The sequence below is a fragment of the Callorhinus ursinus genome, unplaced genomic scaffold, assembly GCF_003265705.2.
Source record: "Callorhinus ursinus isolate GAN/ISIS: 27379988/994484 unplaced genomic scaffold, GSC_fseal_2.0 scaffold12, whole genome shotgun sequence".
NCBI classification, from domain to species: domain Eukaryota; kingdom Metazoa; phylum Chordata; class Mammalia; order Carnivora; family Otariidae; genus Callorhinus; species Callorhinus ursinus.
In genome coordinates, this window is record NW_027397074.1 from 77,583,571 (window position 1) to 77,690,987 (window position 107,417).

The following is a 107,417-nucleotide window of genomic DNA, read 5'->3' on the forward strand; positions in this document are numbered from 1 at the left end:
GAACATTCACCCTGCTTAATTAATGTTCTGGAACATTCACCCTGCTTAATTAATGTTCACAGCACCTATCACTACCTGACATTCTGTCGATAGTGTTTGCTTACCGTCTCTCCCTCTGGGTTTTGTTTACTGTTGTACTCTTACCACCAGGAGCAGCACCTGGTGTGTAGCAGGGGCTCAATAAACACTCTCCAAAAGGATAAATGACTCCAAAAACATTTTCCAAAAAAAATCACAAAGCAATCATCAATGTGATTTCATTAGTTCTCAACAGGCCTGACACTGGGTCATTCCTGAGCATATGGGAAGCATCAGGTTTGGTCGTATGCGTTCACTCAACAACTGTTTATTGAGCTTCTACTATGTGCGAGGCCCTAGAGATAAATCAGTGAACCAAAGCAAGGATCCCTGGCCTTGTTCCAGTGGGGAGAGGCAGGCGATACACAAAATGAATTTAACAATGATAGGATATATTAGGGATAGGTTGTAAAGAAGAAAATAAAGCAAAGAGGGACAGAGTGCTGGGGGCTGGCTGGGAGGTTAAATTAGGTGGCCGGGTGTGTTGCTTTGCTTGGGCGGCCGTAACAGAGTACTACAAAGTGGGCGGCTTGGACAACAGAAATGTGTGTCTCACAGTTCTGGAGGTTGGGACCCAAATAAGAGAGACAGACTCTATATAAGTGTTTTACATTTTAGAACAACGTAATATGGATTTAATTTAATAAAACAAAAACTTGGGGTGCCTGGGAGGCTAAGTCAGTTAAGCGTCCGACTCTTGATCTCAGCTCAGGGCTTGACCTCAGGGTCATGAGTCCAAGCCCCGGGTGGGACTCCACGCTGAGTGTGGAGCCTACTTAAAAAAATAATAATAATAACAAAACCAAAACTCAAAACTGAAATAATAAAACAAGAGACTGAATGAAAAGGGAGAATGCAGAGCTAAGGAAATAAATTGAAAACCAAAATTCCATGATGAGAGATATAACAAATAAATCAGAAAAGAAAGCAGTAAAAGAATCATGGCTAAAAATCAAATTAACACCATCATGAGGGAGAGACAAGATGAGGGTGGAGGTAGAGGGAAAAGACAGAGATGGAAGAAGTTAGAATGTGACAGGGATAGAAGTCAGAGCCGTTCTATCAGCTAAGGATAATCAGTGTCCCTTGTGTACAGAGCCCAACAAAAGGAACTTAAAATTACACAGAGATATGATATAGGAAAGTTTCTCTGACTTGAATGAAAAATTCAGTTCGAAGACTGAAGAGATAGTGCATAGGCCAGGAAAACTGCTTTAGTAAAACCAACAGGAGACATACCTGTTTGAGATTCTGAGTTTCAGAGGTTTAAAGAAAAAAAAAGAATCATTCAGATATAGTGGTAGAAGGAAAATAAAAACAGATCGCTTTTACTTTTTTTAAAGAGTTATTTATTTATCTGAGAGAGAGAGAGAGTGCGCGGGCAGGGGGAGGGGGAGAGGGAGAGGGAATCCCAAGGAAGCTCTGCACCCAGTTCAGAGCCCAACGTGGGCTCGATCCCAGGACCCTGAGATCATGACCCGAGCCAAAACCAAGAGCCGGACGCGCAACTGACGGGGCCACCCAGGCGCCCCAGCAGATCACTTTTACAGGGGGGCAGGGAGGGGAACCAAGCTGGTTTCAGACTCCCCGCAGAGCAACATTCAGAGCCAGAGGACACAAAGATCATCGAAAAAGGTCTGAGGGGGAAAACTCTGACCTCAGAGTGTCACAGCGGGTCAAGCCAACATGGAAGCAACAGACAGACACTCTCACACATGAAATAATTCAGAAACTATAGTCACCATGAGCCCTTCCTTTAAAGAAAGAGAAAAAGAGGTGATGAAATCTAGCCGCGGGACAAATCAAGATAAAGAACTCCAGAATGGAGGAGGTGCAAAGAGGAATAGATGGTAGGCTTTGAACCCAGTTAAAAAGAGAGTTAGAACTACAGGAAAAATAGCATCAGCAACACCGGGAATGGGAAGAGGGGAGAAAGAAGACAACGGGGCAGTACCAGCCGCTTTGTCTCTACAGCTTGGAGCAAAACAGTTCCGCCTACAACTGAAGTGTGATTTCAAAAACTGTGATGAATGCAACCTCTAATGCTTTTCAGAATTCATAATCCTTTTATTTTAGACTTGGAGTATTTTAGGAAGTAACATCTCCTGTGGTGAAGAAACATTTTTCATAAGTTCAGCAATTTCTTCAGTTTTACTTTCTTCTGTTAAGTTTGGATAAAATTAAATAGGCTTTAGATTTAAATTAGCACATGTGGTAGAGGGCATTTATTTTCCTAATTCTTCAACCTTCCCTGCACCCATGCCCTGTATCTTGTCACTACAGAATTCTTCTCACAAGAGGCAGAATATTTTCTTTTCCCCTACCCCACTGATGTTGGATTGGCCATTGCTATGTTCTACCTTCCAAAATCATTTAAATCCCACTTTTGGGCAAGCTCTACAGAGAAGAGGATTCTGGGAAGTGTAGTTCTGACTCAGCCTATTTGACACAATACAAACCACCAGAGTCCACCCCTTATCATCCATACATGCCTCTCTAAATCACATTTAACTCCCACAAAACAAACAAACAAACAACCCATAGCAAAATCATGCATTCACCTAACATGATACAATTACTCTTTATACAGCCAAAACACACTAACCCTCTTTCCAAAAGAGAATATGAAGCCACATAGTCCCTTTACCCATCTTTGGGCAATGTTTATTTCTCTTCTAGCTCATTCCTTCTTTGATATCCTATAACTTGAATACTAAAATATCAGGTTAACTTATTAGCATGTCTAATTTAGATGTTATTTAGATGGCAGAGGTTTAATCATTGACACAGATCCATTAGGATGTGTGTGTGTGTGTGTGTAATTTTGCAGAGATTTGACCTTAGTAGTCATGGGAGCTGGTTAACAATCATGTGCGTGTTCTGTCTCCACATACATGAGGTCAGATGCTGGAGCCTGAGGTCTGAAGGGCAGGCAATTAGGAGGAAAGTAAATGTAAAATAGAAGAGAGCAAGTATAGGCTATAACCCACAGCACAAGTTGGAACCCACTAGAATGGACTGAAACCTGTCTCAGTTCTCACTGCCCCAGTCTTGAGGGTCTGGGTGTCCTGCAGAAGAAGCCAGTGCCCTTTGTCAGGGAGCTAACTGCACATCTGGCCCAGGAGTTGGAGGAGCTGAAGGGAGTCAGGGAAGGTGAGAGGTTGCAGGCCCGGCTGCCGCCCCGGACTAACGGAGTGAGCCAGCAGGTGAGTGAAAAGAGGTAAGTTACGAAATGGCTGTGACTTCACTCCCACCTTCCAGTTCCGTCTTGTGGCCCACCCCGGCTGGAAACGTGCAGGGAAGGGATTCTGGGACACATAGTTCAGCCCACCAGACTGATAGAGCACCCTCTTTCTTCTCAAGTTGGGGCCTCTTTCAAACCGTCCTTCACTGCGAGATAAAGACAATAACAAAACAATGACTCCACCCGACATGAGACCGCTATCCCACACAGCACCCAAAACACACTAGCCCTTCCCCAGAAGAGACGCTGAGTCCCTTTTTGTCTTTAGGTGGTATTCCCTCTGGTAACTGATTCACACTCCCGCTTTGTGATCCTGTAACCAAAATACTGAACTCTAACGCTAATTACTCTTAACATGTCTTATGTTAGATGTGAAGAGCATAGAAGAGGGGAAAAAAACAAAAATATCTGGTTAATTTATATGCAACTATAATGATTCCAGCTCTTTTCTACCACTGGTCATGTGGCCATAGCTGGCATTTTTTTTTTAAGATTTATTTATTTGGAGAATGAACGAGCACATGAGCAAGGGGAGGGGCAGAGAGAGAGGGAGAGAATCTCAACAGACTCCCCGCTGAGCGGGGAGCCCGATGGGGGGCTCGATCCCAGGACCCTGAGATCACGACGTGAGCCAAAACCAAGAGTTGGACGCTCAACTGACTGAGCCACCCATAGCTTGCCCCATAGCTAGCATTTTTAATTACCTTCCACATCTATTCCGTATCTCCTTTGCCCTCAGCAAGCACCTCAGCAGGTGGTGGTTTCCTGTCTGTCAGGGTGACCCAAACCTTTATTCTGGAAGGGTATATTCTGGGCCAATAGCAGTCTTGCCTGAGTTGGGTTTTTGTAGTTTTCCATCCACTTTAATCGTAGGACATGAGGTACTGAGACAGTCCACAAGGGACCACCTATATTCCAGGCATACACACTTCTAATCCACATGGTGTAGTAGCAACCCCATTTCCTTGGATGGTCAGGACTGATTACCTTAGGCAGGACCATAACTCCCTCCCTGTGCCTGCTGATTCACTGGCATGAGGTACCCAATGTAGCCAGATGATTTACCGATTTTCAGTTCAGTGGAATCACTGTTGTGTCCCTGGTGGAAGCTTTTCTTTCTTAAGAACTGAGACCTCTAAACTAGCACATTCACTAGGGGGAGAGTGAAAGGGACTACCCCTCTCCCACCCCCTCATTCCTGGAGTGGTGAATCCTGGCTATGGGGGAAAGAGCAGCCTCTGTTAGATGCTGGTGTAGAGCACAGAGCACATCTTGGAGGACGCCGCCTCAAACCAACACCAAGGTGCTGCCACCTAGCTTCTGAAAGTCATTGAAAGGCCATTCCACAACCAGCTCCTCTGGATAATGGGGAATATGCTAAGACCAATGAATTCCATGAGCACAGACCAACTGTCTCCCTTTGTTTGAGGTGAAAAGAGTTTCTAGTCAGAAGTGATGCTTTGTGGAATATCTTGATGGTGGATAAGGTGCTCATGAAGTCCACAGATGGCAGTTTGGGCAGAAGCTCTGTGGGCAGGGAAGGCAAATCCACAACCAGAGTAAGCATCTGTTCTAGCAAGAACAAAATACTACCCCTTGGTGGAAGCGCTCAGGGTAATCAGTCTGTCACCAGGTAGCTGGCTAACCACTCCGGGAAATAATGCTCTAGCAGGGCCTTGGTGCGGATCTCTGAGGCCAGACTGGCCTGGGTGAGTGGGAGTCCATGGTTCTGAGCTCATGCATAACCTTCACCCCTGACATTGGCAATGGCTGGAGTGGCTGGGGAAGGAGGCTGACTGACACCTGTTCTATCATTCTGTCTACCTGATTACTAAAATCCTCCTCTGCTGAGATCACCCTTTCATTTCCATTCAGAGAAATCTACCCATCCACCTGTTCCCCAGACCATCAATTCTCCAGCCATGGTCCTTCCAAGTCCCTGACCATGCAGCCAAACCATTAGCCACAACCCACAAGTAAATCCATACCTCTAGCCATCTGTCCTTCTAGGCAAAACAAGCAACCAGGTGATCTGCTGAAGTTCTGTCCACTGGGAAGACTTTCCTCCAAATACTGTCCTTGATGTTCTTCCCACAGAGGGAGTATAGTATTGCAGCCATCCACTATATGTGGGTGGGATTATCAGTCACGGTGTTTTTGCCTGCAAGGAAACAAAATATCCAACTACAAGTGGCTTATACAATAAGGGGCACATTCCAAGAACGACATCTGGAGGCAAAAAATGCACTACTGCAAAATTCTTTTTTAGAATAGAAAGTATTTTCACTCTGTTTTCCCAAAGCAGAGCCCCTTCCCTGACGACATACTGGTGTCAGTGAAGCACTCACACAGGGCACATTGCTAAAAGGTCAATAAATGCTGGTTATTATAACAGTTGTTCTATTACCTCTAAGTCTTCTTACAACTCTCAGATTCTGTGAATGCTGCTACTTGGTGGCAGTGTACTTACAGCTTAGGTGTTGGGGAAAATAAAGTTGCAACACAGTGGCACTTGCTGGTATCCTATTAAATGCAACACAGAGTGACTGTGTTTCCCCCACTGCATTTCTTTCTTTTAAGACCACAAGAAAGATTACCAAACGAACGCACAATGTATCTGAGAATGTGAAAAACTCTTGAAAAATACTTTAGAAGATTCTACCTATCCTTTTCAACATCTCCAGCCATTATTCTGCCACACACCCCCTTTCCCTTTTCTTCTTCTTCTTTTTTTTTCTACAAATCCTTAGAGCTGGATACTAAGGCTATGTCTTCATTTCCCACAGAAAAGTAGTCTACACCTGGCAGTTCCCAGTCTTTTGAATGTCACAGACGGGTTAAATTGAAAAAAAAAAAAAAATGGGGGTGGGGATTTGTTACTTAACCTGTAAAGGAGCTTTTTGTTTTTATTTATTTTATTAATTTATTTATTTTTTAAAGATTTATTTATTTGACAGAGACACAGCGAGAGAGGGAACTCAAGCAGGAGGAGTGGGAGAGGGAGAAGCAGGCTTCCCGCTGAGCAGGGAGCCTGATGCGGGCTCGATCCATGACCTGAGCCAAAGGCAGACACTTAACGACTGAGCCACCCAAGCACCCCAGGAGCTTTTTGTTTTTAAATCCCAGATATAATGTTACTATCACCAACATTTCATTAAAATGCCATCAAAGGAAAGGGCAATTTAACACCAAAAAAGTAAGGGGGGCAGAATCCCAATCTCAATCAGAGTTGCAAGCTTACTCCTATATATTTTAAAAAATTTTAAATCACACAATATACTTTTAAAAATCAAGCACAAAGGGGCACCTGGGTGGCTCAGTTGCTTAAGCTTCTGACTCTTGGTTTCGGCTCAGGTTGTGATCTCAGGGTCGTGAGATCAAGCCCCACGTGGAGCCCCGCATAGGGCTCTACTCTTAGTGAGGAGTCTGCTCCTCCACCCCTTTCCCTGCTTACATGCCCTCTCTCTCTAATAAATAAATAAATCTTTTTAAAAAAATTTTTTTTAATTTTATTTATTTATTTGACAGAGAGAGACACAGCGAGAGAGGAAACACAAGCAGGGGTGGTGAGAGAGGGAGAAGCAGGCTTCCTGCTGAGCAGGGAGCCCGATGCGGGGCTCGATCCCAGGACCCTGGCATCATGACCTGAGCCAAAGGCAGATGCTTACTTAACAACTGAGCCACCCAGGTGCCCCTAAATAAATAACTCTTAAAATAAATAAATAAATAAATAAATAAAGCACAAAGAAATCCCAACATAAAATGTTGCCTTAAGATATTATATTGTATTTTTGTTTTTAGATTATGAGCACTGCATAAAAGTAAAAGAGTACATACATTGTGTGTATATATACAGTTTAAGGAATAATAACAAAATACACAGCTGTGTACCTACCACCTAGCATTCCTGATACCTTCCCTGTGCCCCTCTCCACCACCCTCTCCTGCTCCCAGAGACCACCTCCTATATAGCATGTAGTATCTGTTTCCTGTCTTGTCTTTACATTTTACTACCTTTGTCTCTGTCCCTGAACAAGGCATTGACTAGTTTTGCCTGGTTTTACTACTTCCATGAAAGGAACCATATTGTATGTGACTTCCCTTTTTTCACTCAAAATAATGGTGTTTCTTGAGACGAGTTTGGTGTGTGGAAATCTGTATCCTACTGAGGTTTATTACAAAGAGGAACTGGGATGTTCTACTTCATTTATGCAGCAGTCATGGCTGAAAAATCCAGTTTCGCCCATGCACGTAGACAGGAAAGGGAGCAAGGCTCGGGATGCCCTCATCATGATTTTTGGAGTAACACCCTCTAGGCCTCCTGTGGCTTCCATGAGGCAGACAGGCCAGGCGCCCTAATGTGGGCTGCAGGGGCTGGTCACCAGCTGGTCACTTCACTGGAGTGACATAGCTCTTGGCTCTGATTACCACCCACCTATCTGTGAAGGTGCCGTGAGCAGATGGATTTCCCAGACCCATCCCAAGTAACCGCACTGGTGGTTAATACCTTACTAGGTTCACATTCTGACATAGTGTCTCCTTCACTATGTGTAATAATAAGCCCAGGAAATTCTCACTGGACTCTGGATCTCTCTTGAAGAAGATCCTGGTTGGGGCGCCTGGGTGGCTCAGTTAGTTAAGCAACTGCCTTCGGCTCAAGTCATGATCCCAGGGTCCTGGGATGGAGTCCCACATTGGGCTCCCTGCTCAGCGGGGAGCCTGTTTCTCCTTCTCCCTCCACCCCTCCCCCTGCTTGTGCTCGCTCACTCTTTCTCTCTCTCTGTCAAATAAATAAATAAAATCTTAAAAAAAAAAAGAAAGAAAGAAAGAAAAAGATCCTGGTGATAGCAGTCTCTGGTAGCACTGAATCTCATGCCCCACCAAGACCGAATGAATCAGAATGTTGCATTTTAATAAGATTTCCAGGTAACTTATGCATGTTCAAGTTTGAGGAGCGCTGGCCTACATCCTTCATTTTGTGTGTTTGCGCTTTTTTTCAAGATTTTATTTATTTATTTTACAGAGAGAGAGAATATGACTGGGAGGAAAGGGCAGATGGAGAAGGACAAGCAGACCCCCCCCCACCGAGCAGGGAGCCCGACATGGAGCTCGATCCCAGGACCCTGAGATCGTGACCTGAGCTAAAGGCAGATGCTTAACCGACTGAGCCACCCAGGCACCCCCTGTTTGTATTCTTCTGTGTCTGGCTTCTTTTGGTCACATGTTTGCAAGGCTGTGTCCCTCACTAGGACCCCCACCTTTCCACTGTTTACTTGCATACTGTGTACTGGTCTCCCTCCGGTTTCCTGCATCTCCCTTCTCCAGGAAACTACAATAATGTTTAATAAAGCCCCTTTATACAAATAAATATTTATTGAGCAGCTAGACTGTGCCAGGGACTGCTGGACCCCAAAGTGTGTTGCCAAATTGAGCCTTCCCTTTCAATGGGGCATCTTGCCTACATAAGTTTTCAGGGATGTGGAAGATTCACGTGGGTATGTGAATTCAAACTCTGAAAGGAATTTATTACCTGCCCTAAAATACACCCAAACTGCAGTTTAGTCACAGCAACCAAGTAGCAGCGAGGCTCCTCACTTACGTCTTTTGAACACACCATAAAATCCAGGTCCAGTAAGTTTCTGGCTCGATTATTTCTACTTTTCTTCAAACGTTATTTGGCTAAATATTGAGTTTCTCCCAGCTACAAGTTCTAACTCCCTCAAAAAGCTCTTGGCCCGTGTGCTTCTTGAGGCTGTCAGGAGTCAGTCACACAGGGGGACTCACCCCTGGCTTCCCCATGCACCTCCGCGGCACTTACATTCTCTGGTCTAACTTATTTATTGTGAGCACGCAACCAATGGTCCGTCAGCTTCTTTCTGGGCCTCAATTTTCTCATCTATAAAAAGAAGTAAGTGTGCTACATCAGAGGTCTTTAACCTGGAATCTGTGGGTTCGTTAGGGAACCCATTAATCCCTGGAAATTACATGAAAGATGGTGAATGGGTGTGTTTTGGTGGAAGAGAATTCAGAGAAAAATGACCACCCCCCCCCCAGCGACAAAACACAATCCTGTTAGGTGACCCCCCGGAACCTTTTTAGTACCCAGTATTCTACAATCACATGGCTCCTTGTGTCACTGGGAAGGCTTGATTTTTGCTTAGGGTCTGGCTGCCACTGAATCTCTAAAAGAAAAGATGGCCTTGCCTTTTTCCTTCTGTAGATGTTTCTGCTCTAACAGAAAGGATACTGGAAAACCGCAGTGTGGCACAAGAACATCTCTCTCATCTCTGCAGGTAAAATAACATCAGGAGTCATTTCTTTCCAAATAGCATGGCCCTGGAGAAAGTCCCCGAGTTTTCAAATGACCTCCATCCGGGTCCTATTCTATTTAGCTGGCTTGTTTTGTAATCCTGTATCTCTTGTAACCTTCAGAACAAACTGGCAGTTCTAGTTCTCATAACCAATGGGAACATACCAATATACTCTGAACAAGTCAACAATCCAGTTTTCTGTCCCCAGACAAAGGGGGTCCGAAGTAGCCTCGCGTGGGGGAGAAATGCACCCAGGTTTGCCTGACCAGACCAGGGCGCTAGCCTGCCCCCTGAACAAGGGTGTGAAACCGAACCCCTCCTACCTCTCCTAGATCAGAGCTCATTATTTCACACACAATAATATTAGGTTACACACTGCCTGTGTGTGGCTGGTTCCCCTGGCAGTGCCCTGGCAACAATTTGAGCCAAAAGTTTTCATTACAAACCGCCTGGGTCAGTATAAGGAACTATCTCGTATTCCTTCCATAGAACGAGACATGTTGGACTTGTAAACAATGTTCTTAATAATTATATTGGTTTCACTGCAGATGAAAGAGATGGCTTCAGAACTCCTCCTCTTCCTATAAATATCCTTCTCTGTTCTTAGTTATCTAAAGAAGTAGAGCCACACCTTTAACCCTTGCCACTCCAAGCGTGGGCCACAGACCAGCAGCAGCATCTGGGAGCTTGATAGAAATATAAAATCTGGGGCGCCTGGGTGGCTCAGTTGGTTAAACGACTGCCTTCGGCTCAGGTCATGATCCTGGAGTCCTGGGATCGAGTCCCGCATCGGGCTCCCTGCTCAGCAGGGAGTCTGCTTCTCCCTCTGACCCTATCCCCTCTCATGTGCTCTCTCTCTCTCAATCTCTCTCTCAAGTAAGTAAATAAAATCTTTAAAAAAAAAAAAAAGAAATGTAAAATCTCAGCCCCACCCCAGACCTACTGTCCTGGATCTGCATTTTAACCAGGTCTCCGGGTGATGCCTAATCATAGACATGCAAAAATTTGAGAAGCATTCACGAGAAATCGCCCAAAGCCTTGCTTTGGGCAGCCGACGCCTCACTTAAGTCTGTGACCTTCCAGAAAATGATTAATGGTCCTAATAAATGTGAGCTTCCTTCCTTCTCCCTCTTAAAACCCAGAGGACCACCAGAGATGCCTCGAGGAAGGGAGGGGAGGAGGAAGAAGCCCAGAAGAGGGGCATCTTGGACACGGGAGAGAGGGAGTGATGAAGAAGGAAAAAGAGGCCTAGCAGAGCGGGGGGAGAGGCAGGGACACCTGGCAGAGAAAGGGCCCGGGGTCTCTGCACCCCCTCCAGCAGGGGCTCCCCCCTGAGGCAAGTGGGTCCCACCTTCACAGGTCTATCCATGGCCACCTGCTGCCTCCTATACTTACCTATTTCATCGTTTCCAAAAGCTGACTCATAGGTCGATGTGCTTGTTATCTTTTTTCTAATACATGCTAAAACAGAATCATGGCTGCAGTTAACACTTTGTTAATGTTGTTTGTAAGCTGTCCCTGGTGGTGCGGGCCACACCTGGGACACCTGCCCGGGAGGAATGATGGTCCAAGTGGTGCGGCTGGTCCCTTCCATCCCTTCCAGCTGGCCCAGAATGTGCGAGGTTGGTTCTATTCTCCCGTGTCTTTAAACTGCATTGCAGGACACAGGGTGGGCTCTAATAGTTGTTATTCAGGCTAAAGCAACGGTTGACGGCAGGTCAAACTCTTGGCAGGGCCACTCATCTAGAATCTGCTTAATTTTTAAGGGTACTGGCAAGAACTTGGCATAAAGACCACAAAGTAACAAGCCGAGGTTCACTCAGAATTCCAGGTAACTTGGGGATGTGATGTTTACTGAACTTGCACATGGGCTCAGAACGTGGACCTGAACTAAGCAAGACGCCCTCAGCTGGATGCCCCTTGGCCTGAAGAAGGCTGGGGATTTCTGATCGCCTGCAAATTAACACTACGACTGACTTCCCTTCCCTCTGTCTCCACAGTCTTCAACAACAGAACCCTCACTTCCCTGTGTCTTTTAAGAAAAAGGAGATACGAAACAAGCTACAGGCATTAGAATGTGAACACACTGAGGGGCAACTTTTTTTTTAAACTATTCTTTTTTTTTTAATATTTTATTTATTTATCTGGCAGAGAGAGCCACAGCGAGAGAGGGAACACAAGCAGGGGGAGTGGGAGAGGGAGAAGCAGGCTCTCTGCTGAGCAAGGAGCCTGATGCGGGGCTCGATCCCAGGACCCTGGGATCATAACCTGAGCCGAAGGCAGATGCTTAACCAACTGAGCCACCCAGGCGCCCCGAGGTGCAACTTTTTAAAAGAAACACGGAGAAACCAAATACTCCAATAGAAAACAGAAAATAAACGGGCGGTCAGAAACACGCACGGGAAGAGAAGGTGGCAATTATTTAAATGTGCCAGTTGGCGGCAGTTCTCAGGAATTTAACAGGTATAGATACATTGGAAGGTGACCGTGTCTTCCATCTCCACTGAGAACATGACATAAAAGGAACAGGTTCAAATCATAGCAAGGGCGCGAAGGATCTTTGACTTGTCAGGGTTTTAGACTCTGATCCAAACTAACAAAGGAAATAATGGGCTTGCCTCAGAAGATCTTTTTTAATGGATAGCTTTAAAAAAAAAAATCACCCTGGCTCTATTGTGGGTTAGGTACAGTTCTGACTGGATGTCAGGGGTGAGTCTATGGATCCTTTCAATCCAGTTATAAAAAGCTCCTAGGACCTCAGTCCCAGTCCTTTCTAGTAGTACAATTAATTCTATTGCATTAAATATTGCTCGTGATAAGTGAGCTATCAATGCACTCCGAGTCTTTCTGTTATTCATGTTTCTGTGCTTTCAAGAAAAGGAATCTTCTAACAGAGCCCTCTGTAAACAGACTTTCTACAAATTGTGTACAGTATATTAATTGCACCATAGGAAGAGGGAGAAATGAGCTTTACTGTAAAACGGAGAGCCTTTTGTAAATCTGGATTTTGAAGAGCAACATGGAAGAGCCCACCCAAGGTAAAGAATGAATAACTCTCATACGCAGGACAGAAACTGAGGGCAGTTGGCAGGTACCCAGGGCATGTAAAGCTGTTAGCACAGTGCCTAGCCCGTAAGACACAGGCAATACACGGAAACTGTTAAAATATCACTAGCAGCCTTGTTTGGATACTGCCATTCACTTAACCTGCACTTGTACACGGGGATGGGGGGAACCAAGGATTGACATCGCATCTTGTGCTCATCGGTCTTTGCCTCTGCTCAGGAACCACAGTGGTCCAAATCCAGGCTCCCCAGACCTGCACCCAAGGCCGCTCTGGCCCTCAGCCCCCTGCACTTGGGTCAGGCGGGCCTCTCCTCCTCCTCCACAAAGCATCAGCTCCTGCCTGCTCAGGCCCTTTCCCACTCTCCAGGAAGCAGGGAGAGGAAGACAAATGGGGTGATAATCACCCCCACTGACTGGAACTGAAATACAGGTTAAAGAGAGCTATGGAGGGGCGCCTGGGTGGCTCAGGCAGTTAAGTGTCCGACTCTTGATGTTGGCCCTGGCCATGATCTCAGGGTCGTGGGATTGAGTCCCACATGGGGCTCTGCACTCAGCGCAGAGTCTGCTTGTAGCCTCTCCCTCTGCCCCTCCTCCTGCTCATGCTCTTTCTCTCTCTCAAATAAATAAAGAATATCTTCTTAAAAAAATAATAAAAGTTAAAAAAAATAAAGATGGTTATGGAGGAAGGGCATGAGACCCTTCTCCAACATCTTCCCGAAAGTAACCAACAGTCCGTGACCCACACAGGTCACCAAGTATGGAGGAGGTCACACTTCCTCCATGAAACTCTTGAGATGACTGAGTACACGGCAATTATCAGATATTGCATTTACTAGAATAAAATTATTTATATTTTAAGTACCATTTAACACAGAGGTCCTATTTTATTGCTTTTGGTCAAAGGCCAGAGTAAGATTACAGAGCAAGAAACAGCACAATGTAATCCTCAGTTAAAGAGTCAGAGTGAGTAATATTTCAGAGGAAGTGTCAAAAGAGGAATGATTTCTGGGTCAATTTAACTGTAGAGTCTAAAATAACTTCAGCAGCCAGCTCAAAAGATAAACTCTAAAAGTGATGTACATGCCTCTGTCAAAGAGTAAGAAACTGACCTTTCCTGAGACAGATCTTAAGTGAATACTGGTTAGAATCACCCCCAAGAACATTCTGGTGAAAAGAGGTGACAGAATGGAAGAATCCAGGTGGATCACTCATCAGTCAAGGCTGCCAAATGGCCAGTGGGTCCCAGAAAAGGCTTGTCTCAGTTTGGGAAATATAAAGTTGGCCAGGAAGTGAAGCATTTTGTGTAAGTGTAGCCAATGCAAGCACTGTGTGTCCACCACCCCCTGCCAGCTGGATAGCTGAAGATTCACAGCAGAAACATGCACTGCTAAGAACCTGTCCACCCTGCTGCTCATTCTGCCCATGTCCTTTCATGAGTTCAGTTGTGTGCCCAGCCAACAAAGGATATACTGAAGTCCTGAACTCCACCCCCCAACCTGTGATCATGACCTTATTTGGAAATAGGGTCTTTGCAGGTGTAATCAAGTTAAGATGAGGTCATACTCAATCAGGATGGGTCCTAACACAGGATGAGTAGTGTCCTGTTTAATACACAAAACAGAGTCAGAGACAGACTCACACAAAGGGGAGACAACGTGAAGAGACACCAGGAGAACCCCATGTGACAAGGGGGGCAGACTGGAGGGGTGCCTCTGTAAGCCAGGCACTCCAAGGACTGCCGCCACCTCCCGAAGCTGCAAGAGGCGAGGAGGGATCCTCCCCAAAAGCCGAAGACAGAGCCTCGACCCATTGACACTTAAGCCTCCAAAACCGTGAGAGAATAGATTTCTGTGGTTTTAAACTCCCTCGGCCCACCCGGTTTGTAGTACTTTGAACAACAGGCCTAGAGAATGAGCACACACCCCAAAGAGCTCCGGCCTCTCCTTCAGATAACCCCATTCTTCCCTGTCCACAGAGATACACAATCTTTTAAAGCACAAGGGACAGTTATCTAAAATTCACTGCCATGGGGGCGCCTGCGTGGCTCCGTCGTTGAGCGTCTGCCTTCGGCTCAGGTCATGATCCCCGGGTCCTGGGATCGAGCCCCGCGTCGGGCTCCCTGCTCGGCGGGAAGCCTGCTTCTCCCTCTCCCGCTCCCCCTGCTTGGGTTCCCTCTCCCGCTGTGTCTCTCTCTGTCAAATAAATAAAATATTTTAAAAAATATATTTTTTAAAAAATTAAAAACAAAAAAAATAAAAGGAATGAAGAGCATTTTATGTCTGAGTCCTCTTTTTCTTTTCCTTTTTTTTTTTCTTTTTTATAGTTTGGTGGTTTTTAATATATTCAGAATTGTGTAACTATCACTCAATCTAATTTTAGAACATTTTCATCATCCCCCAAAGAAACCCTGTACCCATCAGCAGTTACACCCCATTCCCTGCCCCTCCTTTTAGCCCCAAATGCTCATCTACTTTCTATCTCTATAGATTTGCCCACTGTGAACATTTCATGTATATGGAATCCCACAATCTGTAGTCTCTTGTGTCTGACTTCTTTCACTAGGCATAATGTTTATAAGATGCATTGATGTTAGGGCATGTATCAATACATCATTTCTTTTTGTGACTGAATAATATTCCACTGCGTGCATATTACCAGTTTTGTTTATCCATTCATTAGTTGATGGAAATTTGTGTGGTTTCCAATCTTGTGGCTATTCTGAATAATGCTACAATGAACACTTATGTGGACACATGTTTTCATCCTCTTGTGTCTATGCCCAAGAGTAGAATTGTTGGGTCACATGGTAACTATGTTTAACATATTTTCTCCATGTTTAATATTTTGAGGAAACACCAGGCTACTTTCCAAAGTGGCTATACCATTTACGATCCTACCGGCAATGTATGAGGTTTCCAATTTCTCCAGAAATTCTCTACCACTTGTTATTGTAGTTTTTTAATTGCAAACATCCTAATGGATATGGTATCTCATCGTGATTTGGTGTTTTCCTCATGACTAAGGATGTGCTTTTTTCATGTGCTTATTGGCTTTTGGAGAAATAGCTCTTCAGATTCTTTGCCTATTTTTACATTGGGTTATTTGTCTTTTTATTGTTGATTTGTAAGTGCTCCTTATATATTCTGGATATGAGTTCCTTATCAGATATATGATTTGCAAATACTTTGCCCATTCTGTGAGTTTTTACACTTTCTGGATGGTATCCTTTGAAACCCAAAAGTTTTCAATTTGATGAAGTCCAATTTATTTTCTTTTGTTTCTTGTGCTTTTGGTGCATATCTAAGAAACCACTGCCTGAATCAGTATCACAAAGATTTACTCCTGCTTCTTTTTAAGAGTTTTATAGTTTTAGCTCCTACATTTAGATGGTGACCCATGTTAAGTTGCTTTTTTGTATATGTTCTCCTTGCATGTGGCTATAGACATGACATATTAGTTCTATTTCATGTTAACTTGTTCTATGATACTGTACGTCAGTTTTCCATAAATCATCTTTTAGATGATTTTCATCAGACTACAGCCTACAGTGATAAAAAAATAAAAGAAAGAAAACCTTATGAAGAAATATTTTAAATGAGGAAGTGGTTAGCCCTTCCCTTTGCCTGTCATCTGTAATTCATTTCCCCGATTTTAGACTCTTTCCCCTTTTCTTATAACATTCTACAGTGCAATGTAGCAGTTGGTTGACTCATTAGTCATAACTGTATAAATTAGATCTGCCCTAAAACTCAGATATTCCATTTTAAATGTAATATAACTAAGACTTGGGGTACTAACAATGTGCGCATTGGTCCTGATAAATCTGAGATAAAAAAAAAGACAGGTACTCTGCCCTGAGACGATTATAGCCTAGAAAGGGAAAGGAACAATATGTACTCAAAGAACATGGAGTGAGTATGAACAGAGAAAGGAAAGAGTGGTTTTATGGGAGGGCTGGGAAGACATAACAAAGGGAAGGAACCAGAACAAAGGCTTAGACTGGGCCTAGGCAGAAAATGCCCATGTCTGATGCCCCCGGGGAGGCCCTGTTGAGCTGGAGACCAGATACCTCATCGACAGAGAATGGTCTCCACTCATCCCCAGCAGATTATATCCCTACAGGGGTGGGCCTGGTAAACCCAGGAGAGCCAGACTTACTTAATTTCTTCCTTTTCAAGAGAAATTGAAAAAAAATCTAAAATTTATGTGTAATCCTTCATTTTTAAAAATTGCTCAGTACTTTAAATTTTTAAATACTCTACAGTGGGTTCCTCAAAAAGATTAACATAGAATTACCATCTGGCCTAACAATTTCACCCCCAGGTATATACCCAAAAGAATTTAAAAATGGGACACATTATTCCCAAGAGCCAAAAGGTGGGAACAACCCAAGTGTCCATCAACAGATGAATGGATAAACAAAATGTGGTCTACCCCCATCAGAGATGGGATATCATTCAGCAATAAAAAGGAATGAAGTATTGCTACGTGCTTCATAATGGGTGAACCTAAAAACATTATGCTAAGTGGAATAAACCAGACACAGAAGCCCAGATATTATATGACTCCACCATATGAAATATCTAGAAGAAGCAAATTCATAGAAAGTAGATAGGAGGTTAGCAGGGGCTGGAGAATTGTTGCTTAAAGTTGTAGAGTTTCTGTTTGGGGTGATGAAAATCTTGTAGAAATAGATGGTGGTGATGGTTGCACAACACTGTGGAGTGCAATTAATGCCACTGAATTGCGCACCTAAAAATGGTTAAAGTGGCAATTTTATATTTTACATAATTTACCACCACCGAAAACAAAACAAAACAAAACCAACTCCAGAGCGGCTACACAAAACGTGTCAGGGATTACTATGTGAGCTGTGGGCCACCAGTTTAAGACCTTGGGCTCAGAGTGATTCACACTGGACATCTCATGTGCCCTGAGTAAGGACTCAACAATAATGCAAAGCTCTACACTAGACACTCGGCTGAGAAGGTAGATAAAATTAAAAATATATATTCTTTATCCTCGAGGAGATCAGTGGCCAGAAATAAACCAATTAGTAGTAATATGACAGTGCTTTCAGGAAGTTCCAAAAATGTGCTCCAGGAGATTCAGAGAGGAGATCACAGCTGGTTGTGGGAATCACTAGAAGATTTGTGGACGTGAGGGGACTTGAGCCGAGCACTGATGGACAGATAAGACAGCGAGGCTGCTCCAGAAGAGAAAGCATGAGTCAAGGTCAAGAGGAAGAACAGAGGGTATATATCAATACAGAATCCAGTTTGGCTGGAGAAGAATCCAAATAGAGAAGTGGTTATGAAGGTAAGAGGAGACCAGGACCAGGGTGCCGTGCTTGCCAAACTGGGGATTTTCCACTTAATTTTGAGCAGAATGAAGTTCTCAAAGCTGCCTCTGAGATGGATTAGCTAGGCATCAATATGTAAAATAGATTGAAAGAGGTGGCAGAGGCTTCTGGACAGCTAAGTGAGAGGTAAGGAAGGTCTGGCCCTGAACAGTGGCCATGGGACAGGAATGAAGAGGAGCAAAGCGCTGGGGAGGGAGCTCTTTGGAGGAGTAGCAGAAGCTGATGGCTGCAAGGGGGAGAGGGAGTGTCAGAATGGGGCAGAGGGTGGTGGCTATATTATTTAGGATGTAGATGATTTTCAATTCATTTAACAATGAAGTTGAAGAGAAGAGGGAGTTTTCTGGGCATCATTTTAGTTCATTTTATCTGTTTTTTAGGTTAGGAGAGACTGAAGTAGAAGAACCTCCTAGCATGGAGGAGACTAGAAACTAAAGCGAGAAAGAAGAGTGAACCGATGGAGCAGAAGAAGATGCCAGGGGGAGCAGAGTGAAGAGACCTGGCAAAGGCTCAGGATAATGCAGATAGAAGTGAAGGGGAAAGGGTAGGAGGAAGTCAAGAGAACATTTTTTAGTGGCTAGGAAGGAAGATGGCTTCCTACTCATCAATAAGATCAGAAGTGAAGGTCGCATGGGTGGCTCAGTCGTTAAGCGTCTGCCTTCGGCTCAGGTCATGATCCCAGGGTCCTGGGATCGAGCCCCGCATCGGGCTCCCTGCTCCGCGGGAAGCCTGCTTCTCCCTCTCCTGCTCCCCCTGCTTGTGTTCCCTCTCTTGCTGTGTCTCTCTCTGTTAAATAAATAAATAAAATCTTTAAAAAAAAAAATAAGGTCAGAAGTGAGACTCTCTCTGATGACTCAATGATGGTACGTCTGCTGCCCAGTGCGAGACGGGGAGCCAAGAGAGGAAGAATCCCATGACTGTTGAGTGTCAGCCACTCTATGGGCCAGCCATGGATGTTCGGCACTCGAAGTTGAGGAGAGTGGAAAAAACTTAGGGCAGGGGCCGGCTTCTAAGTATGCTTAGGATGAGTGCAACAAAAATCCAAGAGTGAGGCATTCTTGAACCGTCAAAGGTACATCTTTGAAATGGTCAACCATTTCTGAGTCCTGTGAAGCAATAAGAGGAGGCAGCCTGGGGTGACTGGCAGAACGAGAGTCTAGGGCTTGTAGGTCAGGATGAGTGCAGGCGGGAAGGGGAGAAAGAGGTGGTGGTCTCAAAAGGTTTTGAAAATAGCCGTAACTCCTTAAGCCAAATATGATAAGATGTAGTGGCCCTACTGTTTCACATTGAGGACCTTCAAATCTGTGTCCAGACTCAGTTTGACTAAGTGCCCTGGCCACTGATGAGTGATGTCTGGCAAGGGCAAAGGCAAGGGCAAGGAGAGGAGAGCCATGATCATAGCCTGTCAATCCTGTGAAACGTGGTCAGAGATATGTTGAGCGGAAAGGATTGAAGGAGGAATATTCCCACCTGATTAGGAAGTCCAATGAGCCTAACTGCCCTCGTGGTGGCTGCGGTGTTCTGCAAATGCAGGTACTGAACTTAAGGTGTGGACGGTCACTAACACAGATGTTCAATTCCTTGGCAGCAATGGTAATAAAGAAGGTGGGACACTCTCAGTCCAGCACTGAACTCATTACAGGAAGAGGGAGGGCTTCCTTGAAGTCAGTAGATTGACATGATGATGATAGGTAGTAGAATTAGAGAACCCAGCACATAGCAGGTGTTCAAGAGTTACTTACAGAACGAAGGGAAGCATCTCCAGAGAGCAAATATTGTACCATGCCCTTCTCCTGCCCCCCCCCAAGCCAGGGAGTTGGCAAGATAAGGAGCCAATTAGATGGGAAGTGGCACGGTCAGAAGAAAGTCAAGTGGATGCTAGTGGGAGTGGGTCTGGGAAGGTGTGGACAGAGCCAGAGGAGTTGAGTCCTGAGGGACTGCAGAAGGGAGACTGCTCTCAGGACTTAGTATAAATCCCAGATACCATATGCACCACTGTTGGGAAGAGCATGTGGATAATTCAGAGAAACACATTATGGCTTGAAGAAAACCACTCAGAGCACAGGTCCTTCTGGAAATGGACTGGTCTCATCTCTTATGTGAAAGAAGTTTCCTGAAAAAAGAGCAGTGTGATAGAAATCAAACACAGATCAGGAGTCTAATCTCAATTGTGCTAACCAAGTCTGTGCTCTTTGGAATAAATGCTGAATGTCCCCATTCGTTCATTCATTCATTCATTCCCTTTGCCTCAGGGTCCTCACTTTACCATGGGCTTAATCTCTGTCTTACCTATTTCATGGTGTTGCTCTGATGATAAAAATGAAAGCTACTTCAAAACACTTCACACTGAAGCACCCCCAAGTCATCCCATGGCAGTGAATTTTATTTTATTTTTTTAAAGATTTTATTTATTTGACAGAGAGAGAGACAGTGAGAGAGGGAACACAAGCAGGGGGAGTGGGAGAGGGAGAAGCAGGCCTCCCGCAGAGCAGGGAGCCCAATGCGGGGCTCGATCCCAGGACCCCGGGATCATGACCTGAGCCGAAGGCAGACACTTAATGACTGAGCCACCCAGGCGCCCCCATGACAGTGAATTTTAGATAACTATCCCTTGTGCTTTAAAAGATTGTGTAACATGTCTGGAATACGTGGGTCATCCAGTAGGGCTTAGAATTAGCTTTGATCCAGAGACCGGGTCATATTTATGACAAGTGTTGACCCTGTACAAAAGTGAAGTATTACACACACCCCAACCTCCTCCTGTTTTCTATCCTCACTTGTGGTGCAATCGACACAGCCCCCTATGCTGCATGTTGTCTAGCTCTTTTTGGAAGTAAATGCACTTGGATATTTTGTTAGGAAAGCTGCCTTCTCTTTAGAGCACGTGTGCCATGCAGCCACAAGGAAGGGAAAATAGAAAACCTCTAAAGCAGTAAATTATCACTCTCACTCAGACGGTACTACGTCACTCTAGGCAAGCCACCCAACCTAGCTGTGCCTGGATTTCTCTAATGCATACTGGACCGATTCGGGTGACAGATACACCAGAGCTAGAAGGCAAGGAGCTCCCACTGTGAAGGAGGAACACGGACACGTCACAGTTTGAACTTGAGTGGATCCAAGAAAATCAGTTCTGGGGAAGTGGCAAGAGAGAAAAAAATGCCTTGCTACAAACATAAAAAATGCCTTGCTACAAACGAGAGCTGTGCAGTGATGAGAGAATGGGAGGCCACATGAGACCCGTGGCCTGTCTCAGGTTGACCAGATGAAGAATGATCCATTTTTAAGCAAAGTATGGCACTGGAATGATTCTTCAACCTGGGATTCTGCTGCAGGGCAAAGGGGGACAAATGTGGTGAACTCCGGGCCTGGACCCACCCTAGGGGGTTTAGTGCTGAGAACACCAGGATTTGGTGTTGAGATAATTTGGTGTTGGTAATATCTTCTGAGTTAGGGCTAGTGATAGCGGAGGACCAACCAAGATATGACCTACCTGGTTGAAAAGCTATCCTGAAAAGGAAAAATCCAACATCTGTGATTTCATACATAAATATAATTCTTGCTGAGCAAGGGGAGAGAGAAAAGAATTAAGAGAGAACAATGGGACAAAGAGAACAGAATGCAGAACAGATTTAAGAGGGGCAGAATAGGGCGCCTGGGTGGCTCAGTCTGTTAAGCGTCTGCCTTCGGCTCAGGTCATGATCCCGGAGTCCCAGGATCGAGTCCTGCATCGGGCTCCCTGCTCGGCAGGGAGCCTGCTTCTCCCTCTAACCCTACCCCCTCTTGTGCTCTCTCTTTCTCTTTCTCAAATAAATAAATAAAATAAAAAAATAAAACCTTTAAGCAGCGCAGAATATAACACTGAGGGATATCGTAGAGATCGACACAGAGGCATGTCCAGAGAATGGGGCTAAGTAGGCCCCAAATTTAGATAGGTCCCTAAAACGACCGCTACCTTCCAAATATCAGGATCCCTCTTCTTCTCCATATTTCCCCAGGGCTTAGTGCAGACAGGAGCAGGAGGCCCTTCAAAAAGGATTGGACCAGAGCAGTGCCTCTCCTGGCTGGCACCGCCTCCGGCATCATTGGCCTCCCCTCTGCTCTGCAGCCCAGCAAGCCTGGGAAGGGCACAGAATTGCAGTCAGGAAAGGAAGCTGCAGGAGGCCTGACTCACCCTGTCTCCAGCCACTCAGATCATGGGTGGGCAGGCCTGTGCATGATGAATCACTGAGCGCTGTGAATGCTATTCTGAGCTCTGCCAAGGACACGGATGCTCTGTTGGCACCCTGGCACCCTTCACAGTTTCTCTCCTTCCTTGTCTGGCTGCCAGGAGACAAGTGCTGTAGGAACAGAGTATTTGAGTTTCTGTAGCCGAAGACAGAAACTATCTAACTCTTTCTATTCCTGCTTCCCTTCTCAGTTCCTGGAAATCACTAATCCGAAGCGGGGACTGAGAGCTACCTCCTTCCAAACCCAACTGAGGTAGACTTGGGGAGAAGCCTCCAGGGAAGGGCAGGGGAGGGCGGGGCATACCTCGTGTAATTTCCCAAGTGAATCACCTGGCTATTTACTTTGACGGAAAGTACTTCAGAAGTATATAAGTGTTGTGGACATTGCTGCTACAAACATCCGGGTGCACGTACCCCTTCGGATCCCTACATTTGTATCTTTGGGGTAAATACCCAGTAGCGCAATTGCTGGATCATATGATAGCTCTATTCTCAACTTTTTGAAGAACCTCCATACTGTTTTCCAGAGTGGCTGCACCAGTTTGCATTCCCACCAATAGTGTAGGAGGGTCCCCCTTTCTGTCCTTCGACAGATGAATGGATAAAGAAGATGTAGTATGTGTATACAATGGAATATTATGCAGCCATCAAAAAGAATGAAATCTTGCCATTTGCAAAACAACGTGGATGGAACTGGAGGGTATTATGCTGAGCGAAATAAGTCAATCAGAGAAAGACATGTATCATATGACCTCACTGATATGAGGAATTCTTAATCTCAGGAAACAAACTGAGGGTTGTTAGAGTGGTGGGGGGTGGGAGGGATGGGCTGGCTGGGGGATAGACATTGGGGAGGGTATGTGCTATGGTGAGTGCTGTGAATTGTGCAAGACTGTTGAATCACAGATCTGTACCTCTGAAACAAATAATGCAATATATGTTAAGAAAAAAAAAAGAAGAAGAAGATAGCAGGAGGGGAAGAATGAAGGGGGGGAATCGGAGGGGAAGACGAACCATGAGAGACGATGGACTCTGAAAAACAAACTGAGGGTTCTAGAGGGGAGGGGGGGGGATGGGTTAGCCTGGTGATGGGTATTAAAGAGGGCACATTCTGCGTGGAGCACTGGGTGTTATCCACAAACGATGAATAATGGAACACTACATCAAAAACTAACGATGTAATGTATGGTGATTAACATGACATAATAATAATAATAAAAAAAAAAAGTATATAAGTGTTAAGTTCTAGATTCTACAAAGAAAAGCCAGACTGGTACCTACAGCTCTGCATAACTGCACAGCACTTGGGTTAATTCCCCAATCTATCAAGCTCCCGTACAGTCAATGATGACTTACACCCAAGCAAGCCACACAAAGAGTTAAATGTTACATGGACTGTATCAAACCCACCAAATGCTGCTGGACTTAGCTACCAAGAATTTAAATAAGAATGTGCCTTTGTAATATCCTCCTACTCCTCAGTATTAAATTACAAGAAGATCCACAGGGGAAAGTCTGCTGCCCTTCATCCTCTTATTGCCTGTGTCACAGACCCTTGGGGATAGGCATTTGGAAAAGCAAAGCTCATGCTTCAGGAAGATGAGAATGTAGTACATTCCATTAACAAATATTTATTGAATATGAGAAAGGCATTTGGGGGGTTATAGAGATGAAGGCAGCACCCTGGAAGAGATTAAATCTAGTAGGAGAGATAAGATATGTACACAAATCATTTTAAAGAAGCACAAAGTCCCACAGGATATGAGGAAGGAGAATATCTGGTTTGATGAAAGTCAGGCAGGATCCATGAGCTGTGACTTGGAGAACAAGTACACTTTCCACAAGGGAAGAGGCAGAGATGATACTTAAGGTGCAGAACACTCTCTCATTTTTCTACAGGGATGTGGGGAGATAAAACTGGAGGAGCACATAGGGTTTGGACACACAGGGCCTTAAGCAACAATCCAGTGGGTGTGGAGAACTCACCGAAGACACTTAACAGGGTGAGAGTCATGATCGAGTCAGTTCCTAGAAGCTCAGCCTTGCAGTTGCCCACAGGGTAGACCAAAAGGGAGAGACACCAGGGGTAGAGAACAAGTGTTTTGGTTCAGATGGGACTAATGGAAGCCTGAAGGAAGGCAGTGTTATGGGGATAGAAAAGGAAACAGCTGTGTACAGTGTTATGGAGGGGATTAAGCAGAGCCCGAATTTCACTGACTGTGAGAAGATGAGAGGAGAGAAAGACATCAAAATGACGCTGGAAAACTAGAAACCATAAGAGATAAATGTGTGTTTCAACCTGAAAAAATGATTTGAAGCTGGAATGACAAAAAATGATAGCAGCATTCACAGGCTTACAGACATAAGGAGGAGGAAGAGATTTGGGGGATGGTTCTCCTTTGTGAAAGTTAAGAGGCTGTGCAGATGCCCAGAACACAGTCAAAAATACTTAGGAGAGAGATGAGGGTGGAGAGAGAGACGTGGGAGTCACCCACACAGGGGTACCAGTGGGGACTATGGGACACAGCAAAGAAGAGCATTCTGAAGGCAGAACTAACCTAATGAAGGCCTACATTTAAAGAACAGAAGAAACAGGGCACCTGGGTGGCTCAGTTGGTTAAGCGGCTGCCTTCGGCTCAGGTCATGATCCTGGAGTCCCGGGATCGAGTCCCACATCGGGCTCCCTGCTCAGCAGGGAGTCTGCTTCTCCCTCTGACCCTCTTCCCTCTCGTGCTCTCTATCTCTCATTCTCTCCCTCTCAAATAAATAAATAAAATCTTAAAAAAAAAAAAAAGAACAGAAGAAACAGAAACAATGAGGGAAAGCAAAAAGAATGAATATTTCTTGAGTTCCAACCATGTGTTTGTGCTGAGATTCCCACATACCATTATCTGTGAAATACTTTTCCCATTTTAGAGATGAGAAAACTAAATCTCAGTGTAGTCCACCAAATAACCCAGAATCCCAAATCAGAAACCTGAGAATCATTCTCTTCAAGTCCATTTTCTTCACCTCTCACAGTCAAGTGCAACCTACCTCGTTACTTCCACCTCTGAATCCTCCTTGACTCTCTTCCCTTCTTCCATCTTTACTTTGGGCCCTTGATTCTTCCCTGCTTAGGCATAACCCCCTATCGCCAGATCTTCCCATTCACGGCCTCACTCACCACCAATCCATCTCCTCCCCTACCACCATCCAGTTCTCACAAAGCCTTCAGAAGCTTGCAAGGCTCCACTTATCTCCCTAGGATCACCTCAAGCCCCTCACTTGCAAGCACCCCACACCCAAGTCTCACAGACTAACCTGTGGTTCACAGAAGTCAGCTAACACCCAATCTCTGCACATGTTCCCTCTCTTCCAAGACTATCTCCAATTGTTCAAGAACAATTTAGGCATATCTTCAAGTTGATCTTCCCAAGGGCCTGTTTTCTGCACTCCTCACAGCCTGGGCCATACCCCCATCACAGCACCTATCACACTAAAATGTTTTATCCATACGACAGTCTCTCTCACTGTATTAACAGCAGTTTGGGAGCAGGGATTTTCTTCTATACACTGGTGTCTAACACTCAACATCTGGTAGAATTAATAAGACAATCAATTTAAATCCAAATCTGATTTTGAGGTCCACATTCCTTCCACCATACCATACATTCAGAGAGTAGACAGAGAAGCAAGATAGCAAGATAGTGTAAGATGAGAAAAAGGTAGGAGGCCATCTATGAAAAACCCACAGCTAACATCAAACTTAATGGTGAAAGACTGGATGTTTTCCTCCTAAGATTAGGAGCAGGACAAGAATGGCCACTGTTGCCACCTCTATTCAACACTGTACTGGAAATTCTAACAAGGGAAATTAGGTAAGAAAAAGAAATAACAGTCATCCATATTGGAAAGGAAGAAGTAAAACTATTTCTATTCCCAGATGATGTGATCTTGCATACAAAAAAAAAAAAAAAAAACCCTAAGAGGGATGCCTGGGTGGCTCAGCAGGTTAAGTGTCTGCCTTTGGCTCAGGTCATGATCCCAGAGTCCTGGCATCATGTCCCGCATCGGGCTCCTTGCTCAGTGGGAAGCCCATTTCTCCCCCTGCCTGCTGCCCCCCCTGTTCATTCTCTCTCTCTCTCTCTGACAAATAAATAAATAAATAAATCTATCTTGAAAAAAAGATATAAATCCTAAGGAATTCAGAAAACAATTATAAGAACATAAAGCAAGTTCAGCTAGGGGGTAAGACACAAGATCAATATACAAAAATCAGCTCTATCTCTATATACTAGCAGTGAACAATATGAAATGAAATTAAGCAAACAGGGGCGCCCAGTTGGCTCAGTCAGTTAAGCCTCTGCCTTCGACTCAGCTCATGATCCCAGGGTCCTGGGATCAAGTCCCGCTTTGGGCTCCCTGCTCAGGCGGGGGTCTGCTTCTCCCTCTGCCCCTCCCCACTGCTTGTGCTCTCTCACTCTCTCTCAAATAAATAAATAAAATCTAAAAAAAAAAAAAAAGAAAGAAAAGAAATTAAGCAAACAATCCCATTTACAATAGCGTCAAAAAGAAAAATTACTTAGGAATAAATGTAACAAAAGAAGTATAAGACTTGTACACTGAAAACAATGAAACATCATTGAATGAAATTGAAGAAGACCTAAAGAAATGGAAAGACATTCCATATTCAAGAACTGGAAAATTTAATACTGTTAAGATGGCAACACTCCCCAAATTGATCTACAGAGTGAACACAATCCCTTTCCAAATTCCAGCTGCCTTTTTTTTTTGCATAAATTGACAAACTATGAAATTCACATGGAAATATAAGGAACCCAGAATCACCAAACCAATTCTGACAAAGAAGAACAGAGTAGGAAGACCCACTCTGCCTGCTCTCAAAACTCACTACAAAGCTTCAATAATCAAGACTGTGCAGTACTGACATAAGGACAGACATAGAGATGTATAGGTCAATGGCACAGAACTGAGAATCCAGAAATAAACCCTTACATTAATGATCAATGGATCTTTGACAAGGGTGCCAAGACAATTCAATGAGGAAAGAATATCTTTTCAACAAATGATGCTGAAACAACTGGATGTCCACATGCAGAAGAATGAACTTGGATTCCTATCTTATGCCATACACAAAAATTACCTCAAAATGGATCGTGCACCAAAAGGTAAGAGCTAAAACAAGAAAACTCTTAAGAGAAAACTTAGGACTAAATCTTTATGACCTTCGATTAGGCAAAGATATTTTACATATGACACCAAAATCAAAAGCAAAGAAAGAAAAAATATGTAAGCTGACTTTATCAAAATTTTTTTTAAAAATTGTGTTTCAAAGGACACCAGCTAGAAAGTGAAAAGACAATCCACAGGTTAAGAGAAAATATTTTCAAATCATATATCTAATAAGGGACTTACATCCAGAATACATAAAGAACTCCTACAACTCAACAATAAAAAGACAAATAACCTAATTTTAAAATGGGCACAGGAAACATTTTTCCGGGAAGACATACAAACAGCCAATAAACACATGAAAAGTTGCTCAACAACATTAGTTATTAGAGAACTGCAAATCAAAACCACAGTAAGACACCACTTCAAATCTATGAAGATGACTAAGTTTATTTTTTATTTTTTTAAAGATTTTATTTATTTATTTGACAGGGAGAGACACAGCGAGAGAGGGAACACAAGCAGGGGGAGTGGGAGAGGGAGAAGCAGGCTTCCTGCCGAGCAGGGAGCCCGATGTGGGACTCGATCCCAGGACCCTGGGACCACGACCTGAGCTGAAGGCAGATGCTTAACTGACTGAGCCACCCAGGCGCCCCTGGAGATGACTAAGTTCAAAAAGTCACACAACAATAAGTATAGATGAAGGCGTGGAGAAATTGGAACTTTCACCGATTGCTGGTGGGATTGTAAAATGGTGTAGCCACTTTAAAAGATAGTTTGGCAGTTCTATATGTTAAATATAGTCACCATAGGACTCAGCAATTCCACACCTAGGAATATACCCAAGAGACCTGAAAACATATAACCACACAAAACTTGTACACAAATCTCACAGCAGGATTTTTCACAATAGCCAAAAGTGGGTATAACCCAAATGTCCATCAACTGAAGAATGAATCAACAAAATGTGGTGTATGCATACAATCCAGTTAAAAAAAAAAAATGGAATGAAGAACTATCACATGGAACATAAATGAGCCTTTGTCTCAATTTTACCAGCCGGATTTTAATTCATGGAGGTTACGAGTGATGACACAGACGGGTGGATGCCTTGGGAGATCTTTATTACTTACAATTCCTAAGAGGAGGGCTCACCATGCCACACAGGGCCACACGGGTAAGCTCTGGTTGGGGTCTGGAGGCAGGAGGAGTAGGAGAAAACCGGAACCAGAGCCTTTATTACGTTTTCTGCAGGAAAGGCAAGGCAGGACAGGGGAAATAGTTTAGGACTGGCTTGTCTGAATAATTCCAACAGGGTTTGGGAAATAGGGGCTGTCCCTAGTTGTCTGGCCCTGGGATGATTTAGGGCAAAAAATATTGGCGTGGTGTGTGAGCGGTGGATAAAGCAGATGGTTGGTTCAGGGTGTGGGCTCCGGATTGGTTCGTTTGCATGTGAAAAGTGTGCTCCAGGGTGAGTCCTTTGTTATCTCTAAGAATTGGCTAACCCTGGGAGGGGGAGTCTGCCCAGTCGTAGAGGCCCCAAATGTCAAAGCATCAAGAATGCAGAAAATAGGGGCGCCTGGGTGGCTCAGTCGTTAAGCTTCTGCCTCCGGCTCAGGTCGTGATCCCAGGGTCCTGGGATCGAGTCCCGCATCGGGCTCCCTGCTCCGTGGGAAGCCTGCTTCTCCCTCGCCCACTCCCCCTGCTTGTGTTTCTGCTCTCGCTATCTCTCTCTCTGTGTCAAATAAATAAATAAAGTCTTCAAAAAAAAAAAAAAAAAGATTGCATATTATTATATGATCCCATTTATATGAAATGTCCAGAACAGACAAACAGATACAGAATGTAAATCAGGGGGCGCCTGGGTGGCACAGTCGGTTAAGCGTCTGCCTTCAGCTCAGGTCGTGATCTCAGGGCTGTGAGATGGAGCTCCATGTCGGGCTGTGAGCTCAGCGCAGAGTCTGCTAGAGATTGTCTTCTTCTCCCTTTGTTCCTCCCCCTACCTGCACTGGTGTTCTCTCTCTCTCTCTCTAAAATAAATAAAATCTTTAAAAAAAAATGTAAATCAGTAGTTGCCAGGAGCTGGGGAGAAAGGAGAAGGAGAGTGACTGCTAATGAATCTGGGGTTTCTTCCTGGGTGATGAAAATATTCCAAAATTAACAGTAGTGATGGATGTCCAACTCTGTGAATGTGCCTAAAACCACTATCCACTTTAAGTGGGTGACTTGTATGGTATGTGTAAATTATATCTCAATAAAGTTGTTATCTAAAAAATAAAAGGTAAAGGAAGAGAGGTGTTCAACACTGTAACAAGACATCAGTGGAAGAGAAGTGTCCCACATGCCTGCTCTCAGAGCTCTCGTCTCCCAGATTTTCTCACTGGAGGTGAGGGTTCATGCAAGATCTCAAAATTAATCCAGTAAAGAAGAGAGTCACTTTTGATACTCGACCAGGACAATAACACCACAAAAACAATGTTTAAGAAGATTATTCTAAGAGTTGAGTGTGGGGCAGACTGGAGCAAGACAAGACAAAAATAAGGCAGGGAACACCAAAAATAAGGCCGCTGTGAATAATTCAGGTAGAGGAAGTGGCTTAGAAAGCAACACGAACAATGAATGAGAAAAGCAAGAAAGGATCAACAACACCTGGAGGCTGACTGTGTGAAGAGAGGAAAAGATGTGTCAAAAATGATCCTTAAGGCTATGAACCTGGGGGCCTGCAAGATGGGACTGACAGTTACAGAGAAACCAGAAAGTATGAGGATTATGGCACAGTTGAGGACTTACGGTCCAGGAAAAGAGACAGCTACTTAATAATGAAGAATCAAGGTCGTTCAAAAACGTTCCAGGTAGCTTATTCTACAAAGACCAGTAGGAAGGTTATACAGTGGATTTGCAGGGTGGAGAAAACGAACTACATTAAATTGGGCTGCCAACAGGACATCCTCATGAGCTCCAGGCAATTTAAGATTAAAAAATGAGTAACAAATTGGGGCTAGAGATAAATACTCCGTAGTCATCTGTAGGTTTTAGAAAAATATGAAAAAGGAAGCTTTCTAAAGGAAAGAACTAGAACAGACAAAATGAAATATTCACTAAGTTCTACCTTCCACTCACCAGGCACTGTATTAAGGAGATTTTTCTAAATGATTAGAGGATGATCCTGACTTTCCAGAGTTCTGTAGACTGATAAAGACAAGGCTGAAAAGAGAGTATGAACAAGAGCCTCTGGAGCACAGAAGATGAAACAATTTTGTCCAGAGAGTGTTCTCGAGATTGAAGATTAGGAGAGGGGAAATCAAATCGGAGAGAGAAGGAGAGCTCAAAGAAGATAGTCGAGGACTTCAAAAGTGCCAAAAGAATGGCACTGGTAGATGTGATCAGAAAGCGATAGCTGGGGGAATAGTTGCAATACAAATTTAAGATTGGAAGCCCAAAAAGCTAAAAGAGAGAGGAAAGCTGTCCTCAAATATTCCAAGAGAAAAAATACATCTGTGTTACTTTGGAAGGAAGAAATAATAAGGAAAGGAGAAGGAATTTTCTAACAATTCAAGCTACCGAACAATGGAATGGCCCACTAGGGAGGGTGCACTCTGTCAGCGGAAGAGAACATTCCCAAGTGCAGGTACCAGATAGCTGTTAGGGGACGATGCGAAGGAGTTCACACCTTGGGGAGGTGGTAGACTACCCTTTAGCTCTCACCTCAATAATTCAAAGCTGGTGTCCAGGTTAGGGAAGGAATAGTTAGTGGGGGGAAAAAAGAGAGGGGAGGGAGGTTTGCATGGGTAGCCCATCCGTTTGGATTTGGACTTGGACTCACTGCTCATGGTAGAAGGGATGGCAGCAAGGTGTGAAGGGGACGGTTGAGGATCTCAGCTGAGAGGCTTGCAGAGTTTAATGACGAAATGAACGTGAGATTTACAGGGAAGCTAAGGCATCACTTCCTCTGGGAGACAGAACCGTCCAAGTGGAGAAAACCCAGAGAATCTCCATCTTTCCGTAAAACAGGCTGGGCGGCCGTCAGTGGCGGTAGGAGGCTGGGGGCAGGGCTGGGGGTATGGAATGGAACCCCACATATACGGTAATAATGAAATAAAGAGGGTTTCCAGCCACATATACAGCAATAATGATGTAAAGAACACATGGCACCTTTGGTGCTGGAAAGTACAGCAGGCAGGGTCTCTGGGACTTTGTCTCCCCCTGCTGAGTCAAGAAGTATGAGCCGCCTGACAGGGAAAGACGGGCTTCTTTTGGGGTGGGGAGAGGAAGGAAGACGTAACTGTTGATATAAAATCTCCTTACAGATGAGAACCACCACAACCCCACAGCACTACATTCAGAAGCTCTGACAAAAAGTAGCAGCGCTGTGTCCAAGCCAAATAGAAGCCGGATGCGGGAAGTGGGACAGCTCTGGGGCATTTCTATATGCCACCCCCGACAGTCTTTTCTCGAAAAGATTCTTGTCTTAACTAACCCATCCCTTTATCCAGAGGCTGCTTCAATAGCCTAAGTGATTGCAGAGACCAGGGGTGGGCGGTAGGGGGTGGGGGGGCTTTGGTCTTATTTTAACTTAATTAGGAACTTTTCCTCTGGTCGTGACACAGGCTTGTTTCTCAAAAGTTCTGCTAAAATGACCAATCTGGGTGACGATGCAGCACTTACATTCATTCCTCCCAAGAGCTCATTCATAGGATCATCTTTTACATGAACCCAATTAGTAGTACCAACGATGGTGAAAGCTGTTTCACGGCTCTGGGGGCATTTGGGGCAGGGTCTTGGTGGACTCGACCCTAGTCATTGCTGCTTCACCTCCCAGCCGCACCCGCCTGCCTCTAGTTCTTTTATAAGCCTACTAACATCTTCATCCCACAAAACAAAGGCAACTCATGTATGCTACTCACTAGGTGGTTAGTTTAATGGAAACCAACTGCATACTGTCAGGTTTCTGAAACTTGTCTTTGCTGAGGCTAGGAAAACAAACAAATTGCTAAATAAATAAGCAATTGCACGCGTGCGCGCGCGCGCGCACACACACACACACACACACACACACACAATCTAGGACTATGGTATCCTGATGTCCGTCTATAGGGTGTGATAGTAACTATTAAATAAGGTGAAGGCCTTTGAAGGTTTCACCTAAATACAATCATCCCATTAAAATCCACAACATTCTGGTCAGACAGGGCGGCACTTTTATCAACACTCCACCGTGATAAAGGGGATTCAAAACAGTTTCAAACGATTTTGTTACTTTTTGAAATTCGGGAAGGGCAAAAGGAAAAAATAGTTATTCCTTCAATAGGAGGGCAATAGCAGGCCCGAAAAAGCGGACTCCCAGCATCTCAGAAGCAAGCCCCTCATTCAAAGGTAATGAAGCACTCATCAGAAAGAAAGGAACCAAGCAGGGTTCTTGGTCAAGAGGAAAGAGGCAGACCTGGCACAGGTGAGCACATGACATCATCACACCTGCACCGACTATGCCGGGGCCCAGAAGGAGGGAAGAAATGACAATACAAGAGTCTGTCAGGTGGCAGAATCCCCCTGAGCCTCAGGGAGAAGGACCGAGAAAAAGAGGGAAGAGGCGTTCTTTATTTACAAAGGCAAACTTGGGGCGGGAGGCAACCGCAGAGGGAAGCCATGGGCTGGAATAAGAGCAGCAGCTCTGAAGGGCCTGGGGGTGGGGGGGTGAATCCCCGCCGAGCAGCAGGTGCAGGGCTGGAGGCAGTTTAACGCAAGGTCTGCTCAGGCCCTGGGACTCTGGGCCTCGGAAAAGATGAGAGCAGTTGCACGATGTATATACCTTGCAAGTAAGGCTAGGATGGGAGTAAACGAGAGGAGGCCATATGGTATGATGGCAAAGATGCTAGAGTTAGGTCAAAAGGCCTGCGTTTTTATTCCGTTCTGCTTCTGTCATGTACTAGCTTTGTGACCCTGAGCAAACCACTGAATGTCTCTGAGCTCAGCTCTCCCATCTGAGGAACAGAACCACACATCCTGCCTGCCTCACAACGATGTGGTGGGCATAAGAGAGAGTAGTGAGTGGGTGGGCACTTTTTAAAGACGTACATGCATGTGAACTATTATGTGAGGATGATAGGAAGACCACACCACTGGGTACTCAGGCACAGAATTTCTTTTCAAGTATTAGACCTGACATATTTGTATATATGTACGTATGTATGCGTGTGTACGCAACATACATATTTATATATAACATGTACTGTTGCCTATAATAACCCATAACACACGCATATAACCATTTCAGTGATCTATATTATCTATGTTCACATATATCATTATCTCCTATTTAATCTGATTTATTCCGATAGATGCTGAAACAAACTTGGTCACCAGAGGTGATCAGGGCATCGAAGGAAAAGCAAAGGAAGACGACCCTCAGTCTAAAAGTGCAAGAGGCCACATAGGAAGGTAAACTGGCTGTCTGGATTAAATGGCGGGTGCATCCTTGGACATGGAGCTGACTCTTTGATGCTCACGATTTAATTGAGGAAATGACAACCAGAAACAACCAGAGAACAAAATAGAGCAGTAAAATCAATCAGCCTGGGGCAGGCTGTGTGGTCTACAAATAACAGCTCTGGAAGTTTAAAGAAGAGAAAGAGCATCAGGAGCAGTGTCATCAGGAAAAGCTCCGGAGGCAGGACACCAGGGGCTGAGACGGATAAAAAGCATCGGAACGGCAGCGGAAGCAGGACAGTCCAGGTAAAATCACGCAGCAGGAAATACAAACATCGGCTTGAACAGCATGGGATCTGCGCTAGAGCAAAAAGCTCACTGTTCACCATTGCTTAGCCTCTGGGAGAGCTGACAGGTCTCCCAAGGAGCCTGAGGAGAGGACAATGCACCCTAGGCCAGCCAGCCTCCTAACCTGGCCACTAGTGCAGGAGGTGCTACTGTACATAAAGCAAGGGGAAGGGCCTTTGGCAGGGTCAGGGACCCACAGCCCGCTTTGCCTACCCTCCACTCTCTCATTTTCCTTCTACCTTTTCCAACATGATCAACATTTACTCAGCACCAACCATGCAGGAAATTGGAGAAAAAGAGCAACAATCTCCTTGGGGAGTTAGATGTAAAAAATAGCTAAGACAGAAACAGCTAAGCACCAAGTAAGTAATACTGCTATTCCTAGCCAAGGAAGGCGAGACAGTGGATGCTAGTCAGGCTCGTTGGAAAAGGTTTCTTGGACTCGCCGGTGCTGGCCAAGCCTGGGAGGAAAGATGAGATTCACAAGGCTGAGAGTTAAAAAAGGGATATTACAGACAAGAAGGTATGCACACCAACAGGAATACGCGGAACACTACCGAACTATATGCTTAAAATGGTTAAGATGGTAAATGCTATCTGTATTTTAATCACAGTTTTTTAAAAACTTTAAAAACATTTAAATACAGGTGCCTCCTTAAAAAAAGACAAGAAGATAGGAAAACACAACTGCCATTGGTAGCAAACGATAAGCCAACCCGCCTGATTTTGTAGAAGGTTCGTGTAGAGGGGCAATCAGTAAAGAAACCAATCAGCTTGAAACCAGACTGTGGAAAACCTCATGCCAGGTGGCACTTGGTTCTCTGCACCAGGGTTTCTAACTTTGTGGTCCAGGGAAGGGCTTCAAGTTTTGGCCCATGAACACTACCTGTAACAAATTTTGAATATTCATTCATGTGTTTTGATTTAGGGAGAGGGTAAATAACTTTCAGATTCTCAAAAGGGTTTATGACTTAAAAACCTTGAAAACCATTCATGTAGGCAATTGGCAGTGGTCTGTGTGGGGACGAGACAAGGGGGTTGAGGTTATAGGACTTGAGTCCATTTCCCTTGAGACTTGCTCTTCACTATACACCAGATAGTATTTAACACACTGATGCCATACACCTCTTTAGTGGTTTCTTATTCACCCAGTATTCACAAGAGCTACTGGTAGATGAGAAGAACAGCTCATCCGGGAAAGTTTATTGTAGAAAAGAAACTACCAGCGGGTGAACAGAGAAGAGAACCCAGTAAAGGGGAAAGGAAGTCAGGAGAGTCAATAAATTAAAATGCTATAGGAGCCAGGGGGGAAAGTCCTGGGGAAGACGGTGTGGTTACCAGTGTCCAGCACAAGAGAGGAAATAAGATAAGAAATGAGAGAAAAAGATCTCCCAATTCAACGGTCTTCAGATGTGCGGTTTCTGTAGGGTGAGGAAAGAGGTCAGAGGGTAAGGATGAGGTGTGCAAACCGGGGCGTGTGTAGAGAAGGGAGGTGCTGCCGATAATTACGTCAGAACAACAAGAATAAACTGGGACTGTCCCGGGCAAGCAGATACACAGTTCGTTACCTCGCTGAGGAGGAAGTTAGCAGGCTACCCGGAAAGGCAGCAGAGGTCTCCAGGAACTCAAAAGGGTTTGGTTGTGCAAAGAAAAACAGGAGTCGGCAGAACTCGGAGGGATAGGAAAAGGCTTTATCAGTTACTTATGGGAGAAGCAGGGAAGACTTCTGGAGGTTTTAAAGAGGGGAGGGAGGAAATGCACGAGAGCGTCCTGCATCCTCCATCAACTTCACGATGCATTTCTTGTGTGAACGTTGACTCTGGGACTCTGGTCTTCTGGGAAGCAGGAAGGAACAGAATAAGCAGGAGTGGGGAGGGGACTTTCTTCCTTTGAAACTAGACTGAAGGAGAGAAGAAAACACAGCGTGACCAGAAAGGGCAAGCCAGTGGTTTTCCTCAACATTGTGAGCATCCCAGATGTAGCTGTCAGAGAAGCTGTCATCTCCAAATTAGCTTTCCCTATGGCCTTTTCGTCAAGGGACAAGAAATTAATAAGAAAGTGAAGTTAGGAGTTCCTTAAAGCTGATTCCTATGTAGCCTGCCAGAACTAGAACAATAAGGAAATAAATCCATCATGAAATATATCCTTTCACTCAGGGCTGAGCACTTATCTATTTATAATTTCACTTCAGATACTGCTTGGGGGCTAGAGAGAGGTCAGGGGAACACTCACCCAGCTAAGTGTAAATAGGGTAAAAAATAAAAATAAACAGGATAAGAAAACAATGTTGGTGTCAGGACACAAAAATGCTACCATATTGATGATGTGGGCAGAGAGGAAACTCTCAGCCAAATGTCAGAAGGAGGTTAAATAATAAAAAATGGCATTCACCTATAGACAATTCTTAAATTACAACCAGGCACTCATCCAAACTTAGCACAATCTCACACAAAGGAGAAGGGAAGGTGTTCACAGAACATAATAGAGATGGGGCCATGAGGGAGAAGCTATCTGTACAATCAGGTGCACCATAGGGTCAGTAAATGGTCAACCCCAGGAAATTATAAGGCATGAACCACGTTCTAGAACAAGGAAGTCAGAGTATATATTTAAATAACCAGAGGGACAGGTATTTACTATAAAAGTCAGTTTATTTTCCCTTCCTGTGTTTCATATTTTCCCTTTTTTTGTCAGTAATGAGGAATTAACTGATTGGAAATCTCCTTGATTAAATAACATTAACAAGTTCATAAATTTACACACCACATTTTAGAGTATAAAGCAAGAAGCTGAAAAATATTCCCTAACCCAACACAAATTAGGCAGCCCTCCAAATTGCACATTTTCCCGCTAGTTCGTGTCCATAATTTAAAATACATATACAGAATGACCTAAAAATGTTGGGATAATTAGTATAGAATTCACAGCCTTGAAGACATACATGCTACAAACTTCTAAAGAATAGACACCTAGTCCCCAGGCCCTGGTAACCCATTAATGTGATTCAAGGTCACATACTTAACCCGTACTAGGACAAAAGGTGTTTCCTCTGTCTCTAATTCTAGTCTTCTGCTGAGGTAACTCAAGGAACCCGGTTGTGAGAAAGATCAATTCTCTGAAAACAGGGCTAAGCAGATTAGCGTCCTAGTGGATCCTAATGTTCCCAGAGAGCAAATCTGGGGTTGAGTACTTCGGTTGTGAGCTACCCCTTGGAATGTGCATGACAACTGATGATGTACCTTATGGTCCTTGAACGGAAGACTGAGTACTTCCAGGAGTCGAAGTTAATTGCGAACGAAGAGAGAAGAGAACAAGCTGACAATAATTTGAAGGCATTTCTGCTTCTGGAGCTGATTAACTTTAAATCAGATACAGAGTGCCTGAGCCAGTCACCATGTAGTGTGATTTTTCCCACCACAGTTAACAAAGGGATTCTTTGTCCAAGGCAGGCTTATGCTTGATCCAGCTTGAGCACTCTACCAGGATTTGAGGCTTCAAAGATGAGCCGCTCTCGGCAAACTCATTATCAAAGCAAAATCCAATGATCCAATGAGCCCATCATTGATGCAAACCATGTGCAACCGTCTCGTGGCCACTCAACTGTCCAGGCTGGAGAATTAGGGTCCAAGTCCAAGACAGTATTTCAGGTTAAAAGGGTAAATCTCAACGGGCCAAATAAAGAGGTTGGCAGACTCACAGGCCATTCAGTACATTTATGAAGCAACAAAGAAAATCATCCACAATAACTCACGTAGTGCAGAAAAACAGCCCAGCCTTCACCACTGGTCAGCATCTCAAGTGGCTGACATTGTTGAAAGAGGCTTGACAATCTGAGGTTTTGTTGGAGCTCTTAAGACAACCCCCAAGAGGGTGAATCAGAAGAAATAATAGTCCTGACGTGTCTTCCATTGTTCTTCTCTTCTCTTCTTCTCTTCTGGCAACACTCACTCACTCAATATATGAGCTTGTCGCCTTTGCATAAGATAGCAGATTTCCCTCACTATTAATGGCGAGATAAATAAAATTGTACAACTTGTCTGTGAAGAGAAAAAAGCATTAAATATGCACTGACAATTTAATTAACTCTGTTAGAGCATCAGGTTTTGAACGTAATAATGAACGTGGACTACTGCATTCATTTCGACTTCGTACAAAGATGACTCGATCTTTTCTAATGAATTAGAAAACAATTTTGAAAATCAAGGTATTTTTTTTAAAAAACTTAATGTTACATAGTCTCCAGAAAAAGAACTAAGGTACACAAAATTAAATAATTTGCCATAGGTAGAGCAAAAAATTGGTACTAGAGCTCACTTTATTTATTTTTATTTATTTTTTATTTGTTTAAGTAATCTCTGCACCCAATGTGGGGCTCAAACTCATGACCCCAGGACCAAGAGTGACATGCTCTGACTGAGCCAGCCAGGCGCCCCTGGAGCTCACTTTAAAAAGAGTGCTTCTCATAATAGATCCAGTTTTCTTTCTAGTACAATTTCTTGTATGATCACACAGCAGGTTCATCAGGAGACATTTCCCTCTATTTAGCACAGATGTCAGAATAGGAACACAGAGACATATGGCCCAGTCTTTAGAAGCTGGAAGGCAGTTAGGCAGAAGCAGCATCCTTTGTGATAGCAGAATACATAGCCTTAAGGCAGCTCCAGGGAATTCGGGCGCTGAACTCCTGGGCTCCTTGGACAAGGCTGGAGGACCATGGCTGGACTTGGGGTGCTTGAGGCTGTCTCCAATTAGGATGTACTAGATTTAGGGATGGGATACAAAATGCATCCCCTCGTGGATGAAGCTGTCACCAGACTCTCTCAAGTAGACCTATCTTGAGTACCATCTCACCAATAATGTAGGAGGGGAGGTCACATACTTATTCAACAGAGAGCAACATTTTAAAAGTATAAGGCCTTGCTCTGAATTGGCTATTTCCCAGAAAGTACACAATTCTAGCCAAGAATGTTAAAGGCATGACAAATATTTTCTCAAGAGACTCTCTTCATTTTAGAACCTACATACCACAGTGTTAATTATAGCAATGCTTCTTTTTGAGCCCGATGTTGCTTGGTGTATGCTGTAATTTCCTTCAGAATTCCCAAATTATATCTAGCAGCTAGAGAGTACCCCAGAAGAGTACACCGAGTAATACTTTCAGTAAGTCTCTCACCACTTTTTCTAGAATTATAAATGACAATACTCATTAGGCTCAGGTCAAGGGCAAACTAAAAACCCGTTCCCACCTTGAAAAAAAGAACGTATCTTTTAGACTCATGACATGTTCCTTTTCACAAAAGGGTCATCAAGAGCAATCAGCAATTGTGCTGATTTAAAAAGTGATCTAACTAAATGCTTTGAACTAAATTCATAAGAAAAACCAGGAGTTAAAAAAGGCACACGCTCACTTACCATGAGAATGAAAAAGTAGAACACCCACATCCATCCCAGATTGTCCTGGATCAAAGACACTAAATACTACAAGGGAGAAAAAGAAATTACAATATAATCCTTTATAAATTAATCAAACGAAGTAGCTGAAAGGTAGATTAAACACAGCTCTTCCAGAAAATGAGAAGGGAGTTAGGATTTGTAGAATGGTTTTCAGTTTGCAAAGCTTTCACGTGCATGTTCCTACTTAAAAGATATCTGGCCTTCCTCTTGTAAGCTGGCAGAGTCCAAGTACAAACACTGCAGAAGAGATGACAGGACTTTAAGGTTTATTTTTATTCACTTTGCTAATAAGAGAGGAAGATGAACATCCTCAAGCCATTTCTGTTTAATCCTTCTTTCTTCCAATGAAAGGTAGTATAATTGATGCTTTTTTCTTTTTTTTTTTTCAAGATTTTATTTATTTATTTGACAGAGAGAGACGCAGCGAGACAGGGAACACAAGCAGGGGGGGTGGGAGAGGGAGGAGAAGCAGGCTTCCCGCCGAGCAGGGAGCCCGATGCGGGGCTCGATCCCAGGACCCCAGGGCCATGACCTGAGCCGAAGGCAGACGCTTAACGCCAGGCGCCCCTAATTGATGCTTTTAAAAACAGTTTGTCTTTTAAGCATGTTGCCCACTTTTCAATGGTGTTATTTAGACTCAGAGGATTTCTATACGGCTTTAACATTCTACAACAAATTCTTTTACTTTATTTCAATCACCGAAAAGAATCTAATAGCATTTAACCCATTTTCTTTTTCTATTATGATAAAATATATATAAAATTGGCCATTTTAACCATTTTTAAGTGTACAATTCAGAGGCATTATGTACATTCACAGTGTTGTACCACTATCACCACTATCTATTCCCAAAATTTTTCATCACCCTAAACACTAAGGCTGCATCCATTAAGCAATAACTCCCCACCACTCCCTCTTCCCAGCCCCCGGTAACCTAGGAGAATTTGCCTGTTCTAGAGATTTCATGCTCAGTGGAGTCACACAATGTTTGTCCCTTTGGGCCTGGCTTACCTCACTCAGTGTACTGTCTTCAAGGCTGCGGCACATGTTGGAATAGCATCCCTTTCTATGGCTGGATAATATTCCACGCTGTGGACATGCCACCTTTTGTCTGTCCTGTCATCAGCTGCTGAACATTTGGTTTGTTTCAGCCTTTTGGTTATTATGAATAACGCTGCTGGGAACACTGGTATATATATGTATGAGTCCTGTTTTCAGTTCTTTAAGGTATATTCCTAGGAATGGAACTGCGGGGTCACATGGTAATTCCATGTTTAACTTTTTGAGGACCCACCAAAGCATTTTCCACAGCAGCTGCACCAGTTTACATTCCCACCAGCAATGTAAGAGATCCACTTCCCCCAGATCCTCATAACTACTTGTTCTTTTCTGTTGTTGTTTGTAAAGTGATAGCCATCCTAATAGGTGTGAAGTGGTATCTCACTGAGGTTTTGGTTTGCATTTCCCTAATAACTAAGGATGTTGAGAATCTTTACAGGTGTTTATTGGCCATTTGCATATATTTGTCATGAAGATTTATCCCTATAATTTCTTCTAAGAGTTTTTATAGTTTTAGTTCTTAAAGTTAGGTTTTGATCCATTTTGCGTCAATTTTTGTCTACGCTGTAAGGCAAGGGGTCCACCTTCATCCTGCGTGTGTGTATATCCAGCTTCCCCAGCATGATCTGGTGAGGAAACCATTCTTTCCCCATTGAATAGTCTTGGCACCTTTGTCAAAAATCAACTGACCAGGGCGCCTGGGTGGCTCAGTTGGTGAAGCATCTGCCTTCGGCTGAGGTCATGATCCTAGGGTCCTGGGATGGAGCCCTGTGTTGGGCTCTCCGCTCAGTGGGAAGCCTGCTTCTCCCTCTCCCTCTGCCTGCCACTCCCTCTGCCTGCCACTCCCTCTGCTGTGCTCTGTCTCTCTCCCTCTGTCAAGTAAATAAATAAAATCTTTAAAAAAAAAATCAACTGACCACAGATGTGAGAGTTTACCCATGTTCTTCCATCACACACTACCAGTGAAACTTATAAGCAGAAAAAAATTAAAGCAAAATGAGTGAGTGATGTAGCCTAGATTACATAATGGAAAGCAAAAAAGCAAAGGTCTAGTCACCGGTTAAAGGGCTCACAGCAGCGCTCCCAAGTCTTTCTGCCACTTTATCTTTCTTTTAAACAGTTTTATTGACATACAATTTATATAACATAAAATTCACCCATTTAAAGTATACAACTCAATATTTACAGAATTGTGCAACTTTTACCATAATGTAATTTTAGACCATTTCTATCACCCCCTACCAAAAGAAATGTTCTACCCATCAACAGTCACTCTGTAGATCCACCTGACCCCAGGCAACCACTAATCTAATTTCTTTCCCTATAGACTTGCCCATTTTGGATATCTCATATGAATGAAATCATTTAAGTACATGGTCTTTTGTAACTGGCTTCTTTCACTTACATACTATTTTTCAGGTGCGTCCACGTAACATCTATCCACTTTTAAGTGCCAGATACCCTCTTCAAATGCCAAATACTACTGCATCATATGAATACACACATTCTGTTTATCTGTTCCTCAGTCGATGGACATCTGGGTTTTTTCTACTTTTTAGCTGTTATGAGTAATCCAGCTATGAACATGTATGTGTTCAAGTGTTTATGTGGACATTTGTTCTCATTTTCCTTGGATAGATACCACAATTTAATCTTACTGAGACCCTACTATGTGTCAAAAACATACTAAGCCATTGGGACCACAAAGATCAAGGAAACAGTTCCTGTTCTCAAGGAAATGCAGAGTCTGGCACAGATATACCAGTAAATGCGATGCACCGTGACAAGCACTCTATTAGAGGTAGGCATCAACCGCTATGGAAACCAAGAGAGAAACAAACATTTTTCTTGTGAAGTCAAGGGAAGGTGGGGAAAAAAGCTGTTCAGGGTAAATCAGGAGAGCCGGGACAAGGCTCATCAAGTTTCTAATATTAAGTCATAGAGTTTGGAATCTCATACCCCACGCAATGGGAAATTAGTCAAAAATCAATATGAAGAGGAATGAATAAAGCTAACAATGATTTACTCCGGATCCCGTTTCCCCAACCACCAAAGTGAGCCTAATGCTGACCCAAGTTCATAGTTAGGGATCCAAATACTGGCAGGTGAGACATTCCAAATACAAATAAACTCCTTGAGGGACGCCTGGGTGGCTCAGTCGGTTGAGTGTCTGCCTTCAGCTCAGGCCATGATCCCAGGGTCCTGGGATGGAGTCCTGCATCAGGCTCCCCATTCAGCGAGGAGTCTGCTTCTCCCTCTGACCCTCCCCTTTCTCATGCTCTCTCTCTCTCTCAAATAAATAAAAATCTTAAACAACAACAACAACTAAATTCCTTGAAATGCTCATTATATAACCCACCCATTTGATTAATGAAAAAAACATCAGGGAGAAACGACTACTGAGAATACAGTGATATCAGAAAAGGATGCCCAATACAATCACCCCTTACCCTTTATATAAAGACCTCTGAACTGGTAGCCAACAGCATTTTTGGTTCCTACTCCAGCACACAATCAAGTAAGCACATTTCTCCTACTTTTGCTAGGTTTTTTTTTTTCCCTCTTCAGTCTCATAATCAAGTACGCTAAGCTTGATATATCAACCCTATCAACCATTCATTCTAGAGCCACTCAACAGATATGAGCACAACTACTGTGTGCCAGACACCGTCCTATGTACTGGGGCTACCATGGGACACAATAACAAATAAATATATAACATATGGCTGGGTAGTGATAAGCATGAAGATGGCTTATTTTCCTCAATACTTGCTCTCTCGTTAACCACCAGCAATCAGACATTGGTGATCTATCCCCACAGAGCAAGCAAAACAGCAATATTCAAGGCCGGTAATGACCTGAGTGTCGAAACTAAGAGACTTTTTTCTTCCATTCTCCTTCTCTGGCCCCTCTACACCTCTGATCTCACTGACTAGCACCTCCCCTTGCCTACACGGCACTGCTGACTTCCTATGTCTTTGACCACTGGGCAACCCCTGAGGTTTTGCCTCTATTTTCTTTGCCCATTAAACATCTCATTAACTTCCAAAGTTTCATCTATTTTATCTATGCAGATGATTCTCTGATCCTTCTTTTTGCAAAATTAGCCCTCAATGACCTGGAAAGGTATACCCTAGAAGAGGCATGAGTCGCAACTGTCCCAAGGAAGAGAAGGCTGAATTTAAGCCTTTGAGTAGTTCTGACTACTTACTGTAGCCCAATCTTAGCCTAGACAATCTCAAGTTTAGAGTGGATAAGAATCACCAGGAAGGCTTGTTGAAACACAGATCTCCAGGTTCTAATTCAGCAAGCCTGCAGTAAGCTCAGTGTTCCATACTTTAATGAATAACCCAGATGATTCTGACACAAGACATTTATGAATCTCCCTTTGAGACACAGTCATTGGAAGCAGAGAAAGTGACTCCGAGCAGCTGCCGAATCCGTGGCAATTTCTGGTAGAGATCCATGAGAAGAACTTGTGTGTCTGGTATGAGAGAGGAGATAGGGTGTGCATGCCAGGTGGGGGATAATGAGAAGCATGTGCCTCACGGCCCCTCGGAGTGCCAAGTTCAGGCTGCGTAGAAGGGAGTAGCAAACTGGGACTGAGGATCTGTCTTATGAGATGTCAGCTTATTTCCAGACGGGAAGAATCTGGAAATAAAAGTGGGAAGAAGAAACTAAAAAAATGTAGAGGGACCTTCCACATTAGGTCCCGTTAGCTGACCTCAAAGAAGATTAGAAACCTAAGGCTTACAGAAAAGTATATTACGCAGAACGAGAGTGCCACCTACTGTGGCCCAGAGGGCAGGTGTAAATTCTCCCACCACCGAGAGACTACTCACCACTCAATTTCAAGCCCTCTCTTGTTCCCCTCACCTGGCCCACCGCAGCTCCAATGCTTCCAGTTCCATCAACAATTCCTGTGACGGTCGCCAAAGCCTCACTGCTCCCTTGGATCAACTCTTGGCGACCCAGGTCCGCAGAAATAGCAGAGCTAATCATGTTAGAAGGTCCACCAATAAAAAATCCTGAAGTCATAAACAAAACAGGTTCTCATTAAAACATTATTCATCACACCGCTAGAAATCTACTGGACAAGACAACTCTTATCCCAACCTTTTAATCAATATGTTGGAGAGAAACAGCAAAAGGGGGAGGAAAAAAACAGTAAAGATGAAAACTCTTCCAGATCATGTCATCTTCAAACTAGTTAGCATCCACTTTTCTGAAAGCCCTACTTGAATTATATGATACCCTGGTATATTTTATAAAAACCAAAGATACAGAAAATACAGTGAATATACAGCCTTTCTAATCCTGTAAGGACTGCATTCATCAATAACTAATTACTAATTACACTTGCTGTCAACTTCTACTGTGGTAGAGTTGTATCAACTGAGTATCTGACTATCCAAATTCAACCACACACATTGAAAAAAAAGAGAGAAGAGAAAAGGCTCTGTCATCTGACAGACGGTTCTATCAGCCACTGCTCCCCACGAGGCTGTCTGAGGACTGAGCAGGAATTGGCCCACGTGACTCCGTTCACTTGGGTAGAATGAGTTCCATGTCACGTATCATGAGCAGCTCTCACTAACCTGAGTAGGATCTAAAGTTTAAAAATAATCTTTCTATACCGTGGTCCCTAATTACACTTAACTGTTTCATCTGGTGCTCACATGGAGAAATACTGACCAATTCCAACATAGTTGGAAAACCTTTTTTTTTTTTTAAGATTTTATTTATTTGACAGAGAGACACACAGCAAGAGAGGGAACACAAGCAGGGGGAGTGGGAGAGGGAGAAGCAGGGTTGCCGCTGAGCAGGGAGCCCAATGTGGGGCTTGATCCCAGGATCCCAGGACCCTGGGATCATGGCCTGAGCCTAAGGCAGACGCCCAACGAACAAGCCATCCAGGCGCCCCAGGAAACCTTTTTGAAAGCTGGTGAATTGGTTTCCAATGTGGCGTCTTCCTAAACCACCTCCAGAAGTAATAAGGGAAGCTGAGGAAGCAATCAAACATTTTAGAAAAATCTCTGTCCAAGGGGACTGCTTCCGTAACAACAGGACTGAAGAAGTCACTTGATAGCAGAGAAACGGAATCTGAATCTGAAGTAGGCAGCTTTCCTTTTACCATCGGAGCTCTTTATAATGAAGGTTTTAGTATTACTCAAACCAAGGGAGCAAATGGTTTCCCTTTCTTCCTTTCTATTTACAGCGGAGCAGTAACAGTATAGTAAAATGGAGCCACACCACATACCTGTAACCGCCATCAGAAGTGCATTAATGGACTTATCGTTCGGAGAACCTATGAGAAAAGACGCAGAAACAGCATGCTGACTTTAAAAGCAGATGGCATCGGCCCCCACTGAACAGCACAGAAAGATCTGGATCTCAGTGACCTCACAGATCACTCCCAGAGACAACAAAGGGATACAACTCTTTCACCGCCTACTCCAACTTTTATTTGTAATGTCTGCCTCTGGCTGGTGCTCAAGCTAATGAGACTTCTAAAAGCTGAAGAAAAACTCTACTCCCATCTCAGCAGCATCTTAAGGGACATATACCAAACCTACTAATTACCATCTTTCCTCTTTTGAAACCCTTTCCCTTTTATTGTTTTATTGGCTCTAATGCTGGCCCTCTGGAGCCTACCCTCAAACAAAGCAGATACACTCCCAAACAAGCTTTTAAACAAACCAACAAAGCAGGAGAGATGCCAGTTTCCTCCCCAACACAAATAAAACTACGTGATGATACTTTTACCAGGCATTTACAGGACAATACAAAGGTCTCGTATCAACCTTTGTAGCTGGTCTCAAGCATCTCTCCGGGGCTGATCACTGACTCATGGCAAATGCCTTAGTCCTGAGAGATCAGAAAAATAATTCAGTTGCAAGGGAATACTCACGGCTATATCCAACGAGGGACCCAACAGCCAGAAGCAGACTGAGAGCTAAAACTGGTGCTCTCTTCTGTAATATGTCCGAGATGAAACCTTGCAAAGTCCCACCTGCAAGTACCAAGAGCGCATGACAAGCAAAATTGTTTATGATTTAGCTCAGTTTATCTGAAGCTTGTTCTCCACGTACTCTCTCCCTGCTAGCAGGATCCTGACACTGGTCTACCCAAAAAGATAGCTGACTCTCCCAAACAAGCTTCCTCCACAGCTTCCTTTAAGGAAGATTACCTGACTGTTAATGGCCATGAAGGCTGATAGGAACAGGACACCATGAATCACACAGCAAAATAAGGAAAAAGGAAAAAAATCATCAAAACCACCCACTGTCCCTTGCTGTTCTCACTTCTCAAACCAGGCTTTTCCTGATTTTTCTGCTTTTTATTTTATTTTATTTTATTTTATTTTATTTTATTTTATTTTAGAGAGAGAGCCCGTGCATGTGCAGGAGCAGAGGGATTTTTTTTTTTTTTACGATTTTATTTATTTATTTGACAAAGAGAGAGAGCACAAGCAGGGGGGTGGAAGAGGGAGAAGGAGAAGCAGGCTCCCTGCTGAGCAGGAAGCCCCATACAGAAGCTCGATCCCAGGACCCTGAGATCATGACCTGAGCCAAAGGCAGATGCTTAATCGACTGAGCCACCCAAGCGCCCCAGAGGGAGAGAATCTTAAGCAGGCTCCATGTTCAGCACAGGGCCCAACACGGGGGCTCAATCTCACGACTCTGAGATCATGACCTGAGCCAAAATCAAGAGTCGAACGCCTAACGGACTAAGCCACCCAGGCACCCCTCTGCTTTTTATTTTAAAAGATGATTCATTAAAGACCATGCCTCACAGGCTGTTAGTGGAGGCCAATAAATGTTCACTAAAATTAAATGCAGTGATTATGATTTGGTGATAATGAACAGGTCAGGATCTTTAGAAAGAGGTAATGTGAATCCTTTAAGCAACAAGGTCACATTTAGATGCAGCCACATTTTGAGCAATAGGGGCTATGGGACATCTGGTACATCCTCATTGGACAGCAGGACCCAGAAGTATGGTCAGGTCTAACAGTGGCAGCCTCACCTTTGGCTCTGTATCTAAGAATAAGGGCAGACAAGGTCAAGTACAGTAACAGCGTATCACCTGAGGACTCACTGCTCTCAGGTGCTCAGGGCAGCTTAGCCTTAGCACAGTTCTAAATCCAAACATTACAGAAAGGATGTTATGATTTTGCCATAGCCCTATAGGTAACACCCAATAAAATGCACTCTGTACAACGGTCTTATTTTAGAGTTTCTTAGGTACTTGTTTATGCTTCCAGCCATAGCAAAAAGTCACTATTAAAATCTGCTGTGTGCAGTGGAACAGTTGCAAAATACTCACAGAAATTAATACCCACTATTATTCCTACCTCTAGGATCTGACAAAATCTATACACTAAGCTAGTATTTTCCCTTCTTTGACTGTGGGTGGTAGGGAAGTTGGGAAGTAGATAAAATGAACACATTCACATTCTAACTTGGATCTCTGGCATACAATTAGCTTTAGATCTAAGATATCACTGAAAGTGTGCGAAAGGGTTACATTTAAAGAGATGGCAGAGGGAAACATCCCTGTGCTTCCCAACACAAAAGAACTGATCCATAAACAAAGAACCGAGAAAAAAAGAGCCCTATAAATCACAGGGCTGCCGTGGGCTGGCTCTTCCTTTCCACGGATTCTTTTTTTTTTTTTAAGACTTTAGCTGTTTCCTGGTAGGACGGTTTAGGAAAAATGGCTGTGGACTAAGTAACAAAACTTTAAACGATGTCAGATTTCATAACCCAGTAAAATATTACCAGTGACTAACTCTCTTCATAGAAAAAGATCACTTGGCATTACCTATAATTCCTCCAACATCGTACCAAATGGACAACTTGTCAGCTTCAGCCTCCTTCCATCCAAAGTTGTTACTCAGATAAAAGGGCAACCAGAAGAAGAAGGAGTAATTTACTAACTTCAAGCAGGCGTAGGCCAGTGAGTACTACAAGAAAAACATTCGACTTTCGATGAGGAACAAACAACACAGAAGGACCACAATTCTTAATGTAATTCAAAACCAAAACCATACACAGGGGTCTGGGAAGAATAGTACCTGATTTTAAAATTACACACTTCTATAAATTCCCATTTGCCTGAATTCAGCTAGTCTCCCACTTCTCTTTATTATCCCCATTAGCTTCCAGAAAGGCATGTGCAGCAGGCCTCTGGAATAAAAATACACATGACTATTTCTTAATTGTCCCCAGTTTCTTCTCCTTTCAGTTCCCCGGTAGAAGCAAAGCAGTGTTTTGAACCTCAAAGGCAGAGCATACACTCATGTTTCTTTATTTAGACAAAGATAAAAGGTATTCGTACCACTAACTATCATTAACCACAAGCAAAGAAATCCAGTAAACATCACAGCTTTTATTCCAAGCAGCCCCACCTTTTTTGGTTCTTCTACTTCCTGCAAAGTTACCATCATGAACATTGGAGAGCAATGTGACGAAACTATAGTTCCAAGGTCTAAGAAAAGCAGCGACTTTAGAACTACTTTCACATTATGGTTTCCAAAAGCCTTGTATTCCAACATCCAGTGGAAAAGCAAAAAGTATCTTTGCTGAGTCAGAAATCAAAGAGCATGACCATCCTGGGCCTTGTGGCTCTGCTTGGAGGACTAAAAGTGGCAGTGGTGCTAAGACTCCTATATTCAACACGTTATTACCAGGGACTCCTGACATTTAGCATCAAAGGAAAAAGGGGGAGGAACAGAGAGGCTGACTTCAAAGGGTGTCTGGAGAGTATATTCTTTTCCCGGGAGCGGCCAGTTACTGCCTAGGTATCACTTGTTGTAAAACAGCTTCCCTGGCAGGGCAACGGCCGCCCCCTAGAGAGCTGAGTCCCAATCATGAGGGCATTTTGTCCAGACAGCCTGCTCCAGGGACAAAGGAATTAAGTTAACTCCGTTTTCTCTGCATCCCTGCCCGAGTCAGGGAACAATTGCTTGTGAAATACAAAGGAGTAGCAAGAGTTTCATATTTAGTCACAACAGATGTAAGGTCTGTCCCAGAAAGGAAGTGATTACCAGCAGACTATTTTAACAACTACTCAAAAATCACTAATCTTTAGCCTAAGAACAGGCCTCAAGGACCTTGCATTCCGCTTATATATTGTCTTTTGGCTACAGAACTGCGGCAACGTACACTTACATTCTCACTCACACTTCACTGTCTGTCTGCAAATGTCGGTCCTCTCAGCCTGGGGGCACAGGCAGAGGGGGCTAGTAAGCACGCAGACTCTGAAGCCAGCTGAGGGGTGACATTTGTAAAGCACCATTAGACAATAAAATGAACAAAACCAGGTGCTTATTCACAATCCAGGAGCTCAGCGTTAGAGACCCCGGGGCAGACGGGGTTACTCTCTGCCCCATGGGAAGGAGGCACCGAGGACACAGGGATGGGCTGCGCGACTTACCCCAGGCCCTAGAGAGGCTTAATGGTGAGCTGGACAACACCCTAGGCCTCCTAACTTCCACTCCCGTGCGGGCACGCCCCAAACATCAAGACAGAAAAACTGCAGCAGAAGGGACTTAGTTCAGACATTAGTAAATTCTCCTGACCGCAAAGGTTTTGGAAACACTGGAACGCATCACCAAGAAATATTGTTGGGAGTACTGTGTTCTGCACCTTTTAATAAAAGGGCAAACAATTTTTTTCTAGAATGATAATACAGGCAAATAAGGCAGACTTAAATGAACCATTCAAAACCCCTCTTGGTCACATATAATTCTATACTACTTCAACAGGCCAAAAAGAACGTATTTAAGAACACTAATTTTGCCTTCTTACTTGAATGCAGGGTCAGGGTCAGCAAACTAGAGCTCACGGGCCAAACCTGCCCACACCCCTTTGTTCCATACCATCCAGGGTTTCATGTGTTCTACAGATGTGAGTAGCTGTGGTAGAGACTGTATGACCCGCCCCCCCCTCCCCCCCGGCCTCCCCGAGGCTGAACACATTTACTATCTGGCTCTTCACAGAAAAGGAACACTAACTCTGCATTAGAACGCAGATAAAATTTCAAGTCGTGGTCTCCCCAGACACAAGCTGAGGGGCACTATACAATATTCCTCTGAACGTGTATTCCTAAAATAAGGTATCAAGGAGAAGCTAAACACTTCAAGATGCTTTATCGCAGGTAGAGCTAATATCCAAGCTATAATATCTCATGAGTTGTGGTAAGGAGATCTGAACAGTCCTTACCGGTATAACTCCAGGAAGACAACAGGCCTGATAAAAGCTTATTGCCTTGACCTGGGTAACAGTACTGCCTTCTTGGATGGAATAATTAGGCTCATATTCGTCTTCGTTTTCAGCGCCATTAATCAATGGCCTGTGTGAGTCTTCTTCGAAATTTTCTTCTGCCTCGATACCTGGGAGACCTAAAACAGTAAGAGCCACGATTTATAGAGTGCCTTCTGGATGCCTGGCACTGTGCAAGGTGCTTTGTATGTATCATTACTCATGGGGTCGAGATTATTTTTATCTCCACTTTACAGAAGAAGTAACTAAGGTTCAAGGCCAAAGTCAACCAAAGTTGATTAAGGTCACATAGCTAATAAGCAGCAAAGTCAGGACTCTGATTCTACTTTACTAACTAGATTCAAAGCAATGCTTTTTCAACGACATTATACTACCTCTATTACATTTAAGAAAACATTAATAACACACAATTAAACTAACATGTCTCTTCAATAACACGCAAAAGATGGAATTGTACATCTATTTGCTTCTGTGGTTTTGCTTGTATGTAACCACAGGTAAGTATCAACTAAATTCCTTTTATGAAGGGAGAGAAATCTGTCTGAAGAAGTGAAATGAGAAATAGATCATGCTAATTTCCAGTCAGTGTCTCAATTACAAAGCTCATTTGCAAATGGAGAGTTTTCCCTGAATCTAGAAAGGCGAGCCTCACTCCCCTCAAACGTCTGCAGCTGCGCCCAGTCAGCCAACCGGTGTCCGCGGAACACAAACAGCAAATACCACTCCTCCAACCCCCTGAAAGGAGCTCACAGTTCTCCTAGGGAACAAGAGACCGGCCGTGCTGGCCTCAGGTTTCTCTTCGCCCATAACAGTAAGACGTGTTGAACAGAAGGGACAGCTCCTCCTCACCAATTTCTTCTGGTGACACCAGGAGTCCAAAGAAGATGACGATCCCACCAGCAAACTGCACAGCCGCTGTCACCAGAAAGGCATACTGGAGAAGAGGAGAGAGGTGTTGTTTGCACACCTGGGATACTGCTTAGAGCACACCCACTAGAAGCACGTGTGGGGAAGGCGGGGGATCGGGTGGGAAGAAGAGGGCGATGGGGAAGGAAATGAGCACTGAGTGCTCAGGCTGTGCCAGGCACGGAGCTGTTTCACTTGTGTTTTCCACGCATTTTCCCCCGGAGGCTCAGAGAGGCCAGTTAAGGTCCCAGGGACAGTGAGTGGTACCACCACAACTGTGAAGTCAGGACTGGCTCCAAAACCTCATTCTCTGTCCCACAGAGCTTCCCACAAGAGACACTATCTGCCCTCGAAACTATTCTATCCAGTTGAGGGGATTAAACAATACACCAAACCATAGTACAAGGCATCAAGTAGGCGAATAAAGGGGAAGGCCCAGTCCTAATAAGAAACACAAATCGAAGGAAACAGCTAAACATCCTGGCGCAGCAACACGGTGTCTTCAGGAAGAGCTGAAAAGGCAACTTACGGTCCGTCCCAGCACACCTGAAGCAAAGGGACAGGGTGCGAATGAGAGAGAAAGCCTCCCGCGGGGTCAAAGCGGGGGCTTCTGCTAAGGGACAGCCAGGAATAAAACTGCTAGGAAAGGGTGAGATCAAGATTAAAGAACCTCAAAAGCCAGGCTGCACAGCGGAATTTTATTTAATAGGGAATGGGCCCTGATATGGACATAAATTTCTGGAAAACACAGTGACAAAATTAGTGTTTCCAGAAGCCAAATCTGGGAGCCGCACTTGAACCAAAATTCCCATCTGAGCCCAATTAGTACAATCCAGACGCAAAGCCAAAAAGCCCGGAATAAAGGTGACTGGGAATACAGGAAGGACTTCTCGTTGAGCCAAACTCGACCAAAATTCTTCTGAGACCAAACACCTGGTGAACTATTTCAAAATTTATCTACTTTTATTTTTTAAAAAGATTTTATTGATTTATTTGACAGAGAGAGACCCAGCGAGAGCGGGAACACAAGCAGGGGGAGCGGGAGAGGGAGAAGCAGGTTTCCCGCTGCTGAGCAGGGAGCCCGATGCGGGGCTCGATCCCATGACCCTGGGACCACGACCGGAGCCGAAGGCAGCCGCTTAACGACTGAGCCACCCCGGCGCCCCAATTTATCTACTTTTTAAAAGAGCAACTACACTTACTTTTAATTATTTAGGGTTTTGAATACATCACACTTCCACATGATCCAAGCAACAAAAAGTGGATGGATAGTAAAATCTCTCCCTCCCACCTCTTCCCCCGTCCACTTAATCCCCATTTCCCTAACATATAACCATTGCTGTTATTTGATTTCTACTTCCCAGAGACTGTTTTAGAAATACAGTCCAATACAAATATATACTCTGATTCTTCCTCCATTTTACAAAAATGGCATCGTTCAGCACACACTGTTCTGTACCCTGGCTTGCTTCACTTAACAAACCTTGGAGAACTTTCCCTATCAGGACCCAGAGCACTTCCGAATTCCACTTCACAGCTGTGCCACCTTCCCTTGCACAGATGTGTCACACTGTGTCTCCCTCCTGGTTCACATTTGTAACCAGTTTTTTGCTCTTACAAACAACACTGAAATAACCACGTAGATACATCACTTTGTACACGTGGAAGTATATTCACCCGTGGGATTAATTCATGGAGGTGGACAGCTCGGTTAGAGCAGGTGTCATTTTGATAGACAGTCTCAGACTGACTCCAAGAGGGGTCAATCCTCATAAGCACAAAATGGTATCAAGTTTATAGATTCTTACCAATATAATAAGTATACAGCATAGTTTCTTTCTTCTCTTTTTCTTTCTTTTTTACAGTGTAGTTTTAATTTGCATTTCTCCACCAAATAACACCTAAGCTCCACAGGGCAAAGTTTTTCTTTTTTGGCCAGTGCTCTATTCTCTACTGCCTAGGGGCACTTAGAGAACTGTGATATGTATTTACTGAATGGGACAGTGAATAAGTTACAAATGAAGTGGAATATCTTGTCACCTATTTCAAAGCCATTTCTATTTGAACAACACATTCAAATCCTTTACCTTTCTTTTTGTGTATTGTTGGTCTTCTTATCAATTTGCAGGTCCTCTTTACATATTAGGGAGATTAGCTCTTGATCTGTGACATGAATTGCAAATACTTTTTTCCCACTTGATTATACTGTCTTTAGACTTGGTATTTTTTCCAAGAATAATTTCTGTGTTTGAAATTCTCAGAAGTTTGTCTACTTTTAATATAAGCCTTGCCCCACCCAAACACAGCTCTACACAGTTCTAGATGGCCACAGTATTATTTCCTAAAAAACAAAACATATTATATGTACTCAAGAAAAAGTTAGAAGGAAATACCTACCTCATACCCGTACTGCAGAACAGAAGAAGCTAGGCATGCTCCCAAAATATTGCCCACCGAAGCACAGGCGCTCCAGAGACCAAAAACAACTCCTCGTCTAAGACAGAGAACAGTGACAAACAGAAGACAACAGAATCGGAATGAATTCTGGTGCAGTTCAAATACAAAATGGACAAAACCGTGAAAGTTCACATTCCAAAGAATCAACATTCTATCTTAAGATTTTTTTAAATTATACCCAAATGACAAAACATCAGGTCACTTTAAGATAGCATTAAACTAGGGGTGCCTGGGTGGCTCAGTGGTTGGTTAAGTGTCTGCGTTAGGCTCAGGTCATGATCCCAGGGTCCCAGGGAGTCTGCCTCTCCCTCTCCCCATCCCTGCTCCTGCTTTCTCTCTCTCACTCTCTCTCATGTGCATACTCTCTAATAAGTAAATAAAATCTTTAAAAAAAAAAATAATATTACACTAAAGTTCAATTTCGGGCGCATCACAAGACACTGTTAAGAGAATTTTGAAAGTACGCCACAGAGTAGGAGGAAATATTTGCATATCGCTTATCTAATAAAAGATTCACATCTGGAATATAAAGAACTCTCAAAACTCAGTAATACAAAAACAATCCAGTGGCGCTGGCTGGCTCAGTAGGTGGAGCGTGCAACTCTTGATCTTGGGGTTGTAAGTTCAAGCCCCATGTTGGGTGTAGAGATCACTTTAAAAAAATTAAATCTCGGGGCGCCTGGGTGGCTCAGTCGTTAAGTGTCTGCCTTTGGCTCATGTCATGATCCCAGGGTCCTGGGATCCAGCCCCGAATCGGGCTCCCTGCTCAGTGAGAAGTCTGCTTCTCCCTCTCCCACTCCCTCTGCTTGTGTTCCCTCTCTCGCTGTGTCTCTCTATATCAAATAAATTTTAAAAAAATCTTTAAAAATAAATAATTAAATCTTAAAAAAATCCAATAAAATGTTAAATAGTATGAATGTACAATCATCTCAAGATAAAAAGTTTTTTTAAAAAAAGAAAGTTTTTGAAAAAGAGGCTTCATGCACACAAAAACATGATGCAAATAAACACATAAAAAGGTGTTCAACATCACCAAACATTAGGAAAATGCAAATTAAAACCACAATGCTGTACTACATACCTACTAGGATAGCTAAAAGAGAAAAGACCACATGTATGTGTTGGCAAGAGACACAGCAACTAGAGCCCTTACACTCTGCTGAAGAGAATGTAAAATGGTAAAAACCACTTTGGAAGAGTCCGCCGGTTTCTTTCTTTCTTTTTTTTTTTTAAAGATCTTATTTGAGTCAGAGAGAGAGCACAAGCAGGGGGAGTGACAGGCAGAGAGAGAAGCAGGCTCCCCGCCAAGCAGGGAGCCCGACATGGGACTCAATCCCCGGACCCCGGGATCATGACCCGGGCCGAAGGCAGATGCTTAACCGACTGAGCCACCCAGGCATCCCAACCGAGGTTTCTTAAAAAGATAAACACACACCTACCATATGACCCAGCCATTCCACTTTGACATATTCATCCAAGGAAAATGAAAGCATATGTTCATACAAGGATTTGTACACAAACATTCACAGGGGCTTTATTTGTAATAGCCAAAAACTGACAACAACCCAAATGTTCACCAACAGGTGAAAAGATAAATTGTGATACAATCGATTACTGTTCAGCTATAGAAAGGAATGAACTATCGATGCACACAACATGACTGGGTCTCAGAATAATTACACTGAATGAAAGTAGACAAGAAACAGTATATACTGTCTGATTCTATTTATATAAAATTTGAGAAAATGCAAATTAACCTAAAGTGACAGAAAGCTGATCAACAGTTACCTGGAGATGGCAATGGGAGGGAGGGAGAAGGTAACAGGAAGAGGGAGGAGAGGAACTACCAAAGGGCATGAGGAAACTCTTGGGGGTGATGCATATGCCCATTTTCTTAACTGTGATGGTGGTTTTAAGGATGTATGCAGGCTGAACTTCATCAAATGGTACGTCTTAAATATGTGCAGCTTATTACATATCTTAATAAATCCATTTAAAAAAGAGGGGGGAAGGTAAAGAATCGAGTGGAAGGAAAACTAGCTATTACAACAGTCCTGGAGAAAAATGATTAGTTCTGAACACAGGCAATGGCAGTAGGGCTGGTAAAAGAAAGATGAGTTAATTTGTTTTTTAAAGATTTTATTTTTAAATAATCTCTACACCCAACATGGGGCTCAAACTCACGACCTTGAAATCAAGAGTCACATGCTCTTCCGACTGAGTAAGCCAGGTGCCCCAAATTAATTTTTTTAACATCAAAATTTGTATTTTATTCTATTTGATACATATATATTTATTTTTTAAATGTTTTATTTATTTATTCATGAGAGTCAGAGAGAGAGAGAGAGAGAGGCACAGGCAGAGGGAGAGGGAGAAGCAGGCTCCCCGCAGAGCAGGGAGCCTGATGCGGGACTCGATCCCAGGACTCCGGGATCATGACCTGAGCCGAAGGCAGACGCTTAACCATCTGAGCCACCCAGGCGCCCTGATACATATATTTTTAAATGTGTTTTTTTTTTTATAAGGAATTTCTATACCCCACATGGGGCTCAAACTCATGACCCCGGGATCAAGAGTGACATGCTTTTCTGACAGAGCCAGCCAGGTGCCCCTCTATTAATATCACACTATGTTAAGTCTAGATTATTTAGCTTTTTTTTTTTAAAGATTTTATGTATTTATTTGACAGAGAAAGAGACAGCGAGAAAGGGAACACAAGCAGGGGGAGTAGGAGAGGGAGAAGCAGGCTTCCCGCTGAGCAGGGAGCCCGATGTGGGGCTCGATCCCAGGACCCTGGGACCATGACCTGAGCCGAAGGCAGATGCCCAACGACTGAGCCACCCAGGCACCCCTAGATTTCTTCGCTCCTTAAACATTTTTATAACCTCACTGAGACAGAAGGCGTCTTAGAAGCGAACAGGAAGACAACACAGCAGAGTGAAAAATAGTTTGTTCAGAAGTCCTAGCTCTGCTGCTTCTAGCTGTGCGATCTCAAGCGGGTCACGGCCAGTGTTCTCAACTAGAACATGCTATGCTCCTCACAGCACTGAGCTCAGTGCTATGTGCAAAAGGGGTTGGTACTGCACGAGTGTACATGTTAGTTTGACAAGCCTAAATCTGCTTAAAAACTATGACCCTGGGGGCGCCTGGCTGGCTCAGTCAGCACAGTGTGAGACTCTTGATCTCAGGGTTGTGAGTTTGAGACCCACAATGGGTGTACAGATTATGTACGAATAAAATCTTCTTTAAAAAATAAAAACTATGACCCTGATAAAGGGGCATGATTCATCCGAAGTTAACAGCTTTTTAAGGCAATGTCTTCAACAGATCACTTAATTCCCTGGGGTCCCAACTTTTTCTACCTAGAAAACAAATAATTTGAACTAGATAATCTCTATGTTCTCCCCAGTGTTCAAACGCCCTGCCCTGGTCCTCTAAAATATATAAAACCTAGCAAGAGGGTCCTGGAGGAAAGTGTCAGAAGGTCAGGCTCTGAATAACACTGGCTAACCAAAGACATGATTTGAGAAGAAACTAGTTGAGGGGCACCTGGGTGGTTCATTTGGTTGAGCAGCTGACTATTGATTTTGGCTCAGGTCGTGATCATGGGGTCCTGGGATTGAGCCCCAGGTTGGGCTCCATGCTCAGCAGGGAGTCTGCCATGGAGCCTGCTTCTCCCTCTCCTTTTGCCTCTCCCCTGGCTCATGCTTTCTCTCTCATATAAATAAATAAAATCTTTAAAAAAAAAACGAGGGCCGCCTGCGTGGCTCATCCTGTTAAGCATCTGCCTTCGGCTCAGGTCATGATCCCAGGGTCCTGGGATTGAGCCCCACATCGGGCTCCCTGCTCGGCGGGAAACCTGCTTCTCCCTCTCGCACTCCCTTTGCCTGTGTTCCTGCTCTTGCTGTCTCTGTCAAATAAATAAATAAAATCTTAAAAAAAAAGAAGTCACTAGCACACTGAAGTATAGTCAGAGTATTCTCATTAAGTGGCACTTATTCCACCCGCAAGAAAGTTCACAGGTAAACTTTCATGATGTTACAGATCCTTAGCCAGCAGGCATCATGACTCCCATCATGAAACTAGGGAGGCTGGAAACCCAAGGGAAGCCAGGCAGAGCATGCACTGATCACTTGGTGGGTGGATAATGTCTGTTGCATACACTGGCCTATGGTAAAAGAGTAAACAAAAAAGACCAAGCCATAGATGAAATAAATGTGTATCTCACAATATATAAATATTTATCCAGGAAAAATGAAAGAAATCCAAATTAATAATATTCCTGAAATCAGAACGTCACCAAAAAGGCAAACAACAAAGCCAAGTCTTTGAGTATCTCAAGTTATTTTCCATCCTGTAAATGAAATATAGCTCTTCTTCCTGGTAGCATGGAAAATACTCTAGCAGATGCCCACCCTCATGCCGTGGCCTGCATCACACATAAACTCATACACCATCTGACAACTACTTGAAGGTTTAGGGGAAAAAATGTCCAATTTGGGCTTTTAAGTCCCAAATTTTGGCATTCTTCATCCGCATCTTATTAGAGTCTTCGTTATGTGATCTTAGGCAAATCCCATAGGTAATTTTTGGCCTCAGTTTCCTCACCTTTATTTATTTATTTTTTTTAAAGATTTTATTTATTTGACAGAGAGAGACACAGTTTGAGAGGGAACACAAGCAGGGGGAGTGGGAGAGGGAGAAGCAGGCTTCCCGCTGAGCAAGGAGCCTGACGCAGGGCTCAATCCCAGGACCCTGGGATCATGACCTGAGCCGAAGGCAGACACTTAACGACTGACCCACCCAGGTGCCCCAGTTTCTTCACCTCTAATGTAAGAAGGTAAAACTAGACCAGTGAGTCTCAAAAAAGAGAAGGGAAGGCAAAACCCACAGGAAGACACATGATGGGATGGCATGTGAGATTTATTTTATCATGTTATGTTACTTATGTTCTGTAAAGGGAAGATTTTTTATTAAAAATTGAGATGTAATGCCTTAGCCACGCTCAAAATCTGACCATGGCCAGTGAAGTATTAAGAAGTGCCTCACTGGGATGCCTGGGTGGCTCAGTTGGTTAAACATCCAACTCTTGATTTCAGCTCACGGTTGTAAGATCGAGCCCCATGTCAGGCTCCATGCTGGGTGTGGAGCCTGCTTAAGATTCTCTCTTTCCCTCTGCCCCTCCGCCTGCTCGCGTGCATTTGCGCCTTCTCTCTCTCTCTCAAAAAATAAAGAAAAAGAACGTGACTCACTGGGCTACGCCATCCCCCAAGTCCACACCATTTCCTGTAATGCACTCCAACATGAAAGCTTCTCTCTCTCAACTAGTCTAACTTTCTAAAACAGAGAAAAGATGCGGGCAGTGTCGAAAAGATCGACTGAAATGATGACAAGTCTGAGTAATCTCAAATTAAAACCACTTAAAAAGAGAAATTAAAGAGGAAGGGAGAGGCATACCCAGCTTTCCCAAACCAGTTGCCCATAACAGCAACCACGCAGGGCCAACCAGTGGACTGCAGCAGGCCATTTACAATCCACAGACAGCAGTAGAACCCCTTGTTGTAGAAATGCAGCCATTCTGTGACTGTGCCAAAGACGAACACCTGAGAGACGAAGGGAAGAAAAGGGAACATGTGACATCCACACAGACACCTTTAGGGACTCCCAACTGCCTACCACGCTTACGTTTGTGCGTGAAGAGACACATTCAAAGGTCTAGGTCCTAAGAGACCTGTGCCGACTCTTCAGATGCTCCTGTTCAGAGCAGCACCGAGTGAGTGAGACACCCACCAAACCACCACCACTGACCAGAGACGTCAAACACGATGCTCGTTAATGATTACCCTTGTCTGACTTGTGTCTGAAGCTCTAAGAAGTTCAATCCTCGTTGTTCAACTTCATTAGACAACGCTTTCTGTTTTCTCGTCCCCAGGTGCATGTGTGTGGAGGACTATTATAGGGACTGACTGAGGTCACATATGTGTGGTCAGGGCAGTGCCATGCACACTGTGGGGACCAGGACGCGCCAGCTACGGTCCTTACTGCAACCGTTAAGAGAACCAGTGTAACCTGTGATCTGCACAGTAATTCAGGAGCATTCTCCAAGTCACTGACTTTCTTTTGGCATTTTGCTAAAGTGGATGTTTTATCAGTAGTCAAAGTTTCTTTTGGAATATTATGCATGGGCTAAAAACTAGTATGTACAATACTGTAGGATTCCATTCTGGAAAAAGCACAACTGTAAGGACAGAAAAATGGTCAGTGGTTGCCAGAGGCTGGGGGAGAGGTCGGGGAGAGAGTGGTGGTGACACAACTATGCTCGTTTGTCAAAACTCAGAACTACACACCAAGAAGGGTGAGTTTATGCACATACTTCAATTTTTCAAAAACTGTGAAAAAGCAAAACAAAATGTACACAGGTTTTAAAACAATATGTATATACATGTGGGTCAGCAGGCCATGAATAAGTGAAGTGTGTCAATCTCTCAAACAGCAGATACTGGAAAGCAATAATAAAATTGGGTCTAATCTAACTCCATGCTTTCATTCAACCAACAAAAATTCCTCACTAGGAGCTAGGAAACAAAAAAAAGATGCATCAAACGTGGATCTTGGCCTCTCTGGCACTTCATTAGCCAGGCGTTGTTCACAAGCCTCACACACAGAAACCCATATAACTGTCCCTACGAGCCTGGCAGGAGGTACTCAAACGAGAAGGCTGAAGCACACAGCAATCACACCTGGGAGAGGGCAGATGAGGGACAGACACCCAGGGAGTCCAGGTCTTGGGAAATCTGTGACCTCAACCACCGTGCCACAGACTCCTGGGGAAAGCAAGAATGATACAGAAATCAGTGGACTACCTCGTCGACAACCTCAGTGCCTTCAAAGAAACACAGGAGGGGGAGCACAGAAGAGGAACCGATTACTTTTAAGAATGAATGAGGTCAGTAAAGGAAGACATTGTGAAGGAAGTGCCATTTGGCCAATAACTTGCTGGTGACATTGAGTGAGACTATGGAGAGCTGAAAAGAGCCATTCAAGGCAGGAAGAAGAGCAAGTGCAAACGTAGTGAGGCAGAAAGGCACAGGATACGTAAGGACCATAGAAAATAGTTTGGCCAGAGCCAAGTGGTGAAGTGCAGTGACAGACATGACTGTCAAGACGGGCCATGACCCGGTTCTCAAGAGCACCAAATGCCGTGCTATTTATGCTTGGCTCTTGTGCTCATTTTGGCAGCACGTATACTATTTATGTGTGGCTCTGGTGCCGAGCCATGGAAGGGGCCTGATCCAAATCTCACTTTAAAAAGACTCCCCTGGGGGCACCTGGGTGGCTCAGTCGTTAAGCGTCTGCCTTCAGCTCGGGTCATGATCCCAGGGTCCTGGGACCGAGCCCCGCATCAGGCTCCCTGCTCCGTGGGAAGCCTGCTTCTCCCTCTCCCACTCCCCCTGCTTGTGTTCCCTCTCTCGCTATGTCTCTGTCAAATAAATAAATAAAATCTTTAAAAATAAATAAAAATAAAAAAACCTGAAGATTAATTTTACTTTTCTATTCTACATATAGAAATAGGGGGGGTACTTGGATTCTAAAATACCCAACCAAGATGATGATATTGATGATGATGATGATGATGATGATACCTTTTCAACTTACCACTAGCGCAGAAGAGCACATGCCAAAAGACAGAACCCATCGTAAATTAAGCCGATCTCCAACAATTCCACTGATGAAAAGGCCCTAAAAATAAAGCATTTTATTTTACAGCTCTTAATAACAGCACAGCCTGACAAAAGGAAGATGTTTTGCCAAGCAAGTAGGGAAATAAAACACTAACATGACTCAAAATTAGGCTTCATTCTTATGCCCAGACTAGCTGTCTCCATCAGTTTCACAAACGTTTCATGAAATGACAGTGCACTTCTGCACATTATACTATAAACCAACTCACGCACCAAAATATTGTAATCCAGTGTGAACTTTGATTCTACCAAAAGCAGATCCCCCTCACTGCCTAAAAGGAGACTGGAAAAATAAAAATAAAAACAAAATGGAACAAAACTAGGAATACTAATAAAACAAGCACACAAATATATTTCATTTTCTAGAACAGATCAACTCTTAAAGATCAGTTATCTGCATTCCCAGAGGCTGCTCTTAGCCATCTGCATTCTGAATCAAGATATGTTACAACATGTCCTGCACCACAGAAGCTTCTGGGGCACAGGCACTGCCTGTTTAATCTGACCTTTGGGTTTCATGACCTCACGAGGCGGGGAGAGTCGGGACGCCAAGACAGTAATTAGTTGAGGATAAGTACAAATGTTCTGCCTTCTGCTCTCCTCCCACTAAGTGGCCGGAAATAAAAACCTGGGTCATGGTAGCAAGGCAAACTAAAAAGCCCAGGGCAATACACTTAAGTTTCTTCCATAAATATGTAAAATGAATAAACACCCTGACTGAAAACCTAAATCCAGATACAAGTGTTTCTGATCAACTGACATCTACATGAGAGAAAATTTACATGATGTGTCTCATTATGGTCAACCTGTCACAACCTCAAAAGAGGCACCTGTAAGCTTTCGATTCTGTGCTCTATAGCTGCCACTCACATGTCTTATGCTAAATATAGTAAAGGGTGTGAAGAAAATCTCTCAGTGTTTCAGATTAGGGATTCAATTCATTCTGTGTTGTTCCAAATGCCTGCATGACGCCTGGAAGCTACAGAAGGACATGCAGCTTGATATAAAGAAGTATGATCACTGACGTTTCATGGTACCTTTTATCTCCTAAATCTATTTAATCCTAGGGATAGGTATTATCACAACTCTATAGAAGAGGAAACTAAAGATCAAAAGAAGGTTAAATTCCATTTCAAAAAAGTTTCACACAGCTAGTTGACAGTGGTAGAGCTGGTCTTTGCACTAGACTACACCGCTTCTTAAAATACTCCATAAAAGGCTCAAAGAGAAGCACCCCTGGGAGTGCTCCAGCCAAAGCCGGATGACCCTATACTGGCATTTCATACAGAAAACGCCCAGGGTAGGGAGCATGGCTACATGATCTAAGGCCTGCTCCAATTGTTTCTACAAGTTTCCTCTTTGAAGAAGACATTCCAATAACTGCCCAAATAAATATTCAGAGAGTACTTTAGGACTTTCACCGGGTATTTCACATCACTTGGACATTCGTAATTAAAAGGCTTTTTATGGGGCACCTGGGTGACTCAGTCTGTAAGTGTCTGATTCTTGATTTCGGCTCAGGTCATGGTTTTGGGGTTGTGGGATTGAGCCCCATGTAGCTTGACAGGGAGTCTGCTTGGGATTCTCTCTCTCTCTCTCTCTCTCTCTCCCTCTCTGCCCCTCCCCCTGCTTGCATGTGCACACATGCTCTCACTCAGAGAAGTAAACCTTTAAAGAAAAAAGGCTTTTGTATAACTGTACACATTTTCAAAAGAGGAAATCAGACACTGGGAAGAAAGGAGGACCACGCATGGTGCGTGGGTCCAGTGGCTACCACCACTTCCCACAGCCTTAATTCAGCAACCACCAGACTTGCTCCCTACAACCACAGAGAGATCCCAGCTGCCCCAACCAAGACCACGACCTCAAGACAGGGAACTAGCCCCTGCCCTGCTGGTATGGCTGCCGGGACACCACCATCCCACAGTTCTCCTCCTTGACTGCTCCACCTCAGCCCTGCTCACCCATTCCTCATGTCCCCTGCCTCTAAGTACAGAAAGCCCTATTCCTCTTCTCTATCCTCACCCGTTCCCTTGATGATTTCATCCAAACTTGTAACTGAAAATTATCTAGATGCCAAGGACTCTCAAATTTGTACCACCAGCCTGAACCTCTACCTTGAACTCCAGATTCACATAATCTAGTGTCTATTCTTCATCCTTTGGGCAACAATAGGTATCTCCCACATAACATGTCCAAAAGACATTTCCCCAACAGCCTACCCTCCCCATCGTCTTCCACTCTGTCGTGATATTTCCTCCCTAGAGTCCTTCTCAACACCTCTCTTTCTCTTATATTTCACATTCAACAAAAAAAAGAATTATTGGTTCTACCTTCAAAACACAGTTAAAACCAACTCTTCCAACCTCTGTTACTCCCACCCTGGATCTAAGCCACCATCATCCTTCACCTCAAAATTGGAATAGCCTAACCTGTCTCCTTATTTCTGTCTCTGCCCTTTGGTCTAGTCTCCCAGGGCAGCAAGTGCGCCTGTCCAAACACAGGGCAGATCCTGGTACTCCTCTGTGCAAAACCTTCCAGGGCTCCCATCTCACTCAAGATTAAAGCCAAAGCCCTAAAAGTCTGAGCCCCATACCTTCTCTGGCCTCACTTCCTGTCACTCTGTTCCAGTCAACCTGACCTCACTTACCCACGTCAGGTCTTTGCTCAAATACCCCCCCCCAACCTGAGGTCTTCCCCAGCCATCCTACTTAAATTACAACTCCCACCCACGGCTATTTATTCCCCTTTTCCTGCTTTTTTCTCCACAGCACCTACCCCCTTCAACCATACTCTCTATTTGCTTATGTATAGCACTGTATTACTGTTTGTTTTCCTTAGATCCCACTTCAAGAATGTAAGTTTTACAAAGCTAGGGATTATTCCTGTGTTGCTCACTGATGAACTCCCACAGACCTGGCACGTGCTAGGTGCTCAGTAAATTATTTGTCAAATGGATGAATAAATGAATGGACGGGTGGGTGGGTGGGTGGGTGGGTGGATGGATGGATGGTTGGATGGGACACAGAATATAAACTTCAGCGATGCTGAACTCTCCTCAGTCAGCAAATTCTAGAATTCCTTACAAACTTAATAAGGTTGGGCGTCATTTCCATTTACATCTTTCCTCAACCTAAAACCCCCAAATTCTAAAACTTACCACAGCATAAGAGAAGAGGAAAATAGTATCCAGTGTCCCGAGGAAAAGAGTGGCTTCCTCTGCGCTGGGAAACAAATGGTTGCTGCTCCAAATCTAGAGCAACACAACAAGAACCACGTCAGTCCCCACTGGTACCTGTCAGTCCTTCCTCTTTCTCAAAGCACCTTCATCTACAGCCTCTGCCCACCCTCACAGAATCCTGGGGAGGTTTAATAGAGGAAACCTGCTGAAAGGTCTGCAAGGTCAAAGCTATTTGCGTAACACTGAAATGTTATCTGCTTTTGTCCTTTAACTTTTCCCTTGATGGTGCAAACGCAGTGGGGGGTAAAACTCCTGTGGGTCAGCAGGAGACAAGGCAGTTATACTAAACCATACCATTAACCACTATATCAAAAAAATAATAATAATCGCTATATTTACTGCCACGGTCACAGTTTAAAAAAAAAAAAAGCCAACTTCACTTAAGAACATCCTTGGTGGGGCGCCTGGGTGGCTCAGTTGGTTGGGCGTCTGCCTTCGGCTCAGGTCATGATCCTGGAGTCCCGGGATCGAGTCCCGCATCGGGCTCCCTGCTCGGCGGGGAGTCTGCTTCTCCCTCCGACCCTCTTCCCTCTCGTGCTCTCTATCTCTCATTCTCTCTCTCTCACATAAATAAATAAAATCTTTAAAAAAAAAAAAAAAAAGAACATCCTTGGTACATGCTAAATGCTCGATAAATACTTGTGGAGTAGTGGGGCCCCTGGGTGGCTCGGTCGGTTGAGCGCTGGACTCTTGATGTCAGCTCAGGTCATGATCTCAGGGTCGTGAGATCGAGCCCCACGGGCTCCGTGCTCAGCGCAGAGTCTGCTTGTCGCTCTCCCTCTATTCCACCCCCTCACACATGCTCTCTCTGTCAAATAAATAAAAATCTTAAAAAAAATTTTTTGTTGTTGAGCAGTAAGAAATGTTAATTTTATTAAATCTGGCCCCTGAGTACACTTATTTTTAACACCCTGTATGCCGGAGTGGAGAGTGTGTAGCAGCACTGGGCACAGCAAAGTACTGGGGCTGTGCTGAGGGAAAGCACTTGGCAGCTGTGTGAGGTGCAAGCGAGGAGACTGTTTTTTTACTTGAAAGAATGACTGACAGACAAGCTATAGTTACTCAGATTTGGGTATTTGGCAGATATTTCCTCAAAAAAGAACGATAAAGCCTGTCACTTCAGAATCCATTCAAGGTAAAGACAGACAAATGGATCTTAATGTAAGGGTATAAAAAGTTAATTCATACAGTTTCAGATTCCACATGGCAACTAACCTCTAAGAAACTGCCACTTGTCAAATTCTGGTGTAGTATCAAAGATGAATGCCCACAATTAACTGAAAAGGCTATTAAAATACTTCTCCCCTTCCCACTATGTATCTGTCAAAGGTCAAAATCTCTTCGTATAGTTCAAAGGATCATGTTGCAAGAGACTGAATTCAAAAGCAGACGTGAAAGTCTACTATCTTTTATTAAGCCAGACATGATGAAATCTGCAAAAATGTAAATCAATGCCACTCTCCTCATTAAGTGATTTTGTTTCAAAAAATCATTTTTCATAAAAAGTTATTTATGTTAACACATTATGAGTTTATTTAATTCACTTAAAAATAACTAAAAAACCAATGTATTTTTTAAAGATTTTACTTATTATTTATTTTAGAGGTCGGGGGAGAGGCAGAGGGAGATGGAGAGAGAGAATCTCAAGTAGACTCTGTGCTGAGTATGGAACCTGACGTGGGGCTTGACCCCAAGACCCTGAGATCACAACCTGAGCCAAAATCAAGAGTCAGATGCTTAACCAACTGAGCCACCCAGGCAAGCCTCCCCTTTTTATTATTGAAAACCAATATATTTTTTTTTCAATTTTTAGTTTTAGTTTCTAAAACACTAAGTATCTAAAAATATGAACCCAGGGGCGCCTGGGTGGCTCAGTTGGTTAAGCGACTGCCTTCAGCTCAGGTCATGATCCTGGAGTCCTGGGATCGAGTCCCACGTCGGGCTCCCTGCTCAGCGGGGAGCCTGCTTCTCCCTCTGACCCTCCTCCCTCTCATGTACTCTCTCTCTCTCTCTCTCATTCTCGCTCTCTCAAATAAATAAATCTTTAAAAAAAAATAAAATAAAATAAAAAAATAAAAATAAAAATATGAACCCACATAACCAAAAGCTCTTTGGGATCCTCAGAGCAAAAATTTAGAGAACTACAGGAATAAATGATTTCTGAGATGGGTTGTCACAGAAAAGAAATTCTGACTTTAGAATATTAAGAAGAAAAATCACAATCAGCAAAAAAAAAAATCTTTAAAACAAAGTAAAATTACAAAATATATAAAGTGTGATTCTAAAGGATTGGGACTCACTTCTGTGTGGCTTATGGCACCGGTCTTGCTCCTTTAACACCACCTCACACTGCTGCCATGACAGAGAAGAGCCTACAAAGCTAAGATCCAGCAGTGTGCTAAGCGGGGCCCTAAAGTTCTCCAGTTAGACTTATTTTGCCACATTTTCCCTCAGACTTTGACCCTGATGTTCATCAGGACCCAGGACTAGGCCCTGTTGGGCATACACCAATGTGAGCTAGAGACCACGGCCTCAAGCAACTGCTCGAAGATTCTGGAGTTTTTCTTTATTCTCTCAAGAGGTCACCAAAACTCCCTGCAGGTGTGGCTTTCACAAGAACTGACAGACTTGAAACAGCTTTCTTCTGCTTCACTGCCAGAATTCAGCTGAAATATACGTTTGATGGCTTACTTAACAAATAGAACACAAAACCAAACCAAAAACTAAAAAAAACAAGTAGGACTAACACAAAGATACAGAAAATAGGATAACAGAAAAAGCCTAGAAAAGAAAGTTTACTTCAATCACAGAAGTCAAAATCAAGACACATACTAGTTAGTGAGAAATGGTCCGTGTAAACAGAGTGAATCATCCAATGTTTCATGAAAGTCACTGACAAAATGACTTTACCATGCTGAAACCCCCACACGCTTCAGTGGTTTAAACTGGCCTGCGTGTATGTACAATTATCACGTGAACCCACCGGCCTGTATGAATGTGGGGGTTTCCTGTGTCTGGTGGGGAGGGTTTGCACGAATCTATGAGAACAGCTGCATGCTGAGGCACTTCCTGGAAACACGAAATTGTGTGCTTATACCAACAGTGACAGTGTGGGTTTCCTAAGCGAGAATGTTCAAGTGAGGGCGAGGCATGGTATGGGGACCTACTGACAAGAGCTTCCAGCAGTGGTGAGCAGAGGATGAGCTCATGATGACCTGCGTCCGGGGTCTGTTCTCTGCCTACAGTGAGTGGTATCAGTTGACGTGAGGTTCTTCAGGGGAAGAGTGGCTGTGGATGAGCTTGAGATGGAAAGCTGAGGACACCCTGAATCCCGCTTCCCTCTCCTGGACAGTGGAGGCTCCCCACACTATTCTCATGAAAGGACTGTACTGTCTGGAGAGGTAAGGCTTTTTAATTTAGTGAACAAAATTCTGTTTACAATTTCCCGTCAAGTTGTCTGACTTGTCAAATTTAACCATTACCTCCTTATTATCTCTAAACATAGATATTATGTTATGTTCACTGGCTGTTTTCAATGTTTGTGCAAATCAGCGGGATCCATTATAGATTCTCAAGGAAAAGACACTGTATGTGCTTAATTATTTTTGTAAAGCACCTAAGATAGCTATGCATAAAAATGAAAGCTATCATAAGTAATTTTTGACGATGCTGACACTTAAGAAAGTATTTTTCAGAATAATTCCACATAAACTTCCAGTTCTAAGAACGCTTCCCACTTTGGACAAGAAAGGAGGTCTCAAAGGAAAGCCAGGGTTGACAGTTACAGACCCAGAAGCACAGGAAGAGTGAAAGGCACAGATGGCCCCAGCAGCTCCACTCCCAGCAGTGGGCTTCAGGAAGGAAAAAAAACCAGACCTTAAGGTCTAAAGAAAGGAACGGAAGGTCAGCACTGCTGTCCATGACAGCAGAGACGGAATTACAAACATCTCCAGGATCAGTCGGAACTTGACTTCTATATAACCAATCCATCCAAACTACTTAATCCATAGTTCTGAAAAACCAGAATGGTGAAACCTATTTTAGCAGCAATTAGAGTAAATAAACAGCTAAGCAGAAAAGTTAATGCAAGTCCCATAAGAGCTAATAATGTGACATAGTAACTGGCAGGAAAGAGTTAACACGGCAGACTTGGGGGGAGGAGGAGTTGGTTAGCCTGGTGATGGGTATTAAGGAGGGCACATACTGCATGGAGCACTGGGTGTTATACGAAAACAATGGATCGTGGATCACCACATCAAAAACTAATGATGTGATGTATGGTGACTAACATAACATAATAAAATTTTTAAAAATTCAAAAAAAAAAAAAACAAACAAAAAACACGGCAGGCCTGAGACTATTCTCCTCAAAAGGGCCTACTTGTGGGCGCCTGGGTGGCTCAGTTGTTAAGCGTCTGCCTTTGGCTCAGGTCATGATCCCAGGGTCCTGGGATCAAGCCCCGCATCGGGCTCCCTGCTCGGCGGGAAGCCTGCTTCTCCCTCTCCCACTCCCCCTGCTTGTGTTCCCTCTCTCGCTGTGTCTCTCTCTGTCAAATAAATAAATAAAATCTTAAAAAAAAAAAAAAAAGGGCCTACTTGTGAAGTGAGCCCCTTGGCTGGCATCTGGGAACTGGGATTTTGGGAGGGTTCCCATCCATCCTTGCTAAGAGTGGTTCACTGTACCTAAACTGTTTGTACAAACAATGTGGTTTATGCTGAACCTGCTTTCCTTCTGAGAGTCTAGAATTGTTGTGCATGCCAGGCACAGGGTGCCTACATGACCAATCCCAATAAAAACACTGGGCACTGAGTCTCTAATAACCTTCCCTGGTAGACAAGATTCCACCAGTGTTGTCACAACTTGTTGCTAGAAGAATTACATCCATCCCATGCACTCCACTGAAAAAACACTCTTGGAAACTTGCACCTGGCTTCCTCTAGACCTCAGCCCATTGAGGTTTTCTTTGAATATTCAGCAGGCTGTCATGTAGCGGAAATCGACTACTATGCGTGGCTCAGAAGAAAACCCAAGATCAAAATTAAACAGCAGAATAGTTTTCCCTCAATACAAGAAAGAACTTCCTCAAAGTATTAAAGCAGAAGGTGAGTGAGCATCTTTCAATAATGACAAAGGAAGATTCCATTCTGGCTGAGCGGTCAGAGCACACAACCCCTCTAAGGCCACTCTGTTCTGAAGGTTTATGACAAGTCACTTGATCATTTAGACATACTCACTGTGCACACAACACTAGTCAAGACTCAGTGTGAAATCTAGTCCTCTAGAAATCGAAATCAAAACCTCAATGAGATATCACCTCACGCCAGTCAGAATGGCTAAAATTAACAAGTCAGGAAACGACAGATGTTGGTGAGGATGCAGAGAAAGGGGAACCCTCCTACACTGTTGGTGGGAATGCAAGCTGGTGCAGCCACTCTGGAAAACAGTATGGAGGTTCCTCAAAAAGTTGAAAATAGAGCTACCATATGACCCAGCAATTGCACTACTGAGTATTTACCCCAAAGATACAAATGTAGGGATCCGAAGGGGTACGTGCACCCCAATGTTTATAGCAGCAATGTCCACAATAGCCAAACTGTGGAAAGAGCCAAGATGTTCATCGACAGATGAATGGATAAAGAAGATGTGGTAGATATATACAATGGAATATTATGCAGCCATCAAAAAGAATGAAATTTTGCCATTTGCAACGACATGGATGGAACTGGAGAGTATTATGCTGAGCGAAATAAGTCAATGAGGATTGATATGAAGACATCAATATGATATCAACTGATATGAGGAATTCTTAATCTCAGGAAACAAACTGAGGGTTGCTGGAGTGGTGGGGGGTGACAGACACTGGGGAGGGTATGTGCTATGGTGAGCGCTGTGAAGCGTGCAAGACTGTTGAATCACAGATCTGTACCCCTGAAGCAAATAATACATTCTATGTTTTAACATTCTATGTTAAAAAAAAAAGAAGAAGAAGAAGATAGCAGGAGGGGAAGAATGAAGCGGGGGAAATCAGAGGGGGAGACGAACCATGAGAGACGATGGACTCTGAAAAACAAACTGAGGGTTCCAGAGGGGAGGGGGGTGGGGGGATGGGTTAGCCTGGTGATGGGTATTGAAGAGGGCACGTTCTGCATGGAGCACTGGGTGTTATATGCAAACAATGAATCATGGAACACTACATCAAAAACTAATGAGGTAATGTATGATGATTAACATAACAATAATAAAAAAAAAATCTAGCCCTCTATTCTTAACATCTTTTCTTTTAAAAGTTCCTAATAACTTAGGGCGCCTGGGTGGCTCAGTTGGTTAAGCAACTGCTTTCGGCTCAGGTCATGATCCTGGAGTCTCAGAATCGAGTCCCGCATCAGGCTCCCCGCTCAGCAGGGAGTCTTCTTCTCCCTCTGGCCCTTCCCCCTCTCATGTGCTTTCTCTCTCATTCTCTCTCTCTCAAATAAATAAATAAATAAAATTTAAAAAAATTTAAAAAAAAGTTCCTAATAACTTAAATTCAAGAAAAATTGTACAAGAGGGTTGCCTGGCTGGCTCAATTGGAAGAGCAGGCAACTCTCGATCTCGGAGTCATTAGTCCGAGCCCCATGTTGGGTGTAGAGATTACTAAAAAAACAAAAAACAAAAAACTTTTTTTTAAAAGATTTTTTATTTATTTTTGCGAGGGAGAGCACGTGCGCACACCACAGAGCAAGCTTGAGCAGGAGGGAGGGGCAAAGGGAGAAGCAGACTTCCTGCTGAGCAGGGAGCCCAATGCAGGGCTCAAACCCAGGACCCCGAGATCATGAACTGAGCCACCTAGGCACCCAAAAATAAACTTTAAATAAAGGGGGGTGGGGAAGAAAAATCGTACAAGAGCATCTTCAACAGAACATCAGTTCTGTGAGGACAGGCTCTTTTTTTTCCCTTTTAATCCTTTCTCTAGGTTTTTTTTGGGGGGGTAATCCTCACTGCCTAGAACAGTGTTTATGCAAGACAGACCCTCAATAAGAAATTGACTGAGTAACTTAATCACATTGAGGGGATAGTCCTATAACCTTCAGATCTCTATCAACTTTTAATTGATCCAAATAGGGGAAAAATATTTTAAGAACTCAGACATGCTGGGGCACCTGGGTGGCTCAGCTGGTTAAGCATATGACTTTGGCTCAGGTCATGATCCCAGGGTCCTGGGATCAAGCTCCGGTTGGGCTTCCCACTCAGCGGGGAGTCGGCTTCCCCTCTCTCTCTGCCCCACCCCTCCCCTAGCTTGTCCTCTCTGTCTCTCTCTAAAATAAAAAAAAAAAACTTTAAAAAAAAAAAAAAGACATGCCAAGAATATTAATATGTACGTATAATCCCACATAAGTAGAACTCAAGGAATGTGGTAAAGAATGAGGGGAGTGGACTTGTGTATTGACTAAGGATATTGTAAAGAATAGCATCTCCATTCCAAACTGGGATTCACCTGATCCGTAATGAATTCAAGGAAGTGGAGACATACTCCCTAACTTCTAGACTTTTTTTTTTTAAAGATTTTATTCATTTATTTGAAAGAGAGAATGAGAGAGAGAGAGCATGAGAGAGGGAAGGGTCAGAGGGAGAAGCAGACTCCCCGCTGAGCAGGGAGCCCGATGCAGGACTCGATCCCAGAACTCCGGATCATGACCCGAGTCGAAGGCAGTCGCTTAACCAACTGAGCCACTCAGGTTGCCTGACTTCTAGACTCTTTTTTTTTTTTTTTAAGATTTTATTTATTTATTTATTTGACAGAGAGATAGCGAGAGCAGGAACACAAGCAGGGGGAGTGGGAGAGGAAGAAGCAAACTCTCACTAAGCAAGGAGCCCGCTGCGGGGCTCGATCCCAGGACCCTGGGATCATGACCTGAGCTGAAGGCAGACGCTTAACAACGGAGCCACCCAGGCGCCCCCTGACTTCTGGACTCTTAAGCAAGATACAAACAAATGAAACAATTAGAAAGTATGTAAATACTGAGACATTAAACTATGTAACACATGGTGTACACCTTTCAGAAGGGGAAAAAAATCAGTGGAAGGTGGGAAGAAACTTGAGAGAAAAAGTGGCAATTTTGGGGCGCCTGGCTGGCTCAGTCAGTAGAGCATAAGCCTCTTGGTCTCAGGGTCGTGAGTTCGAGCCCCATGTTGGGTGTAGAGATGACTTAAAAAAAAGAAAAAGTGGCATTTTATCTTGCCACAAAGGAAAAATCAAGATTTAGATGGGTGGGAAGAAAGCAAAAGAGCATACAAAAGAATATGAGCAAAATCTCAAAGGCAGAAATGAATACAGGTACTTGTGAAATTCAATTAAAAAACCACCTCAACAGAAATGTGTCACTTCAAAACAGTGAGAAGGAAGCTGGATGCAAGGGTAAATAAAACAAGGCCTGAGTCAGGGCAAGCTAAGAAACTGGGCAGAATAGTTTGGGTTTTATGCCATAGGAAACAGCCATTTCAGAGTCCTAGGCAGATGAACGAAACAAAGTAGAAGAATTTGAAAGGAATTTAGGGGTGGGCACGGCTCCCTTCCTAAACCCATCCCAACATTTGCTCTGCTTACCTCTACAGGCAGTCTAACTGACTTGTTGAAAGCACTTGGGGTCCACTGCTTAGAGATACTGACTTTGACATTGCTAAAAGTTTTCCTTGATGCATGGAGCAACGAATAACTGCAAAAGAGAAAAGAAATACGACTGAATTAATAGCAAAGAAAACGGCATTCAATAAAATCTCGGATATAGTCCCATTTGTTTTAATTTTAGAATTTTTCTCTTAAAAAAAAAAAAAAGAAGTACTGCTTTATGAGAACTATCAATTGAACAGTCTCTGCCAAGCAAAAGAAAAAATTAATTACTCTTCTTCATTACGAGCCCGTGTTCACTCATAACTTACCCCTCCACCTAGAAGATAGATGCATGACTGATCCCAACCCACTCTAAATCATGGTGGCAGTTCTGTAAAGAATTTTAAGTCTTTAACAACCGTTGGCCCCTTGATGCATTAGCCATTAAGTAGCTTTCTCTGGAGTCCTGTCTTTTCCTCTCATTGGTGTCTCCTCTCACGCCTCACAAATGGATATCCCTAACGCAAGCATCCAAAATTACCTGTCAACTCTTACACAGAGAACCATTTCCTAGTTTCTGCCTTAAAACAAACAAATAAATCACATCATTTGTGGTGACTTCAATAAAGATTAGTAACAAATAAAATCTGCCCAGAAGAAATAATCAAAATAGCTGAGTCTCAGGGTTATAAGTAACATGGCTCCTAAAACCAAACAGCCTGATTTATGGCATCTATGGACCACCCAAGAGAGCCACTGAGGGCCAAAGAATCATAAACATGGATGATCCTTCTGTCATGCTAACACTCAGGATCTCACAGGAGTTTCTAGAGCTCCTCACAATTGTCTCGTACCATCTTTACTGCTCAAGGATGCACAGGGCATTCCCTGAATATTTGCACTCTTTGTTCTGAAGCTCCTGGTTTTAAGTGTATATTAAACCAGGGTTTCTCAACCATGGCACTAGTGACATTTTGGGCCCCCCAAATTCTCTACTGTGGGAAGCTAGCCTATGCGTTGTAGGATCTACAGCAGCAACCCTGGTCTCTACCCACTGCAAGTGGCACCCTTTTGGTGACAACCAAAAATGCCTCCAGACATTGCCAAACATGGGCAAAATGGTCCTTGAAAACTACTCAGAGGTACCAAAAAGCACAGCAGAAAGAATAACCAGCCTATTTCGTAAGCCCATGCCAATCACTGCACTAAACACTTGCTGTGCCAGTAACCAGCTCCCTCAAGCAAACAAAACCAAAAAACCCAAGGGCACAGTTTGAGCAACGAACATACCTGAAGAAGGTGAGCAGGAACACAACAACATGATGATGGCTGAACCGTGAGAACAGAGTTCCTCTTCGAAAAATATTTGGCCAGGCCATAGTCTTCCTGACCTTCCTTCTCACTTCTGACCTTAAAGTTTGGATAGTGAATTATTTACATCATTTCTTCTTTCTGGAAAGGGAAAATGCATTATCAACATTACTTAAAATAGGCAAAACTGTATTGTTTAGACTTATAATAGTATATTATCAGGGGGCGCCTGGGTGGCTCAGTCATTAAGCGTCTGCCTTCGGCTCAGGTCACGATCCCAGGGTCCTGGGATCGAGCCCCGCATCGGGCTCCCTGCCCAGCGGGAAGCCTGCTTCTCCCTCTCCCATTCCCCCTGCTTGTGCTCTCTCTCTCTCGCTGTGTCTTTCTGTCAAATAAATAAATAAAATCTTAAAAAAAAAATTTTAATAGTATATTATCAGACCTTGAAAAAAATCATATGGGCTAGCTGACACCAGAAAACTGACACCAGATAATTGTGTTTATAACAAGTCCCTAAAAAGAAAAAAAAATTTTTTAAGATTTTTTTTTAAATTTATTCATTGAGACACACACAGAGAGAGGGAGAGAGAGAGAGACAGCACGAGCAGGGGGAGAGGCAGAGGGAGAGGGAGAAGCAGGCTCCCCGCTGAGTCAGGAACCAGATGTGGGGCTCGATCCCAGGACGCTGGGATCGTGACCTGAGCCGAAGGCAGACGCTTCACCATCTGAGCCACCCAGGCGCCCCAAAGGAAAAATTCTTGACAAAAGATTACATCCTAATAGAAAGAACTCTCATTGAACCGTGAAAGACTGTGGACTCTGAGAAACAAACTGAGGGTTCTAGAGGGGAGGGGGTGGGAGGATGGGTTAGCCTGGTGATGGGTATTAAAGAGGGCACGTTCTGCGTGGAGCACTGGGTGTTATACACAATGAATCATGGAACACTACACCAAAAAAAATAAATTAAAAAAAAAAGAACTCTTATACAAACTGATAAGAAAATCACTAATTCAGGGGTGCCTGGCTGGTTCAGACAGAACATATGACTCTTGATCTCGGGGTTGTGAGTTTGAGCCCCATGCTGGGTGTAGAGAATACTTAAAAAGAAAATCTTTTTCTTTTTAAGATTTTATTTATTTATTTGAGAGAGAGTGAATGAGAGAGAGAGCATAAGCGGGGGTGGGGGGCAGAGGGAAAGGGAGAAGCAGACTCCCTGTTGAGCAAGGAGCCCGATGTGGGGTTCGATCCCAGCACCCTGGGATCATGACCTGAGCTGAAGGCAGATGCTTAACTGACTGAGCCACCCAGGTGCCCCTTAAAAATAAAATCTTAAAAAAAAAAAGAAAGAAAGAGGCGCCTGGGTGGCTCAGTCGTTGGGCGTCTGCCTTCAGCTCGGGTCATGATCCCGGGGTCCTGGGATCGAGCCCCGCATCGGGCTCCCTGCTCAGCAGCGGGAAACCTGCTTCTCCCTCCCCCACTCCCCCTGCTTGTGTTCCCTCTCTCACTATGTCTCTCTCTGTCAAATAAATAAATAAAATCTTTAAAAAAAGAAAAGAAAACACTAATTCTGACAGAAAAATGAGGAAAGGAAATGAATAGGAAATTCAGAAAAAATGAAATGGCTATTAAGCTTATCAAAAGCTCCAATCTTACAGTAACACAAGAAATGCTAAGAAAGGCAAGAAAACGTTTGCACAGTTAAGAAAGATGTGCCCAATGTAGTTCAAGGTCTAATGACTCCTGAACTCTCATATTCTGCCGAGGGAGGTGAAACACAGTATTAGAGGAAGATAATCGACCATGTTCATCAAGAGCCTTTGACACAAAAATTCAATTTCCAGGGATCTACTCCTAAAGAAATACAAGATGCATTCAGGTCTATAAACAAAGGTAGTTTTCATAACGTGTCAAAGGAGCTTTTTTATATTAAAAAAATGAACTTTGTGTCAGTCATAAGGAAATGGGGAAAGAGGCAGGGCCACTCCCCTCCGTCTGTCTCCACTACTTCCCTTCACTGCTCCTTGGTCCTCTCTGAAAGCTGCAGCATGCTCTGACAAAGTAAGCATCTAAACATAATGCCTCCAGTTATTCGTCTGCAGAAACAACCTACACGTGCAATTAAAAGGGTAATGATTAAATGAATTATGGTAGTGCCATACGGCTGAATATTTTATAATCATTTGACATGATGAATTAAAGCTTTTTAATGACATGAGAAAATGTCACGTAAAAACAGTAAAAAATGGGGCACCTGGCTGGCTCAGTCAGGAGAGCATGGGACTCTTGATCTCGGGGTCATGAGTTCAACACCCACATTGGGCATAGATTACTTACCAAAAAAAAAAAAAAAAAAAGATATGACTTATAATCAACTCAACTCTATGTTTACATAACATTTACAAATAAATAGGGAATGTACTAGTTCTCTCTGGCAGAAGCATTATGGGTAACTAATTTTCTATATCCTTTCCTAAAAATTTTACAATAAAGGTATATATTACTTCTACAATCAGAATGGAAAACATCCACAGCATTGGAAAAGTCCTATAATCTACCTGCATATTAGGAAAAAAATAAATTAACAAAATGATCTGTATGCTACATACTACAGTAGTCCAGGTAGGAGACAAACTTGAGAACTTCCAATACTGAAACTGGCAAGTCACAGGGCTTTGCTTTCAAGGCTGTGCTCCTTGTAACTGCTGTTACATTCATGTTTCCACTAGCCAGGGCTTGGTGGATGTAGCCAAACCTTACCAGCCGAAAGACCCAGCCACGAGGCCATTCCTGAAACTTTTGTATAAAAGGTACAAAGTTGAGGTGATTAAAATTATATAAACATTACAGCTGTTTCACTTACTGGCTGTAAGCCCTTGGACAAGCCAATCATTTTTGTTTTTTTTTTATATTTTATTTATTTGAGAGAGAGAGAGAGAGAGCGAACACAAGCAGGGGGAGCAGCAGAGGGAGAGGGAGAAACAGGCTCCCCGCTGAGCAGGGGACCCAATGCGGGGCCCAATCCCAGGACCCTGAGATCATGACCTGAGCTGAAGGCAGACGTTCAACGATCTGAGCCACCCAGGTGCCCCTGGACAAGCCAATCTTTATGAATCACAGATGGTCATCTATAAAATGGCCTATCTCTTCTGAGAGTTAGGAGACTAAAATAAACAATGTATGTAAGGTATTAAGATAATTATTTTAGCCACTGACCTGCCCAGGATTAATCAATCCCACATCGGTAGAATGTAGCTAATTTCATTTCATCTTTCTGCCTGAAAAATGTTCACAAAATAATGAGACAAGTAGGATTTTGAAAAATTCCACTTACAAGATGTAACAAATAAACTTTGTTTGTAATTCCAGAAAGTTACAAACCAAAAAGCTATTAGTGTCACTGCTAAATTTACCTTCACCCCCTAAATTAAACATGAGACCCCAGTGGAACAACTCAAGAGTTTTATGTAAATTGTAACTATATGAATTGAACACATTCACACCTCGAAACAGAGTACTGAGTACTTCAGGAAAGGATATGATTTATGAAGTTCAACAATTTATCAGGTAAAATAATAATTCCAAAAATGTACGCTCTACCAGATTGGGATTACATTGCTTTGGCAATAATGGTTGTATATTTCAAGGTTGTGCAGTTACATTAATAACTTTACATGACTACCAAGCTGTTTGAGACCATCTGGATTTCATTTCTAAATAAACCACTTTTTCCTTAGCTACAGTGACAGGAGAGAAAGGGCTTAATAAGTACACCGGAAAAATGGTTTTAAGTGTTCACCTGCTGTTGGCAGAATGCCATTTAAAATGAATACTATTATAGCATTTGGTCTTAAGTAATTACAGTAATTAATAATAATAATACCTTGCACTTATATTCCCTACATCACAGAAGTAATTTCTAATCATCTGTGAGCTCTGCGACCCTGGGGAAGTGCCGAGAGTTTCTGCCAAGCCTGAATCCACCAAGCACATCCTGTTTTCTGAAGACCATTTTCTTTCTTGCTCTAAATACTGACCGAACAAATGTCTAACATTTTTCAAGTGTATGTAAATGCTGTTAAAATTAATAAAACCAAAATTCATTTAAGTATTTCTAAATTCATAAGAGCTTACCATCTAGCATTTTCTCAATTAATGGATACTGAATATACAACTATCATATGAGAAAAAGAATTCACTTTTAAAAACAAAACTTATTAAAAATAAGATCCTTGGGGCGCCTGGGTGGTCAGTCGTTAAGCATCTGCCTTCGGCTCAGGTCATGATCCCAGGGTCCTGGGATGGAGCCCTGCATCGAGCTCCCTGCCCAGCGGGAGGCCTGCTTCTCCCTCTCCCACTCCCCCTGCTTGTGTTCCCTCTCTCGCTATGTATCTCTCTGTCAAATAAATAAATAAAATATTTTTTAAAAAACATAAATAATAAAAAAATAAATAAAAATAAGATTCTCACCATCAAAAAGGATCCAGAACCATTGAGCCATGTGCTACTTTTCAAAACAAGCTGATAATCATTAACTCATCTGATTCATAATGAAGCTTTTTTGAGTCCTAGAAGATCACCCATACAAGGTATTTTCCAGGATGGAGCTCTCCACATTGCGCGATCAATGTTACATAAAAGATGGCTTCACATGTAACATGTCCAGATAGAAGGCAATCTCCCCTTTATAAAACAATGCCTTGGAATATAAAGCATACCAAAACTGCCACTTTCTATAGATACTCAGAGACCATTCCAACCCCCCATCAGTAAGGTTTCAGGCTATTGTGTATTAGGAACGCCGTGGGGGACACCGACTAGAAAGTGGACGGGGTGGAAGGCTGGCAGGAAAGCAGACGGCACGCGTAAAGCGTCTCGCCCCCACGCCCGTGTCACCTGACCCAATCTTCACCCCACAACCTTCTTATCTTGCTCTCTGGAAACCTAGACATGCAGCGAATGAACTTCTCCACATGGTCACCCTCCTCGGAGAGTTCTTTGCCTCAGACTCCTGCCTTCCCCCAGATGACCTGCCCCCTCTGAGGTCACTCTTCCTCCTCACAAGACCCCCGCTTCTCTGCACTCAGGCTGGCGTCGGTGGGGGGGCCTCTAGTGTCTACTGCCCCGCTGCCTTGTCACCTCCTGACCTCCCAGCGCCCCGCTCTCGCTGCAGACAGCCCCTTTGCCTCATTTCCTTCCGCCACCGCTTCCGTCCCAGCGCAACAGCCGGGGGGCTCAACTCTCCCTCCCCTGTCCTCGTCACCACCCATCTTTTCCTCTGCCCCACACCGAAGACCCACTCCAGGGGCAAAACCCAGGCCAGCACCTACAAGACCTCCCCAACCTAGGCTGCCGACACCCTACATTCTTTGCCTCTCCCACTTCCCACTCTTGCCTCAGCAAGGCTCCCGATTTGGTCACCGCTCCACTTTCCCACTAAGCATTACCTATTTCCTCCTTTACTAACTTAGAATCTAACCAACTCCCTTGGGGGGCCCCCCTTTTTTTTTTTGCTTGCCTCTGTCCTTCCCTGCACCCAAGGAGTTGAGTTTTGCCAGAGAAAATCACACAAGCAGGCAGATTTCACTTTTTAGATTCAAACCACAAACCTCAAAGAACATGCAACACTGCCCAGCATGTCTACACTTTCCTCATTATTTTGCTTCCTCAACCTCTAAGACAACAATTTCACACTTCACTCTTTAAAGTTCCAGCATCCTTCTCTCTCCTTCACCCAGGACGACAGCTTTCTGCCAACGACTCCCCAGAACCAGGGCTCAAACGTGGACCCTCCAGAGCTCCCAACAGTACAGCCAACCGTCTACTTGATATGCCTCCATGGATCTGACACAAGATTCTTCATTTCCTCCCTCCAAACCTATTCCTCCCCCAATATTTCCCACCTCATAAATGATACCACCATGCTCCAAGTTGCCCAAGGTAACCAGGACTTATCCTTCACTTTTCCTGTTCTCTCTCAGCTTTCACACCCATCCCACTTCTAATTACCTCCCAAAATACATCCCAAATCTACCCACCGCTCTCCATCCCCACTGCCACCCCCAAGATTAACCACCCGTATCTCCACCAAGCCTACCCCAACAGCCTTCTGCAGGCTTTCACTATTTCTACATCTACCCTGCCCCCAACTCATTCTCCACACATCAGCCAGAAATAGATTTTTTTTTTAATATTTTATTTATTTGAGAGTGAGAGAGAGCAAGAGCAGAGGGGAGCAGAGGGAGAGGGAGAAGCACGCTCCCCGCTGAGCAGGGAGCCTGACGTGAGGCTCGATCACAGGACTCTGGGACCATGACCTGAGCTGAAGGCAGATGCTTGACTGAGCCACCCAGGCGCCCCAAGAAATAGATCTTAAAACATAAATCAGGTCTCGTTCCTCTGCTCAAAACACACTGATGGCTTCCCAAGACTCAGATAAAAATATGAAACTCTTTGCCATGGCCTTCAAAGCCTGAATACCCCAGTCCTCCATAGTAAAATAGGAAGGTTAAGGTGGGGGAGAGCCGTGGAGTTGACAGCTGTGGTTGGCAAAAGGAGGCTAGCAATGAAGAAGGGGACTGCCTGAGGCAATGCTTTTTGAGAGGTTGGGTTTTTTTTTTATTGTTTTATTGATTTTCAATAGGTTATACATGCATAAGGCAGAAAAATCAAAAGACATCTAAGGGTACACACAGTGATGTCTCCCTCTGTGATCTCATCACCCTGTGCTCCTACATCCTCACAGAATCTATGCCTGTGCACGCACACACTCCAGGTAGAGCCCCTCATACACACCCACAAAAGAGCCTATCACATGCACTATTCTGCACCTTTTTCTTTTTTTTTCTTTCAAAGATTTTATTTATTTATTTGACAGAGAGAGAAAACACAAGGAGGGGGAGCGGGAGAGGGAGAAGCAGACTCTCTGCTGAGCAGGGAGCCCGAAACAGGGCTGGATCCCAGGACCCTGGGATTATGACACGAGCCGAAGGCAGACGCTTAACCAACGGAGCCACCCAGGCGCCACTTTCTTTTCTTCACTTATCAGAAGTTAGAGATCTGTCCTGATCCACACCTAGAGAGTGACCACATTCCAATCTCCTACCAGACATGTGTGTGGTTCCCAAGCCTTTGCCAGGATGGAGCCAGCCATACTATGACACAGTGAGGAGCTAGCCCCGTTTCCTTCCTCCTCTTTGCCCACCTTCCTCCCCACCCTCGCCAGTACCACGCCTCCTCGCTCACGGCAACCACCCCACACCTAATTCTTTTCTTGTCCCTGAGCCCTTTCTTGCTTTTGGCCTTGCATTTGCTGTTCCACTGCCTGAAATGCTTCTCTCCTGGTTCTTTGCAAGTGGCTTGCTCTTTCCTTTTCTTGGCTCATCCTCAAGTCATCTCCCTCAGTGTGTGCCCTGACGGCCCTATCTACAATGCTTGGGGCAGTTACTCAGTGACCTCTCTCATCTCTGTCTGTTTCTTCCCTTCATAGCATTACTCCCAATCGAATTACTCTGGTTTAACTGTTTACATGTGGATTGTTCATCTGTAAGCTCCCAAAAGCAGTGGCCTCATCTGTCTTAAGTCCATGGCTATTTTCTCCAGCACCTAGCAGAGCATTTAGCACCATCGATAAAGATTTTGTGGGGCACCTGGGTGGCTCAGATGGTTATGCGTCTGCCTTCGGCTCAGGTCATGATCCCAGGGTCCTGGGATCGAGTCCCGCGTCGGGCTCCCTGCTCCTTGGGAGCCCGCTTCTCCCTCTGCCTCTCATGAATAAATAAAGAAAAATCTTTAATAAATAAATAAATAAATACATTTTGTGAATGAATTAATTCTTTGACCATAACCAACACCGTATACTTTCAAAGTGCCAGGCACTGTGCTAGGTACTTGCCCTGAACTACTGCATTTAGTTCTCACATCTTAGAGATGAGAAAACCGATTTTACAAAGTAGTATCTCCTAACAGATGAAGCAAGCATTCAAACCCAGACCTGACCCTAGTCCCTATGCTATACTGTATAAGAAAAAAAGGTTAAAAATATCCCAAGTCGAGTAAAACATAGTAATTAGAAATATCTCACCGGAGGCTTAGAGGTATAAATTCAGAATGGAAAACAAAATAAAACAAAACAAAAACCCACACCCACTAGTAACAGTGTAACTACAATTACTCAGGGAGTAGGGCATTAAATGGGCAATGACTTCACGGGTCAAACTTCAGTTTTTACATTTGCAAAGGAAAAAGATCATGTGTACTGAAATATAAAAAGGCAGCCGGAAGAGTATTAAATGCATAGTTGAGCTGAGCTATTTTGACAGTATTGTCTATGTTGTAATTTAGCACCTCAATGCTTGACACTTATGCAAATATCCTTTTCATACTACCTTATCTCATCTGATGCCATTTACTTGTACTACCTGAACCCTTCTACTCAAAACCGAAGTCTTCTGTAATTTTTCTCTCTTCTTAAATTGATGCATTACCAGAGATGTAAAGTACTTAGCACTTATCTGTAAAATTTTCCTGTCTTATTCCAGGGTTCCTAAAACCACATTCTTCCTACCTATTTTAAACATATTCCAAAGACAAGGAGGTTTCAAGATACAAATCTTTCCCTCTTGGGGCACTTGGCCGGTTCAGGAGGTGGAGCATGCAACCCTTGATCTTGGGGTCTGGGTTTAAGCCCCACACTGGGGGACAGATTGTACTTTAAAAGAAAAAAAATCTGGGTGGCTCAGTTGGTTAAGCATCTGCCTTCAGCTCAGGTCATGATCCCAGGGTCCTGGGATGGAGCCCTGCATCTGGCCCCCTGCACAGCAGGGTGTCTGCTTCTCCCCATCTGCACCTCCCCCTGCTCATGCTCTTGCACGCTCTCTCTCAAATAAATCAATAAAATCTTAAAAAAAAAAAAAAAAAGGTTAATGGAAGAATGATGCTAGGTGACGCCATGTGTGGCCCACAGAGGCATTAAAGTTAAGAGTTGTAACCACAGACCTCCACTTAAAGTCTCTGAGCCTCAATTCCCTCATTTAAGAATTAATTTCGAGATTTTAGAGAGTTCCTAGTATAGAGCCTGGCACACAGTATACATCCAACAAATGGCAAAGAATTCAGCACCAAGACACTGAAGAAAGGTGGCAATTAAGATTCAGATTTCGTTCACCCCAGGAACATACTCTTCTCCCTATAAACATTCAGTAATAAGTTACTATGAGATCACCTACAATCTTACATTTCAAGAAACACCAAAAACCCTGCGGACACATTCCCATTATCCCCTGCCAAAAGTGAGACTAAACAGACCACATTCTGCAAATAAGAATACCGAGGGAATGACGAATAAGTAATTTGACCAAATTCCTTGACTGAGGCCACAGTAGCTGCCAGAACACAAAACTCAGTTATTCCATTAAGACCCCTCTAGCCCCTCCGGCCTCAGTGCATCACCTTTTTTTCCAAAAGCCTTCCTTCCCACCCCACCTGAAAAGCGCCCCTTCACCGGGTCTGAACGACAGCCCCGCTCCTGGCCAAGAGCCCTCGTGGCGCGGCCCGGCCCGGCCCCGACTCTTCCCCAGGGCCCTCCGCGACCCTCCCGCTCTCCTGCCGCTGCGGTCCTCGCCGACCCCGCGCGGCCCCGCACACTGGGCACCGAGGAGCCGGACCCGGGGCGGAGGGGAGCGCCTGCCGGTCCTTCCAGCCCACCGCGCCACACCCACCGGCCGCCACCCGCCGCATCTCCGCGTCGTCGCCGTCCCGTCCCATGGAAGCCCCCCGGACCGCCCTCGCGCCCCACACCTCACCCCAAGCAGGGCTCCGGCCCTTTCGCGGTCGGACCCCACGCGCCGCGGCTAGCGCACCCGAGACCCGCCGTCGCGGCCGTGCTGCGGCCCACCGCCCCGCTCGCTCCGCTGCGCTGCCCGCAGCCCCTAGCCCGATGCCGCCACCTCACCCGCGGCTCGGCGGCCAGGGTTTCCGGACGCTCACGTGACCCGCCCGTGCCCGAGGCATGCTGGGAGTTGTAGTCCAACCGCGGCTGCACCGGCAGGCCGCCAGGATGGCAGGGGGAGGCGGAGGGAGAGGGAGGATGGAGGCCTCGGTGAACCTGGCTGCTGGGCTGGGGGAGGGGACGATGGCCAGGAATGTAAACTGGAAAAAGGCAGTGCGAGAGACGTAAAATATAATCTGGGGAGAAATGCTATCTAAGTCCTCTTTTTTCAGAAAAGCTTTATTCTGCTCTTTCTTTTTACAAAAAGCAACACGCTGCTAAGTTTGCTACTGAGCAGCCAGCCATAAGGGCATAAGATTTAGATTTTTGTTTAAATTAATTCAATGCACCTGCAGGCGGCCAGTAATCTGCCGCTATCGTTCACCGTTCCGCACTCCACCCCCCGACCCAGTCAAATAGATGAACCTTGAGATCCTGACAGCCTCTCGAAAAATTTAAAGGCCTTAGGACACAGGACTTGCAAGTAGAATCTGCTGCCCTCCTGGGCTCTCTTTCAACTGTTGGGGAAATACAACTTTAAAAAGAAATCTCCCAACCCAGAAAACCTCTCCACAAAGAGAGCAGAGAAAGAAAACATTTACTGGGCGCCTGGGTGGCTCGGTCGTTGGGCGTCTGCTTCGGCTCAGGTCATGATTCCGGGGTCCTGGGATCGAGTCCCGCATCGGGTTCCCTGCTCTGCGGGAAGCCTGCTTCTCCCTCTCCCGCTCCCCTTGTGTTCCCTCTCTCGCGGTATCTCTGTCAAATAAATAAAATCTTAAAAAAGAAAAAGAAAACAGATTTACTATTGGATAAACATTAAACCAGAAGGTGATGCTCATTGTGAACAATGAACTAACAGCTTGCAAAAAGACAGAAAGGAATCTCCCGCATATACAGCCAAGCAGACACAACCCCTTACATGCATGTTCTCGGGATAAACAATCACCAGTCCTCGAACGAGAAGACTTGACAGGACATTTTGTCACAAATAGTTTGGTCCTTACTTTATCATGGTAATTGGGGAGACTGCCTATGTTGGCTTATTCAAAGGAGAAACAAACTTCTCATATCTTTAGGACAAGAGATAGTGTTGCAAGTTGGAGCAAGGCGCCCACAGATGTTAGGCTTGGGAACTAGGGGCCTGGAGCACACCCCGGATGTTTATTTCAAAAGCTGGCTCCCGGGTCCTGGAAAGGTTCCTGATAGGAGACTGGCAAGAGGTTATTTAGCCATTACGAAGCTATTCATCTATTTGAAAGGGACAAAGAAAGAAATTTTGAAAGAAAAAGAAAGAAAAGGGCAGGGGTGGAGGTGGGAGTTCTTCCTTAGTTTCTCCCTTCCCTTATTTCTCTCTCTCTCTTTTTTTTTTAAGACTTATTTATTTATTTGACGGAGAGAGACACAGCAAGAGAGGGAACACAAGCAGGGGGAGTGGGAGAGGGAGAGGGAGAAGCAAGCTTCCTGCGGAGCAGGGAGCCTGATGCAGGGTTCCATCCCAGGACCCTGGGATCATGACCTGAGCTGACGAAGGCAGACCCTTAACCACAGAGCCACCCAGGCGCCCCTCCCTTCCCTTCCCTTATTTCTAAGGGAGAATTAAGCCTCTTATTTTCAATTTGTATTTGCCATGTGATGTCAGGGTGAGCAACACCAAATCAGCCAAATGGTTCACTTTTCTTTTAAAAAATATAATGTGGAGGGGTTCCTGGCTGGCTCGGTTGGTGAAGTGTGCAACTCTTGATCTTGGGGTGGTGAGTTCGAGCCCCATATTGGGTGTAGAGATTACTTAATAAAATCCCTACACATGCATATATGGAATATTATTCAGCCTTTAAAAGGAATGATATTCTGACACACACTACAACATAGATGAACCTGGAGAGCATTATGCTCAATGAAATAAGCCAGTCACAATAGGACAAATATTGTATGATTCCATTTACATGAAGTACCTAGAGTAATCAAAACCATAGGGAGTGAAAGTAGGATCATGGTTAGTAGAAATGGGAGTTATTGTTTAATGGATAGAGTTTCAGTTGGGGATGATGCAAAAGTTCTGGAGATGGATAGTAGTGATGGTTGCACAACAATGTGAATGTATTTAATGCCATTGAACAGAATCCTTAAAAATGGCTAAAATGGGGGCACCTGGGTGGCTCAGTTGGTTAAGCATCCAACTCTTGATTTCAGTTCAGGTCATGATCTCAGGGTCGTGAGATCGAGCCTTTTGTTGGGTTCCACACTCAGCACAGAGTCTGCTTAAGATTCTCTCCCTTGGGCGCCTGGGTGGCTCAGTTGGTTAAGCGACTGCCTTCGGCTCAGGTCATGATCCTGGAGTCCCGGGATCGAGTCCCGCATCGGGCTCCCTGCTCGGCAGGGAGTCTGTTTCTCCCTCTGACCCTCTTCCCTCTTGTGCTCTCTATCTCTCATTCTCTCTATCTCAAATAAATAAATAAAATCTTTAAAAAAAAAAAAAAGATTCTCTCCCTCTCCCTCTGCCCCTCCCCACCCCGGCTCGCACTCTCTCTCTCTCAAAAAAAAAAAAAAAAAAAGCTAAAATGGTAAAGTGTACATATTGTGAAACATATGTGTGTGCATGTACATATGTCTATGTATGCATGTGTGGAGAAGAATAAAATAAGTATAGGGCGCCTGGGTGGCTCAGTCAGTTAAGTGTCTGCCTTCAGCTCAGGTCATGATCCCAGGGTCTCCTTGCTCAGTGGGGAGTCTGCTCCTCCCTCTCCCTCTGCCCTCCCCTGGTTTGTGCTCTCTCTCTCAGGCTCACTCTCTCTCAAATAAATAAATAAAATCTTTAAATAAATAAATAAATAAAATAAGTATATAACCTGTCACTACCACCCAGGTCAAGAAGCCCACACCACACTCTCTGTGCTCATAGTCATGTTGGCAGAAAGGGTCTGGTGGAGAAAGTCAGAATGGGGGAGGCAGAATCTCTCTCCCTCCTTAACTTCCATAACCATCTAGGCATTTTACTATTTGATTTTTTTTTAAGATTTTATTTATTTATTTGCGAGGGAGAGAGAGACAGAGAACATGGGGGGAGGACAGAGGGAGAAGCAGGCTCCCCGCTGAGCAGGGAACCTGCCCACAGGGCTCGATCCCAGGACCCTGAGATCATGACCTGAGCTGAAGGCAGTCGCTTAACCAACTGAACCTCCCAGGCGCCCTAGACTTTTTACTATTTGATTTCTACTTCTAGATGTTCTCCAAGTACCGGGGCTGAGTCAGCTGACTTTTTTTTTTTCTTCCCCAGTCACCATTACCAGAAGAAGAAACCATTTTGACACGTAGCCTCCCTGACATGCACATCTAACAGGTGTTATTTCCTGTCTCCCGCCCATACAGGGTGCTGGGTCTTGAACTATATGTCATTTTCAGTGCACAGACGTCTGCCTGTGACTCCCCAAGTGACAACGTGCCCCAGCAGCACTCGGCAGTGCCTTTGTTTTCTTGCTCTACCTGCCAGCACCGGGTTTATGACTCAAGAGAGGTTCCTGAAAAGTGATGTGTAAATGGAATATGGGGTAAGATAAATTATAACTTATAGGTTTTCTGAAGGAATTACAGAAAGAAATGCTCTTGGAAAGTGAATAAACCCTCCTCTATTTCAGTGCTTCTTGATCTTTTTAGACCTCAACCCACAGTAAGAGATACATTTTATATCACCTGAGTACATCCATGCATGGACAAAACTGACCCAAACAGGGTACAACGCAGTACTTAGCCTTACTGCATGACATACATTCTGAAATTCTGTCCTACTTTCTTCTGTAAAAATGCTGGTCGCAGGCCACCTGGCTGGCTCAGTCGGCAGAGCACAATGACTCTCAGTCTCGGGGTCGTGAACTGAAGGCGCATGTTGGGCATGGAGCCTTCTTTAAAAAAAAAAAAAAAGTGCTCGTTGCCACCCACAAAAAAATGGATTTCATGACTCACTAATAGGTCTCAACCCACAGTTTGAAAACACTATGCCAATTTAAATATTTAAATATTTTAATATTTTAAATATTTTATCAATCTGATGTTTCCGTTTTGCGCATGGTATACTGCCTACACCTTACATTCTACATTCTGGAGAAAATCTAATCCTGAAGATATGACAAGCGGTGACTCTTCCAGACTCTGTGAGGGAAAAACTTAAGTATTATGCTTTTACTGCTAGTAGGAGACTGATTAATTCTAGGTTTTCTCAGACCTAGAAATCAACCTTCGTTCTGTGGTAGATTTTTTGAGGAAAGAAAACAAATGTTTTTCAGCTCTTTCTTCCCATGCAAGTTCAGAGTTGTTTTGGTTTTGTTTTTGGTTTTTTTTTTTAATCTTCTCTTTGGGTCGCCTCCTTTCTCTCCGTGGCTCCTCAGAAAGAGTTATTCAAGTCCACAAAACAGCCAAATGACTCAAGACCTAGATCTGTATTCTCCTTGACCTTGCCCCCCACTCAACTAGCCGCCCCCCACCCCAGCCAAACGAGAGACCCCAGGAAAAACCAGGGGGCAAGGACAGCTAAAGAGAAGGTGAGTAGAAGGAAGGAACAGGGTGGCTGAATAGTTAAGGGCTAGTCCTTGTCGTCTGGCTCTGCTAGGTGCCGAATGTCGGGAGGGCAAGCTGACTGCATGGGGAGCACTGGCCAGCGCCTCACCCTGTGCTTTGTACCCAACGGCAGCTGAGGCCGGGGCGGTGGGAGGGCTCGCGCTTTCCTTTCACTTTCTCAGGTCGCCAAGCCCGACACCTGGGGACCGAGCACCAGCTCCCACCACTCTGGCCAGGCCCGGCGGGAGAAAGAAAGGCGCGGAGGGCCAGGAAGGAAAACTAGGAGAATAAAATAAACATTACCTGCCAGCAGAGGTGAGAGAGCGAGCCAGGTAAGCAACAGGTGAACCAGGAAGGTAAAGGCTACAGGATGCGGGATGGAGGGCATCTGGCACCAGCGGGTGGGCACTGCTCATTTCTCCTTGCAGGGGGCGCCGGCTAAGGTAAAGAGGGCTTTTGTGGAAACAAACCTGGAGGACTTGCTTGGGGCAGGGGGGAAGGTGGAAGTAAGGTCCCTCCCTGCTCAAGTTAGTGATATGACACCGGAAGTGGAATGGCCTTCTTTATTTGAAAAGCCAGAAGGAAAAAAGTGGTTTCATTGTGTCTTTTGTCTGCTGCATCATTTGCCAGAGGTGATTTTCAGAGGCGTCCAAGAGAGGGATGGGAGCCTTCTTCATCTGTTTAAAGCTCAGGGTTTTCATGTACAGATTATGAGTCTGTGTGCTTTCTAATTTGTGTGATACAGACCTGTCCTTTTCTGACTTTAAAGAAAACCAAAAAATAAAACTGGAAGAAATGGAGGAGGGTGTCATAAGGCAGGAGCAACGTGAAGCATGTCAAATTTAATCACCGAATGGGATAAGTTTTCATGTATTTTTATGAAACATTGGATGAGGAGACCCAACACAACATCATGTGAAGAACGGTTGAAAGGCCCAGGGATATTTGCCTTGAGGGGATATGTTTGCTGCCTCAGATTTCTGATGGGCTGTCATGTGGAATCAGAATCTGCCAAGTCCTGGCACAGCCCGGGGGCAACAGATGGAAACCACAGGGAGATAGAGTTCAACCCCATGTAAGTTAGAGTTGGACATGCCAAGTGGATTCTTGCAGAAGGTAGTAAGTTCCCTGTGATCAAAGATATCAAAGTACAGGTAGATATTGAGGCAGAAATGCTGAGGTGGGAATAAAGTTTCAGGTGAGTGATTCTGTTGATCAGTGCTCCCCAAACCTGGATGGTCATCAGAATCACCTGGGAAGTGTGTGCCTGTGTGTGTGTGTGTGTGTGTGTGTGTGTGTCTTTAAATATATTTGGCAGATCTCGAATGGGCTGTAGCAATCTATCTTTCTAAGTATCTCTTTCAGATAGTTGTGACATAATCAGTTTGGGAAACACCGTCATTAGAAACTTTAAGTTATTTCCCAGCCCATAGTAAAATATGCCATAAACATTTGAAAACCATAGTTTTCATTTTGGGGTTTTTTTTTTTTAAGTTTATTTTTTAAGTGATTTCTACACCCAACATGGGGCTTGAACTCACCACGCTGAGACCAAGAGTCATGTGCTCTACCGACTGAGCCAGCCAGGTGCTCCACATAGTTTTCATCTTGAATATTCTCGAAATCGTAATTTCCTGGTCAAGAAAACCAGAAGAAAAAGGCCATGTCCCTCTTCCCCAAACTGACTTCTCTGCCACATCTTGTCGGTCCTTGTTGCTGGTTGCCTGGACAGTCTGTCTTCTGTAGTTGGGAGTTTTCCTCCCCGTGACAAGTGAAGCTAGGATGACAGCAAGGCATGTCCTCCAGCTGATGAATGGCAGGTGGGACACTCCCGTAGGCATCTCCCCTGCCGTCCTCCTGCTCTGGGTGCTCGACAGAGCATGGGGTACTTCCTTGCCTCGGTGACTAAGATTTCAGTCGATGTTGTCATCTGAGAGTGTCGCTTGTGTGCTGGGCCCCACAGAGAATGGCAGTTAAACCTCTTCATTTTATTTTTTATTTTTTTAAAGATTTTATTTATTTGAGAGAGAGAATGAGAGCGAGAGAGAACATGAGAGGGGGGAGGGTCAGAGGGAGAAGCAGACTCCCCTGCAGAGCAGGGAGCCCGATGTGGGACTCGATCCCCGAACTCTAGGATCATGACCTGAGCCGCAGGCAGTTGCTCAACCAACTGAGCCACCCAGGTGCCCCAAACCTCTTCATTTTAAAGTAATGCCAACCCACGGAGGCCAGGTGTGGGCATGTGGGGACAGCTCCCTTGTACCTGACCAGGAATTAATATCCGTCTCCCACAAGAATGCGAGTGCTATGAATGAACAACCTCCCTTTCTCCTGTCCTACATCCCGAGTGCCTAGAACAGTGCCTGGCGCCTGATGGAACAGTGTCTAGTTCACTAAAGAGATGCTGGATTCCTTCTTTTCTTCCTAGGTCCATTCTAGGTGGCAAGGAGCCATGCAATTCTCCAGCTCATCCAGGGCAGCAGATGAGAATTTTGACTATTTGTTCAAGATTATCCTCATTGGGGATTCCAATGTGGGGAAGACGTGTGTGGTACAGCATTTCAAATCTGGGGTCTACACAGAGACACAGCAGAACACGATTGGGGTGGACTTCACTGTGCGCTCCCTTGAGATCGATGGCAAGAAAGTGAAGGTCAGAAAGGCACGGGGTTGGCTCCTCCCTTAGCTAGAGTTCTTTTTTTTTTTTTAAGATTTTATTTATTTATTTGAGAGAGAGCATGAGCAGGGGCGAGGGGTAGAGGGAGAAGCAGATTCCCTACTGAGCAAGGAGCCAACGTGGGGCTTCATCCCAGGACCCTGGGATCATGACCTGAGCCGAAGGCAGATGCCCAACTGACTGAGCCACCCAGGGGCCCCTTAGCTAGAGTTCATTTTTTTTTTTTAAGATTTTATTTATTTGACAGCGAGAGAGACAGCGAAAGAGGGAACACAAGCAGGGGGAGTGAGAGAGGGAGAAGCAGGCTTCCCGCTGAGCAGGGAGCCCGATGTGGGGCTCAATCCCAGGACCCCGGGATCATGACCTGAGCTGAAGGCAGATGCTTAACGACTGAGCCACCCAGGCGCCCCTTAGCTAGAGTTCTTAACACCAAAACACATGCCTGAGGAATAAAAGATTTAAATATAAAACATGAAATCATAAGAATACCAGAAAAAAAGATCATTGACATATTTATCTTTATCATTGTGGAATGGGGAAATCAGCCTTTTTTTTTAAGATTTTATTTATTTGAGAGAAAGATTGAGAGAATGAGTGGGAGGAGGGGCAGAGGGAGAAGCCGACTCCCCGCGAGCAGGGAGCCTGATGCAGGGCTCGATCCCAGGACCCTGAGATCATGACCTGAGCCAAAGGCAGATGCTTAACTGACTGAGCCACCAAGGCGCCCAGCAGCCTTTTTTTTTTTTTTAAGATTTTATGTATTTATTTGAAAGAGAGAGAGAGAGCACAAGCGTGGGGGAGGGGTATGAGGAAGCAGAGAGAGAGGGAGAGGGACAAGCAGACTCCCTGCTGAGCGCAGAGCCCAATGCAGAGCTGATCCCAGGACCCCAAGATCATGACCCAAGCCGAAATCAGACGCTTAACTGACTGAGCCACCCAGGCGCCCCGGGGAAATCAGCCTTTTAAGACAAGAACCCAGAAGCCATAAAGGAAAAGATTGCTCAATCATAACTACCTAAAGGCCGAGTTTATATATCTCTATATAATGATATAAAGGTCAAATTTCTACATCCACAAAAATACCATAAACAAAGTCAAAAGATGAATGACAAACTGGAAAGAAATATTTGCAAATATGGAACTGACAAAAGGCTAATTTCTTTAACGTGAAATGAGCCCCAATAAATATCTAAGAAAAAGACTAACAACCAAATACAAAAAGTAGGCAATCCACAGATTGGACACAATTGCTATTTCATAAATTCGATAAGAACTAGCTCAGAAATTCATGTCAAGATATAAAGGTGTCCATCCTCACTCATGATTTGAAAAGTGCAAATTTGAATCAAAAACTAGTGATGTAATGTGTGGTGATTAACATAACATAATAAAATTTAAAAAATAAAAATAAAAGTGCAAATTCGAATAATAGTGAGAGACTCTTACCCATTTGGTTAGAAAAGATCAGAAAGTGTTGGTGAAAATGTAAAGCATGTAAAGCTTGGGATCTTTATTAAATAAAAACAACAGTAAAAAGACATTTTGGAGACAATCAAGAAAATTTTAACATATTAGATGATACCAAGGAGTTACTGGAAAGCTGATTAGCAGTGATTATGGCATTGTGCTTCTGTATGAAAATGTCTACTTTTGACACAAATGAAATGACATGACGTCTGAGATTCACCCAGGTCAGTACCCCCTCAGGGGCGCCTGGGTAGCTCAGTGGTAGAGTGTCTGCCTTCGGCCCAGGTCATGATCTCAGGGTCCTGGGATCGAGCCCCGCATCGGGCTCCCTGCTCAGCGGGAAGCCTGCTTCTCCCTCTCCCACTCCTCCTGCTTGTGTTCCCTCTCTCGGTGTGTCTGTCAATAAGTAAATAAAATCTTTAATAAAAAATAAATAAAATAAAATTACACCTCAAAGAAATCAACAGAAGGGGCTAGATGAAGCAAGAGTGGTGAAATCTTGATAATTACTGAGTCTGGATATTGGCTATATGAGAGTTCCTTGCTTTATTCTCTCTAGTTTGGGGTATGTTTGCATCTTTCTTTAAAAAATACATTTTATAGGGGTGCCTGGCTGGCTCAGTAGGTAGAGCATGCGACTCTTGATCTCAGGGTCATGAGTACAAGCCCCACGTTGGGTGCCGAGTTTACTTAATGAAATAATTAATTAATTAGTATATTTTATAAATAGTGTGAGAGAGTGAACAAACGGGTACCCTCAGACACGGTGGAAGGGTGGACAAACGGGTGCCCCGGTGTGGGATGGTCACTGAGGAGGTATTATCATAAGGACACTCCTAAACAGACACAGCTGAGTGGTCCTTTAAAATCAGAACGGTTCAGCCAGTGTTATCAGCTTGAGTGGGATCAACGAGCAGGTTCCAAATGTTAACCCCAAAATCTAGACAAAGGGATGGTGGAGGTAAAACGGTCAAGAACACCAGACCCAAGACACTGGGTCCACCTCTCCGACTAAAGTGTCCCTTAGGTGGTGGCTCCCAAACCTGAAAGCACATCCAAATCACCCTGAGGAGCAAAAGGAAACACGGATCCCTGGGCCCCTCTCCCGACCTACTGAGTATCTCCAAGTGAGAGCCAGGAAACTGCCTTTTTCAGACGACGTAGGTGAGCAAGCTCCCATCAGGCGCAGGAACTCCTGATGCGGACCCCCCTTTCCTGCCCTCTTCCAGATGCAAGTGTGGGACACGGCGGGCCAGGAGCGGTTCCGGACCATCACTCAGAGCTACTACCGCAGTGCCCACGCTGCCATCATTGCCTACGACCTCACCCGACGGTCCACCTTCGAGTCTGTTCCTCACTGGATCCACGAGATAGAAAAATACGGAGCGGCGAACTTGGTCATTATGCTGATTGGTATGGTGTTTTCAAAGCATTTGGCTTTTCTTTCCTGGGCCCCTCTGCAGATGCACAGCTTTTTGTGTGTTTCTGATGGCAAGGGAACATGAAATCATAAAAGTGCAGGTGGTGGACAGGACCTCACAAAGTGTTTGGTCCCCAAACTCGCATCAGATTCACTTGAGAATGTGGGTGGTGGGGTGTGAACTTGTTAATAATACGGATTCCAAGGCCCCACCCTAGAGTGTCTAGTCCCAGAGACCTGGGATGGGGCCCAGGCTACTCAATGAAGGCATCATACCCCAAATGATTTGATGCAAATGTGTGTAGACCACACAGGAAATCCCCTGGAGGCTGAGGTTCACAATATCAGACGGCTCCAAATCCCCAAGGGAGCCACTCACAGGCCTGGGACCGCACCCCTGAATGACTCCTTTATACCTGCTAGGATCCTAAGCAAATCTTAATGACAAACCACCATCAAAATTAACAGCAACTTCAACTGCACAAAGGAAATGGCCGGCTTAACGTGAGCAGTCCTACTGTACATTCAGAAGGTGTACATTTCCATCCCTTCTCTGTAGTATGAGTTTTGCAAACAGAGCTGCCTTTTTCTTCCTCCTATGAACACGACTATTAACCAAGTGGCTGCTTCATTTTGGCAAGATGGTTTAGGCCCTTGCTACTCAAAGTGTGGTCTGTGGGCCAACAGTTACCTGCTGGAGTTTGTGAAAAGTGCAAGATCTTAGGCCACATCCCACACTTCCTGAATCAGAATCTTCATTTTAAGAGGATCCTAAGGAGATTCATAGGCAAATGGAAGTTTACACAGAACAAGTCTAGACAGCTAGCTATGAGACTGAGAAAGAGCTAAACACACCGTGTTTAATGGCTGATTCATCCTCTGACAAGCATGTCCTAGCTCTGTGGCCAGTCACCCTCTGAGCCTTAGTTCCTGATCTGTAAGATGTGATTAATACTTAATGGGATGTGGTAAAACTTTAATGAGATACTGTATATAAATTGCTTAGCAGTGCCTGGCACCAAGTAAGTGTTTAATAGACCGTAGGATGTGTTCTAGAAAGTTTGTTTGAGGAACTCTCTCATCTATGTTCCAAATAATTCAGGGCTTAGAGGGGAGGGTAGCAAGTTCCTAGGATCTAGGAAAAACCAGCAATCAAGCCCCAGCCAGAGCAGGAGACACAGTGGAGCCAGCCTGCTTCTCCCCCCCCCCCCACCCCCCACCCCCCCACCCCCCCCCCACCCCCGCCACCACCAACAGGCAGGACCTGTGCATCCTCCTTTCAGGGCTGGGCTCTGGGAACCAGCCCCCCTGTGCTGTATTGTGCACCTGTTCCCTCTCTCTCAGAGCTGCTTCCCACGCCTTACTCATGGAATCCCTCAAAACATCATCTCCGACCTGCTCCCGCCACAGACCTCATTCTCTCAGTATCTGCTTACTCACAAGGCAATCCCCGTTCCTTCTTTTCATGGCAAAGCATGATCCAGGCTGCTGGCCAACCCAAAGACGGGCGGGTGTGGGGCAAGGTGCCTACCTGAGACCAAGAGCTGGGCCCTGATGGTGAAGGCAGTCACAGGATGCAAAGCCTGGCCATGGGCGGGCCCTAGAAGAGGTCATTGGCACGTGTTCTGAGCCCATCTAGCCCATTCGTTATCACTGCCATGATTCCAGAAAGGGTGTTTTGATTCATAGTTCGGCTCCTGTCATATGCACAGACTTGAAGGGAGCTCATGCCGTTCCTCTAACTTGAGAAACAAAGTCATTCCAAGAGCCTAGAGTGCGCTCCCTCCTTCCTGCTACCTCAGATCCAAAGCCCCAGATTCCACAGTCTGCTGCCAAGGTAGATGCCCCTCACCTTCTGTTCTCTCGTTTTCTCTGAGGAGCTTGTCCCACATGGCAGAAAGCAGGGGGGAGAGATTAGTGAGGCTTCCCCACGGAGGGCACCTCGTCTCTCTGGGAGGAGCAAGATGCCTCTCTGCTGTAGCTTCCCACCCAAAGGCCCCCTTTGGGACCAGAAACTTCTGTAATTTGACTTCTGGTATAAAGGACACTTCTACAAGCAGAGTTCAGAGTTCGACGAATAAGCACTGACCCCAAAAGAGCCATATTTCTTCCCCAACAACCACTTCTGGGAACAACGAAGGAGGATGTTCACGAGGCGTCCTGCATCCTTCAGGATAGCAGGGCCCCGCCCTTGGGGTGTGAGGACCAGGGGGTGTGCTAGGGAGATGCTGGTGACAGGCGACACTAAATGCTTAGCCGATCCAGGTACAATTCTGAGCCCTCTGAGTCACTGCATTTAACTGGACTTTGGAGTCAGACAGATTGGGGTTCAGAGCTCCTTCTCTGCCTTCCCCTCTGAACTTGGGCTCGTTGCTCTCTCTAAATTTCTATTTCCTCATCTATGAAACGGATACCTGCTTCAGGTGTGCTGTTGAGTTGAATGGATATATCTGAAGCACTTAGCGTAGTGCTAAGACCTCAGTAAGGGGAAGCCATTATTTCCTGGTGGAGCAAAGATGAGGCTCTGCTGTGCTAGATCGAGGGGCTCAGAGGCCCCCCTGGGTGGAGAGCGGAGCCGACGGGGAGAAGGAAACCCCACCAGGGGGAGCTCCCAGAGAAGGGATCGCAAGGGTGGAAAATGTGCATCTCACTAAGGGGAATGAAGACGTTCTGATCACACTTGAAGTTTTCCCAGGAAGGTGGACTGGATCTCTTTTCCATTAAATTCCTGTGCTCCCAACAATGACGTAGTTGTTCCTCAGGGCCTGGAAGCCTGCAAGGCAAAGCTGCATGCCCCCAGGACCCCTTCCCTTCTGAGCTATATTTGGAAGACAAAGCCCTTTCTCCAACGTCCTGGGCCTCCCTCGCTGGCTCTCCCCCCAGCACTCTCCTTAACTGCCGATTCCTCTGCAGCAGACACAGATGGGGCAGAGGAGGGGGTAACAAATGCTAAGTTGGGGGCGCCTGGGGGGCTCAGTCGGTGAAGCATCTGCTTTCAGTTCAGGTCATGATCCTGGGGTCCTGGGATGGAGCCCCACATCGGGCTCCCTGCTCAGTGGAGAGCCTGCTTCTCCCTCTCCCTCTGCCCCTCCCTCTGCTTGTGTTCTCTCTCTCTCTCTCTCTCTCTCTCTCTCTCTCTCTCGCTCTCTCCCTCTCGATCGCTCGATCGCAAATAAAATAAATAAAATCTTTTAAAGAATGCTAAAATGTTGCCGGATTCCCAGGAATCTCACGGCTGTTGTGGTATCTATACCCTAGTCTGTCATTCTTCACAGCCATCTCTGCCTCACTTTACGATTGGTTCTAGAAATGCCCCCGAAGATGATCATCAGGATGTGTCAGTTTAGGACGCAGACTTTCACACAAGTGTCAGAGAGCTGATAGTGCACCGATTTGTACTGCTCCTTCTCTCCGGCCATTTACCGGAAGACCCTTGGTAGTGTCCCTGTGTTTAAAATCCTTGGTGGACCCCCATTGCCCTCAAGATAGCATACAAATTCCTGAGCACAGCCTACAAGCACCCCGCTTTCCTCCTCAAGAAGGTTGGCTCTTATCTTTTCCTCATCCCTGCTGCTGTTTGTGGCCTCCCAGCTCTTAGTACCCCCATCAGAGGGAGGGGTCAGGAGCCAACTTCCTTTATAGGTTATATAGGATGTTCTCCTGACTTTCCCTCGGCGCCTGCTCTCTGTCCCCTTAGGATTTCAGGCAAACCTTCCACTTCAACTGCTGCTATATTTCCAAGTCCACGTTCTCTCAGCAAAAACTCTTCGTGCCTAAGAGTTCAGCCTTCAGAATCCGTCAGATCTTAGAAGAATGCCTTCTATGTTACGTAACACCCTCAGTAGGTCTGGGCCAACACCCCAAGGTCAAATGCCTTCTTAGGCAGTGCAGTGAAATGTGTGACATAGGCCTACAAACCAGGTTGAATAAAAACCTCAAATGCCAGTTTAGGGCAGATGTTACCGTCAGAGGAATTGCCAAATACACTTAGGGGTTTCCGAGGTTTTTGGGTTTGGGAAATGTGGACAAGGGATTACACACCTGTACTACTAACAACTGTTACCATTCACCTGGTCCTTGGCCTATATTATTTTGTGGCCTGTCTCGGATCAGAAAATTCCTATACAGTTGTTGAATTGCCTGTGTGTCTGTCTTGTCTCCTTAACAAGATGAGGCACTCCTTCCTTCGGGGCAGGAACATCTCTGGGTGCCCAACACACAGCCCTTACTTAGCAAGCAAGGATTTGAACTGCGAGGGGCAAACACACGGTTTCTTTCCCTTCCACCAGGTGTCCCGGCTCATCGTGAGGTGTGTGGAGGGTCTGGGCACTGGGCAGACAGTGCTGCTGACCTGCCATAGCAATGGGGCAGGTTGGCGGAGCAGGCCATAAAAGGCAGAACCAGTGCCACTGAGCCCAGCACCTACAGCTCAAAGTGAGGGATGCAAGGAGCAGACCCGACTCCCAGTTCAGGAACTCCCATTCCTACAGCATCCCTCCCTGCCGCCCCCCTAGAGGCTCTCACCCCTGTCTTCCAGAAGTAGAGCAGTGCCCTGAGCTTCGGCCTCCAGGGCTATAAATATGCATGCAGCTGTCTTGAAGAGATGTGCCTGAGTTCGTTTCCAGAGGCTGCTGTGACAAATTACCACACACCGAGCAGCTTAAAATCGTGGGAAGGTGTTCTCTCTCAATTCTGGAGGCCAGAAATCTGAACTCAGTATCACTGGGCCAAAATCAAGGCATTCGCAGGGCCACACAGCTCCCGGGGCTCCAGGGGAGCATCTGTTCTTTGCCTCTTTCCATTTCTGGTGGCTGCCAGCATTCTGTGCTGTGGCCGCAACATCTAGTGTGTACGTCCCTCTTCATCTTCCTCCTGTGTGTGTGACATGTCCCCCCCCAGCCCACTCATCAGGGTACATGTGGCTGTATTGGGGCCCATCCAGCTAATCCAGGATCCTCTCCCCATCTCGAGATTCTTAATAACATCTGCAAAGACCTGTCTTCCAAATAAGGTGGCATTCAGTTTCCAGGGATTAGAACCCCGTATCTTTGGGAGTCAGTTTTCAGCCCAGCCCAGTAGGTAGGTGGTGTCTCAGACTGAACACAGTTGTAAGAAAGGTTCCTTCAGCCCTGAGCCAACATTGCCTGGGGGATGGAGTCCTGCAGCCTGCAGCCTCGGTCTGCATTAGCAAGCCCTACTTTAGCCTACTTAAAATATATATATGTATACACATATATATATATTTTAAAGATTTTATTTATTTGAGAGAGAGAGAATGAGAGATAGAGAGCACGAGAGGGAAGAGGGTCAGAGGGAGAAGCATACTCCCCGCTGAGCAGGGAGCCCGATGTGGGACTCGATCCCGGGACTCCAGGATCATGACCTGAGCCGAAGGCAGTCACTTAACCAACTGAGCCACCCAGGCACCCCAACATATATATATATATATATTTTTTAGGTAATCTCTACACCCAACGTGCAGCTCAAATTTATGATCCTGAGAACAAGAGTCCCATGCTCTATCACCTGAGCCAGCCAAGCGCCCCTGAATAGACATTTTTTAAAAAAGATTATGTTTATTTGTTTGAGAGAGAGAGCGAGAGCATGAGTGAGGGGGAGGAGCAGAGGGACAAGCAGACTCCACGCCAAGCATAGAGCCTGACATGGGGCCTAATCCCACACCCCGAGACCATGACCCGAGTTGAAATCAAGAGTTGGCCGCTGGGGTGCCTGGCTGGCTCTGTCGGTTAAGTGGCTGCCTTCGGCTCAGGTCATGATCCCAAGGTCCTGGGATCGAGCCCCACATTGGGCTCCCTGCTCTGCAGGAAGCCTGATTCTCCCTCTCCCACTCCCCCTGCTTGTGTTCCCTCTCTCGCTGTCTTTCTCTCTGTCAAATAAAATCTTAAAAAAAAAAAAAAGTTGGCTGCTTAACCAGCTGAGCCACCCAGACACCCCCTAAATAGATATTTTTTAAAATTTCAATATATGTCAATCCATCAATCTTTCCTCAGTGATACGGTGCACTCCTTTGCATGCACACACATGCAAAGGAGTGCACCGTATCACTGGGGAAATCTGAATAAGCTCTATGGGATGTACCAAAGGTAATTTCCTGGTTTTGACATCAGACTATCATTCCCCAAGAGGTTACCAGTGGGGAAACTGCATGAACGGTACGCTAGACCTCCCTGAAAGACCTCCTTCAACAACCTGGGAGTCTATCATTGTTTCAAAATGAAAAGTTTTAAAGGTTTTCATGGTGGGGAGGGTTAATTATGGGGGGAAAGGGTCTCAGAAGGCTCCTTTATGAGAAAAAACAAGTTGAGAAACACTGGTCTGGCCCGTCTTAATTACAGTAGCTTTGTAATAAATCCTGATGTCTGGTAGAACAAATCCTGCAGGAAAACAATTTTACCTTTAGATTCCTGCCTCAGAGAAATCAAAGTCCAAAGACTGGATGCACGTAGGGTTGAAGTGGAAAAGCAAAAGTGATGGGTCACTCTTCCTTCTATAACCAGTCCTGGGGGCCATGCTCACAAAACCCTTCACTGAACTTTCTGGGGTAATAGGGAATGTTCTATATCCTGAGGGGAATGATGGTTACAGAGCATATACGTTTGTCAGAATTCATGAACTGCACACTTAAAATCTGCCTATTATATTTAAGTTGTAGCTAAATCCTGCATTATTCATTTCATACCTTCAATCCAGCAAATCCTCATCACAAGCTCCTCAGCTAGCCCAGGCCCCATCCCACGGTATCCAACCCTTTGTGGTTTGGAAAAGAGAGCAGAAAGAGAAACAAGATTTGAAGGAATAACAGAGAAGGTCGAAACACCCCCTCCAGCATAGTCTTTACCTAGTTGGACTTAGAAGGAAGGAATGACTGTCCCTCCGTAGAATGTAGAGGCTCCACCTGTCCCTGCCAATAAAACACACACCTCCGGCCCATTTCTCACAGCTCCTCAGGATCTCATTTGACAGTGAATTAAGACAGTGGCTCTTTTTCCACCAGTGGTTTCATTTTCAGTAAATCTGCCCACAATGGCTGTTTAGGAATGAATCACGCTTGAGTACTGGTGAACTAAAATGTTTCTATTAAAGGTTTATTTAAAAAAAACAAAAACAAAAACAAAACCAGATTCAGTTTGTCCATGGAATATTTGCTTCTTTCTCGCTCCCAGGGAACAAATGTGACCTGTGGGAAAAACGCAATGTCCTGTTTGAGGATGCCTGCACACTGGCTGAGAAGCATGGCCTCCTTGCTGTTTTAGAAACATCTGCCAAGGAGTCTAAGAACATAGACGAGGTCTTCATGCTGATGGCCAGGGAGCTGATCACCCGCAACAGCCTGCACTTATTTGGGGAGAGCACGCTGAACAGCCTGGCCCCGGATTCTAGGCCGGTCCTTGTGGCCCAGGGTCCGAAGGAGAAGACCCACTGCATGTGCTGAAGACATTCACGAGGCCAGTTGCAGCCACCGGATGCCACGTCTGATGCTGAAGGTAGCGGGATACCCGGTTGTCTGCCACGTAGCATCTCAGACCAAAGGACAGACTTGCCGCTGGTCCTTAACCCTTCCCTCCAGGATGGGGAGCACTTTGCCTGGATTCACACCAGAGGCCAGGCCTGCTGACCCTGAGTAAAGCCACACCACTGTTTCTCTTGGTTCCACTTCAGACTTGAGGCACAGGGGTAGGAGGACAAGGTCTGCTCTTCTTTACCCTTCCATTTGGTCTCCCCAACCCTTCCAACCAGCTTCTACTGAATTTTGCTTCTCGCTTGAAGAAGAGGGTAGTGAAAAAAGAATAAAGGAGGGATATCAAGAGAGGGGAGAGGATGTTTAGAACATTCCAGAGCTGTTTAAAACAGCTCAGGTGTGTGTGGGGGGGGGGGGTTGCAGAAAGAAAAAAAGCCTGCAGTGATAAACCAGAACGCTGTTAACTTTTGCTTCCTGACGTTCACACCTCAGGTCTTTAGTTTGGGGAGCAAACCCTTTGACATCAAGACCATAAATACTGTCTTGCCAAATGGTCAAGAGCCATGTGATGGAGACAGAATTGGATCTCACTCTATCCTAGCAGGGCTGATGTGACCACCTTCCTAGAATGTGGGAGATGCTGACAATTTCCTTCTAAAATACCAGATTATCTGCTGGATAAAAACTCGCTTGTGAATTGAAATTCAGTTGGCTCACAGATGAATGTCAAGCCAATATTGACCTTGCTGTGTGGCCCCCATGTGTGCCGTGTACCTTCCAGAACCTGTCGATAATAAACATTGTTTTTTCAAAGTTCCCTGAACTTTGTTGTTGTTGCTGGGGCACATCTTGTAATCATAGTAAGAACCACAAGGACTGAGGGGTGCCTGGGTGGCTCAGTCGTTAAGCGTCTGCCTTCAGCTCAGGTCATGATCCCAGGGTCCTGGGATCGAGCCACACAGCCGCCTCCCTGCTCAGTGGGAAGTCTGCTTCTCCCTCTACCGCTCTCCCTGCTTGTGTTCCCTCTCTCGCTATGTCTTTCTCTGTCAAATAAATAAATAAAATCTTTTTAAAAAAAGAAGAACCACAAGGGCTGGTCCAGCCACAACAATGGCTCTGAACCAGGAAAGGTCTGTGGGGACTCACCTCAGCACTAACCATAGGCTGAGACCAGCACAAAACAGATAGCCACTAACTACGTGTAGCTTGAGTACTTGAAATGTGGCTAATTCGAATTTGAGATGAGCTCTAAGTGCAAAATACACACCAGATTTTGAACACTTAGTACAAAAAAAAAAGAGTATAAAGAATTTACAATAATTTTATATTGATTATATTTTGAAATGATATTTTAGATACACTAGGTTAAATAAACATTTTATTAATGTTTCACCTGGTTTTTTACTTTTAAAATGTGATTACTTCTCTATGATCTTCCTCCTAACCCCTCCAACCTCTATACAGTACATATTTGAAAGTTTCAGTGTGGGGAAGAATCACCCGGCAAGCTTGGGTGAATGTGGATTTCTGAAAAGATTCTGATTCCGTCAGTCACAGGGCTCAAGGATCGGTAACATCCCCTGGCCACTCTCACACGTTTGGCTGGTGAACTACACTTTGAGGGGCAATGCTTTATTGTACTGTCTGATAGATGCATGGTGTGAACCACATATGTAATTTAAATTTTTCTAGTAGCCACATTTAAAAATCATTTCACAATATATTGGTTGGACCTACCTTTAGGAAGCATGAGGTAAATCTAGTCCCATGCCAGAGAGAATACATGCATCAGAGCAGATCGACCTCTTTCATCTTCATGTTATTGTTCTGAAGGAAGGGTTGGGCACAGCAGAATCTCACAGGCAGATCAGGAATATATCCATACTAAAGCCACCGCATGATTTTCCGAGGAGGCAAGAAGCAGACAGTCGTTGGGGTAAGGAAAAGTGAGTAGGTCAGGGGAGAGAGTGAGCAAAGAAGAGAGAGGCTGAGCAAGACATGAGAATAATGTCTCACACAAATCTTTCTTCATTTCTGTGCACATCAACCTCAATACTCTGAAGAGCTCATCAGCTTCTCGGGTTATGCACTCCAGGGATCAGATGGAATTAAAATATTCCTACCAGCAGGGTACACATGGAAGAACAAGGCCACCTGAAATTAACCAGCCTGGGCTTCTGCGAAATTATAGTCCTTCGACAGAAACCCGCAAGTCCCCTTGCAAGGGTATCCAGCATGGAGTGGCGGCGTCACTGACTGGGGGGGGGGCCAATTCCCAGGGCTCAGGGCAGTCTTATAACCCACGCTGTGAAGCCAGCTCGGCAGGCTCCCCTTGAGAGCCATGCTCCGGCAAGGAATGCTGCCTACTATCTTCTGAAGTGGGTACTATTTATAACTCCTATTTTAAAATGACGATATAAAACACTTGAGGGATTAAGATCACACAGTTAATAAGTGGCAAAGCCAGGATTCAAACCCAAACAATCTGGTTCCAGAGCCACTCTTGGCAATGAGGCTCTACTCCCCCACCAGATGACCAGTATCGGATTTGGGTTCCGACCTATTAACCCCTCATCATCACCCACACACACCACACACACACCACACACACGGAGACACCACACACACACGCACCACACACACACCACACACACCACACACACGGCACACACACACATACCACACACACACACCAGCACACCACACACACAGACACCACACACACACACCACACACACCACACACACACCACACACAGAGACACCACACACACCACACACCACACACACCCACCCCACACACACGCACCACACACACACCACAGACACCACACACCCACACCACACACACCGCACACACACACATACCACACACACACCAGCACACCGCACACACACACATACCACACACACACCAGCACACCACACACACACCACACACGCGCACACACACACACAGAGATATACTCATCCTAAGATATACTCTCAAAACATACATTTCAATATCCTTCAAAGTCAAGCAGCTCCCTCTAAAAGAAGCCTGGGGGTGGGAGGGGCGGGAGGAGGCAGTGTGGGAGGGGCCGGGGTGGAGGAAGGTAGCCCGTTGGGTGGATTAGGCTTGTTCTATCTAACCACAGGGGAATTATGGAGGAGCTGTGGCTGGCCCAGGCCCAGCCCAAGCCCACCTTCTCTTGAACAGGGATGATGTGGAAACTCCACTTTGCTCATATGCAAGGTCATCTGGGTGACCCAAGGCCAACCAGGCTGAGTTCTACCCCAGTACAAGGGTTAAATGGGGAGGATGGAGAAGCAAGCATACATCAATGCTCCCTGCAGGTTGCCTACAAGCCTCCAGATAATGCAAAAGAGATTCTGGGGATTCACATCATCAAAGGCAATAGTGCTTGCTTCTTGCTTCAACTTTTCATTTTCAAAAAATATCAATATTGGGCGCCTTGGTGGCTCAGAAGGTTAAGCATCTGCCTTCGGCTCAGGTCATGATCCCAGGACTCTGGGATTGAGTCCCGCATCGGCCTCCCTCCTCCTTGTGCCTGCTTCTCCCTCTGCCTGTCTGTCTCTCATGAATAAATAAATAAAATCTAAAAAAAAAATTCAGTATCTGCTCAAGAGCCTGTGATCAAGCATTGAGCAAACATGTACAAGTGCTTGCAAGATTCACTTAGTTGGTTTACCATTCATTGGAATCGTGATTGCTGCTAAGGTGGTTTTGATATCAGTTTCTTTTGCTTTTTTTTTTTTAAGATTTTATTTATTTGACAGAGAGATAGCGAGAGAGGAAACACAAGCAGGGGGAGAGAGGGAGAAGCAGGCTTCCCGCCGAGCAGGGAGCCTGATGTGGGGCTCGATCCCAGGACCCTGGGATCATGACCTGTGCCGAAGGCAGTCGCTTAACGACTGAGCCACCCAGGCGCCCCTCTTTTGCATTTACTCTTACACACACATTGTTTCATCTATACCCAAAAACAATCGGAGACATGAGAATAATGTCTCACACAAATCTTTCTTCATTTCTGTGCACATCAACCTCAATACTCTGAAGAGCTCATCAGCTTCTTGGGTTATGCACTCCAGGGATCAGATGGAATTAAAATATTCCATATTCCACACAAAACTCTGTGTTGAGCACAGAGTAGGTGATAATTCTGCAAAATCATCCAAAGATCGCTCATCTGACATCTTATTTACTTATTACTTAATTTTAATCATTTTTTAAGATTTTTCTTTTTTTAAGACTGTATTTTTATTCATTCATTCATTCATTTTTTTAAGTAGGTTCCGCACCCAGTGAGGAGCCCAATGCAGGGCTCAAACACATGACTCCAAGATCAAAGGTCACACACTCCACCAACTGAGCCAGACAGGTGCCCCTAAATTTACTTACTCTTATATAGTATATTAGGATGTCTCTAGAACTTGACAAGTCAATGTTTAAAAACAAAAACAAAAAACGATCAAAAGGGACCACAGAGTGATGATTATATTCAACTAGTGTTTTCATTTACTGGGAATAAAAATTATCCACACATTAGGTGTTAATTTTT

The 107,417-nt window shown here is 44.6% G+C and overlaps 2 protein-coding genes across 14 annotated transcripts; one reads left to right on the forward strand and one right to left on the reverse strand.

The window, feature by feature from the left end:
- Nucleotides 1–36,865: 36,865 nt before the first annotated feature.
- On the reverse strand, nt 36,866–85,258 carry SLC37A3 (solute carrier family 37 member 3). Of its 8 annotated transcripts, none has more exons than XM_073899275.1 (17): nt 85,080–85,257; nt 79,747–79,959; nt 78,493–78,554; nt 75,259–75,420; nt 73,966–74,074; nt 65,301–65,393; nt 62,055–62,138; nt 59,856–60,001; nt 54,339–54,435; nt 51,885–51,969; nt 50,976–51,154; nt 48,574–48,715; nt 46,658–46,759; nt 46,007–46,054; nt 44,623–44,774; nt 39,646–39,711; nt 36,866–38,270 (listed from the first exon to the last, which is right to left on the reverse strand). In XM_073899275.1, exons 4-17 carry the CDS (start codon nt 75,345–75,347, stop codon nt 38,178–38,180), a joined length of 1,485 nt encoding a protein of 494 aa, XP_073755376.1. In that variant the 5' UTR covers nt 75,348–75,420; nt 78,493–78,554; nt 79,747–79,959; nt 85,080–85,257; the 3' UTR covers nt 36,866–38,177. The 8 variants fall into 8 exon arrangements, with proteins under 8 accessions (XP_073755376.1, XP_025710522.1, XP_025710524.1 ...); XM_025854737.2 differs by having other exon boundaries at nt 79,747–79,975; XM_073899277.1 differs by lacking the exon at nt 36,866–38,270 and adding an exon at nt 38,287–38,404 and having other exon boundaries at nt 79,747–79,975; nt 85,080–85,258.
- A 3,389-nt stretch (nt 85,259–88,647) lies between these two features.
- On the forward strand, nt 88,648–103,669 carry RAB19 (RAB19, member RAS oncogene family). 6 transcript variants are annotated; one of them, XM_073899278.1, is made up of 6 exons: nt 88,648–88,809; nt 89,644–90,144; nt 90,558–90,887; nt 92,241–92,465; nt 95,186–95,369; nt 102,561–103,669. In XM_073899278.1, exons 4-6 carry the CDS (start codon nt 92,265–92,267, stop codon nt 102,827–102,829), a joined length of 654 nt encoding a protein of 217 aa, XP_073755379.1. In that variant the 5' UTR covers nt 88,648–88,809; nt 89,644–90,144; nt 90,558–90,887; nt 92,241–92,264; the 3' UTR covers nt 102,830–103,669. The 6 variants fall into 6 exon arrangements, with proteins under 6 accessions (XP_073755379.1, XP_025710533.1, XP_073755380.1 ...); XM_025854748.2 differs by having other exon boundaries at nt 90,582–90,887; XM_073899279.1 differs by having other exon boundaries at nt 89,644–90,127; nt 90,582–90,887.
- The last annotated feature ends 3,748 nt before the right edge of the window (nt 103,670–107,417 follow it).

Coding starts and splice junctions, on each gene's coding strand:
- RAB19 (XM_073899278.1), top strand. CDS start 92,265: ATGCAATTCTCCAGCTCATCCAGGGCAGCAGATGAGAATTTTGACTAT. Junction 92,466..95,185: donor TCGATGGCAAGAAAGTGAAG/GTCAGAAAGGCA, acceptor GCCCTCTTCCAG/ATGCAAGTGTGGGACACGGC. Junction 95,370..102,560: donor CTTGGTCATTATGCTGATTG/GTATGGTGTTTT, acceptor TCTCGCTCCCAG/GGAACAAATGTGACCTGTGG.
- SLC37A3 (XM_025854741.2), bottom strand. CDS start 75,347: ATGGCCTGGCCAAATATTTTTCGAAGAGGAACTCTGTTCTCACGGTTC. Junction 62,139..65,300: donor TCCTCTTCTCTTATGCTGTG/GTAAGTTTTAGA, acceptor CTTTATTTTTAG/GGCCTTTTCATCAGTGGAAT. Junction 48,716..50,975: donor GTCTTCCTGGAGTTATACCG/GTAAGGACTGTT, acceptor TTTTTCTTGTAG/TACTCACTGGCCTACGCCTG.